Genomic DNA, 106767 nt, shown 5'->3' on the forward strand with positions numbered 1-106767 from the left:
TTGAAAACAGATTTAGACTAAGGCAAAGGAGGCATGGGATACATTGTGCAGAGAGCACCAAAGAACGAGGAAGGAAATTATGATAGTCGGGGAGAAACTCAAGCAACGTTATGTTAAACTTAATATTGATGGGAGTGCAAAAGGGCAATCTGGAATGGCAGCAGCAGGCGGTTTGATCAAGGATGAGAATGGTAATTGGATTGTGGGGTTTACATTCAAGATCGGTATTTCTCTCTCTTTAACAGCTAAACGTTGGAGTATTTATTAAGGTTTAAGTTTGTGATAAAATAAGGGTTATAGGAAGATGTTGGTTGAATTTGATTATTTGCTAGCTATATAGAACATTTTTAATCAAAGTATTATTATAGATCCAAATGCCCATCTTTTAAGAGATATTAAAAAATTATTTTTATAAAATTGATTTTATTTAATTTTTTTTATTTATCATGAAATCAATCAATGTATTGATTGGATAACTACACAATTTGAAAACTTATTTTTGAAGTTACACATCTTTGAGACTCCTCCAAATAGTATTTTCACTTTTTTATTTGCATACACTTTAAAAAGTATCATGGATTAGAACAGTATAATTAATTTTGGTTTATTCTTTTCCCTATTAAAAAAAAAAGAAAAATTACTTATGTCCACTACCACTTCGTAGTTCGTACCTTGGCATCTTGGGGCAAAATTCTTGCAAGGGTAATGGGCTAAGTTTGGAACTAAGCGTGGATACACTCCTCCCAGCCCGATGGTGTTGATTTTTCTATTCGTTTGTGATCGATTAATGAGTTTAAAATTTTTTATTACTTTTTATAATTATTTTTAAAAACATAGTTATTTTTACAAGAAAAAAACACTGTAGTCTCTTATTAAAAACATTAATCAGTATACGTCTTGTCTCTTAATTAAGTCACAATATATTGTTGAGTACATCAATAAAAAAAAATTATTATAAAATAATTCCAAAATACGAGATTAATTTTATATATTTAAATATAAAAAAGTTAAATCAAATAAGATTGAAATGAAAAATTAACCAGACGATAACATATGATTTTTTTTAATATTTTGGGACCAAAAAATGGGGACAATAATCTTTTTCGAAGTGTTTATTGTTCATACATGATTTTGCATATATATAGGTGGAAGGGTAGTTTCCTTAAGGCCTAAAGGGACAATGGAGGGAGAAAGAGATGCCAGAGTCTCGCATGATTTAGCCAAGGATCTATTCGTAAATCTTCCAGCAGATTATTGTGGAGTTCACTAACTTCCAACAATGCCTCTCTTTTGATCTCTTGTTCCAATAACTCTTCCTCTCTGCCAAGGATGAAGAGCTCACAGCTTTCACCATCTCACCCTCTCCACACCTGATCAAGATCAACCCCATTCGGTAACCCAAATACCTAACGAGATGTTCTGTTTTTACGATGGAAATTCAAGTGTTTTTGTTTGTAATCTCTCATCCCATGAATTCATCCTCCCTCCAAACACCAAGATGCTTGAGATTCTGTCACAAATATTCCTCCAAATAGTGTTGTCCTGAATATTTCCTGGGTTTGAACGTCGCTCTAAGTGCTACAAGGTTTTCAATGTTTGTCACGTCTGCACCGGTAACTTCCTATCCTGTAAGAAAATGGATGTAAACGATGCGGAAGTCTAGTGTCAGATTTTGAGTTTAGGTAGTGATAACTCCTGGAGAAAAATTGATGGCCCATTCCGCCCTATAGCCAAAGGCCCAAAGTGTGTCTGCCAGTGGAACTTTGCGTTGGATGCGTACAAATAATGGCAAGGCAGGCTTAGGGGCATTCGATTTGAAGGAAGACACATTCAGGGCTATGAGTGTCCCTGATGTAGTCTCTGAACACCATGAAATGCAAAATAAGGCTTTGGTTACTGAAAGACTACAACAAAGAGGCTTGGATGAAGGAGGACTTTGATCTTCGAATCAGCACCATGTGTTGAAAAAATAGTATATTTCATTTACAAATCCGAGCTTGTTACAAAGAAGGAAAAAAGAGTGAATTTGTGCATGCACGAGATCAGGTCAGGTTTTGGAAAAATTTAGATTTCTCTCAATGCGAGTATATATGTGGGTTAGGTCCAAATGAATTTTTGTACGGCTTTAATTTATATTGTAGGCCCAAGTGAAATTTTGTATGGTTTTAATTTATGCTGTAAGTTGATTTGGTGCAACATTACTTTAATTTATGTTACCATATTGTAGGTTTTTTTATATTTCGAGAAGACCGAAATTATCGTTAAGAACAGTGACATCACACCTTAGACTTCTTACTATTTTTTACTTATTATATTTTTATTTGTTTCTCAGATTTTATATCATCATGATGCTTCGGCATCCTATTCCTATTAACAATACACCAAGGTAGGAGATCATGCTTATAGAATACGAGTCATCTTTGATATCAAGGGTGTTTATTTATGATCTGAAGACACAACAGAGAAGAATGATTGAAATCACCGAAACTGCCAATGGAAACAACTTCAAGTTCTTGGACGTTGGCAAGAGTGCTGGAATTTTAGTAACCCACATATCAGGAAGAGAACTTCCTGGCTTTCAAGGGAACTAACTAGAGACATTTTACCTTCCTATGCATACAAATTGGTAGAGATTACTTGGAGGGGCGCCAGTTCTTCCCATAATTGCTGATTGTTTCATCAAATGTTTTCCAGGAAAGGATTGTCATCTTGGTTTGATTTTTTAAGTTAATTACTGTATTTGGTCTCTTAATATTGCTCATTGCTTAATTGACTTAATAGTTCCTATTTGGCCTGAGACATCTTAGGCTATACATAAACTAACAGCCAGCTACTGCTAAGCCTGGACACATTAACTAACCTATACATGTCTTCAAACTCGACTCGATTAGGGGACTTACTTTGTCGAGAAAATATATGGAAGAATTCTGGAATTACTCTGTTCTCCTTGTAATTGTTATTTGGAATTAAAGCAATGTGAATTTATTTTCCAGAAAGAAAGAAGCAAGCACCACATTTCTTTGCTCCCTATAATTTTCTGCAGAGTACTCTGCTTTAAATCAGTAAGGGTCCAAACAATGACATGTAGATTCTCATCTTCTATTCTGGGTCAGATCAGAAACTAATGGTTTCCTGGGAAACCATTCTGCTAATATGAAGGAATTCCAATTCCTCCAACTTAAACATACAACTTAATAATTGAATTTTCACCAAGGAATATCGAGGGTGCAGCAGCTACTTAAAATTATTTCAATATACTATAAAGCAAAAAAAGTATAATGCTTGCTCACATTTTTGCATATTCTACTTGAAAAAAGAAGGCCAGTTTTTCAATAATGCTCAGTAACTTCGGTAGGCAGAAAAATAAAGGGAGATAGTCTTCAACAAAGAGAAGAAGAAACAGAGAACTCTGCTTTATCATTTTTTCCTTCTTCTTTTTCTAATAATAGAGAGATGTACAAGTATTCAATCTGTGACCTAATTCCCCTAGGACCCCAAAATTTTAAACGAACTCCAAGCCATCTATTCAGAGAAACTACAACATTCAACACAGATTTTGGTGTGGTTTGAGTCTATGCTGTGACTGAATTAATACCTTCCTTGAATGCACTTAGTAATGCACGCATCACGTAACACGCAAATTGCAAATTAACATCGGGCTGTGTTACGATTCAGGTATGCGAAGATCATGACAATGAGCAAGAAGAGGACAAACACAGCCCAGATGGCGCACTTGAGCTCAAATGGGAAGGGAATTGAAAGAGTTTGGCAGAATGCGGCAGCAGCAAGGAGTCAGGAAATTCTCTCCACTGCCTGTGTAGTTCTGGTGCAATTGCTGTGGATAAAGTAAGCAAGCATAATAAAAATGAATGTAAGCAGGACAAGAAACGAAAGCAAAACCAAGGGAAAAGGGAGCTGATGATTGGACCGATCAGTTCCCACAAATTGGAGAGATACACCGAGTGCATATGAAAAGCAAAATGCTAGAACTGCATTTTGCCATTGTAGATGCCGCTGGGAACAAAGCATGGACTCTAGCTGCAATTTCAGGTTGGAGGCAGTAGTAGGAGTTGGGGCTGGCGAGGGTAACTGTGCTTGTGGGGATTCATGGTCATTAGAAGGAGAAGGTGATGATGTTGGCCTTTGCGGCTGAGGCGATTCGATGTTGATACTCGAAGTTGCTGTCTGTGGCAGTGTTGGTGCTTGTTCTGGCAGTGATCTTGGCTGGAGTAATTCAGGAAGGATTCGGATAACAGATGCTACAATTGAAGCAAGAAACGTCTGAAGCTTTTGCAGTAAGTCCATATTGAATTGTTTTTGCTGAAAAAAGAGGCCAACGAGTTTGATATATATAGTGGGGCTGGGGTAAGAGAAAAGTCTGAAAAGAGAATAAAGAACAAAGGAAAGGCACTTCTATTAGCCACCAGCCGACCTTGACAGCTTAAGAGCAAAACGGTACAAGCATTTGCACATCGGATATCCGGATTTGATTACCCTTGATTTGGTAAACAACAGCCGCAGAAACACAATGGGAAACTTGTAGGCATCTGATCAGACAAGTCCCTCTCAAATGGTTCTTTCAAGCAAAAGGCAACATAACGTATTGGAAAGCAATTTTTTCCCCTTTTTACATAAATTTTGCTGGATTTTTTTAAAGGTATCTTGATGAGTCGAGTGGACGTAGTATGTTCCTTACATCATGGATTTGAACACCCTTTAGTCATTTTGACCGCATATAGTTTCCAATCAACGTTTATACTTTTTTAAACCAGGCAACATTCTATTGCTTGTAGTTCCCTGCGGGGCTCCGAGTCCTGTTTTTGTCTTCATTCTCATTGCCTGTCTTCATTTTCTGACTAGGACAAACTGTTCTTTTGGTAGCATTTATTTTGGATTGAATGAAAGTCAATGTGGGGTACTAGAGTAGCCTGAGTTGGCTAAGCATTGATGAAAAACTTCTTGAGATACCTAGGAATTTTCTGTTTTCTTTCTCTTTGCCATTGTCTCCTCCGTGCCACAAGGAGGATGACACCCACTTGGGTTTGATCATCAAAGAACATGTGACATTTTCTCCGACCCCATTTCCATGAAGCTTTTAGCTTCAATGGTTTATTACTTGATTTGAGAGTTTCATTGCTCGTAGGTTAAATCTTATTGAATCCAAATCAAACATAGAGCAATTTTGACGGGACAGATGCCAATATAGGACCTGCCCCTTGCTGGATTATTTATTTATGACTGGTGATGCAATTGAAGCTAAAAAATGTTAAATATTAAATTAATTTATTGAAAAGTTACCTAATATATGCGATATAATTGTTACAGTAAAAATAAATAAACTAAATAAATCAATATTTTTTGAAGGGCAAGAACATTTCATTCAAAGATCTAGCTAGGGGGGTTGCCAGAAAAAATGCAGAGAGGGTAGAGAACTATCCCTTCAGCTGCTAATCCCCCGCTACAAAGAGACCTAAAGGGCTACACAATTCAGCCACAAATAAGTCCCCTGTTACAAAGGGTCCCAACTCCCATGCAGAAATTAAAGAGATAAAAAGCAGAAGAGTGGCCACAACAGACTTACAATAAACTTCCCAAAATGAATGTCCATCTTCCAGACTCATAATCAAGTAAACGGTAGGAATGAACTGGAACCCATCATACATCATTATCATCAAATCAGTGCCAGACGACGCTTTTTAGTGTTTCCATGTTGGATTGGTAGGAAGAAAAAAGGCCAAGGCTTCCATGTTTATTTGTAGTGGGGCTGGAGTAAAAAGAAACAACTAAATTAGAGCAACGTATACATGGCCCGTGATGGATTGCTTGAGAAAAATGCACCACTAAAAAAGGAGCAGTAAATTTGATTCAACATCTTTAAGTAAAACAATAAATTTGGACCTTCTTTTTAGATATTACCATTACCTTCCTTAGGTTAGGTGTACACCCACTTTCATTTGTACATGAAAGAACTTGGAAATAAGGTGCTACATTCATTATTGAGACCTCATTTGTTTAATTTGCATTGATCGCTTCCAACTTTAATTTGTCTGAAGAAGATTATCATCTTGGTTTTTCTATTTCAACATTCCTGTTTTAAATGTTTCTTCTTAAGTCAATTTAGTTGGATTGTGGAAATTGTTTATATGAGGGATGATTAAATTAAAGACACCTTTCAACAAAGTTGCCTCTATTAATTAACAAACATATTAATCTGAAGCTGGAAAACCAATGTCTAATTGCTCGCAGTTCCCAATATTCGTTGTATGGTTTATCAAAAATGAGAAATGAGTGTAACACTGTAACAGAATTATCTTAGGGCAAATATGAATTTACAGATAGCTACTGCTAATTGATGAACTAAATTAGCTAGCATTGATCTTCATACCATGTTAATTACTAGTACTATTATTGATCAAAATCTGGAATTATTAGTATTAGTAATTTCCAGAACAATGGAAGCACTGCAAAGTATTACACCTTAAGAAAATCAGTAAAAATTTGGATCTAATCAAACAATAACATAAAAGACTTAATTTTTATTACTTACATACTTTGTACTTTATGGTGGGAATCCTAATAAACTATTACAGCATCCTGTTGGGGGGCATCAAAAAGGACATGCAGACCGGACATATTCACGAGCGGTTGAAATTGAAAATTTCAGAATGGAACATACATACACAAGGGGCTCACACCTTTGTTGTTACATTGAATCCGCACACAATTTCCAAGTGCTAAATGTGAAGTAAAGCTAAACGCCATCAAATAAACAAAGAAAGGCAATTTTCTCAGTTATGCACGAATCAATCGACTAACAATTTTCTCAGGCAGTGTTGCGATTCAAGTATTCGGAGATCGTGATGAGGAGCAAGGAGAGTAGAAACACAGCCAAGACAGCGCACTTGAGCTCAAATGGGTAGGGAATGGCAGTGGTATAGCAGAACGCAGCTGCCGCTACTAGGAAGGCTACTTTCTCCAGTAACTGTGAAGTTTTGGTGCAACTTGGGCTAATAAACAATGCCACTAATATAAGAAAGAATGTACCTAGAACAAGAAAGGAAAGCAAAACGAAGGAAGAACCGAGCTGATTGGATTGATGATCGGTTTGCGCATATTGGAGAGAGATAGCAAGGGCATATGAAAAGCAAAATGATAGGACTGAGTTTATCCATTGTAGATGCTGCTGGGCTGCAAGTATAGACTCTAGTTGTTTTAGGTCGGAAGGAGTAGTAGGAGTTGGCGGCGGCGGATGTGACCGTTGTTGTGAAGACTGCTGTTGATTAGTAGGAGAAGGTGGCTGGAGCAAGTAATTGTTGAAAGTGGAAGATGTTGGTGGCGGTGGCAGCGACTCTGGTTGCAGGGTCTCAGGGTCCTTAGCAGAGGGTGGTGGTGATGGCTGCGTTGGCAGCTGAGATGGTTCAAGGTTGATAGTAGGTATCGACTCTGGTTGCAGGGTTTCAGTCATGTCATTAGCAGAAGGTGGTGGTGATATCGGTGCTGGTGGCTGATGCAATTCAAGGTCGACAACAGAAGTTGGTGGGAGTGGTGGTGACTGTGATCGCGGTAGGTCTAAGTTAGGACTAATTCGGAGGAATGCTGTAATTGAGACAAGAAAGGCCTTAAGGTTTTCCAGGAAGTCCATCTTGATAATTGTAGCTGAAGCAAGGAAACTTAAGGGATATATGCCTGCCAGGGTATTTATAGATTGTCTGGAAGAAAAGGACAATAAAAAACTGAGGTGGAAAAAGGACCCTTTTATAAAACATCAGAAGAATGAGTAGGCCTAGCATGATCGATGGCATGAGAAAATGCTGACAAGAAAAGTCTTTGCGCTATCGGATAATCCGACTTCAAATTAGAGCTACATTTGTTCCTTCCAAATAAATAAAAGCAAGCTCTGGTCAAGTTCCCTGGATTCTTCTTGTTTCAAAGCTTTGTCCAGAATAAAAGATTTCCTCTGTGGGACATGTGCTTCTTATCATGTTCACATTGTTCATGAACTTTTTGGCACTTAATAATGAGATCCAAAGACTAAGAGGATGAAATCACGTCTTTTATGTACTTTCTTTCATGTTTGGGTCCTTTCTTCATTTTGATTCATTATATTGACTGTTGCAATTTCAATTAATTAATGGGCTTCTTTGTTGAATTTGAGGTTTCACAGGGATTCCTCTTCATTAATCTTCATATACTCGTGTTCAAGTTTAAGTTCTTGTGCACCTATTATAACTTATATTTTTTTACTGGAGCAAAAACAGAAACTCAAGAAAAAGTACTAGGATACCGACAAGGATTCTAGTAACTATTTTTTCTAATTATGTATTACTAGTAGTTAATCCCCATTTTAGTCAGACTAGTCACATGACATCTTCCCTATCTATTGCAGAATATACAAACAGCATTAAGAAATCTATAACGAATTGCTGGTAGATGTTGCATGCGGCTCTTGGAGCCAATCTGTTCCAAAAAGAAACAAAATTTCAAGGAAAAACTGGTCAGCTTAGTCTTTGATCTGACCACTCAACAACCTTGTCACGAATCTTGTCATATAGTGAAAGAGTCAGGCTCCAAAAAATGAATAAAAACCGTGCCATTAACTTTTGCTAGTGAGCTTACATGGTGCGGACTCCGGAATGGCTTAGAGTCGACAATGAACTCTAGGAAAGTTAGAATCGTCATAGTGCCTCAAATCTACTTCTCACAATTGGCGGACCTCCAGGCCAATCCGACCAAAGGAAACAAAGTCAAGGAAAAAAGTGGTAGACTTGGCATTGGTCCGACAACAAGTTTTTGCCATGATACTCAATCTGAACATAGTAATAGGCTAGGAACTTTCCTTTGGGTTTTCCTCTTTGCGACTTTGGCCTCCAACCTTGCTGACGTGCATGTGTCTGGGGGATGAATTCGGATACCCGATGCAAAAGGCCAAGGCAACCAGTTGAAGACTAAATTAATGAAACCAAAGATTCAGGTGTGGTGGCCCAGCTATAAATCTTGAAACGGATCCTTTTAGAGAATTTGATAAGGGAAATTAAATTGCCTAGTGCTTTCCTTTCCCCCTTCCATATCATTCAGCAACTCCGATAGTTTTGACTTCCATTCAGAAAAATTTATGGGTTCTATCATATAGTACGTTATTTCTTATTTAATCGTGTTCATACAGATATCTAAAACTAGTATTTATATATCTGAGGACATTCTGACAAATCACAGCGTTTTGTTCTTCATGGTTCTTGGGGCCTTGACAATTAGTTGCCCTTCATGACGAGTACATTCAACCGTAGGCTGCTGAATACGCAAGCATTGGGATGCAATTCTTTTCTTTTTATTTTTTATTAAAAGATGGAGAATGACGTTGGGAGTACTGTTGGCACAATAAGGAGCCTAATTACCTAGCTTGGGATAAATAGTAATAAACTGATGTATAGCTAGCTCTATTATATTTATAATAAGTTCTTGAGTGATGCTTTGGGTAATTGCTCCTAGTCCTATATAGAGCAGGTATTCAAAGCTTCATTTCGGTCACGTTTCTTTCCAAGAAATGTTTATTAACTCTATGTAAAGAAAAAGAAAAATAATACAAAAAATCAAAGCTCAAACCAATACTTTGCACCTTTTTTTTAAAAAAAAAAAGAAGAAGAAAAGAATGGATCAATGTATCCTTTTCTTGATTGGGACCAAATCTCTATAAAGATTGGACTAAACAGGTATGTGTCTATTTGGGTTAACCTTCCTGACCCATTTCTTATGGAAGTTCCTCAATGGCCCATAACTTTAACACTTAATGTTTCTAATAACTGTAATTTTTTTTTGAAAGTGAATCTAATATTTGTAATTTATTAATAATTGTACAGAAATCAAACATTTTTTTGCCTTCCAAAGGGAACATTTTTTTTTTGTAGGAGTATTTTTTGGTAGATTATCATTCATCTCTTTGGACTCATGAAAACCCTGCAGGATGAAGCTAGGATGGTGTTTCCAAGACCTGTCACATCCCTCACATTTGCAGTTAACATTGTTCCACTTAATTCATAGTTATGGTCGACAATTATAGTCCTGATACAAAAGATTACAGCATAAAGTACTCCACTATCTAGAGAAAAATTGAGAAAGACATATCTTCTGTCAGTCCTCTAGCTAAAAGCTTTTGGCAAAAGCAACATGTAAGTCCAACAGAAACTTGTAGAAAGATTCGAATTTGCATTTAGCACAGGACTTGGGCCCCCAAACTCACAAAAACCATTTCCCCTTAGCTAGATCATTCATGACCTACTGCTGCATGACTGCATCCCTTCTTTAATTAATAATAATCCCTTAGCTTGCTAGACCAATCAAACTGGAAATGAAAACTACCTTGATTTAGTACTATATCCTTCTCTAATTAAAACCCCGTTCCTCTCCCTTTTCTTGCTATAACCTTTTAAAGAAGAAGGCTATTTTGAACTTTGCAGGTTGCTTCGCATGTCTAATACATCAATGAAGTGAGATAGCCATACTATATACACAATTCTTACCTGTAGGGCTCATCTAGGACGGCTAAAATATACTATATAGTACGGGAATATAGCATTGGAATTTGGCATATATACCTAAACCGTTTCCATTTTTAAGTTTAAAGAGTCACTTCCATGTTGAATAAAGAAAGTTGGTGCATACTATTTTTTTCCATTTATCAATTAGAGTTAGATTCCTGAGGTTGCAATACCCTTTTTTTCCCTCATCTCTTCGTCCTTCTTACGTGTAAAGGATAAGGCATCAAATTTCTCTTGTTTTTTTTTTAAAATAAAACCACATCATATATAAAAACCTCGGGGGAAGGGTGACTATCCTCAAATCTGTTATGGCCAGTCTCCCTATCTTCTACATGTCTCTATTCCAAATGCCATAAGGGGTGAAGAAAGAAATAGAAAAAATCCAAAGGCGATTCTTGTAGAACGAGACAGAGGATAAAAGGAAAATTCACTATGTGGGATGAGAAAAGGTCATTGATCTGAAGGAGAATGGAGGTTTGGGAATCACCAACATTGAAGTAAAAAATAGAGCCCTACTTACCAAATGGTTGTGGAGATACGGTAGAGAAAAACAGAGCCTGTGGAGGGAGGTTATAGTGGAAAAGAATTGTGAAGACCCCAACAACTTACTGCCGTCAGCTGAGAGGAATAGGAGAATGTCCACTACATGGAAAAATATTTTATCCCCCATTTCCCCTACTAACCCTTTTTTTATGTAGGTTTCCAGCAAGTTAAGTAGATTGATTGGCAATGGTAGTAGAATATTATTCTGGTCTGAAGAGTGGATCGAAGGAATCATTCTCTAAAACGCTTTTCCAAGAATGTTCGCTTTAGCTATCAACAAAACGGGGAAGATTCAAGAGTTTGGATCCTAGCAAAATAATGAATGGAAATGGGAAATAAAGCTGCGTAGAAGGGTGTTCAGATGGGAGGAAGAACAATGGAAGCAATTCACTGAAATTGTGAATGATTATAAACTTTCTATGGGAATTCAAGACACCGTCATTTGGAAAGGTTCTCCTTTAGGCGACTTTTCTGTCAAAGATTTCTGTAGGAATCATGTGTGTAATGGCAGTGGTGGTAGCAACAAATGGAGACAGGTTTGGGCTAATCTTGCTCCACATAGAGTTGAAGTTTTCGTATGGCAAATTCTCCATGGAAGGGTTGCTGTCAAGGCGGAGCTCGTGAAATGGGGGCTGATGAGTTTGAGCTCAACTTGCTACCCCCTTTGTCATCAGGTTATCGAAACCATTAACCACGTATTCATTTATTGTTTTGAATCATGGTGCATTTGGTCTGAATGGTGCAGGGAATGGAATTTTAATTGGGTGCAACCAGAGAATTTGTCCACTTTTTTTCAGTCTTGGAATGTTGTGATACTAAAGGATGGAGAAATAAAAGTATGGAAGATGACATTCTTTGCGGTGACTTGGTCCCTTTGGCTGGCTAGGAACGACATTGTTTTCGGAGGTAAAACCTGGGACAGGGCTCAAACCTACGAGTTGGTCAAGCTGAGGGTAGCCACATGGGCAAAGGCCAAATGGCCAAGAGACTATAGCAAAACTCTTAATACCTTTATTGAGCCAAGGTTAGGGGCGGTTCTTAAATGTGTCAAAAAGATGAGACCTAAGGTCGAGTGGACGAATCCTGTTGATGGTTCTATGAAGTTTAACGTGGATGGGGCAGCTAGTGGATGCCCAGGAGAAGCTGGAATTGGTGGGATCCTTAAGAACTCTGCAGGTGAGACCAAAATGATGTTTTCCAAGTCAATAAGGATGGGAGATTCTAACCTAGCAGAAGTGCTGGCTATTAAACAGGCCTTCATGATGTTTTCCGCATCAAATTGGAACGGTTCTCATTCTTTGGTCATAGAGAGTGACTCCTCAAATGCGGTGAGTTGGATTCAAGCACCTAATCAAGCTCCTTGGAGGATGAGAAAGTGGATACTCCAAATTGAAATGCTGAAAAGGAAAGTGAAAAGGTGGGAAATCAAACACGTAAGAAGGGGGCAAACTAGCAAGCAGATACCCTTGTAAAATCGGGAATAGGAAGAGATATTGATTTGGCCAATGTTTGGATTGAGGTTCAGAATGGTGATTTTGTGGTGAATGGCAAGTATATGCGTATCTAGCCTTCACTTTGATGCACAGAGATACGCCCAGGCAAAAGGGTGTTTGGTCAAATGGTTGAGAAGTGGACTTGTGGAATGCCTGGAAGGACATTCTAGTGCAGAAGGGAGGTGGGAGAAGCATTGGTTTGTCAGTAGATTTCTTTTGGCGTGATCTCTGTTTTTTGTTGTTGTAGACACTAAATTACAAATAAAAAACGGAGTAAAAAATATATAAAAAAAAATGAAAATGATAATGAAAAAATGAAAAAAATGAAGAAATGAAAAAAGGAGAGAGGTACGATCAAAATATTGCAAACATTTCTTACTTTATCATGCTCTTTATTAAGTATCATTCCAATTTTATGACAAATGCAATGCAATGTACTCATATCTCCTCTTTTGACAGAATGGAAATGAGGGCATTGTTGGGAGCAAAAGGCTACTTTTCATTAGAAAAAAAAAGTGAAGTTTCTACAATCAAGTATAATGACAAGGAATATGGGAAAATTGATTAATACAAAGGGGATACAGTCCCTTCTTAATGACTGTTTCGATAGATATTAACAGTAGTCTCAAAATTTTATCTCGAAATAGGCACATTTGTCAACTCCCTTGTCTTTTGTATGAACATCTCGGATCATGATCTTCACCCTTTCTGTGTTAAGCTTTTGTAGTACTTGGACCTCTTTCGTGTCTAGACCGCCCTTTCGGGTTTTCGTCCTAAGCACATCTCCCAGATTCAAGCTGCCTTTTCAGGTTTTCAACTTGAAATTTTTCCTTTTTTTTTTTTTATGCAAAATATTTCTTGACAGCATCGGCATTCACCGGGTTGGAAAACTCCCTTCCATCCATCTCCGCCAAAATTAGTGCTCCTCCTGAAAAAGCTTTCTTCACCACGAATGGTCCTTCCCAATTCGGTGTCCATTTCCCGCGAGGATCATGCTGGTTCGGGAGAATTCTTTTCAATACTAATTCTCCTTCTCGGAACTGTCGAGAGTGTGCCTTCTTGTCATATGCCCTCATCATTCTCTTTTGATATAACTGCCCATGGCAAAGTGCTGTCAACCTTTTTTCTTCTATGAGATTCAATTGCTCATAACGAGCATTAACCCATTCGGCTTCTTCCAACTGTACTTCTTTAAGGACCCGAAGGGAAGGAATTTCCACTTCAATTGGCAAAACTGCTTCCATCCCATACACCAAAGAGAACGGTGTAGCTCCCGTGGAAGTTCGGACTGTTGTGCGATAAGCATGCAAAGCAAAAGGTAACTTCTCATGCCAATCTTTGTATATATCTGTCATCTTTTCAATTATCCTTTTGATGTTCTTGTTGGCTGCTTCCACTGCTCCATTCATCTTTGGGCGATAAGGTGTTGAATTGTGATGCTTGATCTTGAACTTGGCACAAACTTCTTTCATCATCGAACCATTGAGGTTACTAGCGTTATCCGTGATGATCCTTTCCGAGAGACCATAGCGACATATTATTTCCTTTCGGATGAACTTACATACCACTTTCTGGGTCACATTGGCATAAGATGCTGCTTCTACCCACTTAGTGAAGTAGTCAATTGCCACCAGAATAAATCGATGCCCATTTGATGCCTTCGGGGTTATCAACCCAATCACATCCATGCCCCACATTGAGAATGGCCATGGTGATGTCAATACATGCAGTGAATTAGCAGGGGTGTGGATTCTGTTCGCATATATCTGACACTTGTGACACTTTCGAGCGAAGTCTATACAATCCTTTTCCAACGTGAGCCAGTAATACCCTGCCCTCATGACCTGTCTTGCCAACTTATGTCCACTTGCATGTGCTCCACAAACTCCTTCGTGAACTTCTTCGACTATTCTCCGAGCTTCGGTTGAATCCACGCATCTCAAAAGTGTTTGATCCCTACTTCTCTTGTATAAGATGTTCCCATCCAAGAAGAAATTCATTGCCAACCTTCTAATGGTTTTCTTATCATTTTCTGAGCTTTGATCCGAGTACTGCTGAAATTTGAGATAGTGCACAATATCATGGTACCACGGTTTCCCGTCTATTTCTTCTTCTACACTAGAGCAGTGCGCGGGACACTCTCGAAGATTAATCATGATGGGTTGGATCTTGACATTGGTACCAACTTTGAACATTGCCGCCAGCGTGGCTAATGCATCGGCCATTTGGTTCTCCTCTCGGGGCAAATGATTGAAGCAAATTTCATCAAAATTTTCAATCAGCTTTGATACATACTTGTGATACCGAACTAACTTTGAGTCACGTGTCTCCCATTCTCCTCGCAACTGATAAATAACCAAAGCAGAGTCCCCATACACTTCCAAAATGTGAATTTTCCTCACGATTGCTGCTTGAATGCCCATGACACAAGCTTCATATTCAGCTACATTATTGGTGCAATAGAAGTTGAGTTTAGCTATAACGGGATAATGATCTCCTTCTGGTGATACTAACACGACCCCTATGCCATGCCCCAAGGCATTCGAAGCTCCGTCGAAAAACATCTTCCAATTCTTTCTCTGATTCCTCCCCACTTGTTTGACATATTGACATCAAGTCCTCATCTGGAAATTCAAACTCCATTGGTTCATAATCCTCTTCCACCCTTTCTGCAAGAAAATCTGCGATTGCACTTCCTTTGATAGCTTTCTGGGACACATATACAATATCATATTCAGACAATAACACTTGCCATCTTGCCACTCTACCTGATAAGGAAGGTTTCTCGAAGATATATTTAATCGGGTCCAACTTTGCAATGAGCCAAGTGGTATGATATAGCTAGTGCAGAAGGGAGGTGGGAGAAGCATTGGTTTGTCAGTAGATTTCTTTTGGCGTGATCTCTGTTTTTTGTTGTTACAGGGAGGCGGTCTGCTTGCTTGTTCTGCTATTAGTTATGGCTATGATAGTTGTTTGTGATTATCCACGGGTTTCTAGATAGGGTGTGGGGGGAGTTAAGACTGGCCTGATGATGATGAACTCTGACTGAAAGGGTGAGTTTAAAGACTTCGTTTTTAGGAGAGGGAATGGGCAATGTTTGCTTAAAATTCTATGTTTGTGGCCTCTGTCTTTTGCTCAGTTATGTAATTTTGAGGGTTATGCCACCTCCAGGATTGTGCATAGGTCTTAAAATTGCAGTTCTTTTGTACTTTTGATTGGAGTTTAACCATTGGTTACTCTTGTTAATGAATTATTCCAAATTTCAAAAAAAATATATAAAAACCTCAATAACTTGAACATAAACCTTCATGCAATGTCGATCCTCTAACCCAACCAGATAATCGTGGCCCCAAACTGATGTATTTCTTTTTTGCTTTGCATTATACATTGGGGACAGATTGCACGAGAGTTGGGGATTTAATTAAGTCAATTCGTTAGAATTTTAATAATCTCATTAGACTAATTTGTTAAGGTCCAGCGAACAATATATTTAGCTTTTTCATAAGTTATTTTTTATATAGTTTGTCAAGATATAATTAAAGAAGTTAGTTGTCATGTTATACAACAATTTATAAAGTATTGTTTACTTTGATATGTTGGTTTCACAGTTTTGTCTCATAAAAAGTACTTTATAAGTTGAAAATGGTTGGTGTGAGCTTCAAATGTCACTTTAATACGTACACAGACAGCCAATGTGAGATTAATGGCCCCTGCTGGGTTTGTGACATCTTCCCCACTCCAATAAAGATCCATTGTCCAGTTCGCTTTGATATCAACTGCTATGGTCCATACCACGTTATAAGATATTATCCGCATTATCTCATTGAGTTTATGATTTTGCCTTACAAAAAACATCTCACAAGTTGAAGATGGTATGAATCTTAAATGCTTAGTCTCACTCTAAAACACAACTAATGTAATATTTATGACTCCAATTATGACATCTTTCTCGACGTGAGATTAAGGGCTCCTCACTTGGACCATTACATCCTCCTTGATGTAAGATTGATGGTTCCTTTAGGATCATGACACTAATACTAGTAGTTTATTACAGATAATTTCATTCATATTTATTAAGATTTTTGGCCGTTTAGACCAAGAAATTATTGCCTTGCATACATAGCAGATCATTCATCTAGGAACAGTATATACTCAGAAAGTACCACAAGAACGGCAACTGATATGCTACCCATTGAATAATTTTCCTAGTGCACCCACGTCCCTGTCTGGACTCTAGTGCATAAATGCTCTCCTCAACTTAATCATCAAGGCAAAATGATAAAAAAGAAGAAGAAGGGGGGTAACAAGTAAGGAAAAGAAGTTAGAGAACGGGATGGCTTAGTGACAAAATTTTGGCTTTTTGTCATTTGATGAACACAAGGACATAAAGTGAACAAAGTTTCCACGACTGCTAAATTAACTTCTTAATCAATATCTTAAGATAGAATTGAGATTGGGATTTTAATACCTTACATAAATACATAGCACTAGTATATAATTAAACTTTCAAAGTTTTTAAATGAGAAATTATAGAGCACATGTATAGCGTGCAAAATGGGCTATACATAAAATCTAATGAATGTCATGAGAGTTAGAAAAATAACCAAATTTCCTCATGGAATTTCTTGGTACAACTAATTTAGTCCAAGCCCACCATGGATTCGAATAAAACAAAATTCTCAGCTAAAACAGCACTGCAAGGTGCTGCAGCTCTGATCTCTTTTGGCTATGGAAACAGACGAGAGAACAAAGGAAGAATATTCATCATCCCCTCCCACCCACTACTCATCTTCTTATGCCCCATCTCCTAAAACATTGCTCCCTCAGTCTTTCTCTAATATTACATACTTCTGGTGGTATACAACTTTCTCCCTGAACAATGAGAATAAATGATGGGTGCATATATTGTTTTAGAGTGCTCCTCTCCTTGGCAAAATTCTCATTCCAGGTCCACTGCCAAGCACCATGGTGTCCCTTTTTAGACAATTTGGGTTTCTGTGTTTGTTGTAGCGTGTGCTTTCCCTATGATTGAGGCTGCCCCCTCCTTGTCTCACTTTGGATTCTCTCTCTCTCAATGCCAGCCACACACACCTCTGTCCCCAACTCCTGTTGAATATACTGCATGCCCAAATTAACAACGTATTTAACAATTTCTTTTTCCTAAACAAGCCCAAATTATTCTTTACATTTTTCCTCCATTTCTATTCTCACAACATAATAACAAGCTTGAACTAGAATTTCCTTCAACTTTGCTTGATTATAATTAGGAAGAGATAATGCAATAATTATCCCTGTCGTTTCTGTTGAAACTATAACATCAATTGACACGAAAAATAAGTATCCAATAAGTTTTTTTTATTAAGATTCGAGGGGATGAACAACTTCTTCAGGAATAATAAATGAGAGTCGTGTCAATAAATAGTTAATGGAACTTATAAAATAGTGACAAGCAACAAATTCATGAGTAACATATGAAGAGTCGTACTAATAATTTATTCTCACAAAAACTCAATAGTTGGAGTAAAATTATCAGAACAACCTTAATTAATACTAGCAAAATAAGAACCCAGATAAGCTATTTTAGAATATTTGGATCAAATCATATATATTGTTGACTTTAATTAACACACATAGCCTTTCAATCCAACATATCCCCTCTCTTTCAGCGGTGTCAAGCAGTCGTTTTTACAAAGAACGAAAGAGGAGAAGTGGAGTGGTAATTGGGGGGGAGTTTTGGTTGTAAAACTTATGGCTAAAAAGGAACAAACGTACACGTGAAAGGTGAAGAACACAAAGAAATGAACCCATAATTTAGAAACGTTTCCATAGGGAAGGCGACAGCTGATAAAGGGGTCATCTGCCCTGCATGTAAAGACCAAGACAAGTGTCCTTAAAAAACCAAAATTTATGTCACCTTTCTTCATTGTCTCCAACGACATATATTATACACGAACAAAACCTCCCTCGATTTCATCCCGTCTGAACAGTTTGCTTCCATAACTTCTTCCCTTTCACTGACCATACATCAAAGGAAGTAAAAAAGAAAGAGAAAAGAAGAAGAAGAAGCTGATTTCTCTTCTTGTTTCTTACTTATGTGTTTGTTCCTTGGTGCATTTTCAGACACCCATATCTTCGTCTTCTTCACCACGTGGTCTTTTTTTGTTTTTTTGTCTCTGTAACGGCTAATCATAAAGCTGATCAGTTCTCAGCTTTATAATAATTCAGCTTTTCTTTATTTTTTCTCTCGAGCTCTTATATATAAGTGAGATGTTCTTGTTCTTACACTGTTTCATTTTTATGGCTTTTTTGTGTTTCTTGGTTTTTTGTGTATCCCTTTGATGGGTAGTTCGTGTTGTTGTTCTTCTCGGTGAATTTTAAGTTCATTTTTTTGGGCTGAAAATGGCTTCTATTCTCCGGTTTAGGAAACTATGCTATGTAGAGCAAGCAGTTAAGTGCGCTTCAGTGGGGTTTGAATCTTTTGATCAGTCTCCAAAGATTGATCAAAAGCTGGACAAGAAAGAAGAAGAGGTCATTTCTGCTAACAATTTTGCCTTGGAAATCATCAAGAAGAGAAAGCAACCAAGGAAGCAGCCCAAGGAATGGAGACGCTTAGATTCTTGTTGTTGGATGATTGGTTACCTTTGCTCCACTTGGTGGCTTCTTTTGTTCTTGTACCACAGTTTGCCGGTCACATTGCTTCAGGTTCCTGAATCACCAGGGGTCAGGCTTAAACGTGAAGGCTTGGCAGCTCTTCACCCAGTGGTTTTAGTCCCTGGCATTGTGACTGGTGGCCTAGAGCTATGGGAAGGCCAGCCTTGTGCTGATGGTCTGTTTCGTAAACGACTTTGGGGTGGTAGCTTCACTGAAATCTTCAAGAGGTACTTAACAGCAATTTTTCTTTTTTACGTAGGAATTGTATCTTTTAGTTTGAATTTCGATTGAATTTTGAGGAATTATATGGGGCTTCTGTTGGTATGTAGACCTTTGTGTTGGTTGGAGCACTTGTCTTTGCACAGTGAAACTGGCCTTGACCCACCAGGAATCCGGGTTCGTGCTGTTCCAGGGCTGGTTGCGGCTGACTATTTTGCTCCGGGATATTTCGTGTGGGCTGTTCTCATTGAAAATTTGGCAAAAATTGGTTATGAGGGGAAGAATTTGCACATGGCTGCTTATGATTGGAGGCTCTCTTTCCAGAATACAGAGGTATAATTGTTCTTCCTTTGCTTCTACATCGTTATTGCACGTTTGCATTAGGTTATATTCATGTCTATCTCAAGTGTACACTGCTGTTTCAGCAGAAATGATTTAAGTAAAATTGTTAAAATTCTTTAACAAGATTATGAAACTTACGCTTGAGTTATGGCTTGAAGTTTCTATCAATTGGGGAGGTTCTTAATTTTAAACAGAGCAAGGCAATGAATTTATCCATGCTTGTCATGGCCCTTCTGCTCTCTGCTTCTGAATATGATGGAAAACAATATCAATCTTTGGCTCCAAACAATCCTTCCTGCTTTCATATGTTGCTTCTTCCATGGCCAATTTGCAGCACAAAACATAGATAACATATTAAATCGAGTTTTTACTAATATATTTTTCAACTGGGGATAAGCAGATTCGGGACCATGCTCTTAGTAGGCTGAAGAGTAAAATTGAGCTAATGTATTTAACCAATGGCTATAAGAAAGTGGCTGTGGTGCCCCATTCCATGGGGGTTATCTATTTTCTTCATTTCCTTAAATGGGTTGAAACACCTCCTCCTATAGGGGGTGGTGGTGGTCCAGGTTGGTGTGCCAAGCACATCAAGGCAATCATGAACATTGGTCCAGCTTTTCTGGGTGTTCCAAAGGCTGTTAGTAATATATTCTCTGCTGAAGGCAAAGACATTGCTTATATCAGGTTAGTGTTTCCATCTCTTCCTCATAACAATTGCTGCTGTTGAAACATAGTTGAGATGAAGTTACTGCAAAGTACCATTGTATCACAAAATATGTTATTAATGATTTGATCATATCAACTTACTAAATGAAGTTACAAACAAGATTAAAATGAAATCACCTTTCCTGGTTTTCTCTTTAGTTTGGACATGTAGAACCTTGACTGAGATAGAAAATATCCCAATACTGGTGACAACAAGAAATAATGATTTCTTGATGTTAGTGCATTATTAGCAAAAGATTTAGCTTTCAGTATTTACCAAATTTTACTCTTTTGTTTGGTCTTTGTAGAGCTATGGCACCTGGACTATTGGATTCTAAGATTTTAGGGCTACAAACATTAGAACATGTCATGCGGGTGTCTCGGACATGGGACTCCATTGTGTCATTGGTGCCCAAAGGGGGAGAGACTATTTGGGGCAACATGGACTGGTCTCCTGAAGAACGGCATGCTTGTGACTTCTCGAGGAAAAGACACTCTCAACCCTCTCCAATTGACAATAATGTCAACAACAGTGATGTGAAGAGAGGTTTTCGAGTGAAAGATCCAGTTCAATATGGAAGAATAATCTCTTTTGGCAAGACAGCATCACAGTTACATTCTTCACAGCTTCCCACTATTGATTCAAAGGTATGATATGTATGCTTCAGCTAATGACCTTAGAAAATATATTTAACCTTTAGCCTTTTTGATCTGTTGAAACAACTTAATTCACTACTGAAGGGAGACAACTTAAGAACAGAGTCTTGAAATGACTGAAGGAAAAGAGCTTTTTCTAATGAGAAATCTTCTACTTTCTCGTTTTATCATTTCCAGCTTTTAAAATGACAGAACCATGCTACCTCTTATGGATAACATTTATATATCTTCAAGTATTGCCTCGTTCAGACAAGTATGCATTTTCTGAGTACTTGACAAAATAATAGATCTCCTATCTAGTATCCATTACAAAAATAGAAGACTGTGTTTCAGTCCTTTTTATTGTTGTTGCCAAAAATCTTGCTTTTGTAATGAGAATCAATAATGAAGTTTCATTCTCAGGAATTTTTGCGGACAAGTGCTTCCCAAAATTTAAACTTTTCCTGTGGAGAGGCCTGGACTGAATATGATGAGATGAGCAGGGAAGGCATCCAAAAAGTTGCAGCAAATAAAGCTTACACAACTCAAACCCTTCTTGATCTGCTTCGCTTTGTGGCACCAAAAATGATGCTACGGGCTGAAGCTCATTTTTCACATGGAATAGCCGACGATCTAGACAACCCTAAATACAACCATTACAAATACTGGTCTAATCCACTTGAAATGAAGTACGTATAATTGCACTCAGATACATTTTGACAGCTTTAATAGTTATATGTATTGTCTTTATTTGTTATACATATTAGATAGATTCTATGTAGTCTATTATCTGTAAACATGTATTGTCTTAAACTCATATCTATTATGTCTCAGACATTCAATGCGTTGACAATCTTGTTCTGCTTTCTTTCCTTGCATACATTGAACTTCTATTTTTGCAATTTACCAATATAATCATCAACTTCTCTTGAATTATTAATCCTCAATGACCTTTTCCCATTTGGTCATGTGATCATCAAATTTTGACTTCTGAAGAGACTCAAATTTGTCTATCTGTCAATCAAGTGAAGCACAAACCTTATTGCAACATACCTGTGCACATCCCAAGATGCACACAACCGAAAATATCCCTTTTTGTATACCTTAGTACTTAATGATTAAAAAGCTGAATATATTTTTCAGACTACCTGATGCTCCGGACATGGAGATATACTGCTTGTATGGTGTTGGAATTCCCACTGAGAGATCATACGTGTACAAACTGTCACCTACCAGCGGGTGCAAAAGCATTCCATACCAGATTGATAGCTCAGTCAATGGAGAAGATGGTAGCTGCTTGAAAGGTGGAGTATACTTTGTAGATGGAGATGAGAATGTACCTGTTCTAAGTGCTGGATTCATGTGTGCTAAAGGATGGAGAGGAAGAACCCGGTTCAATCCATCCGGCATTGCTACATACATAAGGGAGTACCGGCACAAGCCACCATCTAGTCTGCTAGAAGGGAGGGGCATCGAGAGTGGGGCACATGTTGACATCATGGGAAATGTTGCGCTCATTGAAGACATATTGCGCATTGCATCTGGAGCCACTGGGAAAGAGATAAGAGGTGATAGGATTTACTCAGATATCCTAAGAATGTCTGAGAGAATAAACCTTCGGTTGTGATTATATTCAGATAGCTTGATGATCTTTATCATTGTCAAATGAGATGCCGTAAGGCAGATGGAAGAAAAAGAAGCGCTAACAACAGAACGAAGTAACTAACATGGGAATATAAGGTGGTGATGGGAGTTTCTTGAGAGGACTAGCTGAAGAGCACAACCCTCAGAATGGAGAAATTAAGGGTACTTGATCAGGTAGAGACCTTAGCCTTTTTTTGCGGTGAGAATACCTTGCTGGAAATCGTTCATAACATTTTGGCCGTTGTGCTAGAGTGAAAGGTGCATAAAGTGGGGTACTCAATTTTCTGGTATCTTCTAAATGTTGTAATTTTGCCACTTTTTCTGTAATCAAATAGTAACAATTGGAAAGAAGATGTATTTAAATATTCTGCATTGATGCCTTTCTATTTTTTTTTTTAATCATTGAACCTTCAGATGCTTGTGTTGAGAACAGTCATCTTTTTCCCCATGGCCTTGCTAAGTCATCAACTCTATGGAACATGGATGAGCTCTACTCAACCTATCATTGAGATTCATATCTGTATCTTTATGTCTTCATTTCTGTCCTAGCCTCTTGGACTGTCTAGTTATGGCCAAACTCCAATTTACTCTTTGGCCTTTGCCAAGATAGTTCCAAAAACAAATGGCCAATGGCCAGGAACAAAAATTATCCTAAAATGGAAATGGAGATGCAGGGGATCGAACCCTGTACCTCTCGCATGCAAAGCGAGCGCTCTACCATTTGAGCTACATCCCCACGCTGAAAGATGGCAATAATTCACTCTGCTAATTGCAATTCTATTTCTTTCTGATTCGTAGGAAGTGAATAAAAGTTAGCTGGATGGGAGTTTGAGATAAAAGGAACAAGAAACTATTATAATCTATTGCCTATAACAAGAAAAAGATTACATTGTCCATATAGTGGAAGCCAGTTCTCCATTTCCTGCCGCCCTCCCTGATTCATAAGTGTGTCCTATTAAATAATACTATGTAAGAAAGGATGTCCAATCTCTGTCTGCCAGCCATGTTCCAAAATTGTATCAAATAACTTCACAGGAGCAAAATGACTTGAAAGTGATTGCGGAACTGCTAGTGAAGGAAATAAGGGCACACAATACAAAACAAGGAAGGTCAGTGACTGAAGATTTCAGCTACTTGTTTCTAAATGCAAGTGCCATTATTTGGTTGACCCCTTCCTCATCTAGGCAAAAGGTGAAAAGGGTGTAGCAGAAGCTAGGACAGCCCGAGAATGAAACTCTTGAAGGCACGCCAAAGGGGTTTAGTTGGAACCACTGCCCTTTTTTTTTTCTTTTTTTTGTTAATTTGATATGGGCAATTCCCAGATATAACATTGTAAATCCTCTTTCAAAGGTCAAATGACACTGTAACCCATAATTACTTGCAGTGCAGCTAAAGAAAACTGAAGGGCAAAGTTTGGTTTTCCATTAACTTTTAGACTGATGGAAAATTGGGTGCCCATATACCAATCTGTTGTTGCTCTTGTTTAACTTTATTTAGGTGCCTGATATATTGTTAAATATATTAATCACCTCTTAAACTATCCAGACTGGCTTTACTCATATCTCCCAAATGAACCACTCATCGTGCAGCATTATTGGCAACTTATGACAGCCAGGGGATGGTTCTGGTCAAGAATTGAACATGATGGAAAACCCATCTCAGCAAATCCCAGCTCAAGTTATCCCAAGATTTGGACATGTTAAACACGCCTGTAACATGAAAATGATTTAGATATTAGAGATTTGGAAGTACGGTAACTGAACTTACTTGTTTAATTAAAGAAAATTCTTTACTACAATCTATTAAACCCAAAAACTGTTTCTTTATTTTGCATTAAAAAATTTGAACTCATGTATAAAATAGTTACTACTATATCACAAATCAGAGAGGCAATCATAAAATGGTGAAGGAACAAATCTATAAATTGAACTTCATCCCGATTCATAAACGCATAGCCTCAGCTCAGAAATAAATAGACTACTTGGAACTGTAGCCTTATTATCCCGTTGTTGTTCTTCAAAGCCACCTCCAAGCTCTCCTTATATCCCATTTTTCTACTCACTCTTCTTCATAGCCTCCAGCATATGGAAAAAAATATGAAGTTTTCCAGTTATTTCTTGGCTCCATTCGTTCTCTTTGCCTTTGCGCTTTCCATGGTTAATGGGCAGCCTCTTGTTCCTGCAATGTTCATATTTGGGGATTCTGTTGTTGATGCAGGCAACAACAACAACCTCTACACCATTATAAAAGCAAATTTCCCTCCTTATGGAAGGGACTTTGTTAATCACAAACCAACTGGAAGATTCTGCAACGGAAAACTAGCCTCGGACTTCACTGGTCTTTGATCCAATAACCCCTTTAACCCCATTTTGGAATTGTCTCTCCTTTCATACTGTTTCACCTTATATATGTTCTCTAAAAGGGTGTCCTTTGTTTTGCTTTCTAAAACACAGCTGAGAACATTGGCTTCACTTCTTATCCACCAGCGTATCTCAGCAAACAAGCTGAAGGAAAGAACCTGTTGATTGGAGCCAACTTTGCATCAGCTTCTTCTGGTTACTATGAGACTACAGCAAAGTTATATGTAAAACTGAAACCAAAAACTCTCTTTAACTTCTCTACAAGACTTTTAAATATATGTTCCTTGTTTTTGCAGCATACACTCTCATTGAGTAAGCAATTGGAGAACTACAAGGAGTACCAGAATAAGTTGGTGGCAATTGCAGGGAAATCCAATGCTTCTTCAATAATATCTGGTGGAATCTACCTAATCAGTTCTGGGAGCAGTGACTTTCTTCAGAACTATTACATTAATCCTCTCTTATACAAGGCCTATACACCTGACCAATTCTCAGATATTCTCATTGAATCCTATGCTCATTTCATTCAGGTCTCTCTTCGTCCCTTTCCTCCTCAATTAAAAGTTAATATTTCTTCATGTGAAAAAGGACCGGTAAAAACATACAGACATGAAGAAAATCGAACCTTGAAAGATGACTTGCATACATTATATAAATGATCTTCGGAACTAATTATCCTTTTTGCTTGTGGCAACTCTGGGAACACAATTAATTTCACAACACAAAACCAAATTAAGCCGTCAAAACACTAAATAAGGGATTTTAAATGGAGAGATCCTTGCCCCAGTATATGCTTTTATCTGGTGACTAGAACTTACTTTGTGACAGAATTTGTATGGGCTTGGAGCAAGGAAAATTGGAGTGACAACATTGCCACCGCTGGGGTGCTTGCCAGCAGCCATCACAGTTTTTGGCTCTGATAGCAACAAGTGTGTGGCTAAGTTAAATAGCAATGCAGTTTCATTCAACAACAAACTCAATGCCACATCTCAAAGGTTGCAGAAAAAGCTTTCTGGGCTCAATTTGGTTGTCTTTGACATCTACCAATCTCTCTTCAACCTTGTCACAAAGCCTGCTGAGAATGGTACGTTATCATTTCTTTACCATTTGATCTAGTTAAAGTTTAATCTCCAGGCAGGGCAGGGCAGGGCACTGATAGTTTAAGCAATGTCTAAACAGGTTTTGCAGAGGCAAGAAGGGCTTGCTGCGGAACTGGGCTGCTGGAAACATCAATATTGTGCAATCCTAAGTCCATTGGAACATGTGCAAATGCATCTGAGTACGTTTTCTGGGATGGCTTCCATCCATCAGAGGCTGCAAACAAGATTTTAGCTGATGACCTCTTGACCAGTGGAATCTCTCTCATTTTCTAATATAAAAAAGGGGTTTTGGTTAATACTCGCTGGAAAACTCTACTCGAGTTGTGTCATGGAGAGTTTGGTTCGACTCTTTGTTGCTATGTACTTATAAATTACATTACATTGCTATCTATCACTAGAACTATTAATGGGAAATGGTTCCAAAAACTTGTAATTTTCCATGTGCTCATAATTTGTAAGTAGTCTGAAATAATCCATGTCAGCCACAATAAAATGTTTTTCTGTTTCTTTTGGCCAATGAGAAACCCAAATCTTAGATTTTCTTCTTCTCAACTATTTTGCTCTCCTTTGGGGTCTGTTTGTTAAGGCCATCAATTCAAAATTAAGTTCATATTTTTATAATTTATGAAACAAAATTAACAACTTAACTGGTGATGAAAACAAGAAATTATCCACATGGTGCTAATTGAAAAAAGAAATACAAAATATCATGTGAGAAAAAATTAAAATTATAAAGATGCAAGTAAATTTATCCTAATAAAAAAAAAAGAATTTATCAACTAAATCAGCTCATAATTTATTTAACTAAGATACTTTAACAAAATTAATCATCTTTTAATTTAATTTAATTTGGAGGCAATCATTTCAGAATCATCAATTTCTCTTTTCTTTATGAACTTACATGTATAACTACCAATTATAATCATAATCATGTATTAAATCATATAAAAAATTACTTAATAAACAAAGCAATCAATGAATTAGTATATAAATAAAATAAAAATTAAACTCACAAGAATTTAAAACAGAGCCCCTAGCTCCCCACGTCTCTAAAGCCCAATAAGTCATACATCACTTTCCTAATTCCTACAAGGAAGAGATGGACTATAGTTTAGCAGCGCTGAAACTGCTATGCGGGCAACTGAAAGATGCCAGAGAAACTCCTTCTCAAAACGCCTTGACTCTTGGCGGCATTCTCTTCCAACGTGCCTGGCTTCAGGTCTTTTGTCTGTTCTACTCTCTCCTACCCTTCCTCCTTTCCTTTTATCAAATTCCCTATTTTACCTTTTCCTTCTTACCCACCTTTTCTTTTCTTTCTTTTTTTTTTTATTTTTATTTTTTGACAGGGCATTTTGATCTCAAACGACGATGACGACCGCCTGCTTCTCGATGACGGCACCGGTATTGTCGAGCTTAGCCTCTCCGGCGATTTCCGTCAACGTCAATGGAAGAAAGGTTTTGTTTTGTTCTTCCCCCCCCCCCCCCCCCCCCAACCACTGTTTTATAATAAGCGCATTTTATTGAAACGGCTGCATTCTCTTTGGCAGGTCTGTATGTAATGGTGGTGGGAGGGTATTTTGTCCGTACAGGTGACCTCCCTGTTATTAAGGTACTTGAATTTCCCATTTAATTTCTTCTAATTCATTTCATAAGAAAATGTTAACTTCTTCCATTTTAATTGGAAGCATGAGAAGATGTTGTGTATAATCTAAAGATGAAATGCAATTTCTCTGTTTCTCACACAGTCTGATCATTGCTTAATAGGTTCATAAGATTGTTGATCTTTCTCAATTTCCGGATCGAGAAGCGATGTGGTATCTTGAAGTTTTGGAGGCTTACAAATTGTTCTACCAGCCCCTTATTGAAGAATTCATATGAAGAATCCAGTTCTCTGTTTCCTACACCCCACAAGTTTAGTTGGATGAGGAGCTTGACTGTGTTTCCAATGCTAGTTCTAAGGACTGCATTTGACTATAATGACATTTAGCTGAGGAATGTTCTTCCCATAGATTAAACATGATAAATTTTTTTGTCATTTATTGAAGCTGAATATTTCTCCATCATTCCTAGATTTTAAGTCTTTTCCTTTATTCGAGGCAGGCTACGTTTGCTTCTTCTTGTTGTGGTTTATACTCTATGCTATTCTTTACGTTGTAAAGTTAGTCTGCCTATGTCCAATTCCCTCCACAAACTATGTGTAAGACTCTGGCTTTGAACCTTGTGTCTGCAGTCAGTCATTTGTCCAGAAGTAAAGGAAGAATTCTATTGTTTCGAATTTGAAATAATGTGGCCAATGAGATTTATTCAAGAAATAATGCATTGAATTCTCTACTTAATATCTGGCAGAAATTTTCCGGCTTCCGCATTCCATCATGAAATATGGTTAGATGATGTTTGGTAAGGGACGAAGGTGACACTTTTTACATTAGAAGTGAATAGAAGAATTGCATGAAAAGATAACGCTAATCTTAAGAAAGAAGCATTGAATCACTAGAAAGTTACATCAATAACTTTGGGTTTTATGTCCATGTGGACGACGATTTATTAAACCACCAAGGTTCGATCCTCAGATCAATAATAACAAGAAGACTTAGCCCACAAACTCACAACTGACTTTCTCTCTTTAGATGGGAAATTCTGAAAAGAGAGCAATCACTAAAAACATTTCGAGTGGATCACTTGTCCAAATGATCTGGGGCAAGCTGCTTCCATTTAGATTTCGTCCTGAAGCTGGAGTCAGATGGAAGCTTTGCAAAGAGATTCTGGAAAAACATTCTTTGTGATAACCCTGGCTCCCTGGTGTGAATCGCTTAAGAATTTCTCCAATAACGAGCAGTTGGGCGTCAGGAGATAAATGTCTGAAGCAATGAGCAGCAACTTCTTCCGATATCAGAGAATCTGCATCCCTCCAATTTTCATTAGGATGAAGATGATCATGTTTGCCCTAACGCAGCCAATCCATGATTTTTTTTTTCCTTCCTTCTGCCTCTAGTTCTTTGGTTGAGAATGCTGCTGCCTCTTTTTCCACTTCTCTAACACTATATATAATGTAGAAGACCTGGCCTTATATCTGACCTTTTTATTTATTTTATAGGAATAGTTGGCAATTTTTTAAAAAAATATACTAATCTATGAACTAATGTATTTTTAATTTTTAAGAATAAATTTTAATTTTATTGAGAAAGCAAATTTTATTTCAATAATTAGGTAAGAATTATACAACAATAATACATTAAATATAAACTTTAAAAAAATTATATCATGCTGCTAGTCTAATAGTTCGATAAAAGAAAAAAAAAATTCCTTCATTGTCTTCCCTCCTCTACCAAAGGTAGGCAGTAGAAAGAGAGGAAAGGAAGCTCGGGAGTTATCGTGCGAATGCAAGTGGGTGGGGAAGTCTTCTCCACCATTACTGGTGTGCGGGCAATGAAAGTCTAAACTCTTCACATGATCATTGTTCAATAATTACTAGGGAGTTCGAAATCTCAATTAGCATATTACTATAAAAATACACACAACTTTTAAGAGACAGAACCCCTAGCAGATAAAAGGATTTGATTAACCCTTGTGCTGGAAATGAGAGCTGCTAGATAGTTCAATAATGTCAAATGCTAACTGCATAATAATGAAACATGATAGGAAAAAATAAGGTGATTGTTTCTCTTTTTTAAGTTAATTCTATAATTCTCATTGTTCTTTGAATTATATTAAATTTGATAGAGGATAACGTGCAAGAAGCAAGTGGATTTAGCTGATTTAGGTTTGTTTTTTAATTTGCGTCCCCTTTAATAGTAAAGTAAACTAGTTTGGTATAGATCATCGAATCTTTTAATGTGAAAACACAATCCTTCCCTTAAATGGCATAAACGGTTGGCAGCGAAATATTACCCACAAGATGCCTTCCAACTATCAGGGACCATGAAGTTGTTGATTCCAAGCTGACATATTTCTGGAGGAAGCAGACGGTTGCAAGGACTCGGTCTATAGAATTAGCATAGAAGGGAATGATTGTTTCCAGCAGCGTTTGCACTCGTGGCCATATTCCTTCTTTCTCCAGGAATACAAGGATATCATATTCTCCGGTGAAGCAATGTTCCCAAACTGAAGTTTCTCCACTGTCATTCAGAACCTCAAATTCGAACTAGACAGTCTAGATAGCATATATTCATTATGAAGGAACAAGGATGAGGTGAGATTGTTCATGCAACATTGCCCCAAGAATGATTATTCAGCACCAGATCTGCACATGAAATGATCGAATGCATGCTCAGTAATGTGCCATATCAGTGTATGCAAAAGCAAGCAGCAATATAAGTGCCAAATCTGATTTTGGTGTCTCACCAGGCCTAACTACCCGATTAAGAAATCATCTATGCTGATAAGTGGGATTATAGCCAAACTTTTACTTGAACCTGATAACACGTAGGGTATAAAAAAATTTGCAAAATCATGATAAAACTAAGCGTATCTAATGTAAACAAGAAACTAAACTAGATATACTATTGAGAGGCCAAAGGTCTAGGACCATCATTTTAAACATTGCTACAAGTAATAAATACAAATAGGATAAGGAGCTTACACAGTGTATTTGTGACAGCAATCCAATAATCTATGAATATTTTCATCATTTGCATGTTCCTCCATCACATGCTTCTCCTCAACAGAATCCTTTAAAGAATTCCACTTGTTTAATATGCTGATTATCCTTCTAAGCTGTTGCAAAGGTCAGGGGAAACAAAAATCTTGCAACAGAACCTAAATATAAGAGCACAATATATTGGCAGTTCTATAATGTATCTTCAACAGAATTAACGGATTTGTTACTTGAAAGTCAAATCAAAAGGATACAGCAAAAGTTCTGGCATTTGATATTCTACCACAGGTGGCCAAGCTCTCATTTTCCTTGTTCTCATCAAATTGGTGATCAAAAAGATCATCTTCTATCAGATCAGCTTTGCTCGATAGAATGAACACATATTGACGCAGACTAGAGGCACTCATCTCATCTTCCTGGACTCGGACTAGTAACCTTGCAATAATGCTCCAGAGTGCACATCGCGCTTCTAATTCATCTGAAGTAAATGGGAAAATGTCAAACAGTCCCTGCAAGAAAGGCAAATCTGGGAAGCCCCAAGGTGTCAATACTCATACAAATTTGATAAGCAGTCCAGATTTATGCAAAATGTCATAATATAAAGAGAAGCTTGTGCTGATAACAAACATAAAACATATACCCTGTGATAAGTCTGAAGCTAGATCAGATACATCAGACAGAATATTTGCAATTATAACTCCAGCAGTCACACAGGAGTTGGACACCTGAAAGATAAACATTAAGAGCTAGTCAATTAACATCCAAGAATCTTTAATGTGTAAAACTCAAGCCACCAAATGATGTTTATTACATGATACACAATTGTTTACCAGGAAGAAGACATACTCCTTAAACTTGGAAAAGTAAGGTGTTTAATTTGATATATTTTACTCTGAGCATTTAGAAATCTAGAAAACATAAAATTATCGACAAATCTCTAACCCCTAATATAAGGCTCGGATACAGAAGTCTTATAAGTAAAAAGTTTGGCTGATGCAGTTTTTGTGTTACAACTTCCAAATACCAAAGCACAGTAGTCTTTGTTGTATTTCATGGAAAATGAAAAGGAAAGAATATAGCATCTAATTTCAAGAAGTAATTTAATTAAATGAGTCTTCAAGCATTCAGAAACAGAGGAAGACAAGATGACCAATAATTTATAAATGTAGAGTCCAAATCATATATCAGTTTTTACAGTTGTAGAAGAGCTGCATATTACCTCAACTTTATCAGGGAATTTTATCAAGTCACAGACTAGTTGGAAAAATTCTTTATTTGAGCAGATTTCCTGAGAATATCCATCTATAACACAGAGGGCTTCAAGCGCACGAAGAATAACATCAAGAACAGAGTACCTGAAATTTGAATGTAAACCAAACATCAGGCAAATGCATTCCAATATCTACACACAAAAACAACAGTTTTACAGGAGGCTGTTAACTTTTGTCCAATACAATGATCAGAAGAAGAAGAAGAAAAAGTTGGTTATCTCATGTTAATTCACACAAGCACTTGCAGCTGTCAGTAAAGAAAGTTTGCCACCAGCTAATTTTTTATCCAATGTTACCTTATATTCATGAACACTTCTAAAGCATCACAAAACCACTTGCAGACCAGAATGTCAAGTGAGAGGGACAAGATATGCTACAGGTTAATCACATTACTAAAAGATGAAGACTTGAAGCACAGAATAAGTTTTTGGTAAATCTCAGCCATGTTGTATCTGACTCTGTTTTATTCTATTGAGAATCACATGACTTCTAGCCACTAGCCACAACAGCATACACATGTCAATTTGATTGTGAGCATGTTATAATTGTTCTTTGACGAGGCTTCTGTCAAAGTGGGATTTGAACCAATGCAAAATCAGCTTTATGGTAAATAGATGCTCATCAAAACAGTTTCCCCAGATATTTTCAATTGGATAAGATGGGTAATTTTAAACACCTGAAACTCAAAAACATGTGGGACAACAAGGGAAATCTTTCTTGAACATAAAGCAGAAAAAACAGAATAGTTAGAAAAGCATTTTAAAAATCAAAAACTAGTTTTATCAAATTCACATCAAGTTCCAACCCTTTAGATGCAGGTAAAGAATTGTACCTTTCAGGTATTCTTTCATTTGTCAGTTTGCTCATCTCAAAAGCCAAAAGATTAACTAATACAGTTGCTAAACCAAGTTTCATCAAAGGCAAGAGAAGAATATGCTCAACTTCCTTCTGACTTTCTAACATGGCTAATAATAGTCCAACACTCTGTTAGAAAATTAAACATTCTTCAGATTCCATCACAAAATATACAACAAATTTACAAAAATAAAAAAGAGTAACAAAATTCTGAAATGACATATTAGCTTGCAGTTAATGTATATGCTTAGCAAACTTGACCCTCTTCATTGTCAAACATAAGGGAATAATTTATGACTATGAGGTGCTAAAACTAGATTATTCAGAACTTTTAAACAACATTCTCCTCTTTCAAACTTTCAAGAGTTGAATTTGATGGTAGTTAATTTTAGTATGTTGCAGCTCATGCCCAACAAGTGCAAAGCTAAAGTTCAAATTATAGATTCTTACTATTTACCAAAAAGTCTTTTAAGTTTTACCAAGATTTTGGAAAATGAAATTTTCCAAAGTTTCACAGTAATGTAAATATGATAAACTCTTGCAATTTATCACAAGCACAATATTTTCATCATAAAGCCATATAACTAATAAATCAAAGTAAGCAGTAATAGCATTCGAAATATTCAAAAATTCAATGTAATTTTTTTGTGAATAATACATCAGACCAAAAATTCTCTAGCAAGTTTATAATATAACCATCCTCATATAACCACCCTTTATTAAATAAAAAAGTATAAAATATGGAGATCAGTCACTCATATGGTTATAATACAAAAGAATCTTTCAAAGTTTTGAGATCATCTTTTTGAAATCAGCCTATCAAAAATGCATTGTAAATGTTGGTATCACCTTTTCAATAAGCTGTGGATTTAAAGTATTCTCAGTGACCCATAAAATGCGGCTTAAAATATGTTCAGACTGCAATGCCTCTGCCCATATTCTGCATTCACTACCTTGAAGACCCAAACTTAACAGCCTGTGTCAGAAAATGATCCATAAGAAAGGCATGCAGCACCAAAACAGTACAGGCTAAATAACTAAACGTGCATGTGATAAACATGAGCCACAGCCTAACGTATTACATGGTGTCATTAAGCTTTCAGGCATAATTAATAATTGACAAGAAACAATGTAACTTCAAATAGAAAAGGATGCTACATATAAGAAGAAAACCATACCACCGACACGAAGTGGAAAAAAAAAGGGGAATAAAGATAAATATACAGCTTTATCTAACATCTGGAAGGCATTACTGTAGTTCTTGAAGAAACATTTTCACAAGCATCAGAGTTCTCTTTATTTTAACCACCCATTTTTTCTTTTGTACACATTTTTTAAATTTTCAAGATTTTTAGTTATGGATATGCTTGCAGGATAGTGCTTGTGGTCCTTTCATTTCAGAACAACCACTTAAAGGGTCACAGCCCCTTCTATAGGCATCTAAGATGCTTGTACGAAGAAAAATGAAAAAAATAATTTCAATAGGCGGAAGAGTAAAATTTAATGTCTGGCAAGAAAATTCCTTGTGACTGTATCTATAGCTAAACAAAACAAAAAGTGCCATAACAACAGTGTAAGAATAACCACAGCCTTCAAGATCTAAAATGAACTTAGACACAAAGGTCAGGACAGCATAGCAAAAACAATAAAAATATATAGAATTACAAAAGAGAGAGAGAGAGAGATAAATTATAATGTTCTGGCATAACATGTGAAAATAGAAATTATATATGATTAAAAAAAGTTACCGGCAAGCTTCACCTAGACATTGGGTGTCATCTAAAAACAATTGATCTACTATCACAGAAATTAGTCCATTTGTAGAAACCATATGCTTCATGGGAACTTCATGGCAGGCTAAATTTCCCATGATTCCAAGACAAATCTCCTGATACAAAGAAAAAATGTATAAAAGCATCATGCATGCTGCATCAAAGTTCCTCAGAAACATCCACTGACCAACTAGATAACCAAAATAAGGCATCAAAACAAGGGCAAATGTGTAACCTACCGTGACACGAACAGATTGGGTAACCATAAGATTTGCTAAAAGCACTTCGAGTATTAAGTTTTGCACCTGCATAGATATCGTTGAGTGAGTCCAGCACATACACCACCATGAGCAAAATTTAGACTTCTGAATTCCTAACAAACGACAATATATTCTCATATCCTTTTTAATAAATTACTTCTTCATAATCCGTGGTTTTTGGCTACTTGCATAGGTAAAGAAGGTTAGTGAGAGATTTACACCTACATCATATAGAACAGCCATCCATAAAACAAACAAGAATATTATCAGTCTTCTTCGTATTTGATTTTTCTTTTCACCTAATCAACAGTAACCTTTAACAGCTAAAATAAATACTATTAGTTTGACTTAAAATGCAATAAATACAAAATAAACCAAGGGGCAAGTCCCAGTACCATGAGCTCAGCATGAGTTTGATTTGCAGCAAGATCCCACAGAACACAACCACACTCCTCCCAAACCTCCTCCCCAGCTGATACACGAGCATTTTCCCCTCCGCGGCCCGAATCTTCTTCATCTTCTCCTTGAAAATCAGATTTGCTAAAATCATCAACAATCTCCATGCCCTTACACTTATCATTTGACGAACTTACAACTTCATCATTACAATTTGAACCCCGAATTTCAGTATTATCATCATTTCTTGCATCAAGTGGGAGAAGTTTCCTTATCAATGAAATTACGTAACTCGGATCAACTGTTGTCGAAATATCAAATAACTACATTAAAGAAAACAAGAGTACTTCACTGAATAAATTCAAAATGACAGGAATATTTTCAAAATTACATTTAATTAAATTAACAGATTTAAGCTAATTGAAATTTACTCTTAAACCCTAGCTTCTATATTTTAAGATTGAAGAACAAAAAAAAAAACAAGGAAAGGGAAAAAAGATGAGTGAAGTGAAGTCACAGCCGTTGATTTGCAACCTCATCGGGCGGTGCGGAAGGATGATGCGAAGGGACAAAACGTTCTTCTTCGAGTTGCTGTTGTTCTTCCTCTTCTTCTTCTCTTGTTGAAGCTGATGCTGATGGCGCCATTTGCTTTGCTTTTTTTGAGAAACCTCAAAAGCTTATTTCTTATTTCCCTCTTTCTTTTTACTCTTTGTGCACAATTTCTTTCCTCCTCTCTCAACTATTGAATTCTCTTCTCCCTACTTCGGGGAAATGTATTTTAGATTTATACCCTTAACTTTTTGTATTCTTTACCAATTATCCTCTCGGTTATATGTTTGTTCAATTTTACCCCTTGTTGATAGGCAATTTTTGACATTTACTTTATATCTTAAATTAAAAATGAAATGGAGCTAATTAGACTATAATCAAGAAAATCTGAGTATAAAAATTGTTGCAAGGCATATTGTTAATTACAAAACTAACTTATTATATTTATCATTAATTTTATTTTTTTTATGATAAGTGATATTATAGTAGACTCGACTTAAATTAAATTTACATTAAATACCTCTAAAAGTAAAATAAGTAAAATAATTAATAAAAATGAATACATCATCGAATTGAGTGATGAAGAATGTCATGCCTAGTGTTTCATGTTTCAAAAAAAATAAGTATGTTAATCTTTTAAGAGAGAGAAATATCCCTGTAACAAAGTGCTATCAAAATAAGTTCGACTTAGACTCCATGCGAAGCACCTCCAAAGGCAAGGTAAGGTGATCAATGGCAATAAAGGCAACACGAATTAAATGAGAGAGAAAGTCACACCAAGCGCTGCAAAGGAAGTAGAAGTGCTGCTTCAATGTTATATCAAGTAGATAAAAAGGTCCAAGAAAGCTTATAAGCAGTGCCAACTTTAAGGTAAAGCCAGCAAAGCCCTTGCTTTGATCCCAAACTTTCATAAGCCTCGTAATTTTATTAATTATATTCAAAATATATAAAATTAACATAATTAATAAAATATCTATATATCATCTCATACCTAATAAATATCTATTTTCTCTTATTTTTCATATCTTTATTAATTCTCACAATAATTAATAAAATGACATATTCTTTTATTTTTCTTCTTAATAATCTTAATTTTTTATTGCTTCCCAACTCCTACAATGTTATTAATTCTCAACTATATATCTATTCTCAATCAACTAATAATAATATGTATATAATGATATCCAATAGCTATTCTTTTTCTATATATACAATTAATTATCTTTTTTTTTCAATTTATAACATACACTCATAAATTTTTTTCCTCATTTTCTCTTTTTTTTTTAATTTTAATAAAAAAAGGTGTCATTTTCTTAATTTAAAAAAAACCCTCATTTGAATATTTAGCTTTAAATCTTGTAACTTATTGAGCTACCTTTGCTTATAAGTATGTACACTGCATACCTTATTAAGTTAACTTTTACAAAAAGGGTAATGAACTCTTGACAAATACAATTTAATTATATTTTCAATCTTAAAACACAAAGTATGAGTAGTTTTCATTGATGTGGGAAAAAAAAAGAAAAAAAATAGAGTAAGTTTCCATTGATGAAAGAAAATAGAGTAATGAAAAAAAAACCATTGACACGATAAATGACATAAACCTCAAACCTAAACTTTCTATGAAAATGAATTAATCATCCAAAATTCAAGCAACTAGTAGTAGCAGTTGACATTTGCAACATCAATAAAATAATTTCTCTATCATCCTACGTGACTATATAATACTAAATTCCTTTTTTTTTTTTGCCCTCTAAATTTATTTAAGATATACTAAAGTTGCATTAGGCTTTTTGTAAACCAAAAATTAAAAATAAAAACATTTTAGGTTCTATTTGACTCCAATAAGCCACCCATATCTTTAAGCTAGATCAAAATGAATGTGTAACTACATAAATGTGTTATGGTGTATAACTATTAATTTTTTAAATGTATAGACGTAATACCAGGGTTATTATTTTATATATTATTGATAAAATTTTTAAAATTTATAAATATAATTAAAATATAATTATATATTTTTTATTATATTAATTTATTGATTTGTTTAAATACATTTTAATGAAAGTATCTAATAACTTTTTAACTCCGTTCATAAAATTTAAAAATTTTACCAATAATATATAACATAAATTTACATACTGTTATGTCTCAACTAATGACTTGGTTGGCCTGGTTTGCAATATGATACGAATGAAGCTTTAAAAAGTAATGATTTTTATTAATGTTACGAATTTTTGTATTAAATAAATAAGGGAGAAATATTAAATTTATAAATATGAGTATTGCACAAGATTAATATTTTGAAGAAAAGAGAATAATTTCGTGACAAAATAATATCAAAGTCAATTTGAATCCAACTTTAATATCATGCCAAACACTCCAATGGATGGAGTATGTAGGGTGACTCAATTCGTGACAAGAACATCGTGAATTCAAGTGAGAAAAAGTATTATAAAATTTCACATTAGATAAATAAAAAAAATTATGCTTGTAATTGTGAGTATTGAACATCATATCAATATAGTTTTTTCGAGAAAGAATAATAACTCCTGTGGAGCCTTGACCTACTACGATAACAAATCTCAATTAATCAATCATCATTTAATGCTTTAGATTGGACATACTTCTTTCTTTTAATTAATTCACTTGAACGTACTTAATTTGAAGGTTTATGTACTTGTTAGGATCAAAGTGCATTTCTTTGCATCCAAAGCTTGAACCAATAATTAATAATGCTGGTGCAATTTAATATCTTAATTTAAATTTAAAAAGTAGCCAAAAGGAACGAGAGAAAACGGAATGCGATTTAGAACCGAAGTAACAGTCTGTGTTTATGTTTTTATTATATGCTAGCAGTATATTAGGACATCAGGATATTCAAATTCCCAAAAGCCTCAAACCATTATTCGAACAATGATCGTTTTCCCGTTTACACCTCTTAAACAAAAAGAGAAGGACACTTAACCACAACGCGCGAGCCAGGTGGCAGTTTCGGTCTCGTGCGTTCTTGTTTTTTCAGGCTTTTTTTAATTTTCTTTAAAAAACATTTATAAAAAAATTTACATCTCAAAATGAAAATAAGATGCGACGATTCTGATCCTAAGCCACAAATATTAACGGTCATTTTCCCTCGAAAAGAATAGCTTCAACTACCTCATACAAGCGGAGAGAGACAAAAAAACTACCTTTGTAGAATACATTTATCGCTTCGTTGTTTTAAAGCAAAAACCAGATTCTCTCTTCTCTTATGAGAACAAGGAAACAATGGCGCTAACTCCCTCTCCTTCTTCTTCTTATCCAAATCTTCTCCAATTCTCTGTTAAATCTCCATCTCCGTCCGTACATTATCTTCTCTTCGGTTCTCCATGGTCAAACGCTTCTCCGTTTCTGCTTCAAAAGAGCGGAGTTCCTCTGCTTCCGGTCGTAGTGAAACCGTCTTGTAAGAAGATCAAGTGCTTCGCTAGATCCTCAACGGAGGAGGACTGCTTGAGCGAGCCGGAAACATTGACCGCTGAGAATGTTGGTGAAGATGATGATGGTTTAGGGAGGGAAGATCCGAACTTGCAGGAAAGCCAAAGTTCTGTGGTTGCGACGCAGAGGATCACTTCCTCTTCCAGTGATTCTCTCTTGCTTGGAATTCGTGAGCCTGTCTATGAGGTTTTTTCTTTTCTTTCTTTTTGGAAGATAATGAGATAAACAGAATTTGTTTCCTTTTTTTTTTCTCATTAATTTTTTTTATCTAAAAGAAATTATTGCTCTCACCAAAAAAGGAAAAGAATATTCTGAGTACCAAAAACAAAACTAAGAAATTGGAGCATTAATACAGTTTACTTGCAGTTGCATGTAATTTGTGTGCGAATATTAGTTAATTTTTTTAGGATTTATTAATACCTGAAAATTTGTTTAGGTTATTAATTTGTTACTCCTAGGATGTTTGGAGCTGCATTTAAATTTGGCGGTTTTTTTACCAGTTTTGAATGGTTCATAATTTTATTTCTTCTGTTAATTTTGTGTTTTTCCTGGATCTCTCAAGGTGGTAGAGGTGAAGTCAAATGGAGTAGTATCTACAAGGAAGATAAGCCGACGTCAATTATTGAAATCAAGTGGTAATGTTTTCTGTTCTTTCTTGTTACTTGTTTGTTAAGCTTTAATTGCAGAAAATAATGATGGTTTTTTTAATTTATTGTGATTTAATTTTTTGTCTTTAGGTCTTCGTCCTAGAGATATCCGGAGTGTTGATCCATCATTGTTTTTGACTAACTCAGCACCATCTCTTCTGGTAATAGACTATTGTGTTATTCTTATCTCTTGCTAATTCATTTATTTGTCATGCTTGGTTCCGAGTGCTTGGATTTGAGTATTGGTGTGTTTCCTTAGTTTCCCTGCGTTTCTGTCGAAAATGTGTTTGCAAACTCATTTTTCCCTGTTCCTTGCTCTAGGTACGTGAGCATGCCATTCTACTTAATCTGGGATCATTACGAGCAATAGCAATGAAAGACTGTGTTCTTATATTCGACTATAATCGGTAAATCTCTTCTTCTGCATCAGTGTAAATATGTTCTTATTGTTTCATCCTTTTACTATCAATTCATTTGTGGTTATCTGAACTGCCATTGGTGAACTTGTTGCATGTGTTGATCATTTTTAGTCAAGGAGGAAAGGCTTTTGTGGACACATTGTTGCCTCGACTGAATAACATGAATGGAGGTCATTGTATGCCATTCGAGCTTGAGGTTCGTGTCTTATTTTGTATCTTTGCTTGTACATGCTGATATATGAAGGTGATTTGTGTGGTGTTCACTGGTTGGAAGTTATAGTCTTAAACATCTGAGTTTTTTGAAAGACACTTGATATGAAACTTTCAGGTTGTTGAAGCAGCATTGCTTTCACGAACACAGCGGTTGGAGCAGAGACTTATGGATTTAGAACCTCGTGTGAGTATGGAAACATAGTGAGTATGGAAACATAGTGAGTATATTTTTTGGCTTGTTTTTTGTTTTTCTTTTGGTTTTGACAAGATTTATGTTGAATTGACAAATACTTACTGAAGCTGTACATCACCATGTTTGTAGATTTACTTTTATAGTGTTTGCAAGCACATTTAAGTAGAAAATGGTTTTCATTGGTTTTCAAGGTCTTAAGTGGCCTTACAATGGGAAAGAACTTCTGATTAAAGAAATTCATTTATAAGCAGTAGTTCCATGTCTTTTATCATTTGTTTATATTCACTCTCTCCCTGTCTCTTGTCTCTCTCTCACGCACACTCGTAGAGAATTCATTGGCCTTCTAGTAAAAAATGCCTATTAAAAACATTTGAGAAGTATGCTTAAGTTACCATTTTTGTTCCCTTTAGTTTTTGCTAATAGCCTTGTTCCTCAGGAACCTGCAAATAACCAAGCTGCTCCTGATCAACTTGAACTTTGTCTCAATAAGGCTGGTTTATGTTGTTTATTTAGTTTTTTTGTTAAATAAGCCAAACTTAAACAAGAGGGCATTAAGTGCTTAAGCTTGTTTAAGTGAATGAGAAATTTTGAATATTAACTTGCAAACAACTCATTTGTAAGCTTATTTAGATGATATGAGATATGTATGTAATATTCTTTTGTTGAGTGTATTGATTAAATACCTAAGATCCTTGTAACATTGTTTTTTTTTTTAATTAATTATTATCTGTGAATGAGCTCAAACTTGAACTTGTGCAGAAGCTTGTTATTTCCTTCTCAAAACAATTTTAACTAAGCTTATTCATGTAAATGAGTCAAGCTTGAGCTAAATGAAAGCTTGAAGAAGCCAAGCTTATTTAGCTTGGGCTTGAATCAGGAGGTGCTTGGCTTGCTCATTTGCAGCTATAGTTTGTGATTAACATGTACCTGAAGAATGCCTGAAAGAGTTACTTATTCTCATAGATTAATTGATATGACCGAGGAACTGTACTCTAAAAATTTTTTCTTGATAAAATTAGAATGTGTTTTCAACATAGAATTTTATGCACCTTAGCAATTCATAATTTTTTCTGTGACTAATTAAGGAACTTGAAATTGCTATCAGCAATTCTTTATCATTTTATTTCATTTTAATTTCCTTTTCCTGTATGCCTGTAATGCAAAATCCCTCTTTATCAATTATTTTTCTGAGCTTACAGATTTGTACCTTGAGTGCCTTATGTTTTACTGTGTCATTATGTGATAGATTGTGCTATTATGGACCTGTTTAATCATGATCAGCGCTCTTCCATATTCATAGGTTCAAGCTCTGCTTGAGGTGTTGCCTAACAAATTAACCGGTGACATATTGGAGCAACTTCGTATTAGCAAGCAGACGTTGGTATATTAACTTTACAAAATCTTGTTTTTACTTGCATAATAGTAAATCATTAAGTGTATTCTCCTCCAATCATTATCTTTTCTTTTCATTTTATCATGTAAGGTTGAATTGGGTTCAAGAGCAGGGGCTCTTAGACAAATGCTGCTTGATCTTTTGGAGGATCCTCATGAAATACGTCTTATATGTATTATGGGAAGAAACTGTACTCTTAAAAGGGGAAATGATGACGTTGAATGTTCTGTACCCTTAGAAAAGCTGATTGCTGAAGGTAAGCTGTGGTGGGGTTTCTTTCTTGATATATGCAGTGATAGATGTTCAAAATCACCAAAAGGGTCATTAATCTCAGTTCTAATTTCTTTTTCTTTTTTCTTTGACCCAAGATTTCTAATTTGGTTTGATTTGGTAATTTTGCAGAAGAGGAGGAAGAAATTGAGATGCTTTTGGAAAATTATCTTCAAAGGTTTGTCTCCTTTGTTCCATTCATGGTGCATATCTAGCATGCAGTTGGTGTGTTTTCAATGGCCAGGCAGAAAGGCCAATGTCTTGTTGAAACTGCTCTGATAATTTGTTCGTGGCCATGTTATAGTTTCAACGGCCACAACTGATTATAATGTCTTGTGTCATTTTGCAGATGTGAATCTTGCTATGGTCAGGCAGAAAGGCTTCTTGACTCTGCAAAAGAAATGGAAGATTCTATTGCTGTCAATTTGAGGTCTTGATGAAGTTTGATTTACTTTAATTCGTTGTCACTTGTCAGCGTTACCATTTCGTTTGGGGTTTTATCAAATACTTTATTACTCCAAAAGCCCATGGTCACTGTTATCTGTGATTATGATGAATTGAGTTTTCAGAATCATTTTCTGTATATCTTTCTCTTGTGCCGGAATCCATACACCTTTAACTAAAAAAATGGGGTTCTTTTACAATTTTTATCAGCTCTCGGAGACTCGAGGTAAGCAGAGTGGAACTGCTTCTTCAGGTTGGGACATTTTGTATGGCAGTTGGTGCTCTAGTTGCAGGTATGTTGTCCTTCCACCAGCAAGAAAATAGAAGCCAAACATATATTAGTTACATTCAGGAATTGCTTAATATAATCATGGTTTAGTGGACATGGTGTTTTGTTGCTTGCATTCATCCACATAAGTTGCTTCGATTCTTGTGATTAGGGGTGTGTAAACGGTTAGAACAATTAGTTCAGTTCTGAATTTTCTAAAATAAAAAAAACCAAAGTTCTTCTTAGAAACCGAAACCGAACCTAACTGATTAAACCATTGTAACCAAACATATTTAATTGAAATAACCGAACATTTAATTAACCAAACCAAAAAAACTGAACTCATTTCGATTCGGTTCAGTTTTAATTTGCACACCCCTACTTGTGATTCAATTAATAATGGTATTAATGCAGTGCTAAATGGCAGCTAAAGCAAGAATAGATTTTAATCATAGCTAGATATCAGTTATTAAGCCTCCATGGCTTATCCAGAGTAGAAACTGTAAATCTTTAGAACCCGCAAATCATGATTCATTATGATGGTTGATCATCACGTGACAAATAAAATTCTAACTTGGTTCATTATAGGCCAGCCAGTCCATGGATCTATTATCTATTATTTGAAATGTGGTGATAATTTTGTTGTTTGTTTATTTAGTTATGTGAGAGGGGATCAGACCTAGAGAAACAGCTCAAGTTTGGAATCAAGTAAAGAGGGAAAAAGAAAAAAAAAGTTATAACACTGATGACCATCATAGATGTATCATATCTTGATTTACTATTCGTGGAATTTATGGCATGAAATTATTCCAAGTCCATACTTGATACGATTTATTCCACTGGAGAGCAACATGTTCAAGAATTTTAGAGTGGGGATTATGAGCATCCATGTCAAGAGGCTCAAGACTTTATTTCCTGTTTTCAGGTATATTTGGCATGAACTTGAAGTCCTATCTGGAAGAACATGTGGTATGTTCGTCATGAAAATTTGAACATTCACTCATTCAGTATTTGCTGACTGACTCCTTAGTTCACTCTCATTGAGGTGATTGTTAACTTACCCTAATCTTTATGTGGTGCAGTTTGCTTTCTGGCTAACCACAGCAGGGATTATTGTTGGTGCTGTTGTGGCATTTTTTCTCATGTACTCGTACCTCAGGACTAGAAAAATTCTGTAATTTAGGAGTTCAGGTATATTAACTTAAAACTAGTTTTACTACAAGCCCTTGTGCAACTGAAAAAGGGGAAAAGGAAAAAATGTTAAACACAAGCCAAACATGCAGTGCGGTATTTTGAATTATGGTAGAGAACCTATAATTCTTCAGGCATTTTTGTCATCTAATCCACACATACTTATTATTTCAGGCATTTATGACTCTCTATGATACAAAATTTCATTATAGTTCTTCGAAGCTGATCTTTCTTGTGTTTAACAGGTGAAACTGACGGAAAACAATTCTCGTCGCCAAACCTGTAATGGTAATTCCAAAGTGCATCACATCATGTGCTTTGATTTGTTATAATTATAGTGATAGATTGTTTTAGGTTAAGACTGCAGCATTTTGAGCTCTTTGAAACCGTGGAGTGGTTGTTCCTTTAGTCCCCTTTCAACTTGCAATGCTTTTTTCAGCATGCAAAACAGGGGACAGGAGCAATGTTCCATGTTTCCTCCCGATGGATATGCCTTGGGAATCATAGAAGTAATTTTTTTTTTTTTTGAAATAAATACATAGGCTTATATTTGTTCCTTTGATTTATTTCATGATGCTAGGCTGCCATATCCTGGGTTCAAATACGTCCTCTTTTCTCCCACTCTTTCTATTACTACTATTTATGGCGGTATTCTTCCATACTCGACTTGGGATACTTCTACTCCACTTTCCACCAACGATAAAAGTCACTTCAGTCTGTCGTTGATGCATTTCCTTGCCTTTTCATTGTTAAGTCTCGAGCATTGTTTGCTCCCAGCCTGTATTCAATTGGAGGTGGCATATATGCACCTACTTTATGATTGATCATTATGAATATTCCAAGGATAGAATTGCAAATTGCAGCACTCATTTCGTTGGCATGAAACTATATTAAGTACCAAAGAACTAGTTTTGTCCTCCCAACCGTAACCTCCTCTTTGAATGTTAACAAATGGGAACAAACAAATTTATCAAGAAACAGTTCCAATCAAATGTACATTTTAAATTCAAGCAATGCATCTCAAAAAGACTATGATCTAGAAGTTAGAGGCGCGAATCCTCTAGACAAACAATTGTGAATTGTACATGGAGGGGTAGAAACTTTAGATGCTTCCATCACCAAGCGCTTTTGCTTGCAAAACATGTACTCTAAAATTCGAGTACATGCTCAGAGTAGGGTTCTTTCAAAACTGGAGCTAGCAACTACTAAAAAGCCCATCACCAACCTATGAAATGGTATAGATGTCAATAGAAGGAGGAAAAGCAATATTCCTTGCAAAGAACGCCAGTGAACAATGCAAGCAGCCTTTTGGCAAAGTAATACAAGTGAGGAAGGAAGATTTTCATGAGTAATCATTGGATTAAAATGCTCAGAAAACGGTTATTTCAACCTTGGCGGGCACTTCGAAGCCTCTCCATTGATTGCTATATTCCCTACTCCAGCCTCCATGGCCTCCCTGTCATCCTTCTCTTTCCTTTCCTTTTCAGATGTACTGTCATCTGTGTGCTGTTTACTAGCAGTTGCAGAGGGTTCAAGCAGTCGAGGGCCTGCACTGATCCATGGATGGCTGAGGCATTGAGCTGCGGTGGGTCTCTTTTCAGGGACAAAATCCAGTATTGGAATGAGAAAGTCAGCCATGTCAGTAGCATCTTGCTCACTGAAATCATACTTCTCCATAAACACCTTATTAAGAGGCCAAAAACGTAACCGACGGATATGCCTCAAGTCTCCATATCTGTTGAAGAAATCCCTAGAATAGCGCCCACCTAATGCAATCTGAAGAAAAATGGTTAAGACACTCAAACAGTGAGAATTACGCACATGATACCTTAAATTATACGGTTTTGTTGTGAAGCAGTCACGATTAACCTTGTTCCCTTAAAACAACACTTAAACATGAGAGGATGGCAAACTTATTCCTTTCAGAGAGGCCTGTGTAACAGTCTTACCTTGCGTGGCATCATTCCAAGAAGCTCCATCATCAATGCCAAGTGATCCTGGAAATGAGAAATAAAAGTCAAGCGACACAGGCGAGAAGAAAATGCCTAGTTGTTGACAGAACTGAAAAAAAAATACTGAAAAAAAAAAAAAAAACCAATAACAACAAAAACATCATAAAGGGGAGGTGGGGCTCATCTCAACTTATAGTGATCCTTCTATTTCTAAGAATCCCTTTATGTTTTTCACCACCACACAAATAGGAAACAAGTGGGCAGTCACATTGTTGCCTATTGTAGGATGCAGAAAAGCTTGCTTCAAACATATAATAGAATGAAACCTTATATGGTGTACATCTAAGGCCACTGAACAGTTCTAAGGGAAATGAGTAATTTTCTGGAACCAAGAGTAACCTTTTATTTTTTAATTGTCATTTGTAGACATCCATAAAACAACTTCAAATATGAGAAGCCTATCAGATTGAAGCTTCTTGTTTATACATTTTAGAAGTGTTAGTGAAGCAAAACTCAAAGGGAGGAAACAAGAACTACATTCTTCTATAAAAGCATCGGATTATTTTTGTTATGCATGAGCAGTGGTTTTTGTGTTGTTGGGAAGTGCATGCCAAACAACCCCTTAGTTTATAGATTTGATACTGATTTCTGTTGTATTAGTACAGTTAACCTGCTAAAAATAAAAGCTAAACAAGCATAAGAAAACCTAATTATTTTACAAAATAATGGCTGATAAAACAAATCTAAGATAAAAACATATAGAACTCATGCTCCAGCCCAAGAAATTTCTATCATTTATTGCTCCTTACTCCTCTCTTTCCCCTTATTTGCTGTGCATAAGAGTGGTACAAGTGCATGAATTACGACATATTCATATGTAAATGCATGAAAATTAGAATAAGCAAGATACATACAATCTTACAAGGAAGACAAACAAGCATCAAGCAGTGCCAGGTCTAATATTCACAATGGTACAAATTGTTCTACAGAAGATAGTGAAATCAAATGCATGATTATCACACACGGAGAACCACAGTTATTAAGAGGCACATAAATTTATGTAAGTATCAAATGACGGAAATAAAAATGTGCGACACAGTCAGAATAACTTCTGCATACCTCATCTCGATCATAGTTTTCACCACTGTGAGGATCAAAAAGAACATCACCAGTAGCCAGCTCAAAACAAATACAAGCAAAAGACCATAAGTCTGCTGATGTTGAGTATTTGGATCCAAGGATAACCTCAGGACATCTGTATTGCCTGGTTTGAATATCATTTGTAAATTGTTTGTATGTCCAGCAAGCATTGCCAAAATCAACTAATTTACACTTGAGATCAACTTCTGCTAACAGTTTTTTCCTTGTTGCACGGCTCCCTCTTCTACAACGCTGCTTTTCTTGGTTACTATTGTTGATTCCATCACTCTTTGTCTCATCTTTAATCACAGAACTATTTTGCTGTTCTTCACCAGAAGCTTCATTTGATTTTGCATCAGCATTACTGTCTTCTGCACCACCAGTCTTGGAATCTGTTTCATTTTCTTCAGAAGCTTCCTTTCCTGCACAACCTTGAGCTGCCTTCTTAGCCTTCTTTCGAATCTTCTTTTTTTGATTCCTGGTCAAATCACCATTTGAACTCTTAACTTCTTTTGAAGCAACAGCCTCCGAGACAACCTTATCCTTTCTAGTTGGAAGGACGAGAGAAGCACCAGATTTCCTAGGATCTCTTGATGGATCAATCATGGACAATAGCAACACATTCTCTGGCTTCAAATCAGTGTGAATGATTGAAAGTTCACGGTGCAAATAATCGAGACCCACCAGGACATGATGACAAATCTCTTTAACCATGTGAAGAGGAACCCCTCGGTAATCACTATACTTAACAAGGGTCAAAAGGTTGTCCCCCAAGTACTCAAAAACCATACACATATGATTCCCATTAGGCCCTGAATGCTTAAAATGATCCAAGAGCTTCACAACACACTTTTTATCGTCTGGATCTCCCTCAGCTATCTGTTTGAGGATCTTTATCTCATCCATAGCTGCCTCAGTGTAGTGCTGAGCACTCTTTTGAATCTTCAAAGCTACATAACGCTACAAACAATAAATTCTCATGTGGTTAAAGAGTTGAACCATGAAAATTAAATGGCAATGGCTGATCCAATTCTAGATAAGAAAAGACAAAATTCAACAAACAAAGCATCTTACTATCTAAATAAGAAACAGAACAATATATAAGCACATTGATGAGAATCATTATAACAATGCTGCAACAAGAAATTGATACGTAATATAGAGAAATTTATCTCTGATTGGCAAATGAAGGGCATCTAAAGCTCAATTGCGAGGAGGCAAATCTTGGACTCTTCACAACTTTAGCTGCAGAAATAAGACCCTTCAATTAACCAAAAGCAGTGCACATTCCAGCATCTCTTACAAAGACTCCTTTCATTGTTCTTAATGCACCCAATTTATATATTCCACGAGAAAAACGAAAATTATGTTATAAAGAAACTATAAATCAAGGCTTACATCTTATACACTTATTTCTCATCATTCCAAGAATTGTTTACCTAATTAAACCTTATTAATGATTAACCAGTCAAAACCAATGGTGAAAATCCAAAATCTTGTTTGCTCCTTCCATTACCTTTTTCTTTGATTTTATCACTAACTATATATACAAGTTTTCTCTTACTTGAAAAGTTCAACCAACTCATACAATAATTCTGAACTTCCCCTCCTTTCCAGTTTCCAACAAAATAAAATCAAACTTTACAATAAGCGTACTAAAAATGTAATATACAAAAGAAAAAAGAAAAGCTCAAAAGCAAAAAAAAGAAGAGAAAAATACCGATCTTTGAGTATCCCAAGCGAGCCAAACAGTGGAGAAATGACCCCAACCAAGCTTGCTTTGAACCACATAGCAACCATTCTTGAAAGTGTCACCAATACGCACCGCGTGATACCCTCCTCTTCTGTAATCTTCAGTCCCTTCATCTTCCGATGAGTAATCACTCGCTTCACTTCGATCCCCATTTTTATCCTCAGCCATTTCCCAAAGCAGAAAACAAGACAACTGGTTATTCAAATTTACAGGTTTTGATTGAATTCAAAAGAGTTTTCAGGTTCAATCTGAAAAAGCCAGATTCTAAAACCAAAAAACAAAGTTCAAAACTCTATCAGGAAATGGGTCTTTGCAAGAGTAAAGAAAACAAAAAAAAAAGGACCTTTGATGGGAAACTGAGTTTATGAAGAGAGAGAGAAAGGGAAAGAAGGAATTTGGTAGGTGGTTGAGGAGGGAGAAGATTAGGGTTTTGGAGGGGGTAATGGGGGACTCTTTGCCGGGAAATTAAAGGAAAGAATTTTTATTACAAAGTTTTGGAGAGTGATTGGCCTCCTTTTTAGCTTTGAGGGGTGGGGAGACTGGGGAGTTTTCTTGTGGTTTGCGTTTCACGCGCTTGGACTTGCGTTCCTCTTTAGACTTAAGTGAGTTTGAGATGGCCCTAGATATTAAAGTGTGAGTTTGTAATGATATCATCTTGCGGGTCCCACACTTTGCCTTGCTGCTATGCCAAGGAGCAGTTTTGTGAAAATTACAGTTAGGTGTACAGTTAATTATTCATTGCTTTTTTCAAAAGAACTATTGTTTTGATATAGCGAAGTGTAAATTATATGTTTCAAGTGTAACGAAATATTTTATTATGAAGATGAAAATGCCTTTGATTTTAACCCAAAAGTTGTACATAATAACTTACTTAAATATCTATAAATGTTTCATACTTTATATAATACTCATATGACTAATAAAATAACTTATAATTTTATACACAATAAGTTAATAACAAGTATAATATAATAAAATGTGTAGTATACAATTACTTTTAGATATGTATATATTTTATTTTAAAATTATGTACGTCATAATATAATCATTGGTTCATAAAATCTTATAATTTTATAGATTGTATGCTAATATTATGTACATTGAAATGTAATTAATCAATTTTCCCAAATCCAATTCTTATTGGTAAAAGGATCCAACCATGATATAAATAGAATTGACTTATCTTAGATAATCCATTATGCACATATTAAAATAATGGAACGTATATGTTATTAAATTGCTATGTACAACATATAGAGATTAACTTATTTAGGATAAATATATTTATCTATACGTTTTTATAATAACATGTATATTTATTTTGTTATTATGTATAAAATATTTAACATGAATGTTCTAGTAAGTCCACTTATATAATTATTGTGTAAGAGATGCATGAAAAAATTTTCAAAATAATTTAATAACCCTTGGTTCAAAAAAGTTGTAATCTTTTTATCCAATCAAGAATTTTTCATTAAAAAACACAAAAAACAAGAACAAAGCTAGTACAAGATAAGAAGAAAACAAGACAAAAAGACATCAAAATAAGACAAGATAAAAGTGAAATCAAAGGACAGGATAGAAAGAAAATAAAGGATTGTTAATGAATCAATAAAAATTAAATTTAAAAAATAAAAATGTAGAAAAAGGATATTTGCGTTCGGGACATGGAGAGTAAAAGAAAAATCAATCTTATGACTACACCCATGTGTAAGTTTTCCCTTTTTTTTTTGGTTTTCTAGCTTTATGGAGTGCGTGGAAGGGGGTGATTCGTGTCACGTGGGAAGTCAACGGATCACACGAGCCAATGACATCAACTTCCGGAAACATCTTTTCCGGCTTTAAAGCTTTGAACCGCTTCGCAGGTTTTTTGGTATTTGGACGTTTTGGTGCTGAGGTGGTCGCAGAGTGGCAACAGACAAGGTTCTCTATCAGCTAAGTTTCTGAATCTTATGCTTAGATTCTTCCACTCTCTGCTTCTTCGTAACCCTTTTTTTTTTTTTATGTCAACTTCTATCTTTGAGCAGCATTGTTTTGATAGGCCAAGATTCTGATATTTATGCCTTTTGGTTGATGCATACTCTGTTAATTCTTTGAGCTAGGTGATGTTTAGGATGTGTAATTGTTGATCTAGTTTCTGGTTGTGTTACTTTGAGGTTTATTAACTGTGTTTACTTGGAAGTTGCAATATTGTTTATTGTATTAAATCATTTCTGGATATGATCAAACCTTACAGTATTACTCTACGATCTGATGCTTAATTATGCGGTTGTTTAGTTTAAAGATTATTCCATTCCTACTCTTCATTCTGTGATTTGAGCAGCGGATGGATCATGCTTTAATCCCATTTTTAGCCATGCATCACTGGGTTCTGTTTGGTGGGGGGGGGGGGGGGGGGGGGGTGGAGATTTCGCTTTTGGAGACGAACAAGAGGTAGGTCAGTTCTGAGGTCTTGTAGTGGATGTTAGAGAATAATTCTACTTTAATAGAATTTACTTTAATCTTTTAAGTTTATTAAAATTGGTTGTTGAGTTGTTACTATGGAGCATTTTATCAAATAAAAAAAATATCATAGAGGTAGAATTATAAAATTCTGCAAAAGGTAAAAGTATATTATAAAATTTTAAAACTTTTAGGGGGACGGGATATATGGTTAAAATGTTTTATTGCATTAGCCGGTTTTCGTCATTCTAAAAGTTTTAAAATTTCATAATATATTTTTGTTTTTTTTAGAATTATATAGTACAAATAATTTTTCTATTTGGTGAGATGTTTTCTTAGTCAACAACTAATTTTAGTAGATATAAAACTTGTTGCGGTAAAATTATTTCTCAAGCTCTATTGCCGTAAGACCCCACGATCAACCCACCACTTTTAGTTGTTGAAATCTTAGTTCTGCCATTGGATGGGGTGGTGTGGTGCTATGTTGCGGGGGTGTTATATTAGAGGTTGGTTGTTTTGAACTAGATGAAGGTATTATGCTGATTTCAGAACGTGTGTTCCGACTTTTTAGGAAAATTATATATTGCTAGTTTTCATGTATTTTTCTTAGATGAAGACTAAAATACAAGGAATTTCCTCCAAGTTAAACCTATTGCAATAGAATTATTTTTCAAGCTTCATTGCCTCGAGACCTCATGACCGACTCACTTCTTGTTCACCCTCCAAAGTGAAATCTTGGTTGTGCCACTGAATGGGGCAATGCAATGTTGAGCTGTGGGGCCATTATATTAGAGGTTGGTTGTTTTGAACTAGATGATGGTATTATGCCGAGGTCAGAACCTGTATTCCGACTCTTCAGAAAAATTATATATTGATAGTGTTCATGTATTTTTCTTAGATGAACTAAAATACAAGGAATATGCTCCACTTCTCATATATCAAGCACAACCTTAATGGTAATCTATCACTGGTTTGAAATATATGGAACTTACCTGTGTTAGGTTATCACAGTTTTGTGTTTTAAGAAAAAGCACCTTCACAGTTTTTGTCCTTTGATCTTGTTTGGGAAAGGGGTAAGTCCTCACTTATAAGCCATAGTCCTTGACCATCCACCCAATAGAGAGTGGATTGTGCTTTCTTTGAGGGCTATCATGAGTTTCTTACATATAGTGTCATTTTTTAAATTGCATTTGGTATATAGGAAGTGGAGGACATTATTTATATTTTAATTGGGAAGAAAACATTTCCATGTTTGGTAATGGAGAGAATGTAACTTTCCGTTTGCAAAGGGAAAGTTACAACTTTTTCTGATTATAACGAATAGAAATCTCCTGTCCTTTTTGTGCCCTATTTCTATTTTTACGTCAAGTGTTTTGACTTTTAATTGGATGATAAAACGTTAGTTAACGGTGGAATAAAGTAATTGAATCGTTTTCCTTTTAAAAACACTAATACTTTTAATTACAAAATTTTTAAACAAAAATAAAATCAAATATTAGGGTTTTTTTTTCTGTTGGGTATTGTCCTTTTTCTGTTTCTCTGGTTTTTCTTTTCTTCAATGTTGGTAAAGTTTTTTTTCTTTAGCTTTTGAGGTTTGTTCAATTTTATATTTATCAAAAGTATAAAGAAAAACTTACAAAAGGCTGAAAGATTGGACTGTGAAAAGAAAAGTAACAGAATATGACAATAGTCAATAGAAAAGAAAACCTAATGTTTGATTTTATTTTTATTTAAGACTTGTGTAATTAAAATTTGCACAAGTATTTTCAAAAGTAAAATGACATCAATTACTTTGTTTTACCGTTAGTTAATGTTTTATCATCAAATTAAAAATTAGAACACTTGGTATTAAAATAGAAAAGATAATTAAAAGTCAATACACTTGGTGTAAAAATGGAAACAAAACACCAAAAGGGGTAGGGAATTTGCATTCGATTATAACCGTTGCTTTTCTAAGCTAAATTCCAGATGATGTCTACGTTATATATCATTTGGGTCTTCCACATCAGTACACCTGGCTTAGGCTCATCAATTTAGACCTTATTTGGCATTGCTTTTCAACCAGATCTTTCAAAGTTGTTCTGGGTAACAATTGCAATGCTAAAGAGGTCCTCAGCCTTTGAATTGAAACTGTCTTTCAAGTTAAAAAGGTGGTTTTCTATTCACTCCATTTGTAAGGCCAAACTAGGCCTTAAAAATCTAAGAGACAAACTGTAGACATTCTAGTGATCGAAGACAAGCCAATACAAATACTCATGAATTTATTGCTTTAATGTATGTGGTATAATTTATTGCTTTTTGTTCTTTGTTTCCTTTTGCCTCTTTCTTACTCTTCCCATGCATTATGACTAACCCTTTAGTCTATTATGCTTGATGCCTATATTTAACCATGGTGGCTTTTTATGGTCAACATTTTCTTGGACAGTGCCTAAGAGGTTGCGGAAAAGGTATTGCATCTTCAATATTCCATCACAAGTGTTATCTGCATGGTCTTCTCACCTCTGGAAGAGATCAATTAAGGACTAAAACTGAAACCCCAAACAAAGTTCAGTCACAGGTTGTGACGACCAATAGTTCCAGTCTCCATTTTGTGCATCAGTTGGTATTTTGTCAGTTTCATAAGATTGTATGGCCTTTTACTAGCAAGCAGTAATTTAGGAAAGAGGATGGTCTTACTGTATTTGATAGCCTACTACTTTATGATGGAAATTGGTTAATGGAATTCTCTATCTTCTGCTTATGAAATGATGACTGTTTCATTTGAACTAAGTTGCATGTATTTTCTTGTTCGAACAGTTTGAGTTTTGAGTTCTAAAAAGCCCAATAACAGATGCTATAAGCCCTTAACTAGCGGTACAAAATGGGCTTGACGTAGCCCAAACTTAACTCTCTCCATCGCTCAGTTCAAGCCTGGCGAACATTTAAGCTTGTTTCTTGGGCTCAATGAAATCCTCCTTCCCTTGACCGTTGTCTATTGGGGTAGAAATAGAATCAAACAATGAATTAGAACATGTACTCAATTCTTGGGTATTCTTTTATGAACCTTTCAGTGTTTAATTACGATACCTTTGTAGTTTTATACAACAGAAAAGCAACTTATATTCTTCTCTATCTCCTAAGCTCCGCCAATCATTTTCCATTGAGAATAAAAGAATCCGGAGTTCATGCGTTAGCCCTATTTTCCATTGACAAGGAAAGAATTGTATTCTCTCAACAACTCTTTATTGACAAGGAAAAAAGAAATGAAATAAATTCCCTATGGATTTGCTGTCAGATACATTTTGTTTACCACTTCAAAACGAATATCGAGTTTCCACAACTAATTTGAGAAATTCATTGATTTGATTTTAATTTACAAACATAACCTTTGATTTAATTTGATAAATTGTTTAATCAAAGATAATTTTCATGTACAATTATGGTGACGTATCATTATCAAAATAAATATTATAAAATATTATTTTACAAAATATTTTTTATAGAAAGGCTTCATCATTGAATCAATAATTATACATAAAAAAAATCATTCATATTTGTTTTTATTTTTCGTTTAGGGCTCTGCCACATCATTTTCATATTTGGTATAGTATTTAATTAATAAACTAACTTCAAGCTTTCATGGGGCCTCTGATTTGTACGGAAACTCCTTTCTTACAAAGTGGGCATCATAGCTACTTGAGGAATTTTGTTTTGTTTTTGGGAAAAAAAAAGTTTTGTGTTGATGGAAATTACCATGAAGCCTCTTGGAGTTGGATTTGGACTATATCATTAAGCAAATAATGATTCTTGACAATAACAATGTCCCAATAAAAGAGATTTTGAATAAAGTGGATTATCACAATTCCATGGATGGTCTGAAATGATTAGTTTGACTAATTAAAAGGGCTTTTCATTTTGATTGGTTGGGGGGTTTGGTGGTCCCCAAGAAAAAGTGAACTCCGATTGTTTACTAACAACAAGAGCACATTGCCACAATCGTAGGGGAGTCTAATTCGGTGGTCATCAACTAATTAATTGAGTTCTTAATCTTTTGAACCAAAGTCAAATCCCTTGTCCTTTTTGTTTCAACCACTCCGTCATCAAATCAAGAAGAGCTACTCCTAAGCTTCTAGATGAAGGTTGTGCTTAATTTGTGAGGGACCAACTTCATCCCTAATCTTGGTCTCTTTCGGTTTATGTGGAACAAGGGTGGAGAAAAACAGTAGGTGAAAGAGAAAAAGGCTGTCTTCCACAGGCCAAGGCAGACAGGCAAGTAGAAAGAACTTATGCTAATTCTACGAGGAGAATCATAGACCATTCCTTCTTGCCATGGGTTTTCCACTCCGGTAACTTTTTTTATGCTGCCACCTTTTTGTTCTCTCACTCATCTCAAGAAAATGAATCATTCTTAACTTGAAGATGTTGAAAAGTTGATGAGCAGAGTACCAAGGCCTTGTCTTACCTTTTGAGAGTTAGCCCAGACTGCAGAGAGGGAAAGTAGACTAAGAAAACTTAACGGCGACAATTCTAACTTTTTTCCACAGTGGAAGTAGACATCAATATCCTTCTGGAGCAATAAAGACACATACATCATCCATGCATGAGCTTTGTTGCATCACATCGAACCCTTTTGTCACCCATTGACCGAGATTACCCATCATATAACACAAACTGTGAAACAGTTCAGAGGCTCTTCGGAGTGCTACGTGGCACTCCGTCAGCCTCTTCAAATCCTTTTTGCTTTCGATGCCTTGCACAAGATCAAAGGAAAAAACCAAAAGAGTCAGAAGAAAAAAAATTCCAAAGCACAAAAGGGAGGAGAACTGCGGTTAAAAAAATTCAAATTTTTATTATAAAAAATTGATCACATCTGGATTATTTTCAATGATATCAAATTATATAATATAATGTTGTATTTTATATTTTTAATTAATAACTTTACCAACAACTACCAATAAATTTATTTTGTCTTATCTGGTTCCAATTTCTAACATTATTCTTTCCGTCCAACATAATTTAAATTATAAATCTTCGTATCAATTAAGACAAACTAAGATAATAATCCAAATTGAGACAATATTTTTCACCGGCGTAGCATGGAGGCAATCCTCTCTAGTCTTGTAGTGTCACATTGATTGGCCATCTATTATAGTCTTTGCAACATTTAATGGACAATGACAGCATGAAAATTAAACTTTGTTCCTATCCCACTCCGTCGTTTAATGCAGATATAATTTACCTATTTAATTGAGCCACGTGCTTAACTTTAGTAAGTCGTGTGTCGAAACCATTGGCATAAGTTTCCTATTTGTCTATGCGTTTTCATGAGGCAAATGATAGACACGACACTTAAAAAAAAAAAAAACCAATATTTAATTTTATTTATATTTCAAGTCAGAGGAAACCCATGGCCAAGGGTTAGCTCAGGGTTTGCTCTTTCGAAGATGTCCCATGATTAATCAAATGGAAAGAGGAAAAAGCTATATGCTGACACTGCGGATACTTCGATCATCTTTATCTTTTTCTGATACTAAAAACCAAAGTTCACTTCAAAAGAAAAAGAGATACGCAAAAGCAAAAGTTTAAACTAAAGGACAAACTTTAGACAACGAGAAGATTAAGTAGTTACTTCTTTGCAATGCTTTGCTTGATAACATGTGCCAAAAGTGGGCCACATTTCTCAAAACATATTCAAAAATATTAAATATGATTTTTTATTTGAGTAATGAGGATTTTAATTGTATTATTTAAAATATATATAAATATATATACACGTTTTATTATTAATTAAGATCAATTACTCAAGTTTCAAATACGGTTAACATTTGTTTAATAAAAAAATCATGAATTGTTTTAAAAATATTATTAATATTATTATAAAGAGTTAAATTAAATATACTCTTACCTCTAATGAAATGTTTATTTTTAGATGTATTTTGGGATGATTCACATTAGAAAATTTAAGTGTGACAAGGATAAAAAAGAAAAGTTGGAAAATCAAAAGTATCATTTCCTTTTCCTCATAAAAAGAAATAAATTTAAAAAAAAAAAGGGTAAATAAAGAAAGTCAGCACATGTCATCACTTTTCTTTTCCAAAGAAAATATAAGGATCTGAAGGTTGGTGAGCCCCACTCAAAAGAACCCCTGCTTGTAAGTAAATGTCATAAACTAAAGCTTCTCCTGTAAGTATTGCCTTGAAATCATCCAGTGAGCTCATACTCTTGACATGATACTGACCAACCTTTTCCTATTGGTCAAACGTGGCCCTACTGTAGAGGGTATCATTGTAATTTCAAATTACCCTCTTTAAAAGCGCCTTCCTTCGTGAGACATTCCCCTTTCGTAGAATCTGTGTTTTTATATTTTCACTTTTCGCCCTTTTTTTTTCTCTTTTAGATTATAGGCGCCCAAACGTCCATTAACCGTACGGAAAAAGAGCCTCACTTTAATTAAAAAATATATTATTTTTAAATTAAAAAAAAAAGACGGTGTATAAATAATCTTCTACGATGGAGCCCACTATAACTCTGCCAACTCCATAGGAATCATCGCATCAGCGCCTCCTCTTGCTGGTTACAGAGAAAATAATGCATTTGTTTTCTTTTTTTCCCCTTTATTTTGTCGTTTTGTTGATTGCTTTGAAATAATGCTCAACTCAGCACTGATGAATGACACGTGTCAAGGGAGGGTCCATGGGGCTCTACCTCAGCTCTGAGTTTATTTGTGTTCGGGTGGCTTTAACGAGGAAGGCGAGAGCCTGAGACCGCTCAGGGCATTGGCCATTGGGCGGAGTGGACGAACGTCGTTTTGGCACAAAAATGGCGTGAATAAGGGTGGTGGGTCCGCGTTTTGGTCTCCTACTGGCTTTTCGGCCTCTGCAGATTTGTCCCCCAATAGGGTGACGTATCTATTTTTCTCCTTCGTTGCGTTGACTGCTTTGCCCTTGAAATTAATATGCATTGTTAACAAAGTTTTTGATTAAGTATTAATATAATAGGAGTAATTATAAATAATTAATTAATTAATAACCAAAGTTTTTACAAGTGATGTAGGTTAATGCATAATGAGTTTGAATTAGGCGTCATGGATGAATTGTATTAAATGGTTTGAAATGTATGCAAATAATGCAAGCTCTCAAGATAAATATTATATCATTTTTTTATTTAAAAAAAGATTATATCATTTTCTCGTTCAAAGACCATTAGATTATTAGACTCTTTATTACTTCCCTTTGAAAATATTATTTTTTTGTCTTTTTATAAAGTAATGAGAAATTGCACAATTGAGTAAAGTACAATATTACGTATCCTACATTTATAAAATATAAGATGAGTCTTGAGTTTATAAATAAGAGTTTTTTTTCTACTTAACAAAAATATATTTTTAATTAGAAATTAGGCTCGTGACATATGTATAATAAGTATCATGGACATCAAATATTTCATTGTATTGTCTTTTATAAGACAGTTTTGAACTTTCATAATATTAGTAAAATAAACCTTCTTTATAAATATATGTAAGTATTTTTAATTAGTAAATATCATGAAATTATGAGTATGGTTAATTATACATTGCATTTTATACCAAATTTTTGTTCTTACATGCATTTTATTTTATTATATTCAAATAATTATTTTATTTAGTTGTCAATGCAAGTATTTGATCAATTAATTGAATTTATGAATCTTTACTTTCATCAGTAATATTTGAAGTATAAGAGATATCAAGATTAAAGTAAGCCTAGATCAAAGTGGATAATTCTCTTTTAAAGGTGAAAGAGCTAGTGCAACGAGAATCTACATAATTGGGTGAGGTAGAATGTCACGTGTCCAACTTTTGTAAGAGATAAGATGGGTCTTAAGTTTATAAATAAAGGTTTTTTTTCACCTAACAGAAAATGTATTTTGAATTGAAATTGTGCGCTCATAACATATGTATAAAAAGTATTGTGGATATCAAAAATGTTCATTGTATTGCCTTTTATAAGACACTTTTGATCCTTCATAATATTAGTAAAATAATTTTTTTTATAAATATAAATAAGTATTTTTAAGCACCAAAACATTTGGCTTATTGGTTGGTGCATAATCCTCCTACCTAAAGAGCAGAGTTCAAATCTCTCATCCCTCAATTATAAAAAAAATATATAAGTATTTTTAATTAGTAAGTATCGAGAAATTATGAGTATGTTTAATTACATAACATTTTGTAGAAAAATTTTGTACTTACATGAAAATTACTTTATTAAGTTGCCAATGCAAATATTTGATCAATTAATTGAATTTATAAATCTTTACTGTCACCAATAAAATTTGAAGTAACAAATACTAGTACTTGCAAAACATATGTCATGTTAATAAAGATGAGAAAGGTGTAATTATAGTAAGTTAAAATTCAATTATGTTCATTGCAATTTATAAAGCATTTATGAACATCCACATTATTAAAAAAATAAATGGTACTAATATAGATATAAAAGTATCTTTATTAAGTATCGTGAAATTTTAAATATATTTAATCACACATTTTATTTCATAGGGAATTCTAATAATTCTATAAATATCAAAATTTATTTTGTTTTTTAAGTAAAATTTGATAATTAATTAAATTGATGAATCCTTAATGTCACCAGTAAGATTTGTAGTAACTAATATTAACACTGACAAAGTAAAAGTTAAAATAAAAGTCATTTCATAAAAATTACGTATGTTAGAAGAATTTTTATATTATAAAATAATATATATTATGTAGGTGAATGAGGTATATATATCTAATATGATTATATTATAATTCTAATTAAATAAATTGTATAAGTATCATAACACTCACCTTCAAACCCAAATTGGTGTAATAGATGCCATATTTGAGCAATTGGTGTGGGAGACGAGTTATCAACGCATAGGGTATGTGCAACAAAGTGTAAGACATATGAAACGATGATTGTTAACACCAAGTTCGCTTACTTCAAAACTCTGATACCATTTTACCTGAAGCTATGATACATTTGATATCATGTTAAAAGAATATAACTTTTGTATGAAACTCTGATATCAAGTTACAAGAATATAACTTTTGTATTATAAACTTGTATTAACTTTATGAGTGAAAGAGTCAGTGCAACAAAAAATTTTACGATTGCGTGGGGTAAAATATCATCTCCATCTAACAAAAATGATTTTGAATTAAAAATGTGGACTTGTAATATACGTGTAATAAGTATCGTGGACATAAAATATGTTCATTGTATTGCCTTTTATTGAATACTTTTGAACTTACATAACATTTGTAAAATAAGCCTTCTTTATAAATGTACGCAAGTACTTTTAATAAGTAAATATCATGAAGTTCTAAGTATTTTTAATCACACATTGCATTTTATTGAGAAATTTTGTACTTACATAATTATTAAACTTTATTGAGTTGTTGATGCAAATATTTGATTAATTAATTGAATTTTTGAATCTTTATTATTTAATTAATTGAATTTGTGAATCTTTATTATTTAATTAATTGAATTTGTGAATCTTTATTGTCATCAATAAAATTTGAAGTAATCGAAACCAGCACTTGCGAAATAAAAGTGGTGTTAATAAGGATACAAAAATGTGTATAGTAAGTATCACAAACACCAAATATGTTTATTGTATTTATTTTTATTGAACTCTTTTAAACTTGCATAATATTAGTAAAATAATTTTTTTTTATAAATATAAGTAAGTATTTTTAATTAGTAAATATTGCAGAATTATGAGTATAAATATCATAGAATTAGTAAATATACTCTTAATAGTACAGAGATTAAATTGAACAAAATTGAAATATTAAGGGACTAAATTGAAAAAATATTTGATAAGTACAAATCTTTAAATAGATTATTTATATGCTTATCAATAAGCTAAATATTTAAGGGTAAAAGATTTATGGTGTTAAAAATATATATAAATATTTTCTTAATTGATTATTTAATTATAGAATATGTAAATTAATTTATTTTTTTTACAAAAATTAAGTTTGAATTCTCCTTCTATAAAAAAATTTTGAAAAAATTTCATACTTAAAGTCAAATTTAGATGAATAATTTGCATTACATTAAAATAAAATAATATAAAGTGACTAAATATGTTGATTTAATTATAACTTTTACAATTTACAAATATACATTCTTTTGAAATTATTCAACTCTTACCCAATTTACCTTTTATTTTAATTTAATCAAATTAGTAAAATATGTTGATTTAGTTACAACTTTCACAAGTTACAAATACACATTATTTTGCAATTATTCAACTCTTGCCTAATATACCTTTTTATTTAAATTTACTCAAAATTTCTTATAAAATTATTTTATTTAAATTCAAATACAACAATCAAATTTTGCTAAATTTAAATTTAAATTTAAATTATTAATTTGCATCTACAAAAAATTTGTTAATAAAATAAAATGGTGCAAATATTTATAGTTATATTTAATTTTATCAACCATAAATGTAGTCTGTAATATAAGAAATTTCAACTTAAAAAATATAACTTGAAATATTAAACAAAATAAACACATAAAAAATAAATAAAAAATTAAAAAGGTGTAGTTCAATTTATGGTTGAAATAAGAGATTTGTCATGTCCAAATTAAGAAAGTCAAAACAAAAAATTATTTTTATAATCATCGCTAACTCCATATTTTCGTTTTTCATTTTTTTAAAAGAAAAATCTAAATCAACATATTTTACTAATTTGACTTTAGCTCAAGTTAAAAAATAAGTTAAATAAATTTCAAATTTTTATACTATTATAAATAGAAGAAAAAAATTATTTAGTCATTTTATATTATTTTATGTTAACGTAATATAAGTTATTTATTTAAATTTGACTTTAGGTATGAAATTCTTTTCAAAATTTTTTTACAGAAGGAGTATTCAAACTTAATTTTTATAAAAAATATAAATTAATTTACATATTCTAGAATCAAATAATCAAGTAAAAAAATATTTATAAATATTTTTTAATATCATAAATCTTTTACACTTAAATATATGGCTTATAAATAAGCATATCAATAATCTACTTAAAATTTTATATTTTTATTTTTTTTTCAATTTAGTCACTCAACATCTTAATTTTGTTCAATTTAATCCCTATACTATATATTTTTATCCAATTTAATCCTTATGAAATGACAATTTTTTTTTTTAATTTTTTGATTTGTCACCTGATATTGATATATCAGTATGTCAACACTGTCACGTCATTGTATAATGCCACATGATATTATCACGTCATTATTCAGTACCCTATGACATGTCACGTCATCATTTCAAACGTCACATTATCAAAATATGATACGTCGGTGTTGATGTCATATTTTAACAGTAAAATTAAATATTATTAAGAAGAGAGACTAAATTGATATAATTTTTAAAATTAAAAAATTAAAATATTTTAATTTTAAGTATAAAGATTAAATTGAATAAAATTAAAAAATAAAGAGATTGAAAGAATCTTTTGACTTATTTTTAAGTGATAAATATTTTGGTTAAAAAAAAAAAGAACATAACTGGCACCGGCCCCTGACCCTTCAAATTCGTACCCACGACGGGCACTCCCGCACATAAAAACTTCTGCAAAGCCAAAGCACGACAAAGTCGTTAAACGTTTTCGTACAAAAACAAAAAAGAAGAAACACAAAAAGTCATTAAAACTCATCCGACATTTTGTTAAAATAGCGGGGGCAAATTCGTCACTAAAAGCAACGTCATAGCCGTCACTGTCCTTCACTAATAAAACGAGTCAGTATTGACCGACGTCTTCCCCAGTCGTCTCTCTGCGCTTTTATAAACGAAGGCTCACTCTCCATCAATTGGTTTTTTGGAGAGCCATATCAGGTGTCTCTCCCTGTTGCAGTATCGTTTTTGTATTCTGTTTCTCGCCTTTTGAATTTTCATCTTGACACTCTCTCTCTATCGTTTAACGGCAATGTCTGGACGTGGCGCCGGTGGTCGCGGTAGGGGTCGCGGTCGCGGCGGTGGCGAACGTGGCCGGGGACAGGACCCTGGTCGCGGTCAACCGTCTCCGTCTCTCTCTCGCGGTGGCGGCAGTGGTAGAGGAAGAGGTCGTGACGCTAGTGGAGGACGTGGACCCTCTGGTCCTCCTCCTTATTCCTCTTACACTCCGCCTCCTCCTCAGGTGGCTCCTACTCAGCCACCTCCTTCTTCTGCCCCGTCGACGTCTACGGCTCCGGCATATCATCCTTCGTCGAGTTCTGGTGCGGAATCACTGATGAGGGAGGTCTCGCAAAAGCTTACATTGGAGCCTGAGGCTACGACGACGGCGCCCTCTCTTCCTCCATCGTCGTCAAAGGCGATTAGGTTCCCGCAAAGGCCTGGTGTAGGTCGGGCCGGTAGAAAATGCAGGGTTAGAGCCAATCATTTCCTCGTTCAGGTTGCTGACAAAGATCTTCATCACTATGATGTAACTCTCTCCCTTCTCTTTTCCTCTCTGTCTTTCCTATTGATTTTTAGCCACTCGTATTCTTGTCATTTGTTGGCCTTCCTTTGTTGTTTTAATCGTTTTATTTTTGTAAGTTTTTTCTGCTTTGTTATTTTTTGCTTATATCTCTGTCTCTCTTTTTTTAATTTTTATTCTTAATTCGTTTACGTTTCTGTTCGTGGAAGGCTTCTAGTAATTTCTTTTGTAGATTGTTTTTTTTTTTTATTTTAATTTATGTTTGAAGCAAATTATGGAGGATTTTAACTGTTAATTATATGCTTATATTATTGACGCTATTTTGTTTATTCCCTGTTCTTTGAATATTAGTGGTTTCTTCTGTTTGGTTATTTATTTACCTCATTCCCATCTCTGTTTTCATTTAAATTTTTTCCTTTCTCTTTTAATAGCTCTTGGTACTTTATTATGGGTTATAGGTTTCAATAACTCCTGAGGTAGCCTCCAAGAAGTTGAACAGAATTATAGTGAAACAATTCACTGAGTCGTACAAGCAGTCACACCTTGGTGGTCGGTGTCCAGCCTATGATGGTGGGAAGAGCTTGTACACAGCTGGTGCACTGCCTTTCGAGTCAAAGGAGTTTCTTGTTAGGTTAATCGATGAAGACCGAGGTGGTAGTTCATCTAGTTCAGCAAGGTAATATTGTTGTATATTATGATGGTGTCTATATGCAATTTCGTTTTTATTTAGTATCATTGTTGTCTAAGGGTTATTTGTCTGGTTGTCTGTTATTGCAGGAAGGAACGGCAATTTAAGGTGGCAGTCAAATTGGCATCGAAACCTGATCTTCATTATTTGCGGGAGTTCTTGCTTCGAAGGCATTTCGAAGCTCCTCAAGAAACTATTCAAGCGCTGGATGTTGTTCTTAGGGCTAAACCATCTGAGAAGTACTCGCCTGTTGATAATCTTAGAGTGTTCAGCATTTGTTGTTAGTAAATTGCTGAAACTAAACTTATATGCCTTTGTGGTGGATTAATCTATTTGAAACTTCCTTTTGCAGTTATACTGTGGTGGGAAGGTCATTTTTCCACCCACATTTAGGTGGTAAAGGAGGGCTTGGTAATGGAATAGAGTACTGGATGGGGTATTATCAGAGTCTTCGGCCCACTCAAATGGGTTTATCTCTTAATATTGGTAGCCATTCCATGCTTGTTGATCCTTCATAAGATTTGTGTAGCCACTTGTACTTAATGTTTTAATTGTAGTTGAACTGGTTTTGCTTTACAGATTTGTCTGCTCGATCATTCTATGAGCCACTTTTAGTTACGGACTTTGTTGCCAAACATTTCAGGCAGATAAGCCTGTCAAGGCCTCTGTCTGATCAAGATCGTGTTAAAGTATTATTCTCCTTATCCTTCTGTTCTTACTATTTCTGTGTATAGTCACTTATTTGTTTAAAAGTGTTATATATCATCAAAGTGGTTGGAATTTCTTATATGTTGTTTCTGTTACCATGATTTTTAGGTGAAAAAGGCCTTGAAAGGGGTGAAGGTGCGACTTACCCACATGGCGTATGCAAAAACTTGCAACATTGTTGGCATATCCAGAATGCCAATAAGCCAGTTAACGTGAGTTTGTTATAATTGCTTATAATTATTTGAAGCTATTTGAAATACTAAAGTACCTCTTTTGGGCCAGTATGGTAGAATTGTTTTTGGGTGACCTCTGTTCTGTCAACAAGTTGATTGCTTGTGGCTGTCTCATATGTTTACTACCCAAAATAAGTTCCATATTCAAATTGATCAGAGTTAATAATCAACTTGTTCCAGAATATATTTCATGTTAGATATGTGAGTCAATAGCTACCATCATCGCTGTGCAAAGACCTTAAACTACTCGTCTGGATAATACTGAAAAGTAGATTATAAAATATTTGATTGGGATTGTGAGTGATATCTCAGGAAAAAAAGAGGTGCTTTACAAGGTGAAGATTTCTCTAATAAGTAAAATAATTGTATAACATTTGATTCCTGAACCTTTTTTTCTCTGTTATATTGTCATCAATGATGTAATGCTCTTTTTTTTTTTTTTTCCTGTAATCTAACTCCTTTTCTCTCTTCCTATTTAGTCTTATTATACTTTTGTGCAATTTTTGGTTTTGTTAGGTTTACTCTTGACGACAAGAAAACAAATGTGTCTGTGGTTCAGTATTTCCGTGAAAAATACAATATTGTGCTTAAATATGCATCATTGCCTGCCCTTCAATCTGGAAGTGAAGCAAAACCTGTTTACATGCCAATGGAGGTTCAGTTTATATGGATATGGAGTTATTATCTTCTTATTATTTTTTTACCATTTTCTATACTGATATTTTTGACCCTTCTCTCCTTTATGATTTTGTTTGTTATGCAGCTGTGCCAAATTGTTGATGGACAGAGATACACAAAAAAGCTAAATGATCAACAAGTAAAAGCTCTGTTGAAAGCAACCTGTAGACGTCCACGTGATAGGGAGAGGGATATTAAAAGGGTACAGCAACATTGAGATACTTTCTTCTCATAGCAGAACTAATTTTATGTTGATTAATTAAGAACAATGATTTGACTTGGCATATCATGTTGCTGCAGATGGTGAACAATAATAATTTCAACGGAGAGGAGTGTGTAAATGATTTTGGAATTCAAGTTGGACAAGAACTTGCATTTGTTGATGCGCGAGTTTTGCCCGCTCCAATGGTAAGTACATGCCAATATGTTATATTTTCAAGAGAAATCATGCTCGGTATTTTATTATGAAATGTGATGTTCATATGTTTTGGTTGCTGCAGCTTAAGTATCACGATACTGGACGAGAACGAAGTGTTAATCCTGGGTATGGGGCATGGAACATGATCAACAAGGTGCTATACTAGTTTTCTTTGATTGTGTTATTCACTTCCTTTGGAAAAATTATATATATATTTGAAGCAGTATTAATAAAAAACTAGAGAAATCAGAACCAATTCAATATGATATGTGTCTGCCCTTTCTTCTTGCACCAAAGATTAAATTTCCAAAGGAACTGGAGTTGCACATGTTTTCGCTTTGTATGTTTGACATTGTAATGTGTCTTAAATTCTTTTGGGGGATTTATATTGGATAAACTCTGGGTGTGATTGGAGCATTTTTAATACTATATCCAGTTGAAAATTTGGGGAATGATGCTTTTCTTGACTGAGGGTGTAGAAGAATGGTGGTCTCTTTGAAGTTACTAGTAATGAAACCCTAATTACATAGCCCTTGGAACCTGAAGTCAAATGTAGTCATTTGTATGAAGTGTTGTTATACCATGATTTTTCACTGATTTTTGTTTGTTTTTTGGTTCTGCAGAAAATGGTCAATGGCGGGAAAGTGGATTTCTGGACTTGTGTGAACTTCTCCTCAGAATATAAAAATATATCAGAGCACTTCTGTATGGAACTGGTGAAAATGTGTAATAGCAAAGGAATGGTATGCCATGCAGTTTCTTATATGTCGATTTTTGTTTGTAATCCAGTAATTGACTGACTTGATTTTTCATCTGCTTGTTATACAAGGTATTTTACCATACTGCTTCAGTCCGTATCCGTTCAGCTCGTCCTGATAGAATTGAGCAAACTCTCTTAGATGTTCACAAGGAATCTACAGGCCAGAAGAGGCCACTTCAGTTGTTGATAATTATTTTACCTGATCAGAGTGGCTCATATGGTAAGAGATCCAGATTTAAAAAGTATTTTGATAATTCTAGTTTCTTTTTGCAACTAAAATCCTTTTGCTTACAGGGAAAATTAAACGAATATGTGAGACGGAGTTAGGTATTGTTTCTCAATGTTGTCAGCCCAGGCAAGCTTCTAATTTTAGGCCTCAATATCTTGAAAATCTTGCTCTGAAGATCAATGTGAAGGTACTTTTTCTGGTTCATTGGTAACTTGGGATTTATGATGTTGACTTCTTTTGGTATTTTTTTAGTCATTTTTGAGAATTGTGAATTTAACAGGTTGGGGGACGTAACACCGTGCTGAATGATGCCATTGAAAGAAAAATTCCTCTTGTGACTGATCTCCCTACAATTATATTTGGTGCGGATGTCACTCATCCAAAGCCTGGGGAAGATTCTAGTCCTTCAATAGCTGCAGTAAGCATAGTCATGTTCACCATTGTCTCTTTTCTGTTTCTGCATCTTGTTAAGAGGTAATTGACTGGCTGCAGGTGGTTGGTTCAATGGATTGGCCAGAGGTTACTAAGTATCGAGGAATAGTCTCTGCACAGGCTCATCGGGAGGAAATAATCCAGGATCTCTATAAAATAGTTCAGGATCCTCAGAAGGGTGTTGTTCATAGTGGAATGATTAGGTATGGAGGTGAATATGGTTTTATTTTTAGGACCATGTCATAGTGTTATTGGAAGATGTCTACTTATTTCCATCAATATTACTTGTTTTCTTCAGGGAATTGCTTATGGCTTTCTATAAATCAACTGGGCAAAAACCTTCCAGGATTATTTTCTACAGGTAGCCTTTGTTTCTGATCACCCAAATTCTTGAATGTTTTCAGTGGCATTACTGATCTTGTGTTTTTTAATTTGGCAGAGATGGAGTTAGTGAAGGCCAATTTAGTCAAGTTTTGCTCTATGAAATGGATGCAATTCGAAAGGTATATTAAAGGTTTGTTTTTGGTGGTGGAAGAGGGGGGGGGGGGGGGGGGATTGTAGGACTGTTCTATCACTTGGATTAAGTGACAGCTCAGTGTCTTGTGAAAAGGAAATCTTATTGAGCCTGACATCAGCATGAACTATAAGTATTGTCTTATAAACTCATAACTCCTATTATTATGAATGCTATGGAGTCTTGTTATATGGTTCTTTGTTTATCAAATTACTGGGGCATTTATTTAAAATGGAAATACAAAGATTGTATGGATTATATAATTTTTCATCTAGCAGAGTTTTTTAATAATGTCTGCTACTTTTTATTTGTACAATGTTTGGTGTTTGGTTTTCTGATGCCAGCAATTGACTTCCTTCCAGGCGTGTACATCACTACAGGAGAATTATATGCCACCAGTTACATTTGTTGTGGTGCAGAAGAGGCATCATACTCGCTTATTTCCTATTGAGAATGCCTTAACAGATAAGAGTGGCAATATTGTAGCAGGTTATTAATGTTATAATAGGGATTGATCATATTCTTTGGACCTCCCTTGCTGCAGAATTGGATTAACTTTTTACAACAATCATGTTTTGCAGGTACTGTTGTTGATACTACCATTTGTCACCCTACAGAATTTGATTTTTATCTTAATAGTCATGCTGGAATCCAGGTAAACTAGGCTTGCCTCCTAATATGATAATCACTTTATACAATTATGATATGCTTCTTCTGTCATTGTTTTTCTTTTTAATTGGTATTTGCTAATTTTGTTATGTAGGGAACAAGCAAGCCAACTCATTATCATGTCTTGTATGATGAAAACAAGTTCACGGCAGACAACTTGCAAATGCTCACAAACAATTTATGTTACACGTAATGGATCTTTCTCTATAATCTGAAATAGTGTGAATAGATAATTCACAGATTAGTTCTACTTAGTATATAATAATTGTACTCATTTGCAGGTATGCAAGGTGTACTCGGTCGGTTTCCATAGGTTAGTGATCTTTTTGTTTATTGCTCTTAAATCTGTTTTCAGGTTATCATCAGTTTATTCCTAAGCCAGTGTTAACAGATAATATCATGATTTCATTTGCAGTGCCTCCTGCATATTATGCTCATCTAGCAGCTTTTCGGGCACGCTATTACATAGAGGATGAAACTTCTGACAGTGGCTCTACAGATGTGAGACGAAGTGCAAGAGACAGAAACGTGGAGGTTCGGCCTCTCCCAAGCATCAGAGAAAATGTGAAGGAAGTCATGTTTTACTGCTGAATAGGCGTTTCTTTCTCTGTTTATGTTTTTATTTGGGTTTCTTTCACCAATGCATCGTTGGTTAATGGGTGGTTATTTAGGGTATCTTGAACTTTTTGTTAATATTGCCTCGGTTAATGTTGCCAAAAGCTTTTGAGCTTTTTGTTTATCCCTGGAAGTCAGGGACTGACCTCTTGATAATTCTTTTTGGTTGAGGGCGTGTTTGGTTTTTGTATACATGTCACAGATAGAGGTATTCTAGGGCTGGATACTTTTGAATCATATCGCTCAGTTACCAAAGTGAAATGTGGCTGTGTACAGAGTAAAACTATTATCAGAAATATGTTTATAGAAAAATATGTCTTGAAGTATGATTTCTTCTTTTGGCCTTTGACGTGCAATTGTACTCAGATATTTGATACATGGGGGGCTAAACTCGCAAGTTATAAATCATACTTTATTAGTCCTTCCATACATCTATCATTTTCCCTCATTTTAACCCCTGTATAGCTGACATGAATCTTGATTGATGTTGCATTAGTATTCTCTAGCCATTGCCAGAAGAAGAGTGAGGAAATGGATTGTAAAAACAAGAAGTTTTTGGTACACATTAGTTAGTTTAAGTGGAAGGGTCCAAGAAGAATAGTTAGGAAATGGAAAATAGATTTTGCATTTGGACCATGTCAAGAAGTTTGGGGAAGAGATTGGAACTGTGGATCTCACCTTCTTCAAAGAAGACTAAGCCAAGCTTAAATTCTTATGTAACTGTAATAGAAATAAAAGGGATATTAGCAAAACCCATGGCTAATCATATGATAGTTTTAACTCAATTCTAGATTTTCAAACCGAAGCCACCCTTTAGCATCAAATATCAATATGAGAAAAAAAAAATACTAAATAAATTGATCATAGTGACCACATTTTCTTAAGTGCAATATCATATCAAAAAGAGATTATTCGTTATCCGTAATAAATGCAAAAAAATATTAAAAAATTTCATTGCAAAAATATTATAGTTTTACATAAGATAGATGTGGTTCCTACATGGTTCATTAGTTTCTGTATATAAGATAGATATGGTTCCTACATAGTTCATTAGTTCTTATATTCTATCCTGTCCAGATTTCATTGGAACTCAAAGCAAAATGCATTCCCTCTTCCACTTGGATAGCTGGCTCTAGTTGTCCATTTCCAAACAGCATCTTCTTTTTTTGTTCCGGTAGTTTGATCGTTCTTCAAAAGCCAAAAGGATTAAAGGCTGAAAAAGCAGCAGATGCTGTTGGCACCCGCACAACCCTTTCGTTGTTCCACCTATTTCTCATGTTATTTGCACTAATAGCCCTCTGCAATCCACAAAATAATTCCATCAAATATTCACTGTGATGCAACTGTAAATTTACAGATATATATAAAAGATTGGGTGCAAATCTTCTATTGCAGGGTAAGTTAGGAGAAGGAAGAGGAAAATACCTGTGGATATGAAAGCTGAAATGGGTGATTGCGATTATGGGCAATCATATGCCCATTCATCCTCTCCCCATGTTGACTTGGAAAGCCTGGAATCTGTGCAGAAACCTGAAAGTGTCGAAACAGGTGAAGTTTAGTATTCATTATCAACCATAAGGATGAAGTGAGCCTATCAACTCATAATCATGCTTATTCAATGGCCTTTAGTTACTGAAAGACTCACCATAGGAAATGGGGGATAACCGAGGATTGGATATATTGGAGTAACAGAAGAGTTGAAGGGTCTAGGTATTCCTCCCATTGTTCGCTGTCTGCGAGCAAGTTGACAAAAATTGCTTCGCTCCTCTTTAGTCTGTGCCATGGATACATGTAGAGGTTTGCGGTGAAACATGATACCTACGAGCAATCAGGTAATTAACTGATTAAAGCTCCATTATCAAACACAAAAGGATCAAGGCAATGCTGTGACTCTGTCACAATATTATAGATGCACTGTGGAAGCAAAAAGAAATACAAAATACTAAAAGAAGCCGACTTATTGAGAGATTCTAAAGGATAAATATGGATCCAAGTTAACTTCAGAAATTTCATGTCATAATCAAAACAAAAGAAATTTTTAAAATTTTTGAGCATTTAGAAAAAAATAAATGCTAAAATTAAATTAAACTTAATAAGCTGCACCTGCATACTTACCGTTGAGGATTCTGATAGCTCGCTCAGCTTCTTCGGGTTTGGAAAAGCATACAAAACCAAAACCCCGACTTATTCCATTATCATTTCGCATAATCTTAACGGATTTGACCATTCCACATATGTTAAAAAATTCTTTCAGTTGGTCTTCATCAACGTCATCATTTATATGTTTCACATATACATTGAAACCCTACAAGATCAGAATACAGAAAAAATTTAAAAAATTAAGGTAAAAAGTGTACCCGAAGGAAAAACTGTGGTCATTTTCTCGTACCTTGTATTGTTGAATTTGCTCCTCCTGTGACATTCCCTGAAGCTGACGCTGAAGCATATGTTGCCGCTCTTGTTTCTTCAGTGCCTTTGCTACATATAACACTTTTGACTCTGCATATGTATACAGCATGAATCAAGTAGATAAATTACTAACATTAGATTGACAACATTGATAAAAATTGTTATCATTCTGGTCATGGTTTTCCAAAAGTGAAATGGACTTACCAAGTTGTGCTCCATTCATAGACTCCTCAGCCTTTTTGGCATCCTCTGGCCTCTCAAAGTTTACAAAGCCAAACCCTTTTGAAACTCCATTGGAGTCTCTTGAAATAACCAAGCTGGTAATGTTTCCAAACACTGAAAACTTTTCCTGCAAAGTTTCTTCCGTCACGCTCTGCTTCAAATTCTTCACGTACAGATTTGTATATCCGATATCAGATTGAATTCTGTCCTCCTTTTTCTTGAAATGATCAACATAGCTACAGCACAGAAAAGATATGTAGATACTGTGAGTACATGCTCAGTCATCAGCAGAGAAAAGCAAAGCTTATAAAAGTATAGTAGTTGTAGGGATAATTGCTTTACATACATTTTCTTTCCTTCGATATCGTGACCATTAAGTTCTTCAATAGCTTTTTTGGCAGATTCTGGTGTTTCAAACTGAACATAGCCGTACCCTTTGCTGTTTCCATTGCCAAACACTTGAACTTTACAAGACAAAATATTTCCATATTTTGCAAAAATAGCTTGAAGCTTCATGTTGTCGATTGAGGAGTCCAAGTTCTGCCAAATATCCAAATTTCCAAAATCAATATATAAAGGCAAACATTTAATTAAGATAAAATGCTTCACTCCATCAAAAGAATATAGTAATACGTACCTTGACAAAAAGATTTGCATCCTCATTTGTTTTGTACTCATCATGTCTCCACATCACTCGAATGGCTTTACCATTCATAAGTGTATTGTTCCTTGTAGCCATGGCTACCCTTGCTGATCATCAAGAGAAAAAAAATTAAATTAAAATATGCAAATTGATAATAAATATTTATATATATATAATGTAAGCAAGCATGACCCTGATATGTATCTTAATTTTGTAAGTCTAATTATTTATGCATGGCATAAACAAGAGAGCTATAGCATGCATGCATGGTTATTGTTGTATTAACAATCACTTCATTTAATGCATGTAGTTGAACTCAGTACATACCAGATTCCAGGTCAGCAAAGTCTATGAAACCGTGACGTAGAGATTGTCCGGTGTTATTGTCCTTACAAAGTACAGCAAAAACAAATCCATTTATGCCAGAGAAAAAGTCAGTGAGTTGCGCTTCAGTCACGGTGGCATCAAGGTCACCGACGTACAAAGAATACAGGTTCGCCGTCTCCATTGATGAAACCAAAGGTATAGGCAGCTGATCCATATATATATATAAAAATATCTATTGATACTTATATATATATGGATCGGCGTTTCAAACGAATGAAAAACTGAGGCTAGCAGGAGTAAGCGAAAAAAGGTTACAACTCAAGAAGAGAGGGAAGAAGAAACAAGAAGAAAAGGACGAAGATAGGTGAAGAAGAGAAAACTCGTATATATAGAACGAAAGTAGTTTTTCTAGTTCAAGCGCAAGTTTATATTCGTTTCCTGCTGGGAATAGTAGAAAATTAACTTACGTATGGAGATTGAGACAAAGTAGTTTTCCTAATTCGATCCCAAGGCTATAAAGTTTCCTTATTATGGGAGGGTTTGAAATTTTTTTTAACAGAGATAACCCTTTTATATTTTCATCAATCAATGAGTCCAAGCCCATTACGTAGGCCCATAATATATATGTACAGTGATTAATTAATACATACAACAAATAAATCAAGGGATTATATTTAATACACTAGGTATGTCATGAGATAGTGTCACTTCATTAAAAATAAATTAAATTTTTTTTAAAATTTGAAAATTGATATAACCAATTTTCTTAAAAAAAATATAAAATATATATATCTTTTCTCTCTCTCCAACTCCCTATCACCCAATCGTGAAAGCAATTCCCACTTTTTTTATATCATCAACTTGATTAGTAGTATCTTTGAATGATATGTGAGTTGGATGGATAAATGGATAAGAGATTGGAAATAGCTCTTTTTCCCTAGTGACAGTAACAAATTGAAACGCAGACTAAATGGAAAAGCTAGAAGTAACAAATGCAAGAAGGTTTGTATAAAATTAAAAATTTGCTGATATAATAATTCTGTATTGAATGTAATTTACACCGCTGCCAATAGGGTAACCCCCTGAAATCTGTAATTTTCCTACATGGCTGATGATAATACACTCGGAAACAAAACAGAGCCGTGAAAATATAACCAACAATTGCATTGCATACTGAGGCAGCCCTCAGCAGCAATCAAATAATTAATCATGGTTCTGCCGATTGCTATACAATGAAACCCAGGGTGTTTGTCCCAGAGTTCTTGCAGTATATGCTACAAAAACAGTAGACCAGCAAGCATAAACATATGTAGAAGTAAAGCTTTTATGCTCCTTGGTTGATTCTGTGGTGAGCCACCGTCACTCATCTGCCCCGCATTCACGAATTCACTTCTTCCTGTGTTGACATTTGCAGTGACATTGACCGACATTGAACCTAACCACATGCACAAGGGAGTAGATTCAGGGTTGATGTAAACTCAATGAAATCACTCGCAGCTCATAAAGTCTACTTACTTTCAACACATGGATCAGTTTATAATTTCAAATGGCATTGTTACTAATCTGTAATATCATTATGGTGAAAAGCACCTGCTTACAGGACTGACGAGTTTGTTGCAATGTAGATTATATTAACAAAATCTATTCTCATGTCAGACTCCTAAGGCACATTTTTCATGAGGTAATTTGCACTTACAGTCATAGTTGGTCCATCCAATCCGTTGATTCGCCAGATCATAAACAAAGATTTTGTCTTTTAGAACAAGATCTGCAAAAGGAAGATAGTGAAACTTTGATCTGGGTTGCTGCTTTCATCATGAAGGCAAAATTCATCCAGCTAAGTGATCAAAGCACTAAATCTCATGCACCAGTTAATCTTACACCAACAAATAGCTAATTGTTCAAATCAGAACTTTATGAAAATTAAACACTTTCCAAAAGGCCCAAAATTTCATGAAGCCTACAAACTATTTACTCTCCAATTAATCAAAACATTCTGCTCAGTGAAAATACCTCCTAAAATTGTTATCCCTTGGCCCTGAATTTTCTGAAAGCCAATGCACCAAACTGCAGCACCACCCTGTAAAAATCAAAGTCACCCATTTCATTCAGAAATTTGGGATATGAAATAAAAACAAAATGACACAGAAACAAGGAACTTCATTCAGGCTACAGTTAGATTTTAAAAGCTTGTTTCAATATGCTTCCACTTTGCAATTGAAACATTAATTAATGATTAGACAGAAGCAGTAAATGAAAAGAAAAAGGTGAAGAACATCAGACAAGGAACACAGATTACAAAGGCTGCAGCTAATAATGAGAGACAATACACCATATACCATTAAATGTTAAAGAACTGATTTTTATAGATGCATTACTTGGGAATAAAATTATTGTTAGCTAAATAATTCTATTATTAAGGGGGAAAACAAAATAAATAAAATTGACTTGAAAGGGTGAGAGTCATGGGGAAAGCTTGTCAAATACATGGAACCAGTTGAAGGGACCCTATACAACAATTTGTTCCAAATGAAGAAAACCAAACAGATCCTCAACAATATAATAAAAAGAAAAAGAAGATACAAGTAGATGGAAGATGCATGTCCAAAGCTTTAGATGACTCACAATAGAATTCTGCTGTACAAGATAGTCCTGAGGATTTAAAATCATGGATGCACCGCCAGCAAAGTTCAGACTAACTTGAGGGAATATGTCAGTGACACTGAAAGAATGTTAACATAAAGTCAGTTACAATCATCTTAGAAGATAAAACACTTGATGAAAACAAAATGAAATAATATCTGAGGGAAGTCAACTTGGAGGATATCAGGTAGCATTGATTTCCCTTGGAAAGAACAGGGCGCACAGTTTGTGAAACAGTGTTTGTGATCTGGGCAACAAGAGAATAATTTTTAATCATTAAAGACATGCTTCACAATCAGATATACGTGTGTTTCATTAACAAGAAAGACAAGCTTAGCAGGTGAAAGGCATAATTTTTTCCAAAAAAAGGCTGATGAATCTTCTTAATAATGTCAATCTCAGTAAAACCTAGCAGAATACTTACAGCACTGACGAAGGCATCATAAGCTTGATCAGCTAGGTATGCCAAAGTTGTCCCAGAATCAACTATTGTTCCTTGGTTGCTTGATGTTGAAAACACTGATGGGTCAATTGATAAAACTTGTCCACCAACTGAAATGCTCCGCAGATCAAGATTATAGTGAGGCCTGAAATTTTGATGGTTCCAAAATGGTTAAGCAAATTACCATCAGAAAGCATGTTATCAAACAAGCAGAAAGAAGATTTTTGTTTTTTCTCTTGATAGACTCAGAAAGGGGGATTTCAACTTGGGGCCTCTATGTCGGAGGGGATCCATTATCGAGGCAATGCCTCTGCCACAGAAGGAAGATAATTAAATATTTAAAATATTATAATCAGCTGAAACTTGTGAAGTTGTTAGATGATTATCAGTATCATGGTGAAGAACTCTCCAAATAAGCAAGTCTAAATTGGTTGTCTAATAGCTGATGTAAGTAAACATGCTACATAATACATATCGCACTAGGAGGAAAAAAGAGTTATATCCATCAAATGACATCAATAGCAGAAAGAAATCACCTCTACTTAAACTATGGGAGATATGAAATTTTAAACCTCCAATGGCATTACCCAAAGGTTAGAGCTTTATAATATCTTTCGACACTTCAAGAATGTTGCAAGCTACTTTCATTATTAAGACTGATAATTAAGCCAAAGCGAATAATCTAGCCACAGCTGCCTTAATCTTCTTATTAAATTATATCTACTCTGACTCATGCCATTAATAGTTTATATAGGAACTAAGAGATATTTCTAGATTACATTTGGAAATGCATTATTCAAATAGAAGAAAGCTGCAAATAATGAACATAACAATATCCAAATGACAGTCAGCTTCAACCAAATAATGGAAGAAATTATGATCAGAAGCTAGTAGAATTGATGATTGATTAACCTTGTTCAAGACATTAATCTACCCCAGTATGGAGACAATTGCTAAATACAAGGACTATCCAATATTTTAGTGACATAAACCCAGATTTTCCATAAAGTTCAGAAAGCGGCTAGTGTCATTGTGATTTGTTACTTCATTCTCTTGGAAACTATGCCATAACCATGAAAACCTGCAGAAATATCATTTTTTTTCTTAACAGTCTCAGATGAAGTGGCCTAGCAAACATGATGCTCTCTATCTGTTCATATGCTGGTACCATTTGAACCAGAAAAATAGAAGTCTAATTAGCAGATTGGAAAACAACATCATCATCAGGCTTTTCCTCATGCTCTGTTTGATCTCAACACCAGAAAGCTAGTCAAATAATGGTAACTTGCTTCAGAAAGAGTAGAACATCAAGCTGATAAAACTAAGCATGTACAATTATGTATCTTATTACCACTATGTGTCACACAAAAGATACAAATGTTTTTCATTTTACAGATAATAAGGAAAAAGCTACCAGTTGAAAATCAAGAGGAACAGCAAGTGTAAATAACTAAACAATGAATTACTGAAGATATAAAAAATTTTGACTTAAGGTGCAATTCATTTCTGTCATTTCTCCTCCAAGCCTTTCAAATATCGCTAAGTGCTTACAGTTATAAATTATGAGAATGACAATTTCAAAACCAGGAGCAGGCAAAATGTTTAATTATGGACAAAACTTACTAAAGCATAACAAAAAGAAATAGATATGCAAGGACCACAAACAGAAATGATAGATAGAAAACCAAAGCTGATACAATGAGAACATACTGTGATGGGACAAGTGGAGTATAAACCATATTTGGCTCCAAAATCTCGCCTAAAACAAGGATACCCCCACCACCATTATTTCCTATTAAGCAATGGGAAAACACTCTAGGTGTTATTCCCTGTGATGAAAGTTGTGAGATTACAGACAAACTCTGCTGCCCAAACCCAAAGATTCCATCAACCGCTCTATCTGACTTTGTCAAGTCTCCAGTCTGTAACATACTACACCTGTTTCACAATCCACAACTTAAGCCAATAAATTCCACTTTAAAATCAAACAAATTAAAAAAAAAAAAACATGATTAGTATCTTATTGTTGAGGAATTCTGTCTAGCTCACCCAAACATAATGGGAGCTGTAGACTTAGTAGTCATAGATCCCTCAAGAATTGTATCCAAATGCAACAAATCCGATGCATAATAGCCCGATGTTCCACTACCATCTCCATACTGAAACGTGTAACTGCACTGATTGCTCTGACCTGAACAGCCAGAATCTGATGATTGGACACCTGCACTACATCTTTGGTCCGAACATGAGACTAATGAAGCTGTTGATGAGCTTCCAGGATCATACAAATTAAGTTGAATCTGTAACAAAAAAGAAGTAGCTCAAGTCCTTTTGTTTCAATCAATTACCAAATTGAAATAATTTAAGATAAAAATAAATTTAAGAAAAAGTGAATTTTACTTGAAGTCCACTAGATTGAGGACAACCATTGCAGGAATTACAACCTATCCATAAAACATCACTCCCAGTATCAATCTGTACATAGAAATCCCTTGGAGGAGAACCTAATTGTATTTTTGTATAATATAGCCTATAAACAAACAAAACAAAAGAAATAAATCAGTAAGCTTTAAAGAGAAATGAAAAAGAAGGAAAGAGAAAACAAAGCCAAAGCAAAGCAAAATCAAAGAGAAAGAGAAAAAGCATTACTATTTGGTAAATATAATTAATGAACTCAAAAGGAAAAGGAAGGAAGACTGCCTTATAGCCGTTAGAGAGAGTAAAAAGAAAAGAGACTAAACCAACTTTAACAAAGGAAATGAAGAACAGAGAAAGAAGCTGATAATAATGATAAATAGCCAATACCCAAAAAAACCCCTCAAAAAATTAAACTTTTCAATTGAAATTTAGAAACCCATGAACGAAAACGAAGTCCAAACTCAAATAAAATTTAAAAATCGAAAACAAAGGGAAAAAAAAAGGAAGAGCTCTTCCGACGGTAATAAAAATTTGATTGGAATTTATTTACCCAACAAGAAAAGGATCATAGGTGCCTTGAACAGGAAAATCCACGACACCACCCGACGACTGCAATAACCTTCCATGCCTGACTCTATCACGTTCTCTGAGTCGACTCAGCTCGAGTTCATGAGTCGCCAGAGGAACCCTTCTCTCCAGCTGCAAAGCCGCAGGAAAACCACCCACGACCACCGCAGCCTCCAAAACCAACACTGTTATCATAAACAAGGCGGGAAAAACCGCCGCCATTTCCCTTTCTCTTACAAAACTTTGTAGTACCATGCCTTCGTCTTCTTCTTCTTTCTTCTTTTATAATTTAATGTCTCTCCGAAATAGAAATGGGAAATTCGGAAGAAAAAGAAGGTGAAAGGTTGGAAAACTTAGGGGTTGTGGGGGAAGCTAGAAAACAAGAAGGAAGAGAATTTGAAGACAAAGATTTGGAAGGAATGAGTTTGGGTGAGGGAACATAGAGGAAAGTTTGAGAGAAAGCAAAAGACAGGGAGACGATGATAACTCAAGTTTTAAACAAGACATGGATTACGTTACGTTGCATATTTATATTAACATTTTTTATATTTTTATGAATATATGAATATAAGTAATTACAGTTTATAATTTTTTTAATTATTTAAGTATTTTTCTTTCTTTTTTGTGTTCCTGTTCGGTGAGCTAACATCATGTGCGTATTTCGTTCGCCTTTATTGATCTTAATGTGTTTTTTTTTTAATTAAAAAATTTCGGGTTTTATACAATGTAATACAAAAAAATAAAACCTCAACTAAGATATGGTGCGGTTGCATTTGTACCATGTTCTTGATTAGTATTAATTAAGAAAAATGATGTAGGCTTGTCTTCGTACCATATACTTAATTAGTAATTAAGAAAATAATTTCAACAATTTGGTATAGTAATTGTATAATAAGAGGAGCAAATGGTTAATTTGATTTAAAAAATGTTATAACTGAATTAATTAAATATTTTTTAAAAATTAATCGAATCAATTGTGAATCAATTATTAACTAATTAATCAAATATATCAATCAGTAATCGAATTACTTGAAATTTTTGTGGACTCAAAGTCAAATTTTCTTAGTTTAATTTTTTTTCTATATAATTAGCTTAATAACATTAAGATATCAACAAACATGATTAAAAATATCAAAATATTTCAATAAATATGAAAATGTACTAAACTATACTTATTTATTTACATATAATCTTAAATTGGTTAATCTGATTAACCAAAAAAAAATAAAAATTGAAACCTACCAAATTAACCGATTGAATTATAATCATTTTTCAATTAATAAAAAAATCAAATTAATCAAATCATTTTAACCAAAATTTTTTGATTAGCTTGATAAATTTTTGTTTTAACAGGAAATTACTTACCTCTAACTGTATTCATTTATAAGGCCAAAAAAAGAAAAACAATGTTGATGCATATACAGATATTCAATCATGCAATTTAAGGTAGGTACAATTTATCTTAATCTACAAGGTATCCAAGTGCATAAAAGTAGTCTGATTTGATATTAGACTTTGCAATTAGTTTTAAGTATTTTTTTTCGAATTGCATACAAACTTTAATGTTAGTTAATTTATCCGTAAACCATAAGCTTCATACTATTCAAGTATGTCATACACTTAAAAGGATGTTCATTTCATTACCTAGACTAGATGATTTACTTTAACTAAAGTCTAAAGCTTATATAAATCTTGCTATCCATAACCCGATAAAAAGACTTTTGCACTAGGCTAACCCAATAATTTCAATTTGTGTACCAACTTTTTTTTCTATAGTTGAATTAACTTTAAAGCTTGTGTAAGGCAAAGTAGTTCTAGAAAGAGTGAAGGCAGGCTATTGGGGGCACTTCAGTCAATTGTCTTTTCAAGATCGCTTAGCCCAAGGTTTTGACTCGGTAAAAAGCTTTGTAAAGTCGCAACGGCAACAATCATAAGGAAGTGAATTCCCCAATTAAATTGAAAATATCATATTGACCCTACCAACCAAACTCAAAACTTCCTTTGCCCACAATTTGTGGGGGCAAATTTCATTAGACAAAAAAAGGGCACCACTCATTCCACAAGACAACAAAGCTAAACCCTTTTGAAATGGAAGATAACACAACATTGCACCAATTTTATTTTTTTTTTGGGTTGGAAGGGGTACTGAGTTCTGCTTTATCATAACCCAATGCTCAATTATTTCCCATTTTACTTTACTTGGTCGGTCTTAAAAAGGAAAAAGAAAAAAAAAGAAATATAGGCCACGTTTCCATTGAACTAACTTAAAGACAAATGTACCATGGCCTTTTTTTTGTTCAAGATGACTTATCCGTCCCTATGTGCCCTTCACTTTTTATAATGAGGCTTGTGTTATGGGATGAAGAAGAATGTGAAGGACATGTTTGGCAATAATGTGAAAAGTTAGGGCTAGTTTTTTCTTTCGCTTGGGTGTGAATTTTGGAGGGAATAGTTTGGGGTTTGTTTCCCGAGGCACTGGTTTTGACCACGGCCGCAAGACAACAAGGCATAAAAGTACAGCTCCATTAAGGACGCCGCGTACTGTTAGGCCCTTGGTGACCTAAAAAGTAAGGTATATCTTTGCATTGCTCAACCTTAAAAATTCCCAAGCTAAAATGTTTGAAAGGGTGAAAGCTTGGATTTGTTTATTTTACTTTATGAAATTATTAATTTTATTTTTATATAATATTTTAAAATATTTTATAAATTATTTTAAAAATTTTAAATAAATTCATATTCTTTTATTATATTTAATCAAAAAATTTTATCTTTTTTTAAATTAAATAAATTCTTAATTAATTATTAATTAATCGTGACTAGTTAAAACGTCATTTATTACTTTATCTCATATGACATTAATGTGATATTTTGATATATTATAGTTGACGTCAATGTAATATTCTGATATATTATAGTAGATGATGACGTGATATGATAATAAAATCACATAGTATTTTACCTTTTATGTTAATATCATATAAATATAAATAACAAATAATATTTTAACAAATGATAGTAAATCAAACATTAGTCATAAAAACATATTTAGTCTACAATAAAAGCACATAAATTTGATTAAATGCAATAAAAATAATAAATTTTTAAAGTATTATACATTTTACTTTTTTATTTCATAGATTCATTGAATTGATGTTTTTTATTTGTTTAGAATGCATGGGAAAATTTAAGTATGGTTATGATTACGAAGAATTAAAGATCTAAATATAATGCTTAATTGTTTTGGGCCCTTCGTTTTGAACAGGAAAAAAAGATTAAAAGGATTAATTGAGCTTTACATTAATGATATTGATGCATGAATATTTATGGATATTCAAAAATTTAAAATTCTTTAATTTATTTTCTTTACGTAGATACATGAATAAGCCCTCACCAGTTAAAGCATCAATAAATATATTATTTCTATTTTAAGAAAAAAAATTAAAAAGTATTCTAACTTGCAGCTTTATTCAAAGTTCAAAGTTGAAACAAACCTCCACCTCGTAAAATCACAATCACTTAAAAGGCAAAAATAAATCCAAGGGCCGACTTGGTGCAGGGGGATTAGAGCTATAAACATGATCTACACGATTATGATTGATTTACTTGTAATGAATTTCATTTTCGAACGTGAAACAACAGGCCAAAGTAAGGGTCCCCTTCAGTATTTGTCACTTGTCTTCTTAAAAACTATATACCGATCAAATTATTAACTGAATATCACATCCTTCGTTGAGTTTGTCAAATTGAAAAAATTTATGTGAATTTCGAGTGCCACCTGTCTGTCTCTGTCTGCATAAACAGATAGAAACTTGTATTTCGGTCCAAAGCATACGTCTAGCAGGAAGATTTCTAGAAAATGAAACAGTAAATAGTCAATAAGACTATAGATATATGCCATAGGTTTGAAACGTTAAGAGTGTACGTAGGCGATCGTTTGCATCATTAATTATTTATTTATTACATTCATAAGTATATGCTTAGTCAAAGAAATTTATAAAGTTTCCCTTTAAAGAGAAAAACAACATATATACGCGCTTTCATTTAAAAGGTAGATCATACTAATGCATTGATATAATATATATATATATATATATATATATATATATTTATAAATATAGTAGTATATCTATCTTCTACCAACAACCAACCTAGAAAATAAGAAGGAAGCTTCCTATTTCCATCATTCGGCGACAATGACGGACATATGCATGGGGACTAAGAGAGAATTATAACAGAGTGGTTGAGCACCATCATTTTGATCCCATATCTATACGCCCAAGGCCCGAATTAGGAAAAATCTTTTTTGCTGTTTTTTTTTAAATTAAAAATAATAGCAAATGAAGATCATTAGTGAGATTCATGCCTATTTAGGATATTCTTGATATAATAATAATCAATCATTCATAAGATTGGTTCACTGACTTATTCAATCTTCAGTTAATCGTTGCAATCATTATTAGCATAAAGGTGATTGAAAGAAAACGATTTAGATTTCAAATCTACTTAATCAAAAATGCATTTGGAATGAAGATGAAGTTTATTTTATAGAGATGTAATCAGATATAGTATTTGTTATTTTTTAAGTACCTTACTTCGAATCTTATTCTTTGATAAGATATCCGAACTCTATAAATACCAAATTAAAATTTAAAATTGTTATTTGAACTCATATCCGGATATTTTAGATAATACCCGTTAAATATCTGAATACATTTAATTACTTCATTGAAATAAACTTTAATTAATAAAAATTGAATTAATAAACTAAAGTTAGTTCATAAAAAATTAAGTGAAAATTTAAAGTCATATATAAAATAATTAATGAATTTTAATAAATATTGCATCAAAAAATGATATGAATATAAAAATAAAATTTAATATTAAAAATCATTATTTATAATCGGATTTAGATAGTGGGTATTCTTAGACATATTCAAACTGTGGATTCAGGACGCATAGCAGTTTACTATTCTAATCTTACCCAAATACAATTATAAAATGTAATTTTTTTACTTAATCAGATCATATAATATAGGGTATTTGTCTATAAGATATTAATTACAATTTCATTTTTTTATTATTCTTTTTAATTTATAAGTTTATATAGGCTATAGTCCCTGTTAGAGCTTCTGATAATTAACATTTCTCTTTGACAAAAAAGTTTCTTGACTTTCTCAAAGCATTTATTTTCCTAGTTATACCTTTTTACACCGTCCAAGTTAATTGTTTGACTGGGTGATTAACTCATCAATAATTTATCATCATCCAATCAAAATAATCCATGCTAACCCTCGACTTCTAGGAATAAATTGAAATAATCGACAATGGATGAATATCCATAAAGTTCAGTGTTGGAGACTTTGAGTAAAGGCTATACTTATATATGACTTGTGGCACCAGATATACCCTGCTCTCTTTGAGTCTTCACTGGCTTATGCTCAACTTTCCTTGCAAGAGAAATGGCATCGAATCTTCTATGACAAACAAAAAAAAAAAGTTAGAAAAAAATATGTCAGTATTCTTCTTCTTCATCTCTACCATTAAGCAAGCACACCAATGCTGCAGTTCTTAATGATAAAATATATAGTTTTTATTTCATCAATATATTAAGTCCTTTCCTCCAAAATTTATGTGACTAGTGTACTTGTATAGAAATTTAGTAGTTTAATCAATTAATTTAATTTTTTTTAAAATTATACTTTCCTCCATCTTTGTCTCCACCTATCTTTTATCATTTCTATTTTTAAACTTTTTGAGCAAGTCTATTCAACTACAAATTCAATAATGATCCTGCCGTGTGAGCACATGTTTAACCTCATATTAACAAGAAAATATCAGAACATTTCGATTAATATCATATTAACTTGATCAGACATCACGTTTGCATATTTAATAGTAAAATTTTAATAGTATTAGGGTTTAAATTGATATTAATAAATTTTAAAAATACAAAAAATTAATTTACATAAATTATTATATAGAGATTAAATTTATCTTTTTTAATAAAACATAAAGATTCAAAGCATAATTTGATTTTTTTTTTTTTAGATAGAAGAGAAGATGGATAATTGGCGATGTGAGTGACCAATGACTGGTGGGCTTCTTATCCTGAAAAACAGTACCTGCTTTTGTTTGGTATATGCAGTGGGCTCCATAAACAAAGAGCGTAAGTTAACACCCTGGGCCCATGGGGCATTCATTTAGCAATGGTCGATGTAGGAAACAAACACAGCCAAACCTTTAGTATACAACACTTTTCCTCCCTAAAAGCAAGTACTAGTAACAAAGTTTGGTTCCTTTTCAGCTCTATCAATTACCGAAGCTATATTAAGCAGTAATCATAGCATAGAAATGTTTTCCAGTTCGGTTGCATCAATTAATCTGTAACATACAGGGGAGAGAACACTTCTTCCACTAGGCAAAATAATTGTTTGCAGAACGCCAGAAATGTGGCAACATTAATAGCTTGCCTATCAAATTAAGAACATCGATGGTGGTGAAAACGTTATATTAAATCTCAACAATGTTGAAGTGGTGATACGTTTTATTCTTATAGTTGAATAGAAATTCGAAACAAAATTCATTCAACTCTGAAAACAGGGGATTATCGTACATCAGTTCTTCGGAAAGCCTTAATACCAAGGTACTCTACAACAAAATTGAGGTCTCTCAAACTATAAAGTTTTCTTCAAATTTTTGTGCCAAAAGGCTTATAGTAACCGCTGAAGCACTTCAGAGAAGCCAAAGCATCTGCAAGGAATACCAAAGGAATGATAATATTATTTTACAGATGTAACCCAATATAGTCCCACATAAAATACCAGCATATTAGAAGGATTTTTAGAATATAAAAAAAAGAAATGAAGATAAAGCTGACAATAGTAGAAGGATTGCTTCCTATTTTATTTTTAGATTGCATTTGGCATGAGGAACGAAAGCACTTTTTGTCTTTGTTATCTGTTTTATTTTCATGGAAAACAGAGAAACAAATGTTTAAATTATTTTCAGTTTTCTGTAATCTAAAACCAATTTCATTTTCAATCCGCATACACATTTTTGCAAGACTTTTGTATTCTCTATGTAAATGAGAATAGCAAATAGCAAGTAGGAACGTCTTCAGAAACAAAACACACCCTCACTTTGTTGTGAAACTAGTATTCTTCAAAAGCAAAAATTGAGATCAACGAAAGCATTAAGATTATAAAATAGCTATAACATGCTGGCGTACCTACTTCTCCTCCAGAAGATGCGTAGTGCAAGAAAGCAGTGATGATAATTCCTCTTGGGTTGCCAAACCAAAGCCTTGCCATCTTACTCTACCAAGTTTGTCAAGCAGGAAAATATACCTTCAAACCGATAACAAAAACATATTTTTAGACCAACAGTAACATATAGATAACGATGTTATAGATTTGGCTATAAAAAACTTTTAAATACCCAGTTAGAAGGTTCAGTATCTTCAGTTCCTTTCTGAAGTAATAATGGTCACCAAATGAATAGACAATCTGCCTCTGAAGAGCATCCTTCTCTCCATCAATAGACTTCCTCATGGTTCGCAGAAGCAGCCGTTTAATTGGATTCCGGCATAAGAGCCATGAGTCTATAAATGACACCTTATACCACAAAAAAATTATTTAGCAACACATAAAATTATAAAACATGATTATTTAATTAATAACTTATTAGCGACATTGATGGGCCACCAGAAATTCCATAATTTGACATTCGGTAAATAAAGAAACAACTCCCTCATGGTTGCAGGCTAATGCCCTTGAAGCTCATGTTCTAAGGTAATATAGTTAGGAAGATCATATGTCAAACACCACACTAGTTCTCTTTCTTTTTTATTTTAGAGTTACAGATTCATTGAATCAATTTATCCTTGATCCAAATTTTTTTTTAAAAAGATTAGCTAGTTAAAAAAAAAATAAAAACATTAGAATGAGATTCAAAGGTAATAGCCGAAAGAATACAACCTCATATAGCTGAACATCCTTGGAATTGCTAAAGGCTTCAGAAAAAGGTGTGCACCAAGTGTCAATCATTTTCTGCCAAGGAAAAAGGATTAAAATGCAGCAGCAACAGCCAGCAACATCAACAACAATAATCAGAAAATGAGGCAGCAACCAAAAAATCTTTCTTTTTCTTTTTTTGTTTTTCATTCTTGCACAGCAATTTTAACTTTTAACCCTTCCATTGCCACTGAGGCCCTAATATGCCTCTAATCTCGACTATAAAAAAATGGTACAAGAATTCATCTCATCTAATTCATAATCTAACCAGCATTTTTTTTTCAAGATGATTTCACAATAAAAGATGTATAAGGTATTAAGGCACCTTTCTCGGTCTTTTGGCTATGATCAACTGATCAAGTATAGTAAGAGTTTTAGGTAATGTCGTTCGAAATATATACGAAAATATATCCAAAACAAACGTGGCAAAAAGAACCATACCTGGGAGCTAGCTCTAAATGATAGACAAACTAAAGATACTTTTGGGACAGCCAACTTCTCGGCATCAACCCGATCTCCATTCGAAACAATGGGCAGTTTTAACGTTCTACCATCAGAATAGGTTACTTCTAAGCCAGGAAATTTCACGGCTGCCATTGTAGGAATAATAATTTTATTTGCCACTGCAATCTGCAAAAACCAACATCAGAATAGTTCCAATAAATAAAATTCTCCCACAAAGTACTTAACTTTTGCTAGAAATCAGCTAAATTTAGCATTTAACATTTTCTTTTTACAGATTTTGAATTGATTTAAATTTTAATGAATAAAAGACTAAATAAATACCTTACCACCATGTTGTTTCAGCTCAGAAATGTCGGCGAAATATCCTCTATTCATTTCATCGGCACTGCCCTAAATCAAATTAAACCTATATTTATTAAAACAAGATCAAATGAAAAGAACTCAAAAAAAAAAAAAACCAAATACTTAAACTTACAGTCTTGCCCGTTCTTTCTCGATTGCTTCCTTATTTCCAAGCTGAAAACAATTAAAAAAAATCAAGAATTTTAACGTCAAGGATTTACCGAACAAACAAAAAGTCAGATTTTTTTTAAAAATAAAAAAATGCGTAAAAATTTGCCTGGTAAATGTCGAGGAAGCGATTGGAGGATTTTCGAGCGAAATGTTGCGGAGGGAAAGGCAAAAGCTTTTGTTCATGATTTAGGAGTTGTTTACAGGTGAGAATCGAAGCCCTTGTTTGGCTTACCACTCGATTTACTCTCAACATTTTTGATTTTCGAATTCAGATTTCTCTTCTTCGTTTTCTGCAACCCCTAATAAGGCTCTGGACGGGAAATATATCACGGGCCCCCGCTTAATTTTCGAAACAAGAAATTGGGTCATTTGGGCCATGCCATTTGCAGTTGGGCCCAATTGATTATTTTTATCAAGGGCCCAATTCATTTAAGAGGTCAAATATATATATATGCACTAGCTATAAGAAACTAGGAATTTAATCTTGAATCTAATTTAGTTTAAAAGAGTAACTATCGTCTGATCAGCGCTTAGGTTATTTCTCACTGATTCTATGTTTCTAAAAAACTATTAGATTCTTTTTATTATATACATTTTTCTTTTGTACAAGAGAAATATTAGAGATGAGGATTGAAATGATTTGAGTTTGAACGAAGTTGATTTGTCTCATCGATCGGAGTAATTGTAATTAAAAAATATATTATCGGGTTAGATTAGATTTATTTTGCTATTATTTTATTATGGGATGGTTACTTTTTTTTAAAAAAAATTATATAACTTGATAGAATATGTAACGTCTATATTTATAAACTTTTTAAAATTTTTTTATCTACTTTATGTGAGATTGAAACACGTGATTAGCATGACATTAAATTTTTAAAATATATTTGTGGTTATATTGTTGGATCTATTTGACTGCTTCTTATAACAGGTTACTCCAATAATTTCTTATTGATCAATCTATTTGACTTCATCTTATAACAGGTTACTCCAATAATTTCTTACTTTGCAAACAGTTTGATAATATGTTGGATTAAAGATGATTGTGCCCTTATAGAGTACTGAAAGCTTTAAGTGCTTACTTTAAAACTTGGGAGGCAAAATGAAAAGATTAAATAAAAAAGTGTTTAAAAAGAAAAACCATCAAATAACCAGGTTCTGATTGCCTCATTCACCAACCAAGAACATACCAATATCAGCCAAAAGGGAGGCAGGGTCCTTCAGAAATCCAGATTCATGCATGGACAGGAGAGAGAGAGAGAGAGAGAGAGAGATAAAAGAAAGTATCCCAAAAGATCAAAGAATATATATAATGGCCACGCCTGCAAATGCACCACTGAATTGCTTTTGTAGCCCAAATGACCAGCAACCACTCTATTTGGAGGGCCATGTCCTTAATTCATCAAGGTTTTGAAATGAGCAAGTGTTCTCCATCTTTCCATCTGCCATCATCAATATAAAAGTCATTCATGTTTTGTTTTTTTTTTTTCTTTAATGAACCCAATTCTTGTACAAAGTTCGTCAGATGCTTTGCACACTTTCTGCTGTTTCTTTTCTTTTCCTCTTTCAAGATGCCTAACCCTAAACTTGCAAAAGGGAATCAAATTGAGTGGAAGTTATTATAGTTGACTGGGGACTCCACTTCTGGTATTGGGGCATTGGATAAGTGCCCTTATTGGCCTACCAAATGGAAATATATGAATATTTCTAGTGGTCCTTAATAGGGGTAGCATACCACCCAAAACATACTAGGTTCCAGCCATTCTGTGCCTTTCTTATCCTTTGTTCCCCGAATATATAATTAATTGTTTAAGCTTAATTATAAACTCTGTTTATCAAAGTGCTGACAATCTTTTCCAAATTCCTCTCACAAACACAACCAATGTGAGTAAATGTGTAGGAGTAGTTCTGATGTGTCTTTATGGTTTGGTGGAGTCTTTGTAATGAGATCTGATATATATGCATATATATTATTAATATTATCTCATTCATGGACTGCAGTAGAATGCCAGTAGTCTGATAAGCTAGCTATTTGGATTCATAGATATAGCACAATTCATTATCCTTACAGTACAGTAATTTTCATATTCGACACTGCTTCTACATATATATGGTTAAAATTTTGATGTGGCCACTTAATTTATTCTCTTTGATTATTATCGAGCAGCTCATATCATGATCAGACTCAGGCTGGATCTCTGAACTCAAGCAGATCAGTGTAGTACTTTGCTAGCCAGGCCTCAATTATCTGAACTTCGGTTTTTCGTTGCTTGACCAACCACTGTGGATCACTTTTCTTCTCTGGCAGTATATCCAAGCAATGAGACCCTGCAAAAAAATTTCACAGGTTAATGTAAGTGCATGTTTTGGTGTGACAGCAACTAAAACATAGTCCTATATTGTAAGAGAAGCAAAGTACCATGGATTGTATGGACTGCAACAACACTATCTGATATGTTCTCCAACACCCTGTGATAAGATGGAAATTGTTATTAAGCTATGTCAAATAATTAGATGCAAATGATATGGAGAAATTAAATATAGTATATAAATTGAATATTAATTTCTTTTTCTCACCCGCCGCTGCTGTAAGGATCTCTCAGGCCATTAGAGAAAATGATGTTACTAGCAAACCTATGGAGAATCAACTTTAAGTCCTGCCAATGATGGGAGACTTTAGGGCTTAGGTATAAGGTTAGATAACCGAAGATCATTAATAAATGTGGAGGAAGTTATCAGGACTACTGTTTGAATTAAACATGATTGAAAAAGAGATCAAGAACACACATGGCCTCCATAGTAAGTTGTCACCCAATGCGGCTGAGGCTGGACACCAAATAAGCTCTTGCACTTCCTTATGAACCTGTTTAGATTGAATGGCGCTGGTGGGAACATAGAATCATTGTTGCCATGGCCTATGGGCATCACCATCTCACTACATGTCTGTAAAGAGACCAGCCATGTAAAATAAGTTAATTGGCAATTGCATGCAATCATGAGAGAATTAAAGGAAGATTAGTGGCATTAACATCCAATACAATTTCATACCAGGCATCTAGCCTACTACTAGTGCTATAATTTTATAATTCAAATTTGAGCATTCAAGATTACATTCCTATGAGTTGGAAAAGTTAGTTTTTATGCTCATCTTTTTCTTAAATTCTAGATGTTATGTCATAAATTAAGGCTCCAATACCAATTTAGAGAACCTGTCATTCTAAAAGTTTTATACACATCCTTGAATATGTTTTAACAGGTTAACATTGTTGTCGTCACCACTATATAGAGTGATGGTTAGAACTAAAAGGATGATATAAATACCTTTCAAAAAAAAAAAAAAAGGGATCATATAAATGTATGAACGAGCGGCATGATCAGCTAGTCACCTCTCACCTGCCATCTCCACCCCATGTATGTTTCATCACTTGGATGATTGTATGCGTTCATGTCATAGCATGATTTATTTCCCACATAAGCAACAACACCGGCAAATATTCGGCCGAGTATATCAGTCCCTTTAGGAGCTCCATCAATGCCACCACAGACGATACTAAGGGGATAAGTGGGAGGATGATCATATTGAGCGGCTTCAGAATATATTGAATCTAAGTAGTCCTTGAGATCAAAAGTTCTCTTCAATTTTCTAAATAAGAAGAAAAGACAGAAGAAAATATATAGATTGTTGGTGCTTATAACATTAAACATGACATGTTGTCAACAAGAGTCATAGTTTACTTACTTGCAAGTTTTGAATTTCATGCTGAGGATTGAGAGACCATTAGACTTGGAAGCAACTTTATCAATTTCATCCCATGATTCTCGAATGGTTTCATAGCAACTTTCACTAGTTTCCTGTCCATCATAGAACAAGTTGTAACTATATTAAAGGGAAAAGAAAAAGGAATGGTTTATAGTCAAACGAGAATCAAAACTAAATCGACCAATTGGAATTAGTTTGATGTTTTACTTTAAAATCCTTGGTCACAATTGCGTAGTAACCAACTTGTGGTGCAAGGTCATCAAAGTAAAGAATTGGAGCTGAGGAGGCAAGAGCTCCAAGAGCAACATGTGGATATTTTAGCCGAAACCATGCCGCAAGCACTGCAAAACGTATAGAAAATAGCTTTCAAACTACAGGTATGAACATGGTCATAGACCAAAGAAAATTTCCGTTAACCTGTTAAATAAGGTTTCGTAAGCCACTTACTTCCCCCATATGATCCTCCAATGACAATGACCGGAGAGTTCTTCGCAAAGAATGTTTTCTTTATGTGAAGAATAATGGCAGCATAATCGGCTATAGCTTGAGCCGAGGTGAAATAACCCCGAATACTGGCATTTCTCAGAGCTGCTTCCCTTGATCCGAACGGTATGGATTTTCCATAGAACCGGTGCTGCCAAGAAGGTCATAGTTTCTGAGTACTGAGAACAAGAGGAAGACGACGGTGAAGAAAGAGTTTTAACTTTTACCTCGATATATACTAGTAAGGCCTTGAAACGAGGGGCATTATCAGTGAGAAAACCGATATCGGATAAATCATTATCCAATGATGTTTCTTCACCAAAAAACACCAAGATTGGTGCACTAGTATTTGCACCACTCCAGTACTTAGAATTGACTACATATCTTTGTGGAAAGGTGGTATAACTTTCCGGTCTGTAGTTGAAGTGATCAAGTGTCTGGCTGTAAAAGAAGGTCTTGAAATCTTTTGAAACTGAAGAGGATGTGATTTTGGGTTCAGTCCGGGTTGTTCTTCGAAGTGCTCCTAGCCTTGGGATGCTGAACTGTGTTCCACAGACACAGGAAAAAGATATTAAGGAAAACAAAAGCAACTGATGAAATGAGTGTCTAAGAAAGCCCATGGCTCTGTTCATATGCTAGAAAGGTTCTGAGTTCGTTTCTTGAGCTCTGCTAGTTCAAGAGCATCGACCCTAAATTTATAGTATAAGAGTTGATCACTATTAAATTATAAATATAATATAAAATTTATAGAATAATACGTTAATTTCGTAATCGAATGAGAGTCTGGTATGTGTTTATTCAGGGATAAAGTGTAAGATGCGGTTGACTTAATAGAAATCAAACTGTAAGATCAAGCCTCAAGGGTATTGTCACTGTTATCATTGAACCCCACACCGTGCATCACATGGGCGGAAAAAGAAGAAAAGAAGGGAGGAAGAAAGCATTCAATGCTTTTTAATATTTATGACACACCCCTGATGACAACATAACCTCATTACATAGAAATTTCCAGAATATTTAAAAGTCTGGTCGCCGAATTTGGAACAATAATTGTTCTTTAAGGATAATTTGAGTTCAAATTTGAGTAACGAAATGCTTCTTTTTAAGGCTACTTTTTGTTCCAAAATTGCCTAAAATATTCTCAATTTAAAGCAAAAAGTTGACCTCAAGATTAAACTCTAGAAAAAGTAACCTAAAGCTAAACCTTGTGATCTATAAGTATTTGATATATAGCTTGTTTTCTCTTATGGATTAATGTATATAAATTAGATTCCGATCAAGGTACTGGGAAATGACCTTCCACTAAAGTCTGTTTCCTGTAACTTTCTGCCTTATCATTTAAAGATTATTAGTTGCAAAGTAATTCTAAGGTCGTTGATGGACTTCAGCCATCTAAGTTTTTTAATAGGATGGTCAAATATTGTTCATCATTAAAAAAGTGTATATATATAGGAAAATGGGCAATATAGAGGAAACAAGAGTTAGTTGCTTGTCACTGAAGCATTTTCTCCACACCTCCAAACGTTATAAAAGTTGCAATAATCTTCCTTTCTATTCAGTTGGTGATTTGATTGATCAACTCTAGCATAGCTATAGGGTGATAATCTAGTAGGAGTAGAAATTCTTTATGTAAGTGTTACTACCATTGTTCTTTTATTGGTCCATTATTGACCACCAATCCAACATCTCTAATGATGCTAATTGCACTTCATCTTAATCCATTCTTTCCTTTTCCTAGTTTAATATGGCTAAACATATATGAAAGTGGGTAACCATCTATTGCCAACTCTCTCAAAATAGATCACTGTTTGAGTATATTGGACCCAAAACCTATTTATACTCTCATCTTAAAAAATTTAAAGCTTTGTTTAACATCACGTTTGTCATGTCAAAAATTTGTTTTTATTCAAGTGCAATATCAAATGCATATTGATTTGACTTGTGATTGACATTTAAAGGATCTATTTCTAATGTTGTTTAATTAGTTACCCGCTTCTAAATAAAAAAAATGTTACTATACTTATTTAGGAATCTGTCACAAAGTCTTCAATATAGTTTTGAATAAATTAAATACATTAAAAAAATATATCTTATTTGAATGAATTGAATGAGACAAAGAAAAGTGTCTTAAATAGTGAGATATTTAAAACAAATAATTTATATTTTTGATATTACTAAAAAGAGTATATGGTGAGTATATTATATGCAAAAGTTGATTTGTTTTACTACATGGTTCAAAAATACACTAATAAGGTAATAATATATATATATATTTTTTATTATAAACATGGATGGAGATTATTAATAGAAGCTAAACCTTAATGTCTGTGATTCTCTAGTTAATGTTTAGAAAGTGAGTCTAATAGATTGCAATGTGAAACCACATAAAATCATATTTTCGATAATTTTTTGGGTACATAAAATCACATTTACAGTGGAAGTATAAGATTTAGTTTAGTAATGTTACTTCTAACTCTATAATTATAAAGGAAAGGATAAGAGATGTAAATTACAGCAATACCACCTTTCTGGTTAATTTATTACAAGTATAATAATGCTCTACCCTTATAGTTATTTAGGATTGAATATTTAATAAAAGTTCAAAGAAATTTCATTTTTTTTCTTATATTGTTTGGTATCATTTTAGGATGTGTTTATGACTTAATGTTGCCCAATAAGTGGTTAGAAAATTAGGACTTAAAATATATAATATTTCAATGATTAAATGATGTTGTGTTCTAATAGATGATATATATCGAATCAAACACTTTTTTTTAATGAAATTTCATATATAAGTAAAAATTACAATTACAATTAAATTATTTTTTTTTAAAAAATAAGATTTATTCTTCCGTCAGCAGTGATGCCATAACAAGTCTTTAGTCCAATTGACAGTAGACTTTTGTGACATAGAGCACTTGGTGCGGGAATTTAATTGTACATTTGCAAAAATTACACTGTGCATCAAGCAGAGACAGCAAGCAGATTCAGTAAAGGGTCCTAAACAAGGAAAAGCAGCGATAAAGCCTATAAGAATCAGATCTCTCGACAATTCCCTGTATAGGGCAAAACCTTAGAGGACCTCCAAAAAAGTCTCAGAAGCACGGGGCTGAGACGAAGTCTCCCATCCAATGAGAAGTGAGCAGAAGACTGAGCAGATCAAAGAGTTCGAAACAGAGCATAAAACATCCTTCATTAGATGATCAATTCTCAGACCAAAACGCAAACCAACTTACAATGGAACAGGCACCTTCGGCCCATTTCAACCGGATATTTGATATAAAAAATTAAAATGAAGTGAATTAAACAATAAATAAACCAACAAACAAACTAGTATATATATAATTGGACAAAATTCAACATAAACTAGTTCAAATTCGTACACAATGTGACTTGAATTATAGGACCTAATTAAGATTCTAGGATCTTTTTCTTGAGAATGCCCCATTGGCATTGAGTAACAATTGGTTGATGTAATGATATCTATGTAATAATTTATATTTTCATTATTACATTAAGTTTAATTGATGTTTAAATTATTTATGGAATTCATCGTTTATTTATTAAATTTAATGGATAATTCTTTGATTCTCATATAAAAAAATTTCTAAATCTAAAATTTATTAAATTACCGATTTAAATAAAGATTGATCATTGTGATCCACAAACTTGATCACCACGTTATTTTTTAAAAATTTTATTCGATTATATATTGTTTTGATAAAAGGATTTATTTTGCATATTTGTTGTTATTATTAGTTACATATTATTGAAATTCAAGCTAAAGACAAATATATACAATGAATGCACATGCCTAACAAAAAAATAATGAACTTTTTCAAACATAGATTAAATGCTTATTACTTAAATATATATTGTATTTAACATGGAACTACGTAAATTTTAATTTAAAATAATCAATAATTGACGTAATGAAATAATTATTTATACAATATGTTTTACATTAAAGATTATTTATTGTAACATTATTTTAATTAAAATAATATTTACTAATTAAATCATACACGTAGAATCCTCGTATAGATAAAGAAAGGGTGAGTGCAAATTGCACTGTGCAATAACTAATTATGACTTACTTTTTTCTCTAATAAGTGATATCTTCTTTGCTCTAATTGATCCAGCTAATAACTTTCCCACGTTTTGTTGTTATCTTTTTTTATAATTTAATAAAGAACTTTTCAATCATACCATAATTGCAAGGGTTAATGCTATATGTCGAAAACTTTAAGCTGAAAATATATAAACAAATTAAGGTCCCCTTAATGTGATGCATACATCTCTATATTCTATAGTCATGAAGATAAAAGATATTAATATATGTATGTGCGATGGTGGATGCCTATGCGGAGAAGTGTTATTGCTGTATAAAGTTCACCAAAAACCACATGGATTAGCTGATTCTCTCTGCTAATTTCTTTATAATTAACTAATCAAACTTTGAAATGATGAGGAAACCCACGTAAAAGCGCATAAGAGGAACCCATCTCTTTGCCAGATGATGTCAGCATTGTGGAAACATATAGGTCACTATACCTAACTACATTCATTTTCTTCGTTAATTTCATCTATATTCTTACATGTTTGGCCTCTTGACCAAAGATTAGGGAACTAAATGATCTGTTCGGTTCATGGGGATGTTGTAATCCATGGGAGGTAGGGGAAAAAGGAAAATCTTTATTACAACAAAACATCTTTCTCTCCATTTGAATATCAACCGTTGGCTAGAGTTGACTCTGCAACTGGGAAGGTCTCAAAAGCAAAATATATAGTGGTCACGTATCGGTCACACTACCATAAAATAGATGATGCGCTCTTTGGTATGAAGTGCATCTGAAGGCCATCTTTCATCATCTTTTTTAAAGATATTCTACTTTCTTTTTTTTGCAGTGCTTCTATATAAGAAAAGCTGGCCTTAAAAGAAGAACATATGGGTAGCTGTTATTCCAGTTTGACCGAAGAACCTGATCATGTAAGTGGACCTTAATGGGGGAGGCATGCCTTCCAACATTGATCACGCAAAAGTTGTAGAATTTTTAGGCCTTCAAGAGAAAAAAAGGGGCACCAGACTTTTGATTTTTTTGACCCACAAATGCAATAACAGTTTTCATTAGCCAAAAAAGTTTTTAGAATGAGCAGAAATTAACTTGAATGTTTTCATATAGCTTAAAGACTAAATTAATCAAACAACATAACTCATTGGAGGGAAGTCCTACGGGTTTCTTCCGGGTACTTGAGGCTATCTGATTCATATAAATGGAAGCAAGCTATTCATCATAAATGAAGATGGAGCTAAATGAAACTATGCAAATGAAAACAATGATTTTGATCCATATATATATGAGCAATCTGGTGAGATAATGCTTTTCACTTTAATTTGGATAACCATAAGTCGAGGGTAAGACTTTAGGTCTCATGTATAATGCTGATCAGAAGAGTAAAAATTGTCATCATTTTGATGCAAAAGCACAATGGAAAATGGTCCAAATCAAGAGGCATTTCAATCTCTGCAACAGATTAAGCCTACCACTTTTCTCCGTTCTTATTGTCATGGCAACTGCAGCCACCAAGCCACTCTCCACTTTCACCCTGGATATGAGCACACGCCTGCATCTACCGAATTATGCAGGGTCAGCTTAATCTTTGTCATGTCTACCAGCATAATTAGGCCTGTTGAGATTAACAGTGGGGAATATTGGAGAAATGTGGCAAGCACTAGGCACTAAAATGAATTCTTGGGGATTGCCTCTTTGCATGGAAGCTGATGATTGCTGAACAAAGAGCTTGATAGCTGTCAACTCTCTAGTTTTAGACATGTGAAGAAAGTTCAAAATACTTTAAATCCTGACAAGAATAGTAAGGAATTTTAGGATATGACAACTAGTATTTCTTTTAAGTGGTCCCAAGGAAGTTTGGACATTTAAATTTTTATGTTGATTAAATTATTGCCATTCATTCATATTCTGAAACATGAAAAAGTAACGAATAATTCATAAATATATAGTTGGAAAGGCCTAAAACAAAATCCTTGAATTTCCTTACACTGTAAAAACAGGGAACACTAGATGATTTTGGTAATGCCTTTTGCAAGTATTCAGGCAAAAGGAGAGTGGGGAAAAAGAGATTATAAGTGATATAAGCATGTAATTAGCCACCCAATACATTAAACAGGTGTCAATATCATTTTAATTCTAATCATTTTGAGCCACTTGGATCATTAAGAAGATTTTTGTGATGAGAAACCCTTCAAATGGGAAACTGTTGTATACCAATGTTTTTTTCTTTGAAAATTGGATGTTGTATACCAATGTACCTGACTCATTTAACTTATTTGTCATACCATATTTGTTTTGCTACATTAATCACTATTATCAACTGTCCAACCGTCCAAAAATATAAAAGGGCCGGCAAACAAAAGTGACTTACAAAGGTATAATTTTAAATGGTTCATAATCAAAGATGGTGCCGTTGGCATCTATATGATTAAAACCCAAGAATAATCAAGTCTGTAAGTTCAATTTGCTTGATTTTGTTATCACATTTTGAGCTGATGTGACAAAGAAAAGGATCAGTACTATCTGTTGAATAAACTTAAAACAAGATAAATATGATGAAGGTTTTTGCACCTTATCCTGTTATCCATGATGAATTCTTTTCTTGGGAGAATGGATAGTAGTCATTTCAGTATTGACTGGGGAATCTCTAGGCAGCCCTAGGAATTATTCATGCTGATCAATAACAATTGCCGGGACATGTTAGGAGAAAAAAAAAAGGGTTTAAATCCTTTTGTTCTAGATCAAAAGAAAGAAAGGATGGAAAGAGAAGAAACTGTCAGCAAAGCAAAGGTAATGTACTGGAACCCAACGAGAGAACAAGTTAAATCATAACGCGACAAAATTATCATGCAGGCATGCGGCAACCTTTGCGATGTGATTTGATGGTATTTGATCAGAAGAGAAAAAGTCACTCATTCCAATTCCCTACTCTAGGATTTTTTGATAGTGGAAATTTATTTTGCTTCATCGCCACGGTATTGTCATATATGGCACTAAGCTTTTGATAGTTACCAACTAGACTAGACTTCCTGTAATGGAGTTGGCTCAATTCAATAGACGATAGCCATTTTACTGTTTTACTCTTCTGCAAATAAACCATCTTCAATTTTTTGGTATAAACTAAAAAATGAAAAAGTTCCTATGTCATGTGTCTAGGACTCAATCCAAAAAATATTTGTTAGGTGAAGTGACCCTGCTCTTGGATCCTAAATGAGAAAGTCTCCACAGTTCAAAGCCAACAATATAACAGGGGAAATAATAGAAGATGTGCAGGACATTGCTCTGAAAAAAAACAAAAACCGAAATCCTCTGCTGCTCAAGGCATCCAGAATCCACTTGACAGAGGCCACCGGAAAAAGGATCAGCTTCATACTCCGCTCGATCAAAACACCATTGCTGGGCTTTCATCAGAAACAACAGCTCATAACACAGAGGGCTCAGCTTATAGCTCATAACACAGAGCCATCGAAGGCTCAGCATACTGCTGATCAACAATTAATCACAGAAGACTTCGTAATAGCAACCAACATGTTCACAAACAACAAATTGCAGCTGGCCTAGCAGAATGCAACTGCTCCTCCACCATTTCCCCAGCAGATCCAAATTTGGTTTTCTTTGTATTATACTGTATTTATATTTTTAAATGATTTGTCTGAACATGATCAATTTTGTATACTAATGGCGTGTATCTATGTCGTGTTTTGATTTTGATACTTTGAAAGCATGACCAGTTTTTGATCAAATTTGCATCCTTTGCAATATTCAATATATTTATTTGGCTTAGAAAAAAAAATGAAGTGACCATGCATCCTTCTATATAATTATAATTTCATAATATCATATTAATACGCATCTATGACATGTATTCTACCTTCATACAAAAAAAAAAAAAAACAGAGGAAAAAAAATTCAGCCGCTTATGTATTTTCTCCTGTACCAGAGGAAAAAGAAAATCAGCCACTTGAACGGTTATTATTTCTCACTTCTCACATGGAGCACAAGTACAAATTCAACCAGGCAGGAGATATAGCAATCCTAAGCCTAGCTATCAATTTCTTTGAATTGTAAATGGTATTCATGATCATAGCTTTGGATTCTTCTATATTATCCAAGTTTCCATCGTGGATAAACATTCCTATTGCTTGAATGCTTTGAGATCAGCATAGTACTTAGCGATCCAACCTTTTATAATCTTCACCTCTATTTTTCGTTGCCTGATCAACCATTCTGGATCAGTTTCCCTTTCCGCAAGTATATCTAAGCAATGAGATCCTGCAAGACGAATACATAGTCAAATTCGTCTTATCGTTACAAATTAACTATATATTATTTATTGAGCATCTTTGCATTAGAAAATGGTAATGAATTAGCTACTCTAATTAATACGTTTTTCCCCTTTTCGTCCATTTGTTAGGACATAAACAGAGTTGATTAAGCACATACCATTGACTGTAGATACCGCAAGGATACTATTGGAAATGTTTTCCAACACCCTGCAATAAACGATAGCATTATGTTATATGAAATAATGGAGAAAAATTTTTAATTTGCAATTTTTTCTTTTTTGATATATATTTTTTTATTTTACCCGCCACTACTATAAGGATCTCGCAGGCCATTGGAAAAGATGATGTTGCTACCAAATCTATGGAGAATCAGCTTTATATCCTGCAAATTGACAGAGTTTTAAAAAATAAATATTTTGAGAAGCAATTTATGTAAAAGAAAAAATTGTGAAACATGAGAGGATTCATACATGGCCACCGTAGTAAGAAGTGACCCAATGAGGCCGAGAAGGAACTCCGTAGAAGCTCTCACACTGTTTGATAAAGCTGGTTAGATTAAAGGGGGAAGCTTCTAACATGGTTCCATTGCCGATGCCAATTGGTATCACCATCTCACTGCATCTCTATCATTATATACCCCAAAACTAGTAAATTGACTTGTGGCTATACATTTACACTGTGACTGTGAGTGGTCTTTGCTGTGTTTGGGCCTCAAAAGTAAAGTCGGCCTAAATAGCATTGCCCAGAGAAAAGGAGTTAGAAAAAAAACATGCTTGAATATTACCTGCCAACTCCACCCTATTTCTATTTCGGATGCATTAGTTTCTGGATTGACATAGCAGGACCTGTTCCCATAGTAAGCCACAACGCCAGAAAATATCTTGGTAAGGATGTCGTCTTGACTCCCAAAGGAAGCTCCGTCGATGCCGCCACATACGACTGAAACTGGATATCTTGGCGGTCTGTTGTATTGTGCAGTGTAGGCATACATTAATCTCAAGAAAGACTTGAGCTCCGAAGAACTGGTCAAGGGACTGATAAGCAATAGAAAGAAAAGTAAAAAGGAGATCAGCCCCTTTTTTTTTTTTTTTTTGCTTTGGGATCATGAATTCAAATTGATACCAAGAAGGCCAAACACTTACTAGCATGTTTTAAACTTCTTGCTGAGGGTAGAAAGACCATGGGGCTTGGAAGCTACTCTGTTGATTTCGGACCATGATTTTTGTATAGTTTGGTAGCAAGTCTCGCTGGCTTCCTGTTCATTCCAATCATTTTTCTAAAGCTAAGAATGAAGTAAAAACAAACACAGGCTAAAAGAGGATAGTTCTCAATGCAATAGTACCCTGAAATCCTTTGTGACAACTGAATAATATCCACCCTCTGGCTGTAGTGGAATTTCATCGAAGTAAAGTATTGGAGCTGATGAGGCCAAAGCTCCCAAAGCAACATGAGGATATTTTAGCCGGAACCATGAAGCAAGCACTGATTTTATTGTAAAAATAGAAAACAAGAGAGTTAGACATATACACGAATCGCAGTACAAGAAAAACCATTACCCGGAAAGTTAATTCTGATGTTTGCGGTAATAATTAACTTACTTCCCCCATATGATCCTCCAATGACGATGACCGGTGAATACCGAGCCTGAAGCTTTTTCTTTATATGCATGATGATAGCTGCATAGTCTGCTATGGCTTGGGCAGAGTTAAAATACCCCAGAGTGCTTGCATTTTGAAAGGCTTCTTCCCTTGATCCAAATGGTATTGATTTTCCATAGTAACGATGCTGATAATGAAAATTAATATAAGAGATAAATATCCTTTTAGATTCTAATCTTAAATTACTAGTAATAGTCTAATTCAATTTATACCTCTATGTATACAATGAGTGCTTTGAAACGGATGGCATTATCATTGAGAAAACCGATTGCAGCCGGAGTACCATCCAGAGGCGATTCAGCACCAAGATATGCTAAAATGGGTGCACTAACATTTGCTCCTCCCCAATACTTGGAATTCATCACATATCTTTGTTGAAAAGTGGTGTAGCTTTCAGGGTTGTAGTTGAAATGATCAAGTGTTTGTGTGTAGTAAAAAGTTCGCAGATCTTCTGAGACTGGTGCAGACAAAATTTCAGGCTGTTCCAAGATTGTTCCCAACGTTGGGCTCAGCCGCGGAATCTTGAAGTGGGCAGCAGTGACAGCCATTGACACAATCATAATGATCAAACGAAGCCATTGGGATGAAATTACGGGGGAATTCATGGCGACTATGCTATATGAAACAGTGCGCTTCTCTGGCTCTATTTTGGGCTTGAAAAGCCTTTGCCGAGAACTTGCTTTTATTATGTTCCTTTTGTTGAGCTTGTTCTTGATTGGGATTTGTCTTGTTTTTTCTTTGGAATTTTACAAATTCAAGTTTCCGAGTGAAGCTTTCCTTTTCCCATGGATGAGTGCAAACATGCGCCACTTGTAAAATTTTGAATGAACAGTGAAAGATTATAGAATTGTACTAGTGTTTGTTCTAGCTTAGATGCTAACCAGGAGAAGGGTAGAAGGAAATAAAAAATAAGTCATAAACCAAAATTCTAGTTAGATGAGTTTACATAAATTCTAACTCCATTTGTACTAAACATAATTTGTTTTTTAATAATTAGATCGAATTTTATATATGAATTTGCCATGATATAATAATCTCAAGAAGAGAGTAACAGGTTGAATTAATATTTGCAGGCCTAACACTAAATATCATATATAAATATTTGTAAGACTTTCGTTAACTTTGACCATTTGGAAAAAGCCAGCATAAATTCTGATTAATGCTATTTGAATATTATTGGTTTTCCTCACTCAAGACGGCTAATTAAATTTTTTTTTTCAATAATCACACCTAACTTACATATTATTGGATCTATGAATTCTACATATTCTCCATCTATGTTCTCAATCTTCTTCTTTTTTTTTTTCAAAGCATGTTCCCAAACTATTATCCAAGATGTAATTACAAGCTTATATGTCATTTTCGGCATTAGGAAATTTCAAGGGTTTTTTTTTGTCTCAAAAAAAATATTAAGTAAATTGCCAAATTCCTATCTAATTATTAATGGAAATACTATAGAAATTTAATTCTCCACTCTCCAGGTTTGAAACGTTTGAAAATGGGATGGTAAATGACCATGAAACATGCTTGGGATCAATGAAAAGCTATATTAGGATTAAAGTCCAATCATTTTCAAGTAGTATCATTTTCCTTTATTTTTCTTAATGGTTCCCCACATCATTTGTGGTGTGAAAAATCAATTTGAACCATGCAGTACCAAAAAATATCTTAGCTAGCTCCTAGTGGTCGAATTGACTCGAGAATTTGTCTTGCAAAAATTTTAATCTCGATCTTGAATCGGACCCAAATTAACATTTATTAGTATGAAATCAAGGGTTTCATAAAATAGTGTATATATATATATATAATTATAAAGCCTCCTCAAATTGGGAGCCTTAAGCTCTTGCTTAGGTGGCTTCACCCAAGGGCCGGCCCTATATATATATATATATATATATATATAGGGCCGGCCCTTGGGTGAAGCCACCTAAGCAAGAGCTTTAGATTCTTAATTTAGGAAGGTTTTATAATTTTATAATATAATTAATTATATTAAAAAATAATTAATAAAATTACTTATTTTTATTTTTTTTAATTATGTGTTTAATAAATTTCAATTTTTTATTACTTTCTAATTTTTAGAATGCTCTATTATTTTCAATCAACATATGTATTTAATTATCTTCAATAACTATTTTTTTCACTTATTTCTCTTATTTTCAATCAACATATTTAATAATTTTTAACTATTTTTTTTCTATATATAAAACTAATTATTTCTTTTTCATTGTATAATATCTAGTTTTGAATTTTTCTTTTCTCATTTGCTCTTTCTTCCTTCTTCCTATTTTAATTTTCCTCCAAAGAATACACAAGAAATCTGTTATATTATTATCTTCATCAAGTCGTGAGTCTCATTTATGATTTGCAATAAGCATTCAACAATTAGATACTATTGTTCTAATATTTACATATTTTTTTACTTTAATTTAAAATTTATATTATAGTTATATTGTCTTTATTTTATATGATAGTTGATTTATTTGAATTAAAAATTTTGATTGTTGATTTTGTATTAACCATTTAAAATATATAAAAATTTTACATCTCAAAAAGCTAGAAGAATAAAATTTTAATAATTTTTTTAATTTAATAAAAGAAAGTCTCATTGAATATTTTGCTTTAGGCATTTGAATTTATTGAGTTGGTCCTATATATATATATCCAACTAAACTGGACTTTGTTTGATGGAGTATAGTTCAAAGAGTAACAACTTTGTCCATCTTAATTAGTATATTCTCCTTTTGTGCAAATTAAACATTAGCACCATTTATAAAAAAAAAGTAGCTCAATTCAATCACATGGAGCAAAGGAGATTCTTGTATTATAGATATTTCATCTTGGATAAAAGTTACTGTCGTTTGAATGCTTTAAGATCAGCATAGTACTTAGCCATCCATCCTTTGATAATCTTCACCACCGTCTTTCTTTGCTCGACCAACCATTCTGGATCGGTTTCCCTTTTTGGTTGTATGTCTAAGCAATGAGATCCTGCAAGACAAATACAGCCAATCTCTCAAAATTCCTTTCTTCTTTTGGAAAGAGTTTCATCTTTATTAGAGCACAACGGAGCACTAGCCACATACCTTTGACTGTAGATACGGCAAGAATACTATCTGAAAGGTTTTCCAACACCCTACAATAAGAGATAACAAAAGTGTTCAATTAAATAGAGATAATTTTCGGCAATAATTCTTCTTTTTTTTAGATTTTTTTTTGGTGATAATTAATTACCCGCCGCTGCTATAAGGATCTCGCAGCCCATTGGAAAAGATGATGTTGCTACCAAACCTCTGGAGAATCAGTTTTATATCCTGCAAATTTGCCAACATATGCAAGGATATATTCATCACATAATAATATTGTTTAGTAAGAAATGAAGCAATTAACCGAGCTGGCTCTATCTATGTAAAACAATTGTGAAGCAATTCAAGAGATCTAAGGAAAGAAAGGGTTTCTCACTTGGCCACCGTAATAAGAAGTGATCCAATGAGGCCGGGGAGGGACGCCGTAGTAGCCTTTGCAATTTTTTATAAAGCTGTCTAGGTCGAAAGGGTCAGGTTGGAACATGGTATTCTCGCCGACGCCAATGGGCATTACCATTTCACTGCATGTCTATAATACAAGAAAACTGATTAAAAATTTATGTCTAACATACATTAAAAATATATATATTCATGGCTTATCATTTTAAGCATTAATTTATACTAGTTATGTTATCTAAAAGCAACCGAATGTATAT

General features: G+C 34.3%; 14 protein-coding genes, 1 long non-coding RNA gene and 1 other non-coding gene across 22 annotated transcripts in view; 6 read left to right on the forward strand and 10 right to left on the reverse strand.

Moving 5' to 3' along the window:
* Nucleotides 1-18499: 18499 nt before the first annotated feature.
* Nucleotides 18500-23145, forward strand: LOC18590424 (Lecithin:cholesterol acyltransferase family protein). Its single transcript, XM_007015928.3, has 6 exons — nucleotides 18500-19446; nucleotides 19549-19771; nucleotides 20181-20464; nucleotides 20794-21133; nucleotides 21545-21810; nucleotides 22265-23145. The coding sequence occupies exons 1-6, from the start codon at nucleotides 18968-18970 to the stop codon at nucleotides 22746-22748; spliced, it is 2076 nt and encodes a 691-aa protein (XP_007015990.3). The 5' UTR covers nucleotides 18500-18967; the 3' UTR covers nucleotides 22749-23145.
* A 283-nt stretch (nucleotides 23146-23428) lies between these two features.
* On the reverse strand, nucleotides 23429-23501 carry TRNAA-UGC (transfer RNA alanine (anticodon UGC)). The gene has a single exon. It is a non-coding gene; the product is annotated as a tRNA-Ala (tRNA).
* Nucleotides 23502-24663: 1162 nt separating this feature from the next.
* On the forward strand, nucleotides 24664-26749 carry LOC18590425 (GDSL-like lipase/acylhydrolase superfamily protein). The gene is made up of 5 exons (XM_007015929.3): nucleotides 24664-25102; nucleotides 25219-25349; nucleotides 25422-25655; nucleotides 25954-26209; nucleotides 26305-26749. The coding sequence occupies exons 1-5, from the start codon at nucleotides 24850-24852 to the stop codon at nucleotides 26496-26498; spliced, it is 1068 nt and encodes a 355-aa protein (XP_007015991.2). The 5' UTR covers nucleotides 24664-24849; the 3' UTR covers nucleotides 26499-26749.
* Nucleotides 26750-27265: 516 nt separating this feature from the next.
* LOC18590426 (recQ-mediated instability-like protein) lies at nucleotides 27266-28510 on the forward strand. The gene is made up of 4 exons (XM_018127014.2): nucleotides 27266-27444; nucleotides 27572-27680; nucleotides 27773-27834; nucleotides 27990-28510. Exons 1-4 carry the CDS (start codon nucleotides 27325-27327, stop codon nucleotides 28101-28103), a joined length of 405 nt encoding a protein of 134 aa, XP_017982503.2. The 5' UTR covers nucleotides 27266-27324; the 3' UTR covers nucleotides 28104-28510.
* A 695-nt stretch (nucleotides 28511-29205) lies between these two features.
* Nucleotides 29206-36125, reverse strand: LOC18590427 (ARM repeat superfamily protein). Of its 3 annotated transcripts, XR_001929618.2 has the most exons (12): nucleotides 35908-36124; nucleotides 35373-35696; nucleotides 34957-35022; nucleotides 34694-34833; nucleotides 33795-33921; nucleotides 32923-33074; nucleotides 32039-32174; nucleotides 31460-31544; nucleotides 31074-31345; nucleotides 30805-30938; nucleotides 30567-30637; nucleotides 29206-30465 (listed from the first exon to the last, which is right to left on the reverse strand). XR_001929618.2 is itself a non-coding variant. In XM_007015932.3 (11 exons), exons 1-11 carry the CDS (start codon nucleotides 36016-36018, stop codon nucleotides 30450-30452), a joined length of 1563 nt encoding a protein of 520 aa, XP_007015994.3. In that variant the 5' UTR covers nucleotides 36019-36125; the 3' UTR covers nucleotides 29206-30449. The 3 variants fall into 3 exon arrangements, 2 of the variants coding, with proteins under 2 accessions (XP_007015994.3, XP_088666465.1); XM_007015932.3 differs by lacking the exon at nucleotides 30567-30637 and having other exon boundaries at nucleotides 35908-36125; XM_088810339.1 differs by lacking the exon at nucleotides 30567-30637 and having other exon boundaries at nucleotides 35373-35643; nucleotides 35908-36060.
* A 2973-nt stretch (nucleotides 36126-39098) lies between these two features.
* Nucleotides 39099-45303, forward strand: MGT10 (magnesium (Mg) transporter 10). 2 transcript variants are annotated; one of them, XM_088809589.1, is made up of 15 exons: nucleotides 39154-39582; nucleotides 39959-40031; nucleotides 40134-40204; nucleotides 40365-40450; nucleotides 40574-40658; nucleotides 40791-40859; nucleotides 42169-42249; nucleotides 42352-42517; nucleotides 42664-42709; nucleotides 42881-42961; nucleotides 43186-43268; nucleotides 44169-44212; nucleotides 44326-44434; nucleotides 44680-44722; nucleotides 45015-45303. In XM_088809589.1, the coding sequence occupies exons 1-13, from the start codon at nucleotides 39190-39192 to the stop codon at nucleotides 44419-44421; spliced, it is 1374 nt and encodes a 457-aa protein (XP_088665715.1). In that variant the 5' UTR covers nucleotides 39154-39189; the 3' UTR covers nucleotides 44422-44434; nucleotides 44680-44722; nucleotides 45015-45303. The 2 variants fall into 2 exon arrangements, with proteins under 2 accessions (XP_088665714.1, XP_088665715.1); XM_088809588.1 differs by lacking the exon at nucleotides 44326-44434 and having other exon boundaries at nucleotides 39099-39582; nucleotides 44169-44288.
* A 112-nt stretch (nucleotides 45304-45415) lies between these two features.
* LOC18590429 (uncharacterized) lies at nucleotides 45416-49778 on the reverse strand. 2 transcript variants are annotated; one of them, XM_007015941.3, is made up of 4 exons: nucleotides 49247-49778; nucleotides 47506-48486; nucleotides 46384-46431; nucleotides 45416-46210 (listed from the first exon to the last, which is right to left on the reverse strand). In XM_007015941.3, the coding sequence occupies exons 1-4, from the start codon at nucleotides 49445-49447 to the stop codon at nucleotides 45815-45817; spliced, it is 1626 nt and encodes a 541-aa protein (XP_007016003.3). In that variant the 5' UTR covers nucleotides 49448-49778; the 3' UTR covers nucleotides 45416-45814. The 2 variants fall into 2 exon arrangements, with proteins under 2 accessions (XP_007016003.3, XP_017983079.2); XM_018127590.2 differs by having other exon boundaries at nucleotides 47506-48476; nucleotides 49247-49388.
* A 1245-nt stretch (nucleotides 49779-51023) lies between these two features.
* LOC108663165 (uncharacterized) lies at nucleotides 51024-54463 on the forward strand. The gene is made up of 2 exons (XR_001929155.2): nucleotides 51024-51202; nucleotides 54147-54463. It is a non-coding gene; the product is annotated as an uncharacterized LOC108663165 (long non-coding RNA).
* A 9062-nt stretch (nucleotides 54464-63525) lies between these two features.
* On the forward strand, nucleotides 63526-70430 carry AGO5 (Argonaute family protein). The gene is made up of 22 exons (XM_018128108.2): nucleotides 63526-64166; nucleotides 64619-64836; nucleotides 64938-65087; nucleotides 65201-65334; nucleotides 65428-65537; nucleotides 65665-65768; nucleotides 66306-66444; nucleotides 66553-66669; nucleotides 66768-66875; nucleotides 66968-67039; nucleotides 67509-67628; nucleotides 67715-67865; nucleotides 67940-68061; nucleotides 68155-68292; nucleotides 68367-68509; nucleotides 68605-68667; nucleotides 68746-68809; nucleotides 69183-69309; nucleotides 69402-69475; nucleotides 69584-69678; nucleotides 69771-69802; nucleotides 69905-70430. The coding sequence occupies exons 1-22, from the start codon at nucleotides 63672-63674 to the stop codon at nucleotides 70078-70080; spliced, it is 2952 nt and encodes a 983-aa protein (XP_017983597.2). The 5' UTR covers nucleotides 63526-63671; the 3' UTR covers nucleotides 70081-70430.
* Nucleotides 70431-71101: 671 nt separating this feature from the next.
* LOC148761033 (uncharacterized) lies at nucleotides 71102-71900 on the reverse strand. The gene is made up of 3 exons (XM_088810431.1): nucleotides 71750-71900; nucleotides 71530-71634; nucleotides 71102-71402 (listed from the first exon to the last, which is right to left on the reverse strand). Exons 1-3 carry the CDS (start codon nucleotides 71885-71887, stop codon nucleotides 71295-71297), a joined length of 351 nt encoding a protein of 116 aa, XP_088666557.1. The 5' UTR covers nucleotides 71888-71900; the 3' UTR covers nucleotides 71102-71294.
* A 293-nt stretch (nucleotides 71901-72193) lies between these two features.
* LOC18590432 (polyadenylate-binding protein 7-like) lies at nucleotides 72194-73886 on the reverse strand. The gene is made up of 6 exons (XM_007015945.3): nucleotides 73706-73886; nucleotides 73373-73485; nucleotides 73082-73275; nucleotides 72718-72971; nucleotides 72494-72603; nucleotides 72194-72409 (listed from the first exon to the last, which is right to left on the reverse strand). The coding sequence occupies exons 1-6, from the start codon at nucleotides 73884-73886 to the stop codon at nucleotides 72194-72196; spliced, it is 1068 nt and encodes a 355-aa protein (XP_007016007.3).
* An 822-nt stretch (nucleotides 73887-74708) lies between these two features.
* Nucleotides 74709-80265, reverse strand: LOC18590433 (aspartic proteinase 36-like). Its single transcript, XM_007015946.3, has 10 exons — nucleotides 79759-80265; nucleotides 79191-79320; nucleotides 78840-79090; nucleotides 78501-78728; nucleotides 76773-76935; nucleotides 76522-76595; nucleotides 76331-76427; nucleotides 75719-75785; nucleotides 75402-75473; nucleotides 74709-75140 (listed from the first exon to the last, which is right to left on the reverse strand). Exons 1-10 carry the CDS (start codon nucleotides 80028-80030, stop codon nucleotides 74980-74982), a joined length of 1515 nt encoding a protein of 504 aa, XP_007016008.2. The 5' UTR covers nucleotides 80031-80265; the 3' UTR covers nucleotides 74709-74979.
* Nucleotides 80266-86298: 6033 nt separating this feature from the next.
* LOC18590434 (ATPase complex subunit) lies at nucleotides 86299-89060 on the reverse strand. 2 transcript variants are annotated; one of them, XM_007015952.3, is made up of 8 exons: nucleotides 88872-89060; nucleotides 88728-88768; nucleotides 88574-88637; nucleotides 88229-88417; nucleotides 87752-87823; nucleotides 87213-87388; nucleotides 87008-87121; nucleotides 86299-86525 (listed from the first exon to the last, which is right to left on the reverse strand). In XM_007015952.3, exons 1-8 carry the CDS (start codon nucleotides 89016-89018, stop codon nucleotides 86486-86488), a joined length of 843 nt encoding a protein of 280 aa, XP_007016014.3. In that variant the 5' UTR covers nucleotides 89019-89060; the 3' UTR covers nucleotides 86299-86485. The 2 variants fall into 2 exon arrangements, with proteins under 2 accessions (XP_007016014.3, XP_007016013.3); XM_007015951.3 differs by having other exon boundaries at nucleotides 87004-87121.
* Nucleotides 89061-90777: 1717 nt separating this feature from the next.
* On the reverse strand, nucleotides 90778-93705 carry LOC18590435 (Serine carboxypeptidase S28 family protein). 2 transcript variants are annotated; one of them, XM_007015955.3, is made up of 9 exons: nucleotides 93236-93705; nucleotides 92973-93159; nucleotides 92733-92866; nucleotides 92505-92617; nucleotides 92159-92408; nucleotides 91553-91708; nucleotides 91343-91422; nucleotides 91185-91234; nucleotides 90778-91093 (listed from the first exon to the last, which is right to left on the reverse strand). In XM_007015955.3, the coding sequence occupies exons 1-9, from the start codon at nucleotides 93638-93640 to the stop codon at nucleotides 90951-90953; spliced, it is 1518 nt and encodes a 505-aa protein (XP_007016017.3). In that variant the 5' UTR covers nucleotides 93641-93705; the 3' UTR covers nucleotides 90778-90950. The 2 variants fall into 2 exon arrangements, with proteins under 2 accessions (XP_007016017.3, XP_088665624.1); XM_088809498.1 differs by lacking the exons at nucleotides 90778-91093; nucleotides 91185-91234 and having other exon boundaries at nucleotides 91339-91422.
* A 7319-nt stretch (nucleotides 93706-101024) lies between these two features.
* LOC18590436 (uncharacterized) lies at nucleotides 101025-103819 on the reverse strand. The gene is made up of 9 exons (XM_007015956.3): nucleotides 103238-103819; nucleotides 102966-103152; nucleotides 102710-102849; nucleotides 102510-102622; nucleotides 102152-102401; nucleotides 101838-101990; nucleotides 101670-101749; nucleotides 101525-101574; nucleotides 101025-101353 (listed from the first exon to the last, which is right to left on the reverse strand). Exons 1-9 carry the CDS (start codon nucleotides 103628-103630, stop codon nucleotides 101217-101219), a joined length of 1503 nt encoding a protein of 500 aa, XP_007016018.3. The 5' UTR covers nucleotides 103631-103819; the 3' UTR covers nucleotides 101025-101216.
* Nucleotides 103820-105708: 1889 nt separating this feature from the next.
* The window catches only part of LOC18590437 (uncharacterized), a 3540-nt gene continuing 2481 nt past the window's right edge, over nucleotides 105709-106767 (reverse strand). The window contains exons 6-9 of the mRNA XM_018126742.2: nucleotides 106488-106640; nucleotides 106260-106339; nucleotides 106112-106161; nucleotides 105709-106016 (exon numbers count right to left, since the gene is read on the reverse strand). Coding sequence (XP_017982231.2) covers nucleotides 105877-106016; nucleotides 106112-106161; nucleotides 106260-106339; nucleotides 106488-106640 — 423 coding nt within the window. The 3' untranslated portion in view covers nucleotides 105709-105876. The remainder of the gene's footprint in view (nucleotides 106017-106111; nucleotides 106162-106259; nucleotides 106340-106487; nucleotides 106641-106767) is intronic.

This window comes from Theobroma cacao, chromosome 9 (assembly GCF_053813885.1).
Source record: "Theobroma cacao isolate CCN51 chromosome 9, ASM5381388v1, whole genome shotgun sequence".
Classification (NCBI taxonomy): domain Eukaryota; kingdom Viridiplantae; phylum Streptophyta; class Magnoliopsida; order Malvales; family Malvaceae; genus Theobroma; species Theobroma cacao.

What these genes read in the sequence shown, in the direction of transcription:
- LOC18590424 (XM_007015928.3), top strand. Translation starts at nt 18,968, where the DNA reads ATGGCTTCTATTCTCCGGTTTAGGAAACTATGCTATGTAGAGCAAGCA. An exon ending in TTCACTGAAATCTTCAAGAG is followed by an intron (nt 19,447 to 19,548) that starts GTACTTAACAGC and finishes GTTGGTATGTAG; the next exon opens with ACCTTTGTGTTGGTTGGAGC. An exon ending in TCTCTTTCCAGAATACAGAG is followed by an intron (nt 19,772 to 20,180) that starts GTATAATTGTTC and finishes GGGGATAAGCAG; the next exon opens with ATTCGGGACCATGCTCTTAG.
- LOC148761033 (XM_088810431.1), bottom strand. Translation starts at nt 71,887, where the DNA reads ATGGCACAGACTAAAGAGGAGCGAAGCAATTTTTGTCAACTTGCTCGC. An exon ending in GTTATCCCCCATTTCCTATG is followed by an intron (nt 71,635 to 71,749) that starts GTGAGTCTTTCA and finishes CGACACTTTCAG; the next exon opens with GTTTCTGCACAGATTCCAGG. An exon ending in TTCAGCTTTCATATCCACAG is followed by an intron (nt 71,403 to 71,529) that starts GTATTTTCCTCT and finishes TGTGGATTGCAG; the next exon opens with AGGGCTATTAGTGCAAATAA.
- LOC18590425 (XM_007015929.3), top strand. Translation starts at nt 24,850, where the DNA reads ATGGAAAAAAATATGAAGTTTTCCAGTTATTTCTTGGCTCCATTCGTT. An exon ending in AGACTACAGCAAAGTTATAT is followed by an intron (nt 25,350 to 25,421) that starts GTAAAACTGAAA and finishes TTGTTTTTGCAG; the next exon opens with CATACACTCTCATTGAGTAA. An exon ending in CACAAAGCCTGCTGAGAATG is followed by an intron (nt 26,210 to 26,304) that starts GTACGTTATCAT and finishes ATGTCTAAACAG; the next exon opens with GTTTTGCAGAGGCAAGAAGG.
- LOC18590435 (XM_007015955.3), bottom strand. Translation starts at nt 93,640, where the DNA reads ATGAACAGAGCCATGGGCTTTCTTAGACACTCATTTCATCAGTTGCTT. An exon ending in TGGAGGATCATATGGGGGAA is followed by an intron (nt 92,867 to 92,972) that starts GTAAGTGGCTTA and finishes TACGTTTTGCAG; the next exon opens with TGCTTGCGGCATGGTTTCGG. An exon ending in TGCAGTCCATACAATCCATG is followed by an intron (nt 91,094 to 91,184) that starts GTACTTTGCTTC and finishes ATTTTTTTGCAG; the next exon opens with GGTCTCATTGCTTGGATATA.
- LOC18590433 (XM_007015946.3), bottom strand. Translation starts at nt 80,030, where the DNA reads ATGGTACTACAAAGTTTTGTAAGAGAAAGGGAAATGGCGGCGGTTTTT. An exon ending in ACAGCTCCCATTATGTTTGG is followed by an intron (nt 78,729 to 78,839) that starts GTGAGCTAGACA and finishes ATTGTGAAACAG; the next exon opens with GTGTAGTATGTTACAGACTG. An exon ending in ACTCCACTTGTCCCATCACA is followed by an intron (nt 76,936 to 78,500) that starts GTATGTTCTCAT and finishes TCAAAATTTCAG; the next exon opens with GCCTCACTATAATCTTGATC.
- LOC18590427 (XM_007015932.3), bottom strand. Translation starts at nt 36,018, where the DNA reads ATGGCGCCATCAGCATCAGCTTCAACAAGAGAAGAAGAAGAGGAAGAA. An exon ending in AAACTCATGCTGAGCTCATG is followed by an intron (nt 35,023 to 35,372) that starts GTACTGGGACTT and finishes ATATCTATGCAG; the next exon opens with GTGCAAAACTTAATACTCGA. An exon ending in AATGAAAGAATACCTGAAAG is followed by an intron (nt 32,175 to 32,922) that starts GTACAATTCTTT and finishes TTCAAATTTCAG; the next exon opens with GTACTCTGTTCTTGATGTTA.
- LOC18590426 (XM_018127014.2), top strand. Translation starts at nt 27,325, where the DNA reads ATGGACTATAGTTTAGCAGCGCTGAAACTGCTATGCGGGCAACTGAAA. An exon ending in TCCAACGTGCCTGGCTTCAG is followed by an intron (nt 27,445 to 27,571) that starts GTCTTTTGTCTG and finishes ATTTTTTGACAG; the next exon opens with GGCATTTTGATCTCAAACGA. An exon ending in TCAACGTCAATGGAAGAAAG is followed by an intron (nt 27,681 to 27,772) that starts GTTTTGTTTTGT and finishes TCTCTTTGGCAG; the next exon opens with GTCTGTATGTAATGGTGGTG.
- LOC18590432 (XM_007015945.3), bottom strand. Translation starts at nt 73,886, where the DNA reads ATGGAGACGGCGAACCTGTATTCTTTGTACGTCGGTGACCTTGATGCC. An exon ending in ATGCAAATCTTTTTGTCAAG is followed by an intron (nt 73,276 to 73,372) that starts GTACGTATTACT and finishes GATATTTGGCAG; the next exon opens with AACTTGGACTCCTCAATCGA. An exon ending in GATATCGAAGGAAAGAAAAT is followed by an intron (nt 72,972 to 73,081) that starts GTATGTAAAGCA and finishes TCTGTGCTGTAG; the next exon opens with CTATGTTGATCATTTCAAGA.
- MGT10 (XM_088809589.1), top strand. Translation starts at nt 39,190, where the DNA reads ATGGCGCTAACTCCCTCTCCTTCTTCTTCTTATCCAAATCTTCTCCAA. An exon ending in TTCGTGAGCCTGTCTATGAG is followed by an intron (nt 39,583 to 39,958) that starts GTTTTTTCTTTT and finishes GGATCTCTCAAG; the next exon opens with GTGGTAGAGGTGAAGTCAAA. An exon ending in CTTATATTCGACTATAATCG is followed by an intron (nt 40,451 to 40,573) that starts GTAAATCTCTTC and finishes GATCATTTTTAG; the next exon opens with TCAAGGAGGAAAGGCTTTTG.
- AGO5 (XM_018128108.2), top strand. Translation starts at nt 63,672, where the DNA reads ATGTCTGGACGTGGCGCCGGTGGTCGCGGTAGGGGTCGCGGTCGCGGC. An exon ending in CTAGTCCTTCAATAGCTGCA is followed by an intron (nt 68,293 to 68,366) that starts GTAAGCATAGTC and finishes GACTGGCTGCAG; the next exon opens with GTGGTTGGTTCAATGGATTG. An exon ending in ACAAACAATTTATGTTACAC is followed by an intron (nt 69,679 to 69,770) that starts GTAATGGATCTT and finishes ACTCATTTGCAG; the next exon opens with GTATGCAAGGTGTACTCGGT.
- LOC18590429 (XM_007015941.3), bottom strand. Translation starts at nt 49,447, where the DNA reads ATGGCTGAGGATAAAAATGGGGATCGAAGTGAAGCGAGTGATTACTCA. An exon ending in AAAACTATGATCGAGATGAG is followed by an intron (nt 46,432 to 47,505) that starts GTATGCAGAAGT and finishes TCTCATTTCCAG; the next exon opens with GATCACTTGGCATTGATGAT. An exon ending in TTGGAATGATGCCACGCAAG is followed by an intron (nt 46,211 to 46,383) that starts GTAAGACTGTTA and finishes ATTTTTCTTCAG; the next exon opens with ATTGCATTAGGTGGGCGCTA.
- LOC18590434 (XM_007015952.3), bottom strand. Translation starts at nt 89,018, where the DNA reads ATGTTGAGAGTAAATCGAGTGGTAAGCCAAACAAGGGCTTCGATTCTC. An exon ending in TGAAACAACATGGTGGTAAG is followed by an intron (nt 88,418 to 88,573) that starts GTATTTATTTAG and finishes TGGTTTTTGCAG; the next exon opens with ATTGCAGTGGCAAATAAAAT. An exon ending in ACGCATCTTCTGGAGGAGAA is followed by an intron (nt 86,526 to 87,007) that starts GTAGGTACGCCA and finishes TATTCCTTGCAG; the next exon opens with ATGCTTTGGCTTCTCTGAAG.
- LOC18590436 (XM_007015956.3), bottom strand. Translation starts at nt 103,630, where the DNA reads ATGAATTCCCCCGTAATTTCATCCCAATGGCTTCGTTTGATCATTATG. An exon ending in CACTCATTGTATACATAGAG is followed by an intron (nt 103,153 to 103,237) that starts GTATAAATTGAA and finishes TTTCATTATCAG; the next exon opens with CATCGTTACTATGGAAAATC. An exon ending in TGGAGGATCATATGGGGGAA is followed by an intron (nt 102,850 to 102,965) that starts GTAAGTTAATTA and finishes CAATAAAATCAG; the next exon opens with TGCTTGCTTCATGGTTCCGG.